Consider the following 107,673-nt stretch of genomic DNA (forward strand, 5'->3'; position numbering starts at 1 on the left):
TTTCCTCTGGCCGGAAATGGTGCCTGAGTTATAAATCTTGAAGGAAAGACAAAAAGTAGCCAGAAGTGAGGTTGACCAGCAAAGACACAGGTTTGTGCTTAATATAAGAATTGGGAGAAGTAATCTGGTATTTCTACATAAACTGCAAAGTACAGGGAGGAGAGTGCCAGCCCTAAGGAGCTTCAATAAAAAAAGAAATAGAACAATTCATAAATGTCCTACGGGCTTCCCTGATAGCCCAGTTGGTAAAGAACCACCTGCAATGCAGAAGACCCTGGTTTGATTCCTGGGTCTGGAAGTTCCACTGGAGAAGGGATAGGCTACCCATTCTAGTATTCTTGGGCTTCCCTTGTGGCTCAGCTGGTAAAGAATCTGCCAGCCAATGCAGGAAACTCGGTTTCCATTCCTGGGTAGGGAAGATCCCCTGAAGAAAGAAATGGCAGCCTTCTATAATATTCTTGCCTGGGGAATGCCATGGACAGAGGAGCCTGGCAGGCTATATAAAGTCCACACTGTTGCAAAAGAGTCAGACACAACCTTGAGACTAAATAACAACAAGGCTATTTACAGGTCAGGAAATTGAAATACAGGAAACAAAGGAGCTTGCCCAAGGTTACACTAGTAATAAAACAACGGGGTTTGAACCCACCAGTTCAAACCAGAGGTGTTAAGCTGTTTAACACACCAAGTCCTTTGGATTTAACCTCGCCAGCTTGAGGAACCACTGGAAAGTTGTTCACAGTCGCTGGCTTTGTTTCTTCTTTACCTTCTCTTTCTAATGGCCTCGGTTTTCTCTTCTGGGAGAGCAGAGGGAAAACGCAGAGGGGTATTTGGCTCTTGCAAATTCTTCTGATTTTCCTCCCTCTCCAGGATGGCAAGTGTCAGTTACTTTTAGGGACTTTGTCACTATGGTCATCTCTGCTATTTACATAAGACTTTATTACTTTAAGGGCTTCCCTGGTGGCTCAGATGGTAAAGAATCCTTCTGCAATGCAGGAGACCCAGGTTTGATCTCTAGGTTGGGAAGATCGCCCTGGAGAAGAGAATGGCTACCCACTCCAGTATTCTTGCCTGGGAAATCCCATGGACAGAGGACCCTGGAGGGCTGTAGTCCATAGGGTCGCAAAGAGTCGAACATGACTGAGCGACTAACACTTTCACTTTATTACTTTAAAGCTCTAAGGGCTTACTTTGCGTTTTCAACCCTCCTAAGTTGGTAAAGCGAGTAGTAGCATCCTTATTTACAGATAGTGAAGAGGAAGTTCAGAGAGACTAAATGACTGGGCAGATCACATCTCTGCTGACGATTTCCTTACCTGTAAAGTGAAGTTCTGAAAGAGATGGGAATACCAGACCACCTGACCTGCCTCTTGAAAAACCTGTATGCAGGTCAGGAAGCAACAGTCAGAACTGTACATGGAACAACAGACTGGTTCCAAATAGGAAAAGGAGTACATCAAGGCTGTATATTGTCACCTTGCTTATTTAACTTATATGCAGAGTACATCATGAGGAACGCTGGGCTGGAAGAAGCACAAGCTGGAATCAAGATTGCTGAGAGAAATATCAATAACCTCAGATATTCAGATGACACCACCCTTATGGCAGTAAGTGAAGAGGAACTAAAAAGCCTCTTGATGAAAGTGAAAGAGGAGAGTGAAAAGGTTGGCTTGAAACTCAACATTCAGAAAACAAAGATCATGGCATCTGGTCCCATCACTTCATGGCAAATAGATGGGGAAACCGTGGAAACAGTGTCAGACTTTATTTTTTTGGGCTCAAAAATCACTGCGGATGCTGATTGCAGCCATGAAATTAAAAGACGCTTACTCCTTGGAAGGAAAGTTACGACCAACCTAGATAGTATATTAAAAAGCAGAGACATTACTTCGCCAACCAAGGTCCGTCTAGTCAAGGCTATGGTTTTTCCCGTGGTCATGTATGGATGTGAGAGTTGGACTGTGAAGAAAGCTGATCGCCGAAGAATTGATGCTTTTGAACTGTGGTGCTGGAGAAGACTCTTGAGAGTCCCCTGGACTGCAAGGAGATCCAACCAGTCCATTCTAAAGGAGATCAATCCTGGGTGTTCATTGGAAGGACTGATGCTAAAGCTGAAACTGCAATACTTTGGCCACCTCATGCGACGAGTTGACTCACTGGAAAAGACTCTGATGCTGGGAGGGATTGGGGGCGGGGGGAGAAGGGGACGACAGAGAATGAGATGGCTGGATGGCATCACCGACTCGATGGAGGTGGGTTTGAGTGAACTCCGGGAGTTGGTGATGGACAGGGAGGCCTGGCGTGCTGTGATTCATGGGGTCGCGGACGGACGCGATGAGCGACTGAACTGAACTGGAAGTGAAGTGACTGAACTATCTCTCTCTTTGCAACAATGAAACATTTATCATTCTAGACCTGCTCAGAGTTGGGAAGCCATTCTGAAGCAGAATCGGTTTCATAACCCAGATACATCTCTAGTAGATCGTGTGGGACGTAAAGTCCGGCGCTCCTCAGGCAACCGAAGGGATTGAGTACAGGGTTGCCTCACGTCGGTCTGGGGTCTGCTCAGCGGGTACAGAAAAGCACGTACCAAGCGGCGGAACGGCTTTTGCGGGCGGTGGGGACGCGTTTTTGGAACGGACCAGGGAAAGGAAGTGTGTAACACCATCGAGTGTACCCACTCCCGGCAGCCGCGGGGATGATGCGGCGACCTTGGCGTTCCGGCTGTCCTGGGCGGGCCTGAGCCTTAGGGTCTCCGGTGACGGGCAAAGGAGGCTACCGGCTCTGGACGGGCTCGTTTCGTTGGCAGATTGGGAGGGCTGACCTTGGCCCAGGGTCGGAGCCGATGGCGGCTTGGGCTGTTATCAGCTTGAGCAGGGCCGCTGCCCAGTGGTTGTGGGCGCGAGGCCCCGGGGTCCGGGTGGCTCTTCCGCGCTCCGCCCTGGCCTTCCAGCCTGAGCCCCCGTGCTGTAGCGCCGCTGGGGGCCGGACGCTGCACCTCACGGCCGAAGTCCCCGCGGGGCACAACAAGTGGTCCAAAGTCCGGCACATCAAGGGTCCCAAAGACGCAGAAAGGAGTCGCATCTTCTCCAAGCTCAGCTTGAGCATTCGCCTAGCGGTTAAAGGTGAGAACCTGGCGGTCACCCACCTCTGGCAGCTACCACCCTCACTGTGCCCACGCTCTCACTTGCCTCCCAAACCCCTATCCACGGCCTTTCATTTCAAATGAACTGCAAACGTCTTTCCCAAAATACTTACCCAGCTTTCATTCAAACATCGGATAAAATGTCCTCAACGAACCGAAATCTAAGCGGTGCCTTGACTCTCTTGGCTGATGGAGAGGAGGGGAGGGCGTGGATGTCCCATTTTTCTCTCCTGTCTTATTGAGATGTCTCTGCTTACTCTTTTCTATCTCAGAAGGAGGCCCCAACCCTGAGCTCAACAGCAACCTGGCCAGCATCCTAGAGGTGTGTCGCAGCAAGCACATGCCTAAGTCAACAATTGAGGCAGCGCTGAAAATGGAGGTGTGTCCTCAGTTTGACCTTCCTATTATTGATCACAGCCCCTACCGAGTACATGTTTGGAAGGCCACCGCACTTTAAATTATCAGAGAAGCAGTGTTGTTGACACCGTCAACTTGGAGCCTTCTGGTTACTCTTGGCTATTAGTTATGGGAGCACAGTCAGAAACAGGATGTATAGATGGTGTACATAACTGCAGTCTAAGACTGTTGAGCTGAGTTGTGAGGAGCTGGGGGAAAAAGAAAGGGCCAAGTATGATGTTAGGTTGAGGAAGAGTTTGTTTTTCTGGTATTGATACCTTAAAGGAGAAAAGCCAGAGAAAGAGAGAAGGTGCAGATGATAGTGATGGTGGGAGGGGCTGGGATGTAGAACCCAGGTGTGGGAATTATCTTCAAGTCCAGGTGAGGAGACACCTCTTCTCTGGGATGGGTGGGAAGGATTTGAGGAAGTAGTAGTCATCTTAGTAGCTAATAGTTATTGAGTGTTTACTCCAGACCAAGTTCTTTTAATTTTTTTTCTGGCTGCATCGTGTGGCTTGTGAGATCTTAGTTCCCCAACCAGGGATGGAACCTGTGCCCTCTGCAGTGGAAGCACAGAGTAGAGTCTTAACCACTGGACCACCAGGGAAATCCGGAGGCCAAGTTCTTTGATAAAAACTTTGTATGCATAATTTCACTGAATCATCGGAACAACCTCAAGTTGGAAACTGAGGCACAGAAAGATTAGGCCACTTGACCAGGTCACACAGAAAATGACCGACTGGGAACCAGACAGACCCCAAAGCGTATTTTTGAACCATCCTACACACTGCCTTCATATCAGGTGTGTGCAGATAAGGCATACACCTTTCCCCCACCTGGTGATCCTTTTTTTGTGAAAGAGGGAGAGAGAAGTCATCAGTTGAGTGTTCCTGGGAAGACGGCAGGGCAAGGGGACAGAGAGGAGAAGATAGGGTGTGTGGGTGAGGAATGAACAGAGGCAGCGTGGGGTGTCCCCATGAGATTGGTCCCTGGAGCTTCTGATTGTTTGAATTTTGAGGCCATGCTATTCGATGAGGCCCAGCTGTGTGATTTCTCTTAGCAGTACTCAGCAGCCTAGGGGTAGACTCATGGGTTTCATGCAGGATAAGGTATAGGAGGCTGAGTTTTAGTAGGAGTGATAGAGGGGTGGATGTGGGATTCATCTGGGGAAGGGAGAAACCAAAACTGGGAGATGAGTGATTGATTGTTCAGAGACAAGAGAAACAGACTGCCTTCCAAGTAAGGGGTAGGACTTCCAGTTACCTCACATGTTGATCCCAAGAGCCTCCTCTCAGAGAGGGAGGACAGAATTAAAGCCTTAAGAGCCTCGGCATCACCCCAGAGAGCCCATTCCATGGAGTCAACTTTGTGGTGCTTGTGCCTGGGCTGGCATGGAGGAGGGAATTAGGAAACAGGAAAATGTGTTTGTGTTGCAGAAAACCAAGGACATTTATTTGTTGTATGAGGGCCGAGGCCCCGGTGGCTCTTCTCTTCTCATTGAGGCGTTGTCTAACAGTAGCTCCAAGTGCCACTCGGACATCAAACATATCCTGAACAAGAATGGGTAGGTGTGTGTCTGGGAAGAGTGGAAGGGGACGGAGTCTCTAGGTTCTGATTCTGGGCGAGGTAAGTACTGTCGTTCCTGGTGGGGTTTCAGGTTTTACACACATGTCATCCTTAGTAGAATCCATATGGGATCATTTGTTCTCCTTTAGTGTGTTCTGTAGTGTGCAGGATCCAAAGGACAGGTGGAGAAGGAGTGCTGTGTCCCATTGTCTCATCTGTCCATAGAATGTCCAGGTCTTGAAATGTCCCGCCAGCAAGGTACTCTTAGTTGTACAGGAATTGATGAGCAAAGTCTTTGCAGCCTCCAAACTCCAGCTGGGGCAGAAAATAGAGGGTTGGGGACTTCCCCTGGTGGTCCAGTGGCTGAGACTCCATGCTCCTCAGGTAGGGGGCCTGGGTTTGATCCCTAGGGGAACTAGATCCCACATGTCGCCACTAAAAGGTCTGGCATGCTGCAACTAAGACCTGGGTAGCCAAATTAAACAAAATAAAACAGAGGGTTAGTGTTATGTTCAGATTATTCCCCTGCCCAGAGGTAGCTGCATCTTCTTCAGGAAGAGAGCTGCTCCATGTCTGTTTATACTCCAGGGGTAGCGTGGGAATGAGTGCTGGGCAGTGCTGTGTGGAGGCTGAGTGTCTAAAGGCATCCATTCTGGCCCCTTTCCTCGCCTATTAGGGGAATGATGGCCGAAGGAGCTCGCCACTCCTTTGACAAAAAGGGGGTGATTGTGGTTGGAGAGGAGGACAGAGAGAAGAAACCTGTGAACCTAGAGCGTGCCCTGGAGCTGGCGATAGAAGCAGGAGCTGAGGATGTCAAGGAGACTGAAGACGAAGAGGAAAAGAACATTTTTAAAGTGAGTAAGAAGCCTTGGTGTCTGGTGGACTTCTGAGAGAGCCCTGATATACATGTTAAGTATTCTTATCTCAGTCTCTTCTGTCCTATGTCCAGGGGACAGGTGAGATAAAGAGCTCACATATTGCACAGACAATTTATTAAGTGAATACTGGATAGGGCTTACTCTCCTGAGGACAGGAAGGATTCAGAAGGCTGAACACTCTGTTTCTGCTAGTGAAGACTTAAACCCAGTGATACATTTCAGGAATTTCATGCAGGTGTTTGCAAACTTCTGTCCAGCTTTGTCCTATTATCTTCTGGCTCCTTACCTCGTGACTGTCCTTTGTCCCTAGTTTATCTGTGATGCCTCTTCACTGCATCAAGTGAGAAAGAAACTGGACTCCCTGGGCCTGTGTTCTGTGTCCTGTACGCTAGAGTTCATCCCCAACACAAAGGTGCAGCTGGCTGACCCCGACCTGGAGCAGGCTGCCCATCTCATCCAAGCGCTCAGCAACCACGACGACGTGATCCATGTCTATGACAACATTGAGTAGCCAGACTGTACGTGCCTCCAGGCGGCCTATTCTATAGCACAAGCTTCTGCAGTGTCCCCTGAGACTCAAGCAGATTGGGGGCGAGGGGTGCCTAGCAGGTTAGCAAGCATAGACCTGCAGTTTTGTGGTCAGCTGAATCCCTCCACGTCCATGAAGCCTCTCTGTCAGCTCTGCTGGTGTCTGAGCCCTCCTGGGTGAGTCTCCCACATCCTTCTCGATGCAGGGGATGTGCCCAGTCAGCTGGTCAAGTTCTGATCTCAGGAATCTGGTCCTTGTGGGGACAGTTGGTGCCCTGAGGGCCCATGTACTAGAAACTACTCTTCAATAATAACAGTAATTATTGACCTGAATAGCTGCCCTGCTGTTGTGTGACTTGAGTCTTCCTGAGTTTGTGTCCAGCTGGTGGGACCCTCTTGACTTTCTTTTAAGTGGGTTTAGTTCCACTACTCCAGTCCCAAGACTCTATTTTTTTGATTGACCATAGAAACGTGACTCCCTCCAGGTGCTTTGTGTTCTAGTGCTGGTCTAATGGCCTAAATCTGTCATTCTTTCACATACCTAATATCACTCAAACACCTACTGTGTACCAGGAACTGTACTTAGAAGCTGCCCAATTGATGCCCTGTGCTGGATCTGCTCTAAGACATTGGACGACTTCAGGGAGAAGACACAGGATCTCTCTGTTCTGGAGCTGTCCAAGGGCAATGTGAACTGCTGTGCATGCATCCTTGTTCTCTTCCTGTGGCCTCTGTATCCTTCTTCTGCCAGAGAGCTTAAGGCTCTAGCCCAAAAGGTGCCAATGTAAGGGACTCCCAGGCCTTGCTTTGTCCAGGTCCCTCTGTGTTCTGAGTGCTTTCACTGCTGAGTGAACCTATCAGTGGGCTGCACCCAGGAGAAGAAACACCAAGCTGGTTTTGAAAGCTGTCTGATGCCCGGAATGCCCAGCTCTGGCCCCTCTTCATCCCTCATGCCAGTTGGATGATGGGGCACTGGGAACTGGAAAGGAAATGAGAACAGAAAGAAGGGTGAAGAGCTGAGTCAGGAGCCTGGCCAGATGGGAAATAGGATCCATGGTGCCTTTTGCTCCAAAGAGTCATTTCTAGGTTTAGAGACACCAGGAGTGCCAACCACCTGTGCTGGAGCCTGTCAAGTATGTGGGGCCTGGAGTGGCTTTTTGATCCCTGTTATTCACCTTCTTATAAGTTGGTTAAGGCAGTTCTGAGCTCAGTGTAATTTTCCTGAAGGAGCCTTAGGTAAATTAGGATGGGAAAGAACTAAAACCAAATTGGCTCTAAGTGATAGCTTCACTTTCTAGGAAAAGCAGATTACTAATTCCATGATGACTTCAACAGCTGGAGAGTGAAGCCTGGGGGAAGAAAATTAACTAAATAATCCCTTATGATGCCAAAACATGCACTCTTATACCTCATTTCATAATGGTGGTACTACCTGGGATTTTTAGTTTTTATAGGAGATAACTAATCTAAATATCTGAATAGCACATCATTAAAACAGGGCATTGTAAAGTTTAAATGTCACTTCCTAATTTATAAGATACTTTCATATTTTATTTATTTGACTTTCAAGACAAATCTCTAAAATAGTCAGGCCAAGTATTTTATGCCCAGATGATCTCATACCAAGCAGGTGAAAACTCTGTCTTGCATTCATAGACCCTGGTTTATAAAATAGCTCTGTTTTGTGAATGTTGAATATAGATTACATTGGAGAAATGTGATCATTTCTGATATGAGTAGTCTTGTACTAAGGAAGCCTGCTCGAGAAGGGAACTTGGTTACTCATGTGAGTAGTCCTCTGATCTAGTAGATAGGATTTGTTACTGTGAATTCTCCTGTAAACCAGTTCGCATCAAGACATCCTAGACAGCTCTGCACTGACCCCTGGCGGTGCCCTGCAGTTAATATGGAAAAGGCAGAAATGAAAGCTTACTCTCAGACCTGTTCTGATTCTAGATCTGATAAAGAGATCCTTAGCTACATAGGTTAAATAGTTAAATAGCTATTTAACTGAAAATTTAAGTAAAGATGGTATGAGCTGTTTTGCCACTAGAAATTATTTTTTAAAGAATATTTTATGTCAGAGAAAGCATCTACAATATAATGTTAAATGAAAAACAAAGATTAAAAACTGTATGTATAGTGTGTTCCAAATTTTAAAATATATGTGATGCTGTATATATGAAATTTTAAGAATAGAAGGAAGTATACCAGAATAGCAAAACTGATTAGTTCTGGGTGGTGATGTTATAACTGAGTTTTATTTTCATGTATTACATTTATTAGGGAAGCATTTTTTAAAAAGGAGTAAACTAGTGATGTTATCTTCCTACTAAGGAAGCAACATGTGAACACCTGGGATTCAGGTGACCTTGAAGTCAAAAGAATGGGGTCTGGTCCTGGCTTGCCTTATCTGTGGTCAGTGTCTTAACAAAATCATTTAGCACCTTGAGCTGGCTTGGGCTCACTTTCAAGTGTCCTTTCAGTGGGATGGAAGTATCAGTGACAGGCTTTGTCCATAGCCTTGACTCTCACTGGGAAACACTCATGTAGTATGTAGCTGCTGCACCTCTGTCAGGGGCCCCGGCTGAATCAGACTGGAACAGTGAAGGCTCTGCCTCCAGCTAACCATGGAACTTCGGTTGTGTGGTTACTTTTATTTTTTTTCTCTTGAAACATATAACATAGATGTCATCCAGTTGCCTTGAGAATTAAATAAGTTAATATGTGCTCAGCACTTGAAACAGTGCCTGGCAATAGTAAGTATTCAAGATATGTTGGCCTTTTTTCCAAGTATGAATGAATGTTTTTTTAAAACATTTTTTATTTTATATTGGAGTAGAGTCAATTAACAATATTGTGATAGTTTCAGGTGTACAACAAAGCAACTCAGCCATCCATATACATGTATCCTGAATGAACATTTTTAAAAACTGAAATGTGACCACCCTATATATATCTGCTTTGTAACCTGTCCCCCACCCTCTCCTTCCCCTTCACAATATATCCTAGATGCCTTTTGGTATTGGGATGGAGAAGTCTACTTCTTTCTTTTTAGTAGCTACATAGTATTTTATTATTACTAATTTTATTATTAATTAATGTGTCATAATTTATTTTATTTAATTAGTCTCTATTAATGGATATTTGGATTGTTTATCTTACAGAAGATGCTACAGTGAATACTTTTTACCTTTGCTCTCTTGCAAAGTATTCTTCACGATACATTTATAGAAGTGGAATTACAAAACACGAAGCAGTTTTTCTTTAGACGTAAATGTCAATATGTAAAAATGTAAAGATGTAAAAATCTATGTACCTCCTTCCTTAAAAAAGCAGAGGACCTAACTGATTAAACTGGTAATCTGAATATATTCTATGTTACTTCTGAATTAAAAGAATTTTCATCAAATCAGGTGATGGGTTTTTTGGTTTGTTTCCCTGTTTTACACCAGATTCATTGAGATATCCCTTCAGAGAATTTATTCATTGGTATTTGTTGTTCCCTGTCATGTGTCCTGTGCTCTTGAAAAATGAAAAGGAATGTGTGCAGCTGGTGTGTGAGTGGCTGTTTAATGGGACCAGTACTCCGAGGCCTTGAGCTCTAGGGTTGGGTCATGAATCTTGGGGTCAGGGATGGCTCAGGTGCTTAAACAGAAGCACCTACTCAGTGTAAAACTAGGGTGATAGACCTGAGAAGGCCTGGTCCCATTGGGAGGCTTCACATGGGGAAAAAGAAGGGGGAGGAGAGAAACAACATAGAAAGGGAAGATAAAATACAGAGCGAAAGGAAATGACAACAGCAACATCCCCATCAGAGGTTCACTTATTCATTCAACAGATGTTTGTTTTCTGCATGTGCCGTGAAAGATGGTAGGCCATCTTTTTTGAATGACACAGCTTCTATTTTTTTTTTTTTAGAGGCTAGTACGCTCCCGAGACATGGGAGTGGGCCAACCCCAAAGGAGAGGCCCAACTTCTGTCTTTATGCTTACTTTCTTAAAGGCAGTTACAGTAGAGTAAGACAAGTGCTTTGATGAATAAAGTACTAGGTACTCTGGTGTCCAGATTTAGGGCTTTCTGCCTGGAAAGGCTTCCTGAATGGAGCAATGTTTAGGCCTACTTCTTCCCTGAAAGAATGAGGGTGGGGGCAAGAATGGAGGAGAGGGGTGTTCGAGACAGTGAATATGCAAAGGTTAGGGGCTAGAGAGAGTCATATTTGAGGAACTACCAGTGGTTCTGTGTGACCGGAACAGAGAATTTGAATGATGGGGTTGTTGGAGGTGGGAAATGGAAAAACTTATGGCTGGAGAAGGAATGGTTCCAGGTCCTTCTTAACTACATTGATGTATTCGACTTTTCCTAAGGGTAATGGGGACTGTAAAATCTTTCAGGAGATCATGGCAGGATCAGGGATCCTTTTTTTTTTTTTAGGGATCCATTTTAAAAGGTCACCCTGTGATGGGAGTGATCTTGCGAAGCTGTTAAACTAAATACTCCAAGTAATAGACTTGGGAGGTTTGAACTAGAATGGTGGAGCTGGGACAGGGAGAGGAGTGGACAGGTTGGACACATGGTCAAGATTAGCTGTGGGGGAAGAGAAATGAAGAGGACGAACTCTTCAAGTCTGATAACTCAGAAGCATCCAAGTTGGGGAACTGATGATGAAGAGAGCAAATGAGAACCATGGAGGAAAACGATCAGATCAGTTTGGACCTGTGGAATTTGAAGTACCTGCAGAATACTCAATGGGTGATGTCTCTGAAGTTCAGAAGAAAGCCCAGTAGGATGACTGCAGCGTGGGGATGTTTGAAATGGCTGGTTCAGTGACAGACAACGGAAATGGAGTCCTCAAAAAAGCAGTTGCTAGGAAGGTAGCCAGGGACGGCGGAGCCTGGTGGGCTGCCGTCTATGGGGTCGCACAGAGTCAGACACGACGGAAGCGACTTAGCAGCAGCAGCAGGAAGGTAGCAGAAAAATCAGGAGGCTCTTTCCAGCTAGAGACTTATGTTGCTGTATTGCATGTGCTAGTATGTGCTACAAAGTTTGAGTCTATTCTGTGTGTGATGGGAAGCCCTCAGAGGGTTGAGAGCAGTGAATGACATGATGTTAATTCCATTTTACAAGGATCACTTTGGCTGCTGTGTGGAGCATCATTTGTTAGGTGACCGCAGAGGAAACAGGGAAACCAGTTAGGAAGCCAAGGCAGTCACCCAGTACGTAGAAGGTGGTGGCTTGCACCAGGGTGGAAGTAGTGAGAAGCAGTTGGATTCAGATACATTTTTAAAGGAAAGCTGAAAAGACTTGCTGGATGATTGGATAGAGGAATGTTAGAGAAAGAGTGAAATGAAGAAAGATGCCTCCTAGGTGTGTATTTTTATGACTGGGAAAACAGAGGAGCAAGGTTTTGTGGGGAAGAGGGAAAGAATGAAGAATTCAGTGTAAAACACGTTAAACTAGAGTGGTATTTTAGAAATTCCAAGAGATGCTGCTGAGTAAATGGCAACCCACTCCAGTGTTCTTGCCTGGAGAATCCCAGGGATGGGGGAGCCTGGTGGGCTTCCGTCTATGGGGTCACACAGAGTTGGACATGACTGAAGTGACTTAGCAGCAGCAGCAGCAGCAGACCTTTGAATATAGGCAAATATTCCTAAATCTAAGAGGTGGATTTAAAGAAAAAGATCTAAAGTAATTCTTAAGAGATTTGATACCCAAGGCAAAGTCACCACTAAAGGTTCTTAGTTGACAGTTGAAAGTGACATCAGAGGAAGATGTTTTTGGCGTCTGATTTATCTTACACTGAATAGGGACCCGAGGAAGGGAGCCCGGATTGTGGTGGCCTTGGAATCTGAAGATGGAGGTATATAAAATGCTGAACAGTGGAGGCTGGGAAAATTAATTATGGTCATCTCTATTTTGAAATATGCAGTCAAGTACAACTGTTTTGGGACAATATTAAGTGGCACGGGAAAACAGGATAAAACTTAAGCACACTACAATATGAAGCCGTTTTTATCAAACGTTGTATATTTAGGTAGGAAAGAGCCAAAATATCTCTGGGGTGGAATTTTTATTTTTTTCAATTTTAATACAGAGCTTGTGTTGCTTTTATGACCAGAAAAAATTTTTTCTTCCCGAAAGACCCTCACTTAATGGTTTCGGCCCTGGCCAGCAGATTCCTAGGACCCACTTCCCGGCACTACCCCAGCCCCTTGGGGTGTGTGGCTGTTGAGACCCAGGAAAAGGCAGGCAGTGGTAAACCGCTCCTGCCTCCCGGCAAGCGCAGCCTCTGGACCGGAGGACTTGCTTGGGGGTCCGGCGGCAGAGGTGGTCACACGCCGGGAAGCGCTCAGAGCCACAACCCTCCCCGCTTATTACGCGCCGGTGTGGGGACACGGAGGGGCAGGACTTCAGCCTCAGGAACCGCGGAGAGCTGGAAGGGCGGGAGGCAATGGGGCCCCTCCAAACGTCTTCCTAAACTCCAGCCCCAAAGTAGCCGGCGGGGAACCGCGCCAGCCCGCGCGCCAGCCGAGACTTGGGTGACTGACAGGAGGTGGGAATGTGGGCGGAGCCTCAAGCGCGAGCTGTGATTGGAAAAACCCACACCTCCCGGGGAGAGGGGGCGGGCAAGTCTGCGAGGGATGCGCAGAGGAGGGTGCTCAGAGCCCTCTACGTGATTGGCTAGCAGAGAAGTGAACCGGGAGCTGTTCCGATGATTGGCAGAGGGTAGACAACCCTCCGAAACTGCTTTGGCTTCGCCTATTGGCATCTTGCTAGAGTAGGCGGGATTGGTTCATCGAGGGGTGCCGTTGATTAGCTGGCGGCTGAGAGTTAGGGTGTTGGAGAGAGCTGGGGGAGGAGGGGCGGCGGGGGTAGCGACTTCCTTCTTGTTATTGGCTGGTGAAGTGAGTGAGGGGTGGCACCATGGGCCAGCGGCTGGCTAGGATTGGCGGGTATTGGGATGAGTGACACACAGAGGGGCGAGCTGCGCGACCAGCGGTTTGTTTTTCGGAGCGTTCCTGAGGTGGAGAACGGCGGCCGGACGGAACGACTTCGGGACTGAAGGACTGGCGGTCGGGCGGGCCGAGCGGCGCCGCCGAGGCCGGGCTGGGCCGAGCCGAGGAGCGCCGGGGATGTAGCGGGCCACCCTGCCCATGCCACAGCGCCCGGCCGCGGGCGGAGCCGGAGCCGGAGCCTGGGGAGGCGGCGGGGGCCCCGAGCGCAGCCCGCGCCCCCCGCGCGGAGCCAGGCCCGCTGCCGTCCCCGCCGCCCGGGCCCCCGGCATGCAGCTCCGGCTGCGGAGGTGACACTCGGGCCCGAGCCGCCGCCGCCCCCATCGCCACCATGGGTGAGTGTCGCCACCGCCCCGGCCTGTGCCCGCGCTGCTCCTCGTCGCCCCGCCCCGGGCTGAGGGGAGGAGGACCCTGGGCCGCCGCCTGACAGGCATGGACAGCCCGCCCGGCCGGGACTGCGGACCGCCGGCGCCTGCCCGCCCCGCTCGCGGCTTAGCGGCTCCGCGGCCCGGGCAGGGGTTCTGGCTCCGCCGGCCTTCAAGGGCGGCCCCGGTCCGCTGAGCCCACTCGGCCGCCTTTTTCCGGGCCGCGCGGCCAGCACATCCCGAGGAAGCGGCAGCGAGTCGAGGGCCTGTGCTCTGCGGAGCAACCCGCTCCGGGCCAAGCGAGCGGGACCCCGAGCCCGAGGGCGGGGGAGAGCGAGCGCAGTGTGGGGCCCGGGCTGGAGGCTGGTGCAGGCCTAGCTGCTGTTGTGTCTTTTCCTTGATTTGCTTTTTTTTTCCTGCCTGTGTCATTTCCTTCCCTTTGCTCACACAGGCCGGCCTGTGAGAGTTCCCGGGGCTTGCTCTCGAGCCCTGTGCGCGCCCCAGCGCAGGGGGGAGGGCGTGCGGGGAGACAGGCTGGGAGGTGATTAAAATGGCAATCACTGTTATCAACCGCGCGGTTGAGAAATGCGAGCTGCTCGCAGATTGCTGGAGTTTAGGAATCGGCTGCCAGTGATAATACACATCCTACTTTTTGAAAAATCTCGTTGCAGTGTTTTACATCCATTAGTTTAATCTAGCTGTCTCCCTGAAATTATGTAACGTTTGAAAGAAACATTCACTGCACAAAAGAATCTCTATGAAATCATTTCCTTTTTAATCGATAGTTGCAATTTCTGTTGTGAAGATGTAGTCTAAGGAACGCTTTTAATGTCTTCCACACGCAGCATTTGAACTGAATTATATTTCATGTCCTTTGTGGTAATTTAGCAGACGACTATTGGAGTAGATTAAGTAGCAATAACATGTTCGATGTACTTTGCTTCTCTTGTTGAATCAGTTATTTTGATACGATTGTCTGCAGTGGCAAGTTTTGCAAAGTATTTGGTATTGTCCTAAGTAATCAAGGGGTAAACTTCAGTTAAGGGATCGTTTGCACAGTCACTGATTCCATCTGTGAAGAGGGAACATTAATGTTTGCTTTGCCCTATGGCAAGGTCAAGTCGTTTTTGTAGGAGGTTAAGTGTTTGCTGTGTCACATTGGGCAGATAATCTTTTGTGGCCCATCTTTACACTCTGGCTTTGAATTAATCGCCTTGTTCTTGTTCCATGTTGCCCCTCTACAGTAAGGATTGGGTTCCTTCATTTATTGGGCTAACTGTTTCCTTCCCATGCTTTATTTCAGAAGTGCTTGCTTTTCTGGGCAAAGTCTGTGACAGTAAGCAGAAAACGAACTCAGTGAGGCCTGGTATTTATTGAATAAATACGTAATTCAACAAATACTTGTTGAGCATTTACTGTAAATGGGGCTCATAATTCTTCTTGTCCTCCCCAGGTTTCACACATTTATCTTGTGCTCTGGATTTTGATGATCACACTAAATCTTTGAATTGATTTGTGAACCTACATTTGTGATAATCTTTCTAATCAGTCTTTCCTTTTTATCCTGCGGGGACAGGCTTAAATCCCAGAGAGGAGTGTGAATACTTGAGGGTGTGGAGACCTCCCATTTTCCACTTTCTTGACTGCTAAATCAGTGTCCAGATGTGTTGACTACATTCCATGCCTAATAGTAAAATAGAGATCAGCCTGTTTTCACATTTCAAGATCATTTCAAAAAGTTTAAATGTGTGAGTATATGGAGACAATGATGGGGAGGAAAGGAACTATGTAGATAGGGTCCAGAGCCCCAAAGGAAAAAGGACCAAAAACTCCATATCTTCTCATTTGTTCCCATGTCAGTTTTTACATGAAGAAAGTGAGACAGTGAGGGGAAAATTAACTTGCCTGGTAGCTGCAGTATATTAATTGTCAGACAAGCTGATTTAAGAACCCCTGCCTGGCTTTCTTCAGCACTCTTCCCTCATACCATTCTCACTTTCAAGTAGATGACCTTGACAGGCACTTAGAACTAGTACTGAATTCTCTTAGAACCTGACCTTCAGTCTGCTTTGTATAGGGCTCAGCAAGGGTGTGTGTACAAACACGTAGACGCGGGGTCTCTCTGTTAGGTACTAGTTCCCATTGGTGATATAAATGATAGAAAGTCCGATTCCCAGGTTAGTGTGCATTAGTTGCAGTATGTAGTCCTAAATAAGTTCAGGGGGTAACAAGGGAGAAACATAGACTTATTAATCTTTTTATTATACTTGTTAAACTCCATCCCAGCGAGGAAAGGACTAAAACTAATTTGAGTCCCTGCCCTTCAGGTTCCTTGGTTAACAGTCATATTTTCCTGAGCTGTTCTAAGCCCCAGACTCAAGCTTGTTTGACAGCTTGGGTTGCTAATGAAAACAGGTCAGATTTCATATTAGCAGTTAGCCCTAGTAACTTTCTAGTGGAAATTACACTTATCCTTGTAAATAATAGGAAATACTCTTCTTGTTTGTTTTTGGCCTTTTTTTTTTTTGGCTTTTTTTATTATGTGGTTATAAAAAAAATTGGAAATTGACTGGTCGATTTTTCTTGGTCACACCAAAATTCCCTCCTGGTTTTAGTAATTATAGTGGCAAATGCTGCTAATTACACCTAAGATTAATTTGCTGGTGCTTACTTGGGCTCTATAAATGCAATCTAAAAGTTGGTGGGAAGTATTACTGAAAAATATGTAACAACTTGGAAACATTGCAGGAACATGAACTGAGTGTAGGATTTAGGATGGTGTGGTTCTGGTTTGATAACTTGGTTTGAAGTCAGAATCATTGTTTCAAGGCTGTTGGAAGCTCCCAGTCAAACCAATCTCAATTCAGTTTGGCTAGAATCTGACTGCCTGTGTAGATCTAAATAGTTGGCAACTGTTTGTTAATTGAAATTGGGATCATAGCTTAATGACTCAACATGGCTATGTGATGACTAGACTTCTGATGTTTTACAAAATTATGGTTGGCTTTAAAACTGAATTTTAGGCATTTATAAAAAGTAAGTATCAGTCCAACTGAGCATGACTTGACTTAGTGAAATACACAGGATAAGAAGCAGTTTTCTTGGTTCTGACTATCTAAGCTATCCATTTTTTTTCCTTTGCCCCTTTTATTAAACGTCTCTTCTGTGTCAGATACAGTACATGTATATGTACTTATCCTGTATTTAAGAAGTTATAGTTAGGTAAGGTGAACCAGAAACATATAAACAAATAAGTGATGTTATAGATACTTTGTCAAAACTGTAAAGATACATTGGATGGAGAGATCAGTTCTGTAGTTTTGAGACTGACATACATTATTCTATAGTCCTCAGACCTCAACTTAAAATAAAATATGATGGTGATACATGGATTCTTACGAGGAAGCAATAGATTAATTTATAATGTGTGTTTTTAAATTTTAAGTCATCAACTGATATTGAAGGACTCTTACATCACAGAAACAGAAAAATAAACCCCAGAATTTGACTTTGCGATCTAGCAAAGTTTTCAACCAGGATCTTGAAGGAAAAATGTTTGTTGTGAATTGAGGATCAGAGCTTTTCGCTTATACTTATTATACTAGGAGATGATGTTTGCCCAGACAGACAGGATGGAGGAGAACTGTGCAGGTATGTAACATGTCATGAACAGTAAGGTAGTAAAATCAGACTCACAGACACTGAAGGACAGGATCTCCTGAGTGAGCAGTGTGATCAGATGATCTGACAAAGTTGGGTAGAGTAGAGCATTGTCAAGATGAAGAAGTCATTTAAATGAAAACAGATTAAATTTGGGAGTTGTATGTATGGGAAAAAGAGTGTCTGGCATCATGCAGGACAACAGTGTTTATCCAACGACTTGTTGCTTCTGGAAACTTTTCTGGGGTTTTAGCCAAGGGAATTCATAAATGGGAGTGCCTTAAGACCCTACTTTTAGATAGAAGTAATAGCTCAGTCTGGAAGGGTGACTTCCTGCTGGGGTTAATGAGCAAGGAGTGTGTTTGCCTGGCAGCCCCCACGCCTTAGGTCAGGATATCAGAAGAAAAAGTACTCGCTGCTGGATAATTACAGATAGCTATCTGCTTGAGACTGCTGACAGAGCTTCCACTTTTAAAGCCTGAATTGATTGTAAACCCTGTTTCATAGATCCCTTCTTTTTTTTTTTTTCCTATGAATATTCCTCACCCCTAGATCTTTAACCCTCTAATCTCTAGAGTTAACTTCTTCCTTTGTGCTTCTTTCTGGTAGCTTTGAAGTGTGTCATACCACCCCCATCCTTTGGAAATCTTTTCAAGGTTATAGCATACTCTTACCTCTGCCTCAACTTGTTCACGTGTAAAGTTCATAAAGCAATTATTGATTTCCACTTCTTCCAATTTTCTTTTAATCTTCAGCTTCTCGATTCCCTGTCAAGATGTTTCTGCCTCTTTTACCCTATTGGACCTGCCTGCCCCTGTTCTTTGGTCTTAGCGTCTGTGGTGTTACTTTTTGTTTGTTTGTTTCTAGTTCTCTTAAAGACTTCTGTGCTCACACATCTTCTTCCTTCTCTTCTTGTTGGCATGAGTATTCCCTCAGGATCAGTCCCTGAGCCTCTTTTCTTTTTCTCCGCTGTTCACTTGCTTTCATGTCCCTTCTCCTCCTCAGTTCATTTATAAAGCTCTCATCCATAGCTGGATCAGCTTTCTTTTTTGAAAAAAATCTTTATTCTGTAAAATTATCTATATAACCCCTTGCTACTCAGCTGTAAAAAAATTTTTTTATACATATGTTTCTGTATTCTGGTTTGTATCTTGTCTAATTCGGTCTCTTTATTTGCATAACCTTGTATTTGTGTGTTGTTTGTCTTTTTACCCCTGGAGTTTGAGTACCTGAAAGTATCTTTCAAAACTGTCTAATGTATAATACATGATAGGTAGTCAGTAAATGGTTATTGTTAATGATTAATAAAAATTCTAAAATAAAATTAAGTATTAGGATAGATTGTGGCCTCCAGTCTTTTCCCATTAACCGTTTTTTCCCCATTGATGATGATAATAGTCAGCATTTTTTCAGCATTGAGTACCATGAGGAATAATTCGTAAGGTGCTTTTTCCCCCCTCTTAAGTCTCACAGCAGCTCTGTGTAGTGATACTTTTGTTATGTACATTTTACAGGTGAGGAAATTGAGGTTTAGGGAGAATAAATGATTTGTCTAAGGGCTCCTTAAAACCCAAGTCTTTCTGACTCCAAGGTCCGTATAACTGCTGCACTCTAAGAAAGCTATTTGTTAATTTTTTTTTTTTTTAAGGAATGCATACGGTAGCACAGATAATTCAGTTAAAATCCCAATCCAGGAAGAAATGCCTGAAAGAACCACTTGATGTGCTTCCCATCTCCTCAGTTTGAAGTATCAATTTAAGAACCAGTTTGCCTCTAGAAATGTATGCAACTCTGACACAACAGCAGATTCTATAACTATATTTCACTTGTGTCAGTTGTCCTGGATTCCAGGAGATAGAGCCAAACCATTCCTCCAGTGTGTTCTCAGCGCTGGAACTACCAAACAAGTTTATCCGTTAAGTAATGCCAGGAATTGGTTAGCTTCCTGGAAACAGAATTTGTCAACCTGATAAACCAGCTCTTATAATAGCATCATCTTATACAGAATTAGAAACAATTTCTCTAGTCATACTTGTCACAGATTTGATTTGAAAAGCATGTGTGTATCTGTGTGTGAATATACACATCCATTTTGTTTCAATATCTGAGTTGAGAGAACTATTCTCAGTTCTAAGGCTGGTTTCCTTGATATTGAAAATTCCATGCATTCTACTGTTAGGACTGTCAATGTATGCTCCTCAGAAAACACCCATCTAGTGCCATCTAGTCATAATCATAGTGATCCCAATTTACTGTTAAGTGCATGCATGTGTCACTCAGTCGTATCTGACTGTTTGAGACCCCATGGACTGTAGCCTGCCAGGCTCTCCTCCAGGGTATCTTCCTGACCCATGGATTGAACCTTCGTCTCCTGCATTGGCAGGTGGATTCTTTACCATTCAGCCACCTGGGAAGCCCCTATTTACTATTATAGTTGGTCCAATAAGTATATATAATATTTAATGATATATAATTTTATACATATATATTTATTTATGTTAAATTTAAGTGCTTGTGTGTATGCTAAGTTGCTTCAATTGTGTGTTCGACTTTTTGCGACCCCATGGACTATAGCCCACCAGGCTTCTCTGTCCATGGGATATCCCAGGCAAGAATATTGGAGTGGGTTGCCATTTCCTTCTCCAATATAAATGTGTATATTTATATTATATGTATATAAGGCAGTCATTCTAGTTTAGGTGTTATACTCTAGTTTTAAAATTTTGGTTTGGAGGTTAAAAAACAAAAACCAAGCAAGTTCTCTTTCTTTAAGGAGCCTACAGGTAAATTGTGAGAAAATATAATTGATGGGATGTACGAGTTTTAATTTTTTAATAAGTGTCTGTGTAAATGCCTTCTTCGTCCTCATTCGTTACCTCATTCATTCTTTTTGTACTGCAGCTGTATCACACTCACTCTTTTGTATGTATTTTGAAGTGGAATTAGTAAGGAACCTACTCTAATGGTGTTTTTCTTACAAGTCTTAGATCTAATTTTACTTTTCTGAGCAGGCAGAGGTCTCTTTACGGGTACCCTTCTCCTTCCTTCCTGCACCTCCTCAGAGGGCAAGTAGGGCACCTGAGGAGATTTGGTCCAGGACAAGGGGAGAGGCGGATGATGCCATTTGCTTCCTATGTGCCATGCTGGTCTTTCCTTTACACAGGGTATTAGAATATTTTCAAGGGACAGTGATAAAGGGCAGAAGATAGGCACACTCTATGGGTGGAGTCTTGTGCTTGCTTCTTTTAAGGTGTGCCCCAAGTCCGTAATTGACTCACTTGTCATGAAAGCAAATGTAACAACTCATTCCTCATGTTTCTTTACAGATCAACAGACCTGTTTATTTTCAACCTCCCACTGCTATTTGAGTGGACAAGGATCTCTTGAAGGACCTGGGAAAATTTGGCAAAACGTGGAATTGGCCTGGTTTTAGGTTCTCGGGTTTGGCCAGTTGTCTTCAATGCATGAGAACTCTAGTGCTCTATGCTATTTCAAGAAAGGGGGATTAAAAGTAATACCAATAAGGCAGAGACAATGCACTGCTTGCTTGGTTAGGGAAGAAAAACAATAGAACTGCCTTTCGACTTCCCTGTGGGAAGCAGAAGGCCTATAAACTTGTAAAGAGTTGGGAAGGGGCATTCAAAGGCTAGGCTTGTGAAACAACTTCTGTTCAAAGCAGCAGCCTTGCTTGGTACCTTTTAAATATGCTCTCCTACAATATTTGAAGAGTAAGTCTGTGACTGATTGTGTCTCATAATTGATTCTCCGTGAATTCACCTTTTTACTCAGTACCCTGCTACACTGTGCTGTGTTGTTCTTCACTTCACTCCAACTTTTCATCTATTTTTCCTGGTTGAGTTTCTCTGGCACTGGAAGAATTCGTTTGTTTGAGCACCTCTCTCGCTCCCAGTGATAGGTGGATATTGCTGCCAGAAATCTGATTGGAGAGCTGTTAGAATCCATTAAAATTCAATTTGCCATAGTCTGATCTCAGTTATCCTCTTTTCACAGATAGCAAATTTATGTCATTTAGTTACAGGGTCTGTCATTTCCCCTGGGTACAAATCCCTGAGTATGCGCCATGCAGTTTGTGAAAGTGCTTTCGTTTGTGGTCTGTTTTAAAGTGTCTTAGCCCATGTGCTCTCTTTCTTTGCAGACGAGCAGGAGGCATTGAACTCGATCATGAAGGACCTGGTGGCCCTCCAGATGAGCCGACGTCCCCGGGTGCCTGGATATGAGACCATGAAGAGCAAAGACACGGGGCACCCAAATAGACAGGTGTGTGCAGCTGTGGCTGTTAACTAACTTTGTTGGGGGTGGGTTTCAGATGGGAAATATGTGAGAAGCCAGTGATACTCTCATACAGGTTTAAATGCTGTTGGCCCCTTCCTTTCAGTCTTGAATGGTAGGTGAGTGATGTATCCCCACCAGGTGTGGGTCATGACCTGGAATCCCAGTGCCTTGTGCATCTGACCTTGTCAATAGTATTTCATAAGAGTAATTTCTTTGCTAATTATGGGGACAGTATTCATAGAATTTTTCCTTTACTGGTCATTTGGCAAATATTTTATCCAGACTCATGATCTCTAGCTTAGAAGGTCTTTATACAATATATTCTCAGGAAGAATTAATTGATTTTAGTTTATTTAAATGTAATTAAAAAGGGAAATGTATTTAATAAAACATATATTCTGAAGGTAAGAATGAGTGATTTTGTTATTATTGTTATTTACAGCTGTTTCCCCTTGTTAACTGAGGTAGTTGAGAGTGCCTGTTTTATTGAGAGCCCTGTGCTTTCTTAGGAAAACAGTTTCTATTTTGTTAACATTTCAACTTGTGCACTGTTAAGAACTTTCTTCTCCCGTTCAGTGTTGCTGACCTTCTTGTTTCCTGGGTCCTTTGGCAGCAGAGAGGAGGGGGAGCCTTCCTTCCTAGTGGGCATCAGAGGGTTGTGTTCATTGGTTTGATGATTTCCTCCTTGGTGGTTCTCTTGGTTGTCAGCTGACATTCTCTCTCCTCATATGCACCTTATCTACCAGTTCTTCAAAAGTGCTCTTGGTTCCTGGAGAAAGTAGAAGGGGCTGGAACTTTTTCTGTCTGAGGTCTGCTAGATGTAGCCTCCCAGAGTATTTCCTGCCTTTAGGAAATAACTGGGGACCCCAAGTCCTTTTGTTTCAGTTATAGTGGAAGGAATAGTTTAGAGAGCTGCTTTTATTTTTTGTGGTTACCGTATAGAACTGGGGGAGCAATAGAATAGGGCCCATTCTTGTACTGCTTTCATACATTATTCTGGTTGTGTGGGTTCTCCCTTGCTGTAACATTTCTATTCAAAGCTGCTTTTGGAAGGAGCATTTTACCAGAAACGAATCCCCTCCCCCAGGCTTGAGCCTAATGACCTCACTTTCCTTCCTGTCTTCCTATGTGGAGTGTGCTTGCTATTGCTGCTCCAGTCAGCTGATCCTTCTCCAAATGGGACTGTTAGCGTGGATATCAGTTAGTAGGTGAAAAGGGGAAGCTTTCTTGAGTTGGAAGGCCCGAAAGAACCCGGCTGAGGAGAGAAGTGGTCTGATACTGTTCAGGAATCCTGCTTAGAGGATACTGAAGCTACTATTAGAAAATCCTGATCTTTTACTGTGCCTACTGCTGTGTTCTTGGAGTGAAGGCAGTGGTTATAGAAGTAGAAGCCTGTGAAAAGGGTTGACTACTCTCAGGAAATAATCTTAACAAGAGGTACTAGCTATTTGGATCCACAGTTTACTTGAATATCATCAGACTTTTTCTGCAGCATGAAGGATACAAATTATTAACCTCAGTTTTTTTGTTTTTAAAGAAAAAGCACAACAGCAGCAGCTCAGCCCTTCTGAACAGCCCCACAGTAACAACAAGCTCATGTGCAGGGGCCAGTGAGAAAAAGAAATTTTTGGTAAGGAATAAAATTACCCATTAAAGCTGAAATGTGCTTTTAAATCTTGCAGTGCTGAAAGTGTATGGAATTCATATCCTGGACAAATTGTTTTAGTGGATTTGTAGGGAGCACTGGTTACTCATTACCTGTGTTCTATTACCATTTCTCACTACAATATTATTCATAAGCAGCCTGTATCACTGCTGAACAGTAAATTTCTGTGGTGATAGAACTGTTTTATATTTGTGCTGCCCCATGTAGTAGCCACTGGCCATACGTGGCTGTTGAGCAACTGAGGAACTGAATTTAAATTTTTATTCAGTTTTAGTTATTTTAAACTTAAATAGCAACATGTGGCTATTGGCTGTGATCTTAGCACAACTTTATATAAGGGACTATTGATTTTTGGGGGCAAGAAATTGAGTACATCCTTGGAGATGTGTACATTCATCTTCCATGGACTGGTCATGAGTTCATGGATTTCTACACATTGTGATAAACTCATCAGTGGGAAACCTATCTAATAGTCTAATCCAAGGGCATGGGGTTCTGGGGGGAATGTGAAGCTGTGGAACTGTCAATTTAGAAATTGAAGCTCAAAGTTTTATGCTAACTTTAGGTAAAAGGACAATGAAAATATCAGACTAGCTTCTGCTGTTAATAAAGTCAAGATTGTAGAGTGGTCTCTTCTGGGAAGTGTAGCAGATGTTCAGCTTCTGACCAGGAGAAATATTCTTCAGCAAAATCCGGAAAGCAGAAGGAGAGAGAAAGTCTTAGTGAATGCATTTCCGAGGAAGTGTAAGATGGGGTGCGATGGGAGTGGTGAGAGCCGTTGAGGGGAAAAGTGTTTACAGCCTGATATAATGGAAAGAGCCCAGCCTAAGAGTCTCGAGATGTTAATAGTTTGTTACTGTACAAAGTGAATTCACTTTTTGAAAATTCTTGTTTTTGTTTGCTTGGGCCTGGGATAGAAATAAACAGTTTTCTCATTTCTACTTCTTCTGCCAGAAGGTCCATGCTTAGGAGGAGAGAGGACTGAAAGATCAAAAACCTAATTTAAATGGCTAAGAGATGCCAAATTGGTCTAAGAAATGTCACACTGGGCTAAAGATTCAGGTTGCAGAGTCCTGGTTGAAAGAAACCAAGTATTTTGGCCAGTAGGAAAGGTGGTTTTGTTTGGGGATAGATTGGTACTTGTAGGGGCAAGCAGTGCTTCAGAGTGAGAATGGTAGAACTGAGGTTGGCATAGCCTCCTGGGGCTCAGGCTTGGCACAGCAAGGAATGCCATGGGAGCTGGGACTTCACTGACAGAACTGTTTGGGACCGAGGCCTGGAAGAATGGGAAAGCCTAATTTAATATCTCTGCTTGGCAAGACTTCAGACATCCTCTTCCATGAGTAAACAAACTAGGCGATTAATTGAAAAAAGAGAATGATTTGAGAACAGCTAAGTGTTCTAAGCCGGAGAAGGCAATGGCAAGCCACTCCAGTACTCTTGCCTGGAAAATCCCATGGATGGAGGAGCCTGGTAGGCTGCAGTCCGTGGGGTCGCTAAGGGTCGGACACGACTGAGCGACTTCACTTTCACTTTTCACTTTCACACATTGGAGAAGGAAATGGCAACCCACTCCAGTGTTCTTGCCTGGAGAATCCCAGGGATGGGGGAGCCTGGTGGGCTTCCGTCTATGGGGTCACACAGAGTCGGTTACGACTGAAGTGACTTAGCAGCAGCAGCAGTAGCAAGTGTTCTAAGCAGCTATGGAAGTACAGAGACGTGACGTGCTTGGTTATCCACCTATTTGCTAGGAGTTAGGATCTGTGCGGTTTGTGTTTTCCCATTAGGTCCCTGGAAGCCTCCCGCCTGGTTAGAGCTGGCTGCACATTTTTGGATCGGTGTGGCACATCCTAGGTGTGATTGGGGCCCATGGATGGTTCTGTAGGCCATAATGTGCAGACCCTTTAGAAATCATCACCTGCAGTGCTTTAGCAACAGGTGCTATTTCTCCAAGTTGACAGTTTAGTGTACTGAAAGGTGCGCTGGCCCAGAAGTCATTGAGTTGTTAATAATCCATTAACATGGAATTTTACAATTTGGAGAGTGCTGTCAACAACAACAATTAACAATAATAACAACAGTATAAGCATGTGTGTTATACTTTAAAAATTCTCAAAGTGCTTATGCAAAGGTATTAAGTAGAGCCAGTAAGCAAACCCAGGTCTTTTGACCCCTGGTCACAGTTTTACCATGTGTAAGTCTGATGACCTTTCTGAACCTCAGTTTTTCTGTTTACCTCTGGAAGTTGTGAGCTCATAGACTATAAAGCACTTTATACATTGTAACACAAGGTACGGGTGTAAAGCGGTAGTGACTGCGTCACTTCTGTTGTCTTGGAGCTGAAAAGGTTAAGGTTTTCTGCCTTTATTGGATTGACATTACTGTCAATCAGATGGTCCTTTGCAGACTTCTGCATCTAACCTAACATATGAAAATCCCAGTGAAGGAAGAAATAGAATCCTTATTACCACAGATTCCTGTTTTCCTTGAATCTTATCACAGAGGTAGGTAGAGGCTTGAACGGACATGTTCACTAGTTGGTACTTGAGAATGAAAAAGTTGTTTTTTTCATAGCAGGCACTAGAAGGGCAGGCTCTTGGTATCAGCTCTAAAGGAGGAGAATTCTAGGAGCTGTTCTGCCAGCAGGGTCAGGGACTGAGAGGGCTGTCTTTTGCTCTTACTGTGATAGACCTGACTCTTCAGGACTTCCTTTCTTTTTCAAGAGTTATTGATAAGATAGGCTGGCTAGTTTGAAAATAAAACACAATACAGTGTACAAGTCTCATATTCTATTTCGTAAGAAGCTTCCTTTTCTGTGGTATTTTATTAAGTAGCAGTAAATAATGAGTATACCATTTCATCATTGATTTATTCACATCCTCACTGAAGGCCTTGCACAGTGCTGGGACTGGGGACTGAGAAGGAACTGTGGCAGGGAAGACAGTTGCTTTATAATCACCTCTTCCACTGATCTCTTAGGACTTCTCTGAGTCACACAAATAAAATTATTTTTTGCACTCTTTTCTTCTCATTTATTTACTATCTTTGGGAAAATAAGGACTCCAGTGCCAAAGATGTGGGAGCCAGCAAAGGTACATGGCAATGTGGGGGAATGGGAGCGCTACAGAATCAGAGAGAGGGTGCCAGAGATACTGGGTTGTGGAGGCCTTCGCCAGGTCAGAGGTTCAGAGACCTTTGTTAAATAAACACTTTGATTTTTGTTTTTTGAATTCTTGAGAATCTTCTTGGATTACATATTCAGTTGTTGAGTTCAGACTTTGAGAAGGTCTTTTCTACTTAAGTTTGGTATCGTTGATCACTCCTATTGCCTGTAAGTCGTTCCCAGATTGTAGCCCAGCCTGGAGGCCTGTACTGCCTTCTCCTGGCTATGGCTGTTTTTCTTCCTTTCACCACACTGGCTCTGGTGGGCAGGGGACTTGAACCTCCCTAGACCTGAATTTTTGTACCAGTGCTTTTTTTCTCAGCAGCTGTGGCATCTCTCCATTCAGTTCAACGTGAGCTTATACTCAAGCTTCTTAGACAAAAGAAATATGTTATATTCCTTATACCCTAGGAATCATGCAGTCTTATTATAAATGAGAAATATGTGAAAAAAAGAAACTAAGGTAGGATGTGACTGTGCCTAAATATATGGTACAAATTCTGAGAGGTGAAGGCGGCCAGGAAAGTGAAAGGTGGGCCAGAACTTGGGCCAGAGGAGTCACAGAGTCATTTCCGGAGAAGGTGGCACCAGAGCCAAGCAGTGAAGAATGTGTAGGAGTTTAGTCAGGTGGAGAGGAGGAAATGCAGCACTCTGGGGTGGGAAACTGCATTATTAAAGCCTAGGGGAAGGAATGCATATGGCATATTTCAGGAAATAGGGTGGGCATCGATCTGGCTAGAGAGAGGGTTCCCTTTGAGAACAAACAACGTGAGATGATTAAGTAAACATAAATTCGAGGGGGCTTTGAATAGTAGTTAATAACTTAGACTTTATTCCATAGATCATGGGTATTGCTGATTAGTTTTTGAATAAAGAAGGATGTGGTGGAAGCGGTGGCTAAGATGACTTGAGACTGTGGAGGCATGTAGAATGTGCTGGAAGAGGGGAGCTGAGAAGTGCAGAGGCTGCTTCAGGAGTTCAGGAGGGGAAAGGGACTCACGGCAAGTGAGGACTGAGAGAATGGGAAGCAGTCTCATCCAGGAGTCTCTGGAGGGGAGAGCGGGGTCTTGCTATCTGCTGAGAAAGGGAAAAGAGGGAACGAATCAAACAGAGTTCAGAGGTTTGGACCTGTAGCCAGTATTATAAGTGGCACCATTGAGAAGGGGAGACTAGTTAGGGAGGGTGGCTGATGCAGACACTTGACTAGGTTGAGTTTGCAATTATAGCGAAAGACTGAGATTGTGTGTGCAGGTATGTGTGTGCACTGCTTTTGCAGTTCTGAAATCCAAAGAGTACTGCCAACTAAAGCGTGCTTTTTAATATTTATGTATTTTAAAATTTCCGGCAAACTCATTTGGCAACAAAATTTGGCCTGAATGGACTCAGGGCTATTTACAGACTTTATTTATTCCACTTATTGTGAATATTCATATTTTTCAGTACAGAAGCTGACTTTTGCTGTTAACAGGTAAACCCTGAATCTCAGTGACTGTACAGCTGTGTCCAGCGCAGGGAAGGAGGCGACAGTGTTCCCCACAGCCACGTCAGGACCGTGATTGAGGGTGGCTCCTCTGACCTGGAACATGTGGCTGCCGAGGAAGAGAGTGCAGAACTCAACTTTGTCCCCAGCTATTGGTCAGAACTAGTTACAGAGCCCCAAACTAACTTGTGGAGAGGCTTAGCAGTGTAGAGGAGGGCACGAAGTGTTTGTGTGTGTTCTGCCTCTGTCATGGGAGCGCCACCTGTCACCCTCCCCCCAGAGCGGCATCACTAACATACAGAACACATACCACTGTTCTGAAACACTTTTGGCTCCAAGGGTTTGGCTAAAGGAAAATGGACCTGTATTATCATTTTTTGAACATGTGTATCAAGTACTTTTCTCATATCTTTTCCCAATTATTTCATTTAATTATTTTGATAATTCCAAGGGACAGATTGCCACTGTTTCACTTTGCAGATGAGGAAACTGGGTCGCAGAGAGTCATGTTCAGGGTTATAACGGGGAGGTTATAGAGCCAGGGTTTGAAGCCAGACAACTTGACTCTAGTGTTCCATTCCTTGCAGCGACTTACCTGCCTCGTTTACATGGCAGACGGATGATGTTTTGCTTGAGAAGCTGGGGCTGAACATAGAGATTTGGGAATCTTCTATTTAGAGGTGACCTGATTTTTTAATTCCTACCGAGGAGAAGAAGTGAAGAGGAGAGAAATCCAGAGGCCGAAAGTTCAAACCTTGAGACATAGTCACGCGTTGAGGGGAGAGGTGGGAGAAGGCATGAGGAAGAGGAACCAGCAAAGAAGCAGAAGTGGTTAGAGGTTCCCTGGCTTGAGACAGAGTCACAGAGGCAAGGAGGACACAACCACCAATTGAAATGCCTCAGGGAGACACAGAGAACGGTTGGCAGGAAGGAATTGAGTCTAGTGAGCTTTAGCTTAACTTTCTTGTCCATGGCTTGTTCTAGTCAGCCTGACAGGGGAAACCCAGGATTAGGAACTTGGCAGATTTGGGCACACCATGTGGTACATGGAAACCAGTCACGGGCCTGCATCCTGCTCTGAAAAGGCTGTAGCCACATCAGACACAGGACTCAGAAGATTGGGCGTCTTTGTGTACATTGCTTACTAATCACAGGCTAGGTTAGTCTTGAGTAGGAGTGATTTGTGGTTTGAGGCAAAAGTTTAATTCCCTTTCTGACTGAATTCACGTTGAATAGCATTTGGATTATGTCCCATCATGAAATAAATTTAGTTCCTTTAGTCCCACAAAGGGACGAAGGGAGTTTCTTCCTAGGTGCATCTAAATATTGTAAGTCCCCCACATATGAACCTTCAAGTTGTGAGCTTTCAAAGATGCAAATGTGCCTTCCCATGTTCAGTCGTGTAAGTTAGCTCACATGCCTGGCGCACCTTGTCACGTGTGTGCATCCTCTACAAGCGCTTGTGCTTTTGTGTGCTGTACAGTACTGTATACAGTAGTACAGTATCTTTATTTCAAACCCAGGATGTGCAGAAACAAGTGTAAAAGCAGTGGTGATATAGCTGGTGCTACTGTACTTCTTGAGGTACTGTACTATAAGATTAAAAATGTTTTATATTTTATGTTTTTTTACATTATTTGTGTGAGAAGTATTACAAACCTACTACAGTACAGACTATATAACTGATTGTGTTAGTTGGGTAACTAGGCTAACTTTGTTGGACTTGAACAAATCAAACTTATGAACGTGCTCTTGGAACGGAACTTATTGGTGAGTAGGGGACCAACTGTAATAATGTTCTAGGTGAGAGGAGTGGCACCCTACCTGTAGGGAGAGACAGGACTGCAAACTGTGGTGGAGACGTGGGGTCCTCCAGAGCTTTTGTGAAATTGGACAGTATGGGAAGCTGGAGGCGGCACGTCTGAGCGTGGCAGCGTGACGCAGACACTGTGCTTTGGAAGGCCCTTCCCATGGGAACTTCAGGGGAAGGAGAAAAGGAAGACAGTGGCAAAACTGCTGTCACTCATAAAGCCTTGAAGCCGCGAAGCTTCCTCTGCAGCGTGCCGCGTCTTTCCACGTGTGCATGTGCACGCTCACACTCACACACAGTCTCTCACCTAGAATGCAGACCTGGTGGGGCACCGTGCCTTCCCGTTCCACCTTCTCCACCTCCAACCATGCCCAGCCTCAGCCAAAGTCTCCCCTACAGGTTCCCCAGGCCTCGTAGCTTCCCACAAGGTTACCACCCTGATCTGATGCTGACTCCATTATTACTCCATCTCCTTCAGGAGTTCTGAAAAGTAAGGTTTCAGAAGATCCTGTGATAGTTTCTTTCAGTGTTCCCATTGAAACCCTGCATCTGTGAGTAAAATAAACCTCCCTTGCCTGTGTAACACTTAAGTTGTAGCCTATTTAGGCTTCTTTAAAGCATTATGATCTTGAGAGAATTTATTTAACTTCACTGTAACTCAGTTTCTCCTGTAAAATAGGGATCGTAAGAGTTCCTATTGTGAGGGTTAGTTTAATTGATGCATGTAACATACTTAGAACAAGGGTTGGATATAGTAAATGCTCTATAAATGTCAGCTATTATCATATTATTGGTAATGGATAAAGTGGTCCATATGTTAAATCGAAGGCTGAGTGGGCTGTATCAGGGTTGTATTTTGAAGAACTGTCACAGTGCAGGCCTGTTACTCCAGGGAGCTTTGCTGTCCACTGTTTGTTATGTGAATTTTTGGGGGGCATGAAGCTCTTTGAGCCTCCATTTCCTTGACTTTAAAATAGTGGGTTAGAGGCTGTATTCTTATATTTTAATTCAGTGACTGTCAAGGTGTGTTCTGGGACCCCTAGCAGGTTCCCAAGAACCTTTCAGGTGTCCCTCAGGTTAAAACTATTTTCATAATAGTACTAAGATGTTCTTTGCCCTTTTCACCCTCATACTCTTAAAAGTACAGTAGAGTTTTCCAGAGGCTACATGATACATGTTATCACAACAGTTTGAAAGCGGAAGCTGATATGAGAATCCAGCTGTCTCCTACGAAGCCACGCATTAAAGAGTTTCCTGCTCTCTTGCTTCACTTTTTCTTTTTTTTTTTTTTCCCGGTATTTTGGCCGCACTTCGTGGCATAGAGGATACTCCCCTGACCAGGAGTTGAACCTGTTCCTCCACAGAGAAAGTGCCAAATCCTAATCACTAGGCCACCAGGGAACTCCATTCACTTCACTTTTTAAAAAACATACAGTTTTTAAAATGTGTTTATGTTAACACATAATGGTTTTTAATTATTTTTAGATTAATAAAATTTAAGTTTTCTTAGTTTTAATTTCTAAGAAGGAAAATATCTGTAGGTATCATATACATGAACAAAAGCTTTTAGGGGTTTTTAGAGTGTTCTTGCCTGGAGAATCCCAGGGACGGGGGACCCTGGTGGGCTTCTGTCTATGGGGTCACACAGAGTCGGACACGACTGAAGTGACGCAGCAGCAGCAGCAGAGTGTTATTAGAGTGCTCAGAGTGTAAATTTTTAGAGTGTAAGTTAGAATCATCAGTCTAGTTCATTTGACTGGAAGAGAATTCTAGCCCTCCCATCTCTTGGGAAGGGGAAGTCCTTTGTGCACCTATACTACCTTTCAGCTTTCTCCTTTTTCTGTCATCTTCTGTGCCTGCTCTGTGTTCTTCATCTTCAGATATCCTGAAACCCTCTTCTTTCTTCAAAGCCACAGACTTTTGTCTGTCTCAGTATTATTTTCATTCACTGACTATGAACTCTTTCTTACCTTTATCTCTATTGCTTGTTGATTTCCTGACAGTCTTAGTTTTCTTTTTCCTTTGTACCTGTTCTTCTATAATATCTCTTCTCTTTTCCTGTCATTTCTAACTCCCTCAAGTTATTTGTTTGACCTTTATAGTATCTCTTCCTCCCTGATTTGTTCCTTAACCTTCTAAGACTCTTTCGTTCTCTTTTTTCTGATACTTATACTCCACTCTGTTTTTCAACCAATGAATTCATTTAACAAATATTGTTAAGTGCAAATATCATATACCTTAACGTTTGCTTGTCCCTGGAGCTACGGAATTGAGAGAGGCATGATCCCTGTTTTCCCAGAGCTTATAGGGTACCCTGATGGTCATCTAGGCTAAAACTGGGGACAATTGTAAGGTATTTGTCCAGGGCGCCACTCTGCTCCCACTTAGGGCAGCCGTGATAGGATAGTGGAAATCATTGGTACCAGTGGCAACCATTTATTGCATGTCTACTATGTATTAAGTATTTTACTTACATTTTCTTGTTTAGTTCTCATAACAACTCTGTGAGTTAGGTATATTTAGCCCTATTCTGCAGATGGAAGAACTAAGAGTTACAGAGGATAAGAAACTTGGTTGTGGTCGTATAGCTAGAATTATCACTATGAAGAGTTCTTTTTCTGTTTAGTTACATCAGCCAAGAAGGAATGGTATCCTGGCCCGGAGGTGGTGACATAGTGGGAGCAGCTCCAGAGCCAGTTGTGGAAACAGGGCTTGTGAACTTAGAGATGACATGTCAGAGCAGAGCTCCTGAGCTGGGCAGCCCCGAGGATTCTTGTCCCAAGACCTTTGTTGCCCCAGAGGTTAGAACTCAGTGACAGGGAGTGCTTGTCAGGGCAGAGGAGCTCCGGCAGGAGCCTTCACGGATGCTGCCTAATGTTGCTGAAGAGCTGCCTGAGGCCACCTGGGCGGGGCAGGAGTGACACAGGCCAGAGAACCCGCTAACCTGTCTATCCTTTCTTTGGCAGAGTGACGTCAGAATCAAGTTTGAGCACAACGGGGAGAGGCGGTAAGTTTGCCTTTTGATGAGTGGATGTGTCCTGTGTGCCGCAGTTCTCAGAAAGCGTGCAGCTTGTGGGAGCCATCTCCCTGGAGTGATTCCTATGGGGTCCCTGGCTGGGTAACGGGTTTGATGGGGCATAAAGGGGAATGTTTCATCCTTGGTTTGGCATATTGACTGAACCTTGTTTCTCGTCGTAAAGCGTCAACTGCTAATGTTTTACCCTTCTGCTCTTGTTCTGCTGCTGTGAGGTCCACCATTGTGCTGGGGGAGGAAGTCAGGGCTCCAGCTCCACTGAGTCATAGCTTCCAGACACGCTGACCCTGTGCCAGCTGTGGGCATCAGAGGGAGAGAAGGCTTCTCCTGTGACGTGCTGCCATTCCTGTCCTGAAAGAGTGTCCCTGGTTTTGTCCACATCAGGGGTCATGGAATTGGAAGTTTCTTTAAAATGTCTCTAGGTCATGGGAAGCTGTATTAAGTCCCTTGATTGTGAAAGATTTCAGCTCATTTGAGGACATAGAAAGAGAGAGTTCTCAGTCTGCATTCTGTATCTTACCTTGGGGAAGTGAAAGTACTGTTACAAAACCCTCGTATCCTTTTTCCGTTGTCAATATTAAGGTTTTTGTAGGAAGTCAAGATAAAAGTTCTTAGTGGAGAAAAATATGGCTTCACTTAATTTCTCAAGTTATTTTAAGGAAAATCTTTAAGAAAACGTATAGAACTCGGGTCAGGGGATATTCGGGACACTTTGTGTGCATATGTGTAGCATGTATACGCACAAGCATGCTTTTCAGTATCTGTTTCTTGCTCTTTGCCTTTCTCCCTCGTTGATAACTGCCCTGCCCTTTTTCCTTTACTGTGAACATTTGGAGGGCAAAGAGCACCCGTGAGGATAAGATCTTCCTATTTTACCAGTCACCAGAGGACCTTGCATGCGTCCTCAGTCTCTTCAGTTGTGTCCAACTCTTTGCAACCCTATGGACTATAGCCCGCCAGGCTCCTCTGTCCATGGGATTCTCCAGACAAGAATACTGGGGTGGGTTGCCATTTCCTTCTCCAGGGGATCTTCCTGACCCAGAGATTGAACCCACATCTATTTCGGCTCCTGCATTGCAAGTGGGTTCTTTACTGCTGAGCCACTGGGGAAGCCCCCAGAGGACCTTAAGTGCCTTCAAACATTTTTGTCCTCGAAGTTCTCTGCTGCTGGCATCTTTCAGCCCACTCTGAAACTAGCTCTGGAGCTCTGGAGAGCTATGACTCTGCTTTCCCTTAAAAAGATACATTCAGAAGCCTGCAAGTTGGTTGGAGGTGGAAACATTGTGCAAAGAGCCATCTGCAGAGCCAGGGCCTGCTGCTGCTAGGTAAATTCTAGGGCTGTTCCAGGCTGGGAGGGAAGAAGGTTTTCTGAGCTCTGTCCCCAGCTGTTCATTCTAGGACCTGCCAGTAGCATGGAAGTTAAATTGTCACTTCATTGTTGCTGCTTTTCACACTTCTGACCGGACTGGATTTTGGAGGGATTGCCAAACTCAGAGCAGCCGAGAGTTTTCAGAAGTAGATACGAAATCAAAGGCTCGATTGTGTTGGAGCCTAATTACGCAGTTACGCTCTCCTGAATTCCTGTTCCCTAAGTGGTATGTAGTTACAGTGAGCAGACTTACACTGAGAAAGTGTGTGTTTAGTTTCAGAGATGCTGCCAGATCGAAACCACAAATATTTAAGGTGGTCAGGCAGGAATGGCCTTTTGAAGCCCTGAGCAGCAGTGTTGGTATCAAGATTTTGAGAACTGCATGCTCTTTTTATGGAGCTGTTTTCTGGAGCCGTGGTGTTTCACTGTTCGTGTACTGTGTGTGGAATTGAGGACTTTATAAAGTCTGTGCGGCAAAGCCATGTTCAAGCTGGTTTGTGCCAGACAGCTCTAGTTTCATGTATTCGTATCTTAAAGATTTAGTTGAAAATGTTTCTGTGGGCTTTCTTTACTTTTTACAGGACTAGGAACAGGATCTATTTAACTGTTGTAGGCTCTTATAGACTTAGAATTTACAGAAAAGAGGAAAGAAAGAAGTAATGACTTTTCCCCTTCGTCATTGCCAGATATCCATTCTGGTGGGCTGACTTTCCCTTTTCTTTGGATGGGTGGGCGTCAGACTCTGAAATTTCCTCCCTCTTAGCCTCAGGAGGGCAGAAGAGGACTGTAGACTAAGATCTCCCTCCTTGGAAATTATATTGCTGAATGTATTAGTTTATATCCACCAGGAAATCCATCCATATTGTAATCCTTGTATTCCCTCCCTACCTCAAATCAACCATCCCCAGCATTAATCAGGTGCTGTCTTTAAAAAAGAGAGAGAGAAAGTTAAGTGCTACCTAGATATGCGTGTTTGATGGATTCTTTTGAGAGAATACCTTTCTATTATTCCTTGTAGTAAATCATATCCCCTTCATCAGGACCTCAGCCACAGTTCAAAAGGGGCCTGCCTTTTGAACTGGTGGGGATGATTGTGCTGGGTGTTAGACCCGTCTTTGAAGTACTAGCCTGAAAATTCCAGTTATTTAAGGTGATGGTGGCAGCTTAGATCTTAACTAACCTGGGAGTCCTGGTTTCTTGACCTGGATCGGACTTTTGGGCTGCTTTTAAATGGTTTTGGAAGTTTTAAATGGTTCATCACCAGGCTAAACACAGGAGAATTTATCTATGAGCCTGATCTTTTTCTGACTGTGTTAGGGACATCTGAGTGATCAGGTATTTTATTCAGAAAGGCAGACCCCTTTTGAACCGTTGCTGAGGTCCTGATGAGGGGGATATGGAATTAATTACTATGGAATTTAGTAATTCCTTAATTACAAAAGAATTAATAGAAAGGTATTCTCTCGAAAGAATCCATCAAACACATCTAGATAACCCATATCTGCTGCTAAGTCACTTCAGTCGTGTCCGACTCTGTGCGACCCCATAGACGGCAGCCCACCAGGCTCCCCCATCCCTGGGATTCTCCAGGCAAGAACACTGGAGTAGGTTGCCATTTCCTTCTCCAATGTGTGAAAGTGAAAAGTGAAAGTGAAGTCGCTCAGTCATGTCTGACTTGTAGCGACCCCATGGACTGCAGCCTACCAGGCTCCTCCGTCCATGGGACCCATATCTAGGTAGCACTTAATTTTTTTCTTTCTCTCTCTTTTTTTTAAAGATAGCACCTGATTAATGCTTGGGATGGTTGATTTGAGGGGGTAAAATATAAGGATTACAATATGGATGGATTTCCTGGTGGATATAAATTAATATATTCAGCAATATAATTTTCAGAAATGAAGGTAGTGACAGATGAAGGAAAAGTTACAGAGAAATTATCTTCCTGAGATATTAGGCTTTGTGTGAAGGATTATACTAATAGCCTGTCAACATTGTTCAGTAGAACTTCCGCTCTAATAGAAATGTTCTGCAGAAATCCCTTGGTAGCTGAGGAAATTGGTTCCAGGGCCCCCTGTGGATATCAAACTTCTCAGATGCTCAAGTCTTTTAGATGAAATGGTGCAGTCTTTACATATAACCTATGTACATCTTTGTGTATACTTTAAACCATCTCTAGATTACTTATAAACCTGAGACAACGTAAATGCCATGTAAATAGTTGCCAGCATGGGGCATATTCAAGTTCTGCTTTTTTGGAACTTTCTGGAAATTTTTTTTTCCAGATGTTTTTGATCTGCAGGTGTAGAGCTGGGTATAAAGAGGGGTGGCTTATAGCTGTGTTCTCCAGTATCTAGTGAGCACTTGAATGTGCTGACGGGACTGAAAGAGCTGATTTTAAATTTAATCAATTTAAATTTAGATAGCCAAATGTGGCTAGTGGCTACTGTACTGAACAGCTCAGTTCTAGATATGACTGTCATGGTGCCCACTGATTTCAGCCAGACAGATTTCATGAAAATCCAATGGCTTACCTATCAAATTACCCATGACATTTTTCACAGAACTAGAACAAATAATCCTAAAATTCATTTGGAACCACAGAAGGCTAAATTGCCAAAGCAGTCTGAGGAAAAATAAAGCAGGAGGCATAACCCTCTCAGACTTCAGACTGCAGCCATCAGCAGTTTAAATTGTTGCTGTCAAATTTGTCTTCTTCCCTTTGGCTTCTGTATTTTATGTAATTTTTTATCATGCTTAGGAAGACCTTCCCTATGCCAACATTTTTTTAATTCTACATTTTCTTATATACATGTACATGTGTAATATGCATATGTTTCTTTTTTATATTCTCTTTATCTCTGTTTATTTTTGTTTTAAATAAGTTTTAAGGTATTGGGTTGGACCCCTATGATATGGTCACTTTTATATATTAAATATTGTTGACTATCCCCAGTATCCCTAATACATTAGAACTTTTTATTTAAAAAGTGTCAAACACACACAAAAGTAGAGAATGTGAAACTGAACCTCCAAGGATCTGTTACCCAACTTCAAGATTATCAACATTTTGCCAACCTTTTTTCATCTATCCCCACTTGTAAATTTTGTTGTGATGTGTAATGTGTAAATTATTTTAAGACTCTTTGAACATGTTCATACTCTACCATGTGTTAATATTTATAGAAATTGTTCTTTGAACAGACCTAGTGAGTCTCTCTAGAAAAGCATCAATATCAACACTATTTACAGGCACACATGTGTCATTGGTTAAGAAAACTGATCAGGCATATAACCAACTCAAGGGGAATTCCTGTGACTCTGTGGTGGGAAACGTCAATTCTTAGGATAATCAGCATTGAGATTCCTGTGGCATCTCAAAAACGAACAGTAGAAAAGACCTTTTTCAAGTCCTGCATGTGAGTCACTTAGGAGTTAAGACCGTGTTTTCAGGACTGCGGTTCTAGTCTCCAGGTTTTCTTCCTAGTAGGAATATTTGGTACATAGTTTTTAAATCCAGGTGTCATGCCGTGATACTGAACTATCATTGACTGAAAGATCTGAGCTGAAGTGGTAGAACATTGATTGAGATTGAGTGCTGCCTGTGGGTGCTATTGAAAAACCTGAGAGATGCTCAGAGAAAGGGTGAAAAGATAAAGGCAGATACGGGAAGAAAAAAAATACAGAGAAAGGCAAGCTGCAAGAAAAATAAAAAGAACTCTTGAAAAGTAAGGAAAATATCACTCAGGAGTCATAACTTCTAAACACTGCATTTAAAATATACAGTTAACCGTGCTTCTGTTGTTTAAGGATTATAGCATTCAGCCGGCCTGTGAGATACGAAGATGTGGAGCACAAGGTGACAACAGTGTTTGGGCAGCCTCTGGATCTGCATTACATGAACAATGAGGTACGACAGACAGACGGCCTGGGAACATGGGGAGCACCTTGCCTACCTTTTTTCTCTCTGCTTAACTGAGGCTCTCCTAGTTTGTTCTTCTAATGTCATCTGCAGGTTTTCATTTTCTGGAGCCTCTTTTGTTAATTCCAATAATTCTGGGATTTTTCTTTTTTACTGCGTGGAAGATTGTGCAGCTATTTCCATTCCCTCTGCTCATTCTTGGCCGGTAGCTCTAATAACTCCATGGTGGAGTCAGGTACAGGGATCAGGGTCAGAGCTTAGCATTGCCTTGCTATAGCAGAGGGTTCAGCAGGGCTGGGGATGTGGGGAAAACTGGTGGGTAGATCCTCTATTGACAGTCATAAATGTTGGATTCTTCTCAGTTTAGCTTCTGATTGTAGCTGGTGTCAAACATTAGCACCTACACTAATCATTTCTTTAAACGCTTATTCCTCCTAACCCCACCCAACAGTCCTTATTTATGCATACTTTGAACATCACCCAGGAAAGAATTCTTTTGAATGTCAGTTACTTGGCTGCTTTCCCAGCTCCAAGGCTGTAGTCTGCTTAGGTTGGTGCTCTGCATTAGTCTGAAAGGCAATGTATTTGTGCCCAGTAAAGATCTTGCACTTTGAGGGGCTTCCCTGGTGGTCTAGTGGTTAAGAATCCATCTGCCAATGCAGGGGCATGGGTTCGATCCTTGGTCTGTGAAGATCCCACATGCTGCGGAGTGACTAAGCCCGTGCGTCACAGCTACTGAGCCTACAGTCTAGAGCCACAAGCTGTAACTACTGAGTCCATGTGCTGCAGTTGTGGAAGCCTGCATACCTAGAGCCCATGCTCTACAACAACAGAAGCCCTTGCAATGAGAAGCCCACATGCTGCAACTAGAGAAAGCAATGAAGACCTGTTGCAGCCAAAAATAAAATAAATTAAAATCGTAAAAAAAAAAGAAGGATTGATTCATCCCTTAGTTGAAAATAAAGGCTTAAAAAAAAAAAAAGCTTGCTCCTTGAGGGAACTAAGTTGAGGGGAATAGACAGGAGAACTAGGCAACCTCATGGCTCTTTGAGAGATCTTTCCTGTGTAGTTTCATTTTAGTGGTTGAAAAATTAAGAATTTCCTCCAAACTCTGGGGCTGAAATCTGTAGAAACTGAGATTTGTTGGCTAAAAACTTTCTTGTCCTCTTTAAACAAATGTACAGCCACATTTCGGTATGCATGCTTGCTCAGTCACTTCAGCTCTTTGTGATCCCATAGACTATAGCCCGCCAGGCTCCTCTGTCCATGGAATTCTCCAGGCAAGAATACTAGAGTGGGTTGCTGTGCCCTCCTGCAGGGAATCTTCCTGACTCAGGGATTGAACCCGAGTCTTGTGCGTCTCCTGTACTGCAGGCAAATTCTTTACCACTGAGCCACTGGGGAAGCTCCCCAGTTGGGTATGTGCTGCCATATAGCTAACAAAAATAAGACCATCTGAGCTTTTGCTTTTTGGATAAATTTTAGAAATACAACAAATTTAGAAAATCACTAACACTGTGGTTCATAAATAAAACAGATGTAAGCATTTCAAAGTATGTAAACTAATACATTTTAAATACAAGATATGAGAACCCCCAAAATATAAGTGAAAAACCCATAGAACAGTTCAAACATCCATGACTGTATGAGAAAGTGAGGCTAAAATCAGCTAGCCAGTCAGCATTCAAGAAGGTGTTCTTTAGTTAGGAAAGATTTTTCTGCATGATTTAGCACTGCTTGTTTCTCTTTCCGTTAATATTTCCATTTAGAATTCCGTATGTCCCAAAATCCATTTTCAAACTCTTTTGCCAAGGAAGTGACTGCCCAGAATGTTGGGCATTCCTTTATTCAAATGTTTATGCAGATATTGATTCTAAACCAAACATATTTTTTAAGAGTCAGTGAAGACTAATGCATTTAAGCATTTATTTTTCATCACTTTTTTACTGTTGTTGTTGTTTCTGTTTTTGTTTTTTGGCCTCATTTCCCAGACCAGGGATTGAACCTAGGCCATGTCAGTGAAAGCCCAGAATCCTAACCACTAGGCCACCAGGGAACTCCCATAATTGTTATTATATTAAATCATGCATGTTTTTCCATACTCTGCTAATGTCAGTGACTAAGAGTTGACTAATTGATATCTTATTAATTTCAACTCTCTCAACCTATTTTTCTTTGCCCTCCAAACCCTGCTTTGTCAGGACTTGTGAACCACAAATGAAAAATCTTTGATTTTATTTCGGTTTATATTTTTGTTAAAATAGCTTTTTTGAGATATAATTCACCTACCATATCACTTACCCTTTTATTTTTAAATTTACGTTTTTAAACTGTACAATTCAGTGATTTTTAGTATATTCAGAGTTGTGTTAACTATCAGTACTGGATTCCAGAACCTTTTTATCACCTCAAAGAGAAACCCTATACTCATTAGCAGTCACTTCCCATTCCCCCTCCACTTCCTAGCACCGGGCAACTACTTATTTATTTTACATCTCTCTGGATTTGCCTATTCTGAACATTTTATATATATGGAATCACACAGTATGTGGCCTTTTGTATTTGGCTTCTTTCACTGAGCATGTATTCAAGGCTCATCTATATTGTAGCATGTATTGGACTTCATTCCTTTCTATGGCTGACTAATATTCCATGATACGGGTATACCACATTTTGTATATCCCTTCATTCACCTCTTGATGGACAGTTGAGTTTTTCCACTTTTGGCCATTATAAATAATGCTGCTATGAACATTTGTGTACCAGTTTTATATGAACAGATGTTTTCAATCCTCTAAAATATATCTAAGAGTAGAATTGTGGGTCTTGTAGAAACTCTTTATCTAACTTTTTGAGGAACTGCCCAGTTTTCTCATATTGGCTAGTACCACTTTACATTCCTACTAGCAATATATGAGGGTTTCAGTTTCTCTACATTCTCACCAGTACTTGTGTTTGTTTGTTTGTTTTTCTTTTTTAAAAAAATTATAGCCATCCTAGTAGGTATGAAGTGATATTTTATTGTGGTTTTAATTTTCATTTCCTTAATGACTAATGATGTTGTGTATCTGAGCATGTACTTATTAGCCATTTATTGATTTTTCTTAGGACAAATATGTATTTAAATCCTTTGCCCATTTAAAAAACTGGATTGCTTGTCCTTTTATTGTTGAGTTGTAAGAGTTCTTCATATATTCTGGATACTAGATCTTTATCATAATTTGCAAAATTGTAGCTTTTTTTTTTTAAGTTAAAACATACTCCAGTAATTTCTTTATCTTCTCCTATCTCCACCCAACACTAGCCCTTATTTATCCTTACTTTATATGTTACTCAGAAATGAATTCTTTAATGTGATATGATCTGTAAAATTTCATCCCATTCCATGGTTTGTTTTGAGATTTTATTTTAAATACTGTTTTTTTACTATTTGTTATTTCCTGGCCTAGGGTTTAGAGTTCTCATTTCCTTGTATTATAAACTGGGAACCACAGAAATTAATTGGATTTTTGCTTTGTGTTTGCCACGGATGTGTAAGATCTGACATTAGTTAGGTCTTAAGGCATAGCATACTTCTGCATCTTTCTATACTAAGTACTCATAATATTTCAGAAAATTAAGATCATGGCAACCAGTCCCAGCACTTCATGGCAAATAGATGGGGAAACAGTGGCTGACTTTATTTTTCTGGGCTCCAAAATCACTGCAGATGGTGATTGCAGCCATGAAATTAAAAGACGCTTACTCCTTTGAAGGAAAGTTATGACCAACCTAGACAGAATGTTAAAAAGCAGAGACTTTACTTTGTCATCAAAGGTCCATCTAGTTAAGGCTGTGGTTTTTCCAGTAGTTATGTATGAATGTGAGAGTTGGACTATAAAGAAAACTTAGCGCTGAAGAATTGATGCTTTTTGAACTGTGGTGTTGGAGAAGACTCTGAGAGTACCTTGGACTGCAAAGAGATCCAGCCAGTCCATCCTAAAGGAGATCAGTCCTGGGTGTTCATTGGAAGGACTGATGTTGAAGCTGAAACTCCAGTACTTTGGCCACCTGATGCAAAGAGTTGACTCATTTGAAAAGTCCCTGATGCTGGGAAAGATTGAGGGCAGGAGGAGAAGGGGACGACAGAGGATGATGGTTGGATGGCATCACCGACTCAGTGGACATGGATTTGGGTAGACTCCCGCAGTTGGTGATAGATAGGGAGGCTTGGCATGCTGCGGTTCATAGGGTCGCAAAGAGTCAGACACGACTGAGCGACAGAACTGAACTCAATATATTCTGCTTTTTAATAGCAAGTAAGACTTATGACACCACCCTTATGGCAGAAAGTGAAGAGGAACTAAAAATCCTCTTGATGAAAGTGAAAGAGGAGAGTGAAAAAGTTGGCTTAAAGCTCAATATTCAGAAAACTAAGATCATGGCAGTCCCATCACTTCATGGGAAATAGATGGGGAAACAGTGGAAACAGAGTCAGACTTTATTTTTTTGGGCTCCAAAATCACTGCAGATGGTGATTGCAGCCATGAAATTAAAAGACGCTTACTCCTTGGAAGGAAAGTTATGACCAACCTAGATAGCATATTAAAAAGCAGAGACATTACTTTGCCAACAAAGGTCTGTCTAGTCAAGGCTATGGTTTTTCCAGTGGTCATGTATGGGTGTGAAAGTTGGACTGTGAAGAAAGCTGGTTGCCGAAGAATTGATGCTTTTGAACTGTGGTGTTGGAGAAGACTCTTGAGAGTCCCTTGGACTGCAAGGAAATCCAACCAGTCCATTCTAAGGGAGATAAGTCCTGGGTGTTCATTGGAAGGACTGATGTTGAAGCTGAAACTCCAATACTTTGGCCACCTGATGCAGAGTTGACTCACTGGAAAAGACTCTGACGCTGGGAGGGATTGGGGGCAGGAGGAGAAGGGGACGACAGAGAATGAGATGGCTGGATGGCATCACCGACTCGATGGAGGTGGGTTTGAGTGAACTCTGGGAGTTGGTGATGGACAGGGAGGCCTGGCGTCCTGTGATTCATGGGGTCGCAAAGAGTCGGACACAGCTGAGCAACTGAACTGAACTGAAGATTTATCTATATCCTCGAGAATCTTCTCTTTAATACTTCAGTGGAATGAAAACAGAGGAAGTCATTTTTGGTTCTTGTCATGGATTTTGTTTTTAACCTTTAAACATTAAGATATTAAACCGTTCTATGTGGTCTAAATTTGTGTTCTTATTTGAGTCATGTTTTCATCATCAGCCCTCCCCCTCCTCCTCCTCTGCCTTTTCTGCTTATTCTGTTAATGTCAGCACAGAGTAGGGTGGGACACGCTTCTTCTGCTCAAGTTGGGAAGAAATATGGGGGCTAAAACTGTTTGGGACTTGATGCTTTGGAGTAAAGAGTATCTTGAGAGAGGAAGCTCTTCTCAAAAAATATCTTAAAAGTACTAACGTGCTACAGCATGGATGAACTCAAAAGCACTAAGCAAAGTGAAAGAAGTTGGATGCAAAAGACTATGAATTGAATCGAATATATATGAATTGTGTGATTTAATTTATATGAAATGTCCAGGAAATGCAAATCTCTAGAGACAGAAAGTAGATTAGTGGTTGCCTGGGGTGAGAGGTAGAAAAGAGGAGTGACTGTGAATGCGCACAGGAGATCTTTTTAAAGTGGTGAAAATGTTTTAAAATTGAATTATAGTGATGGTTGCACAACTCTGTCATTTTCCTAAAACTTATTAAATTGTACACTTAATGAAAAAAAAAAATATCTCTGTGGCTTCAGTTAGGTCTTTGAGAACTCCAGAGTATGCATTGAAATTGTTTTTCTCCAAATTTATTTTTAGTTTTTATTTTGCTTATTTTTGCAGACTAAAGACATATTTTGTATGATTTCCTTTTTCTGTGCCCTGTGTCACAGCTCTCCATCCTGCTGAAGAATCAAGATGATCTTGACAAAGCAATTGACATTTTGGATAGAAGCTCAAGCATGAAAAGTCTTAGAATATTGTTGCTGTCCCAGGACAGAAACCATGTAAGTAGACCCTGCCCTGGACTGACAGCTGAAGACACAGCTTGCTGTCCTTCAGGAGTTCATGTTCTTCCTTGACAGAGTTTTGTGTTCCTCTGTCATTGTTAAAGCTAGAACATAAGTGCGGTCTAGCCCACTGGGTCAGTGGCCAGCTAGCCTTCTGCATTTGGTTTTACTGCAAAGCCAGATCATCCGTGTTAAAGTTGGAGCTAAAGGTTACTTGGCTTGTGGTGTGGGAGGAAGGAAAACATTTTATGATAAAGGAGAGGATTCTTTTTCTCTATAGTTAATGTGTTGTTTTTTTTTTTAAAACTACATTTCGACCCCAGCAAGGGAGATTTTCTTAGCATGGGGGTGCTGATTAGCAAAGACTGTCAAGGATTTGAGACTGTCATGCTTTGTGAACCCAACTCCCACAACTCCTCGGCAACTGTGACTTTCCCTTGGGACACATGTAGAAAACACACTTTTCCCTTCTGTTCAGTGGGAAAAAGTCCATAGACTAAAGGGCCTCTAGTAAGTTAGCATCTGCTGCCTTACCAAATGGCAGCAATCTTAGGGACCTTCAGAACTTAGGGATTTTTCCTTTCACGGTTTCCTTTCCTAAAGAATCCCCAAGGGCCTGCGTTTCACAAAAATGCTTGTAATCTGTATCTGTCTTCTGTCTGATTCCTCTACCAGTTTTCTTCACATACATGTCCCTGAAGGTTTCTTTGGTGTTCTTTCCTTTCTGTATGCTTGAAAACAGCCAACTATGGACAGCTAACGTTCCTACCTGAGAATTGTGGATGACCTATACTGGCCAAAATTAGAGGGAATAGTGCTTTATTTTTAAAGAGACTTTAGAATGTCTGTTGATGAGGGAAAGACACAGAAGAATGTAGTTAGGAAGCCTTAGAATAAAGAATATTTTTTCTAATATTACAGAAGTGTCCTTGAGCATGAGGACTGGTCTTCTCTTTCCCAGTGTCTTTTTTTTTCTGGACATATTTTTGGAAGTATTCTGAAGTAAAATATAAACTTTCTTCCTTCATTTCTCTGTTCAAGTTACTCACCTTCTCCTTGTGGTCCTTCCTCGTTGCCCATCATGTAAGATCTAAATGTAGCCTAGCCCCCAAGGGTTTTCACTAACTGTCCTTCTTTCAGCTCCCCACTCGCATCTTTCCAAGTTCTTCAACATGCTTCCCGTCTTCTGCAGTTCTTTCTTTTTCCTTTTTGCCAGACCATGGTTGTCAGCCTTTTTTTAGGTTCTAGCTTGATTTACCTGCTACAGTTTGGTCAGTATTTTTGACTGAGACCATATTGATTATTCCCCTTTCCTTTAGTCTTTGGATAGAATTTGCACACTAGATTATAGGTTGCTTAGCAGTTGCCCTAAAGTTGTTGCGTATTTGTAAATTTTATCCCAAAAGATTGTAAGGTCCTTGAGAACTGGAGCTGTATCTTATTGTTCTGGAACCCGTCTTCCTAAGAGAGCAACAGTGACTACTTGAAATGTTAGCAAGAGTCAAGTAGAGACCATATTTAGCAAACCTCTTCTTTACAGAAGAAGCTGAAATTGAAATTTAATGATGTGATGGTTTAACTGGGAGCCAGCAACCCTGATGGTGATCCCTCCACTCCCCTGATGAGAAGCTTCAGACAACTGGTTCTATACATTTGCCTCCGCATCCATCAAAGGGTGCACTCAGCTGCAGGTGCTGCTACAGCAGCCAGAGCTGTATGAAAGATGACCATCTGATCTCTGACACTCATGGCATTACATTAGATGTTGTATGAAATAAATGCCATATTGATGCCTCTCTAAGGATGTATATTTAAAAAATTATAAAGTCAGTGTAACTTATTGTAAAGTTAAAATAATAAAAAAGGATTGTCTTACATAATTCTAGCACCAAAACACATTGATTGATTTTTGTATATGTTTCTCTTTGGCTATATGTATACACACTTTAAGTGTTGTCATGGTGTTTATACAGTTTTCTAATTTAATTTTTCACTTATTGTCATGTACATTTTTCTGTTAATATACAGTCTTCATGATTATAATTTATAAGGATGCAGAAGTCCCTTGAGTGGATATACCATAATTTTATTCAGTAACCAGTTTTGCTACTGTTAGAATACTTAAGCTGCTCCTATTTTTTGGCATTTATAAAGATTTACATTTAAGACTAACAGTAGTATTGGTGGTGATGAAATCTTTCCTTGGGGACTTCCTCAACTAGACTTCAGGCTTCTTTGTAAACAGAGGTATCATGATCCAAAATTGCTATGTGCTCAGGTGTCCTACCTTTAGAAGAGTGCTTCTCTGTTTGTGATGAAATCTCACTTTTGTTCTTCTAGTTTCCAATCTGTCACAGACCAGTTCTTTTTAAAAAACACAAAAACTGAAAAGTGGAAAAATTAACTAGAGACATACAAAACACAAGTCCACAATTTTTATTGTTAGATTCAATAGGCGTAAATTACTCTGCCAAGTTGTTACCAAAGTGTTTATTAGCAAGTTACTCTTCATTTCAGTACTTAAATTGTAGAGGACTGGTTCACCACAGGTTGGAGCCTGGCACCAGCCCGTAGATCACACTCTGCATACACTTCTTCAGGACACCACATCACCCCGATCTTCATTCCCTCTTGATGATCACTGTCAGCCACTTTTTTCTCTATAGTTTCCTTCAATTTTAGCTGCCTATCACATCATTAACCTTTTGTTACCATCTAAACCTTTACTTCCCTTCTCATTCTTGTTTTTAAATGTACTGCCTCTTCTCTATGGATTCCTTTTTTATTGCTCTTTCTATGACAGATTTTAGCCTTTCCTCTGCCATTCTCTCCCCCTTTTCTTCCTTCCTCAACTTAGAAGGGAACTGAGCTAAGAAAGGTCCAAGACAAGACAAATTTTTATGAAGTCGGGATCAGTTTTATACGTGAACAGCCTAAAATGCCTGGAACTCTTTAGTCAGGAAAGGGAGCTGAAGCATGCATACCTTTAGGCAAAGTCTGTGTAGCACTGAAGAGTGGGGACAATAAAAGCACAGATTTATTCACCTCATCTCAATTTGAATGAACCCCTTGAGTACCAGGATTATCAGAGAACAAAAAAGAAATAAGAATTTGTATAAGAAACATAAACATGTCATCCTTTATTCAAGTTGTATAGCTTCAAAGCAGATTTTTTTCAGACTTTTAATAAATTCATGTGTGTGAATTTATTAAATAATCTGGATGCTCCCACAGTGATCCTAACTATCATGGTCTTCCATGCAAATATCTCTTGGTGCCACCATTGAAACAGAGGACCACTGAGATCCAGAGAGCCACTTCTCAGCTCACGTTTCCATGAACGAAACTAAACCAAACACATGGATACCCCTTTTATCCCCCTGCATCATTGAGTTCAACTGCTCCTTTTATCTGATACCACCGAATCTTTTATCAAGATAATTCGTGGGTCAACTTTTATAATCTTTTGTTTGCTGATCTCCTAGTTCCCAGTGACTGCAGTCTTTGTGCACGCTGCTACCCACAGCGTCTTTCAGTGAGGTTTTCACAGATGGTCGGGTGCCTTCTATTTGCTGTCTCTAGAATGTTCTGCCAGCTACACACTTTGCACCCACTGGGACACCTTTCACTCTCTACAGGCACTTTCATTTTTTCCTAGTCCCACCTTCTTCCCTCTCCTTCCCACTTCTAGGTCTTGTTCCAGGTTCCTTGAATCCCTGCATCAACCTCATTTTTGTTTACCATGTCATTCTCTTGTCATTCCTAAAATCAGGGTCTTCTGAACTTGACCAAATATTATACCAACACTTGGGGGAGATTTTAAAAATACCAGTCCTTGGGCCTTACCCTCAAGAGTCTGCTGTAGTTGGTCTGAGGTGTTAAAAAACCCCGCAGGCAGTTCTGCTGGGTAGATGGGGCTGAGAACCACTGCCTTAAACCAAATATGACTCACCTCCCAGGACCTCACTGCTCTGAGTGTGGTTCATGTACCACCTCATCAACGTCACCTGAAAGCTGGTTAGAAATGCAGATCCTCAGTCTCATCCCAGACCTCCTGAATCAGAATCTTGAATTTGAACAAAGTCCCAGGCGATTTGTGTGGACGTGGCAATGTGAGAAGCCCTGCTCGGAAACTTTCGCTGATTCCCTTCATCTGTTTTCCAACTTGGTGTCACAGTCAGCCTTTCTTCTTAGAAACCTATGCTTGTGCCGGCTTTTGAACCTCATTTCCTGTCTCAGCTTTTAGATTTGAAAATTGAGAGATTAGAATTTATATTCCTCGGTAATTTCAGATCGTGTTGCCAAGATGTATGGAGTTCCCAGTCTGTGTCAGGCCCTGTGTCCCAGCAGGTGTCCTTGAGGTGCTCAGCACAGCTCTTCTCTTTCTGACTGCAGGACTGTAGCCTTTCCGTGCCCCTCACTGACCTGCTTCCCCAGCGTGTGGCTTTGATTGTTTTTTCCTTTCTGACCCTTGGCGGAGAGCTATTGCACATCGGAGGCTTCAGCAAGAACACTCACTTCCCCTTGGTTCTGACTTCCCGTTAGAGCAGGACAGCTGGCATGTGATCAGGTCTGGTGTAGGGAGACCAGAGGAGGCTGCTTGGCAGTTGGACCTACCCCTGAGCACGCGCGGGAAGCCTTTTTCCTGGAGGACAGGATAGAGTTTGTTTTGGTCGCACTTTTTTTTTTTTTACTTATGGGAGGTGTGTGTGAGAGAGAGAAAGAGAGAGAAAAAGAAAAACAAGTAGAAATTTTGACCCAAGTTATTTGTAAATTCTGAGCTCCCACTCCATAGCGCTCTCTTACTTATGAGCACAGCCTGACATCACTTGCTCCCTTTCAGGCTTCAGTTGTAAATTTTCTCATGCAAGGCCCCCCTTTATTGCTTTGTTTTCTCTCTAGGGCTCACCTCGTGGCCCAACTGAGTCAGTGCAAAGTGGGGTGGATGTAGCAAGGCTGCTGACCCTGTCCGGAAGTCCTTGACCTCTGGTAGCATGGTACCTGTGATAGTTTTTCTGAGATGAACACAGTCCCAAGATGGTTCACACGTAAACTCCAGGAACATGAAGTAGCCAAGCTCGTTGTACCCTAATTTTCAGGGAGCAATGATGATGGGGGAAGAAGAAGCATATCACGTTATTTTTAAAATGTTTTATCAGCCAGAGTTTTTGGTGCAGAGGTGGCCATCATTTTCCATGCTGAACCCCCACGCAACAGGTGATCTTGCTACTGAGATAATCTGCTTTCCCTGCTATTCTCCCCAACCCTTCAGAGAGTTTTATGAGAGGATATTTACAGCTGTTTTCTGTTTGGCACATTACTACAGGAATGCCTGGTATTCCTGTGTGTCTGGGTCATCACCTATTACACTGGAGCACTGGGTATCGGTGCTCTCTATCAGTGAAACTGTGAAATGACATTGAGCAAATATCGATGGGCCAAATCTGATTGAGGAGTGAGGTTTGAGGGAAAGCTGAGAAGCTCATGCACTGACAGCATTAAGGTGGCTGAGAGCACGGTGAGTTCCAGGGAGGGGCGAGGAGACATTTCTCAGCCTGCCTCCTTAGTGAGCTCAGCCTTTTTCCTCTTATCTTGCAGACCAGTTCCTCTCCCCACTCCGGGGTGTCCAGGCAAGTGCGAATCAAAGCTTCCCAGTCTGTGGGAGATGTAAATACCATCTACCAGCCCCCTGAGTCCAGGAGCAGGCACCTCTCTGTCAGTGAGTATCTCATCCCCTTTTTTCCTCTTATCTATCTGCCTATGTTTTTTTAAAATTATTCTTTTAAAAAATAATTATTAATTAAAAAACAATCATCAAACATTATTGACTGCTATGCTGTTTGGAATAATCTTCCATGCCTGTCTTTGGGGAAGAGAAATAGTGATATGATTGGGATGGAGTCCTGACCCTTAATGCTGTCATGCTGTGGTGGGGTAATCAGGTCCTTTTCAACAGCCCCAAAAAAGTGATCTCAAGCATCTGCTTGAGGACCTTCAGTGGCAGTGGACCCTCACTTCTGACCATACTTTTCCCCAAAAGCCTGGGGACTTGTGGGGTTAGAAGTCAGGTCCAAGTTTGAGTTTTGATATCAAGCCTCTTACTTATGGTTCCTGAGGAGTTCTGATACTTCATGGAAGATGCAGACCAACAAAACTCCTGGAGCATCTAAGTTGTCTGGGAGGACAGAAAACTATTGACGTAGTATATACAGTTGGCTCATTAGTAAAAAAGATATGTAGCTGCTGCCAGGCCTTCCTGGGAAAGATATTTAAATCAAATCTGTGCATTACACCAGGCAGTCCAGTTTTGCTCTGGATCCCTTTTTCCACATTTGAGGTGAAAACTCTATTTTTGAATTGTGCAATTTGTTTCAAGGGGGAAGTCCGGCCTTGTCAGCATTTGCATTGAGGTTGATGCCCTGATGTTGCTGGAACCCCTGCTGCTGTCCATATAGGTTCTCTCTGGGCAGGTAGAATTGCATCAAAGTGAACTGCTCTCTGGAGATCTGGAGCTGAGCTGGTGGCGGAGTGGGGCAGGGTAGGGGGCTGCATTCTGAGCATCAGTCCTGTCATGCAGCTTGCGTGGGAATGAGAAACCTCCCCAGGGAGCAGCAGAAAGATTGTGCTGCTGAGGCACTGACTCTGCCTCACACGGTAATTTCTGGAACCCAAGCAAGCTCTGGTAGTAAGTGTTGCAAAACTGGAAGTCCGTATATGCATTTCATATTTCCATAGCCTTGTGGATGATTGGTGGGTATGTTTACAGTAAGCTGGTTGAGGGGAGAGCCAGTACCCCAGCAGGGAGACCTTATCCAGAGCATCTCTGGCCCTGGAATCCAGGTGTCCTGGAACCTGGGTATCTCTGCTAGTTTGGCCTGGTTCTAGAGCCCTTGTAGAGACCAAGGGGCTGGAGGGGGCAGCACCGCTCCTTTGTGGAGGAAGCAGTGAGTACTAGTGCTGGGCAGTGATCTGGCCTCCTGCTCCTAAGCAAGTGCCTGTGACATGTGTGTGGAGGTGGGGGCTAAATGGTTGGCCATTGTTGTAGGGGCCCCATTTGGAATTTCCTTGTCTGAGAGTGCTGAGGAGTAAAATTTCTACAAATGAGTTCCTGTCTATATGAAGAGTGGGCAACACAGCCTACCAGCATTCAGAGATCCTGGGTTTCTCCCTTCAGCCAGCACTATATCCCAGGCTCTAGGCTGGTGTGGGGACTACAGTGGAGGCACCTGGAAGGCCGAGGGTGGTGTTGGGACGCAGGAGGGAGAATCAGCTCCGCCCAGGACTTTGCTTTCACAAAAGAGAGGGAACATCAGAGATGACAAATGAGGGGAAGATTTACTGAGCATGAAATGTAGACAGATATTCCGGGCACAGAAAGGGGCATTTGCCAGGCACGATCACCAAAGAAGATGATGACTTCTGAGAACACCAGGTGGTTCTGGATTATGAGAGAGACTCATAAAGCTGGGATGTGGCAGAGGCTATGTCTGACTAGAATGACCTGGGATGTGCATCCAGTGTGAGCTGGAATTTTAGAGGTTATGGAGGATTTCCATAGGCCAGGATGAGGGAAGAGGGCATTTCAGTGATCTGCTGGTGGAGATCCCATGTACCCTTCTGACTGGGCTGATGTATTTGAAGGAGAAGTAGAGAAGGATGAGAAAGGATGTCTGCCGTGACCAAGGAGCCTCAACTGCACATGGACTCACTCTGTGGGCAGTGGGCAGCTGCTGGGAGTGGTGACCCCTGGTACCCATCTCTGTTCTAATGCTTATCACTTTATCTTCTGGTATCTCTCTCCCTGTCAAACTGCATTTTTACTCATTTGTTCATTTAGGAAATAATTACCTAGAGTATCTGCTGTGTGCCAGAATCATGGAAATCAAAAACACAGTTCGAGTTCCTGTGGCCCTTATGTACCTGTAGGAGGGCCGATCTCACTTGTCGTGACGTAATTCAGCTCTGATTATAGGCTGTGACCAAAAGGTGTGTGGTGGTGTGAGCACATATACCTGAAGGATATGACCTGATTTCTGGGCCAGTGAAGCCTTAGGCTGTGACCTAGAGCATGAATGGGAGTTATTCAAAAGGACAGGGAGGAGAGTTCCTGGCTTTGCTTGCAGAGGCCTCACAAAAAGGGGAGTGCCATGTGTTTCAGAAACAGAAGGAAGCCCTGAGGACTGGAGAGCTGAGAACACGGCAAGGAGGATGAGCTGAGGCTGAGGAGGAGGGCCACAGCCTTGTGGACTGTCAGGTAGATTTCAATCCTGTGTTGAAGGCAGTGAAAAATCCACTTTAGGATTTTTAAGTGAAGAGGAATGGGTGACGTATTTGGATTTTTATTTTGAAAAGATTTCTCTAGCTACATAAGGGGTGGAGAGCCGATCCAAGAGGGGCAAGCACGGCTCCAAGGGAAAGCCATATTAGCCTATGTGGTGGTCCAGGTGAAAGAAGACAGAAACGTGGATTAGACTAGTGACGGAAGGTAAAGAGGAAGGACCAGGTGGATTTGAGACATTTAGAAGGTAAAACCATTAGAACATGACATTGTGGTCTGGGGAGATGGTGGGGTGCTCACTGAGATCCATTTAGGATCTGCAAGGTCAGAACTATTGTCATGATAATGCTGAGACATTGATCGGCTTTTCACTCTTTCTCTCACAAATAGAGGACTTTTCCAGAGGTTACCTGCTTGGGGTAATATCATTGCTCTGTGGCTAATGGAATGTGTGCTTGTGTATCAGTGTGTTTTAAACTTTTTGACCGTAAATTTCTAATACAGTGAATATCAACTGGTTATAACCCCCATAAATAAAAATCTTTGGTGTCCTCAATTTTAGAAGTGAAAAAGGGTTCTAAGATCAGTAGGGTTAAGAACCACTGTGGTATTGGATTGCATTTTCAGGTGTTGAGAGAGCAGGATGGTAAGTTACTGGTTTATGGATATCTGGCAGTGCCTTTCACCAAGACAGAGATTAGAAGTGAGTCTGGTTTCAGGTGCTGGGAAGGGCATGACATTTTAGGCAGGTTGAATTGGAGATTGATTTGACTCAGCTAAGAGAAGACAGCAGATGGGCAGCTAACGCTGCAAATCTCTAGCTCAAAGGGGAGAAAACCAGGGGTAGAGGAGAAAAATGGATGTTACCAAGTTGAAGCCATAGGCCCAGATGAGAGTTTCTAAACAGACTCTAGAGTGAGAAAAGAAGAGGACCTAGGACTGAGCCTTAGAAATCCAGACAGTGGCCAGTTAGAGGACGATGAACCTGTGGAGGACACAGGAAAGGAATGACCAGAGAAGTAGGAGGGAGAGTGTGCCAGGTTAGGAAGGAGGCCCTCCATGGCGCCAACCAGGTTGGAAAGGACAAACCAAGAGTAAAAACTTGTCATTTTCATCCACACATCTGATTGCTTGCTTTGCTGCTATGGGGTAGAGCCTTCTGGAATAGAAGGAAATAGAAAGAAGAGGAGTTAGGATTTAAGCATGAGGGATAAGAGAAGTCCTAGCCATGCAAATGGGATCAAATGAGAAGCCTTAGTGATGCAACCCCCACCAACAGGAGGGGCTCTTGGCCTTCCTTCCCCACCAGCGTTAACATACCTGTGAGTATTGAGCGGAAGACTGAGCATGCAGGTCATTCAGCTCCCACTGCAGCATTTTCAATAATGAGGAAGTGCAGCGAAGCCCAATCCAATTTGAGACAACTTTATTTGAGATTAGTCCTTATTTTGAGTTGAGATTCTGCCTTCTCTCACTTTACCCATCGACTCTAGTACTGCTCTCTTGAGCAGCACAGATAACATCTTTCATATGACAGTTTTTCAGATGCTTGAAACCAGCTATCATGTTCACCTTTGGTTTTTTCCCATCATAATATACATACCTTGAATTTTTTTCAATCCAGTTAGCTTTAAAAAAAAAACCAACAAAAACAAACCATCCGAAACCAAAAATAAAACCTATTAGATAATCTGTTAATCTAAAAGAGAGACCCCCGGAGAAGATCTCCAGACAAGGCAAATGGAATTTCCCTATGTGAAGACACCCTTCTTTGTGTCCTTGCCTCTTGGAGATTCTACCCACCTTTGAGAGCTCGAGCACTGTTTCTTCCATAATACATCAGGCGATGCCCTTAAGCCCTCAAGTAAAGGACCCATCCCTGCCACATCTGACTCTCATTTGGCTCAGTGCACCTTAAGTGCCTTTGTCTCTGTTCTCATTCCATTTTGCACCTCTTCTTGCCACTGCGACCTGCAGTGGGCAAGCCAGATTGCAACCCCTCAGGAATGGGTAGCTGATGAGTAGAGGCAATCAGTTCTTTTTCAAAGGGTTTGGCCGTGAAAGAAAAAATAGAGGTGGTCTAGTGGCTTAAGGGAGTGGCAGAAATAAGGTCAGGCTATTTTTAGGCTAGAGATCTGAGCTTGTTTATGAAGGAGGCACAGAGACAGCTGAAAAGGAGATTGGAGGCGGTGAAGAGGGGACCCTAGGGTTCCCTGGGATCCTGCTGGGAGTCAACAGGGGAGTCCAGGCAGAGGGCTTATAGTGCCTGGGTAAGGAGGAAGGCAGCCCTCGTCCTTAGAGAGGAGAGGTGGAAAAACAGGAGTGTTGAAAGGATGAGATGCCTTATAGTGACACCTGGAAAATAACGAGTTAGAGAACCGCACATAGTGCGGACCTCCAGCCCTGGTACAGATCTGCAAGAGTGAACTGCAGAGTCAGTGACCACAAACACAGAAACAAAATGGTCAGCTTCCTTCACTTCCACAGGTTTTTACTCCTTGCTTAAATTTCTGCAATACTAGATGAGACCAGAAACTGTGTAGTAGTAGTAGCAACTTCAAGATAAAATGGGAGGTTTGAAAACTGAAACACAGGATGTTCTCAGGGTCTTATGGGATGACAATGTCGAGAAGCTCTGTTATGTACAGCCTGGTCCAGTGTGAGGAAATGGGGATATATTGGTTAAGATTTTCCATTGATGAAGAAAAAAGAGACTGGATTCCTCCCCTCATCAGCCCCCCAAGAGAGAACCGGGTTTAGAGAAAATAGTTGATGGCCAGAAACAGCTCTTTCTTTGTACTTGTAGTGACCTGCACATTAACACTGACCCAGAGCCCTAGAACTCCCTGTGGAGGCAACTTCCTGACTGCATCAGCTTCCTGACAGGAGTCTCCTATGAGAAGGGCTCAAGTCTGGGAGCCTCTCTTTCAGCTTTGAGTCAAAGAACAGAGCAAAAGACTGAGCCATATCCTGGGGTAAGAGTTTTGCTCCAGCTCTGCTGCCCTGGATCAAGGAGGAATGTGGCCAGCTGACAGCCTGAACCCCTGTATAGAGAGGCTTCGTGGGAAGCTGCGGCCACCCTGAACACAGGATTATCAGTCCGTTCTTTTGCTTCAGCTGGTAATGACAGGGGACCCCTTGGCACGAGTGGCCTGATGAGACTAGAGCAGGAGCAGGCTGGAGTGCCAGGGGAGGGTGGCCCAGAGAAGCCATTTTCCCTGCCGCGCCCGCTGGGACCTGGGCATGGCACTGTGCTCATGCTGCCTGGCTCGCTGCAGTCCCACTGGTAAACACGTGAGCATCAGTGAGTCTCTGTGGTCAGTATCTTGTCCTGCTCTGGTCCCTATCTCACTCATCCTCAGCGGCTGTTGTGTGTGTCATTAGCCCCTAATTTCTGAAATGAAGATAAAAACAAAACTGAAAATGCTCTGGAGCAGTTCTGCCAACTCCTGATTTTTCCATTCACTTCCTCTGATAGCCATTGGTTTGGGGAGACTTCCCTTTCCTGCCCCAAGCTGTGGGCCTGTGCACAATAGCCCCTGGCCCACTGCCCATCAGATAACAAGGCTGGCTCTCAGCAGGCAGCAATGTGTATTGGAAAAAGTGAAAGTCTCTGGCTGGAAATAAAAGCTCAGAAACCCTCTGCTGTTTTCCCCCAGCCCCTCCTGGGTCTGTAGTGCTGGCTTCATGTGAACTAGTCCCATCCCACCTGAAGAACCAGGGGAGAGTTCAGTAGCTGGTGGAGGAGAGAGAATGGGTATCAAGGGGCCATGGATCTTTTGTCCCAGGAGGTCTCACCCTAGACACTCTGTGTGACAGACTGAGGGTGCTTCAGCCTGTCTTGGAATAGTTTGGACCAGTGTGTGGGATTTCATCAGTAAATAAGAGTTTTTCTTTCTCTCTAATCATAAGAGACATCTTTTGTTTGTTTTAGGTCAAATATGTTAATTCCTTTTCACTCCAGAATATATTGGTCAGGGTTGAGTTGCACAGAACAGAATCCACTCTGACTGGTTTCAGGAAGAAGGCATTTAAAGCACATTCTGGGTTATAAAATCACAGAGTGAGAAACAGACTCAATAAGTCTAAAAGTGCTACAGAGCTCCTCTTCCTCCTGTAATGAGGAAAGCACCAGATCCAGAATCAGGGCCTCTCTGCCTTGTCCGCACACCACTTACACGGGGATCTGTGCACCTGTGTCTTGACATCAGGAGAACTGGGAACCACAGGTGAGGCCTCTGCTAATACTGCACCTGAAAAACCAAGGCTTCTGGGATTATGCCCAGAAACAGCAGGAATTTCAGGAAGCCATCTAAATCTACACAAATGCATCGACTGGCTGAACCTAAAGGAGATCTTAAAATTAATAGCTTCTAGCTGATTAACTTCTGAAGTACAGGGAGGCACCCTGGAAGGGCAGAATGTATGTTGAGTCTAACCCGTTATGTCCTCCGCATATAATGAAGGAAGCAGATGGAATTCTAGCATGTAGGTATGTACCTGTGCTACCACATTTCATTTATAATTCCAAAAAAGGTAATAAGGTAGATAGTTCTCATTTTCATAAGTGAGGAAATTTAGATGAGAGTTTAAATCATTCAGCTAATGAGTGACAAAGCCTGCTCTGACCCTCTGCACATCTGATTTTCAAGCTTAGGCTTTTCTCACTATACCTTGCTCACCTCTTTAGGTTGCTTCTGCTGCTGACAAATTGTTGCCAACATAGGGATTGGATTTCCATAGGACTTGTGGGCTACTAGAATGTTATCCAAGGCTGGAAGTGGGAAGCAGGCACTTGGCTAATGTTTGTAAGCCAAGTATTAAAAAAGTGAACTGTGCTTTGGGTCATGGTAAGGCTTAAGAAAGCCATCTTTTTTCCATGGTTACACTGGAATTTTATGGTACAGTGGGGAGGGAAATGGCCGACTGCCTGGATCTTTGACATCTGACCCTCTGAAAAATGGAGTAGCTTTCTTATTCCTATTTGATTTCCTCTTACCTCCATCTTGTTATTGCCTTTGAGCCCTCCGTTGGCCAGAGGGCATCTTGCATCCAGCTTACAAGTGAACATGGACAGAACAGCTCTGAATCTGAGTGACGGAAAATGTGGCCCTGTGTTTCTCTTGTGCTGTCGAGGAATCCCCATATTAGCCTCGCTCCTGCTCCTTGCAGAAAGGCAGTTGCGTTCCCCCATGGGTGGAATCCCCCCAAGTCCTCTGTTTGGATTGCTTCAGGGGAATGTATGTCCTGGCCAGCTTGGGGAGAAGTTTTGCTTTCCATCTCTGTGTTGAATGGTATGCCTGCTCTTTCTGGAAATAAATTATGGTCTCAAAATGGCCTTGCCTGAATTCTACTGGGAGTCACAAAGGCCGCTTTCTGGCTGCAGCACCACCGTTGAGTCACTATATAACTTTGGGCCTTGGCTTCCCCTTCTGCACATGGTGGATGAACATAGTGCACCTTCACTGCAGGAGTGTTGTGAGAGTTAAAGGCAAAGTAACAGAGGATGAAAAAGAAAAGGAGGACTTTCCTGGTGGTCCAGTGGTTAAGACCATGCTTTCACTACAGGTTGTGTGGGTTTGATCCCTCGTCAGGAAACCAAGATCCCATATGCTGTGTGGGTGACCAGGAAAAAAAAAGAAAATGACTGATTTCTTTGCTCTGTTAGTTGATGGCACAGTATCTCTAAATTTCTACTCTGAGCAGCATCAATTTCTGCCAGGGCTTAGAAAGCTTGAGCAGACTCTTTCTTCCATGGGTTGTTCGAGATCATTTGAAAGGCATGGTTTAGGCACCTCCTTATCTCAGAATTTGTAGCTGTGAGTGAGGTGTTGAAAGTGGAAATCCAGCATGATTCTACACATGTTTTCAGAGCAGTTTGGTTTCTAGCCTCTACTTTAGAGTCAAGTGGGGAAGCCAGGCTACTGAGAGTCACAGGTGCTTCCCACCTGAGATACCTAATCCAAGTGTTTCTGAGAGAGTGTGAGTTGATGCTTCCAACAAGAGATTGGAATACCAACTCCTCTTGGTGTTGAATTCATTAAAATATCTTCCCTACAAACTGAATGATCCATATATTCTGAATGACTGACTTTGTGTAGAAGAATGAAGGAATCACTTCTTTGAAGGACATTGAAAATAGTAGTTTTAAACTCCTCAAAGACTGTCTTTCAAAGAGCAAGCCTACCACCATTTTCTCTTGAGGAGTTTTCTTCCTTCTTGGGGTCCTTGGATTAGGGGGAAAAGCTGCCTGGTTCAGGAAGTTTCCCTCAATCCCAGCACTTTGCTAGGAGGAGGCCTGCCCTCTCTTCCAGGATGTTCAGAGAGCCAAATGGGCTCTGCACCACCAAGCAGACGCTGGGTCCAAGCTGGCTCTGTGTCTGCACCTCTCAGGCTGTGGGTCCTGGGCTGTCCCGTCAAGGGTCTTGTTTCTGTGCTCTAGGCTCCCAGAACCCCGGCCGAAGCTCACCTCCCCCTGGCTATGTGCCCGAGCGGCAGCAGCGCATCGCCCGGCAGGGCTCCTACACCAGCATCAACAGCGAGGGGGAGTTCATACCGGAGACCAGCGAGCAGTGCGTGAGTATAGTCTGGGTTGTATATAGAGTGTGTGTGTCTTGGGAGGTGTCAGACCAGGGCTATCATGGGGGATCCTCAGTGGGCATGGCGTGCAAGTGAGGGACTTGAGTCCCATCCAGTAGCTTTTTTGTAAACCAGGCCTGCCCAGGTATAGATGTTTCCTTTCTAAGGACCAAATATCAATTCCTACCAAAGACAGGGCTTCCCTGATAGCTCAGTTGGTAAAGAATCCACCTGCGATGCAGGGGACCCCAGTTTGATTCCTGGATCAGGAAGATCCATTGAGGAAAGGATAGGCTACCCACTCCAGTATTCTTGGGCTTCCCTTGTGGCTCAACTGGTAAAAGAATCCACTTGAAATGTGGGAGACCTGGGTTTGATCCCTGGGTTGAGAAGATCCCCTGGAGAAGGGAACGGCTACCCTCTCCAGTATTCTGGTCTGGAGAATTCCATGGACTGTATAGTCCATGGGGGTCGCAAAGAGTCAGGCATGACTGAGTGACTTTCACTTTCACCAAAGACAGGATCTAAGCTACCTAGCCTCCTTGGTGCTAGACGTGCGTTTGACAGCTTTTTCCTCTTCTGTGGTCCTCTGACTGGTCTCACACAAACTGCCGAACACCACTCTGCTGCTTGTGTACTTCCTTAAAATCCACCTGTCCTTTCAGCAGAGTTTTAACATATGACCAGTCCTAAACACACAGATTTTTTTTTCTTTTCCATAAATCAGCTTTTAGTTTTGCTATTGCTTTCTGAAAGGTAGGGTATATACCAGTCCAAAGTAGGACTGGCTACTTTGGGTGAACTTTTATGTTAGTGAAAGTGAAGTCGCTCAGTCGTGTTCAACTCTTAGCGACCCCATAGATCCTACCAGGATCCTCCATCCATGGGATTTTCCAGGCAAGAATACTGGAGTGGGTTGCCATTTCCTTCTCCAGGGGATCTTCCCTGACCCAGGGATCGAACCCAGGTCTCCCTCATTGTAGGCAGATGCTTTACCATCTGTGCCACCAGGGAAGTAAGACAACTATATTAGTTATCTGTTGCTATATAAAACAACCACAGGCTTAGAAGCACAAACAACAGACATTTATTATTTTGCAGTTTCCTGGGCTCTAAGATACAGGCACAACTTGGTTGGGTTCTCTGCTCAGGGTCACACAAGGCTGCAATCAAGTGTCAGCCAGGCTGTATTTCTTCCTGAAGCTTGTGGTTCCCTTCTAGGTCCACATGGTTGTTGGTCAGTGTCTTGTGGTTGTAGCATTGTGGCCCCTATTTTCTTGCTGGCTGTCAGCCAGGGGCCCCTCTGAGCTCTTGGTAGCCACCTGTAGTTCCCTGCAGTGTGGCCCTCTCACTTCCAGGCTACCAGGAGTTTTTCTTGCTCCAGTCTGCAAAGATGGAGTCTCATGTAGTATAACACAATTATGGCAATGAATATGCCATCCACTTTGCCATGATCTATCAACTAGAAACAAATTACAAGTTCTACCTATACTCAGGTGAAGGGGTTATGAAAGATTGTGACTCACTGAGGGGAGGAGGGCTTGGGGGGTCATCTTAGGGTGTGTTCACCACAATAGCTTACCCATTTTGATGGTTAGCTTTTTAAACTTGTGGCTCACTTGATGAAAATGTCACTTTGGCTTAGTGAACTCAGCAAGAATGAGATCTCTGGCTTCATTCTGAAGTTTTTTCAATGAGCTTTGACTGCAAAGAAAAAGATTTCGTTTTCTAAACTTTTGAAATTTGATCTTGAAAGGGGAAATTTCTTAAAGGTAAAAGCATCCAGTAGAAGGCCAGCACCAACATATGGGGGATTTTACCAAAAAAACTGACTCTTAGAACTTCTCCTAAAACTAATTCTTATGACTTTTCCAGTGTTGTTTCAATTGTACAGGCGATGAGAAGCATTTTTACACTGCTTCTGCTCTCGTCTGTAGTCCTGCCTTCCAGATAAATTTATGTTTAGAACAAACCTAGAGTACTTTTATCTGCAGAGTCCCCTCTTGGTTATCTTACTGACCATCCTTTCCTTTTTCTCTAACCAGAGTGCTTCCGGACATCAGCTGTACGAGGGGTAACTTGGGTGTAAAACCTCAGAGGTTGTTAATGAGTTTGATTGCCTTTGCTGTCTATCCTTCCCCATGGTCCTATATCCTGGTCCTTTTACTTCTTTATGTTACCTTCATGGCCCTGGAAGGCATGGGAGTATTAGACTAGTAGTGAGGAGAGGCCTTTAGGAAGAGGCCGTGGAAGGTGGCAGTGAGGGAATGACTCGGTCCTTCCTCAGTGCCCGCATCTTTAGTGGAAGAGAATTGCTGCTGGTAATGGGCCATTCAAGATAAATCTACTCAACAGAGACAAAAACAGCATGGTATGTAGTGAAAGAATATCCAGCTGGGACTTTCTTGAAAAGTGAAACTAAGATAAGTTTGTTTTATTTTTTCTTTAATCAGATTTGAGTAATGGCTGCATCTATTTGCTAATTTTCAGAATGAACAAAGCATGGTTCAGGCTAGTTTTTTTTTTTTTTTTGGCTTGATTTTTCTAACAGAATTTTGCTAGCGCAGCATAACTTCCTTCCCTTTGACTTCTGCAGCACTGTCATAAAGAGGGTGTTTACTTTTGGCTGAGCGGCATATGGGATGATAGTTCCATTGGGGACTGAACCCATGCCCCGTGCAACGGAACACGGAGTCTTAACCACAGGACCACCAGGGCAAGTCCCTGAAAGAGGGTCCTTTTTTTTTTTTTTTTTCAAAAAGAAACCTTCATGGGGTTCAGTGTGTTTTCCAATGGCCTCTCTTGAACCTTTGATATTCTTCCTCCTTCATTACACCTGTCATGTTGTTATTCTTGCTCATTCTCTCTTCTGTTATCTGATCTAACTTTGCCAAGTATGTACTTTCTGGATTGGGAGCAATTCTTTCCCATGTTGGCTGTATCCACTTGGGGAAATCCTATCTCCTTAGCAAGATTTTGGGGATTTTACTTTGCAATTAATTTGCCTTGATTGGCAGTTTAAAAAAATCGCATATGACAATATACGGGTGAAATTATGGGTGAGATGGTCTCCAGCATTAAATGGGAAGAGATCATTTGACTTGGAAACCAATTTTATGAAAGTTGTTCATGGATTTTCATAGTTCTGATGCTCTGCTTCCCTATGTAATGCTTGACTTTGGATCTCAGATAATGAATTCTCCGACAGTGAACACACCCCTTCATTGCCCCCTGCCCCCAGGCAGAATGAAGGGAGATCAGTTGGAGAAAAAGTTAATCTGAAGGCTTTTTGTTACTGCGTTTGAGCAAGGGCCAGAGAAGCATTTCAGCTCACATAGGTGCCTGTTGGCCCTGCCTGGAACCCGGAACCGGGAAGCTTGAATGCTGTGCCAGTGGTGCACTGACCTGTTTCATGACTTCAGACAACACTCCTCCCCTTTCCAGACCTTCAGTGGCTCATCTGTGAGACGAGCACACTCCTTGTCTTGGTAAATTATAAATTATGGAGTGTAAACAGAAGCATCACCGTCCCACCCACACACACTGGAAGCCTCTGCAGGGTAGTACCGTCTCTAGCACCAGACTCCAGCATTCACGAGCCAAGAAAATGCCAACCAGAGAAGCAGCGTCTCTGCTTTGCTGTCCTGGCAGAGCCCCTTGGGGTGCCAACCAGGCATTTTTCTCACTCCTGGAAACTTGCCTTTCAGACTGTGGGGGAGAACGGTACCTGCCTAACCATTCTTCCCACTGCCCAGGCAGAGAAAGGGCACTTTCATATTTTGGGGGAAAAAAAAGGACCTTTTGCTGGTCTTGGCTGGGGCTGGGGCTGGGGCTTTACTGTATGCCTTGCCTTGCAGATGCTGGATCCTCTGAGCAGTGCTGAAAACTCCTTATCGGGAAGCTGCCAGTCCTTGGACAGGTCAGCAGACAGGTATGGGACTGTGGCTGGTTTCGGAGTTGGTACACAGGCATTTTTGGAATTGACGAGCTAAGGAAATAGCTAGGGTGTGTGTCCCTGAACTAGACACTGATCTGCAGGCCCAAGGCTAGAGCCTCATGCTTTTGGGGAAGAAACCTCTCGCTAGCATTCTGAGTCCTCTCCTTAATTTTCCAAACACTAGGAGAATGTTCTGTTTGTATAATTAGATGAATGTAATAGGTCATAATAGCAGCTCACATGGATAAATGCTTGCTCTGTTGTTTCCAGCACTTTTTATGTATTTTGACTTCCCACATAATACATGCTGCCCTTGTACCCCTGGCCTCATTGCTGAGGTCTGGACTGAGAAGCAGTGGACCTTCAGTGTTTTGGGGACAAAATTGAATTATCACCTGTAGGTTTACTTTCATTTTTTTCTTTCCTCCAAGTGTTTCTGGTGGAATAAGAAACTGGGGTATAAAAATCAGAAAACAAAATAATCCAGACTGCCTCGCTTACCACACTGCCCACTTGGTGTGTAATCTTATGCACCAGCTGTGTTCTTATTACACTTTGGGAGGAAACAAGTGCTGTCCTTTACACACCCCATAGTCTGTGGAGCTGGTTTGTCAGTCAGCAGGGGTGTTTAGAGATAACTTTGGCATTGATCCAGCCAGTCTCTCTCCTTGACCTCATCATGCCCAGGAGCACAGTTTGACCATGTCTGGCTGGGCTTAGGGCTGTGTTCAGAGGCTACCGAACAGTTTGGAGGATTTTCTTCTCTTTGTGGAACTGATTAATTGCTCACACGGTTAATCACCTTGTGACCCTGGCCATATCTGTACTGTGTCTCTTCTAACAGATCTGTGCTCTGGTGAGTGTGGTCTCCCTCCAGGCGTCATAGAACACAGTCACAGTTGCTTGTTGGCATCCAATTTGAAGCCTTATTTTAGGCTTTCCAAGCAGAAGAACAAGAAGGCACTGGTAAAAGTGCAAGAGTGGTTGCTGCAAACTGAGGGCTCTCTCAGGACAGGGACTGACTGTGGCTTTGAACTCCTTTCTGAGTTTTGTGGCCATGCTGGTGGGGGAGGGGAGGACACAGAAAGTCTGGCAGTTGGGAAGTAGAGGACAGTCCCTGCACCACTGCCTTGAGAGTTTCTGAGTTTTGATCTTCTCCAAAGGCACTCACACATGAGAGAAAAGGACCATTCAGGTGGATGCTGGTAAAGATGACTCTCTTGATTCTTCAGTTTTTCCTATGGCTCTCCAGTGGTTTGTTTTCATCTCCTTGGGAGTCGGACTCAGTGACCTGGACTTACTTCCTTGGGGCCCAGCATAACTGAAAGTCAGAGCTTTCATCTTCCCTTCATGGGACCTGGAGCCATATAGACCCAACTCCACCAAATATTAGTCAAATAGCTTTGGACAAGTCCATTAACCTCTCTGTTCCTCAGTTTCCCATATCTCTAAGAGGGGATAGTGGTGATTAGTCTGAAAGGAAGATCCTGGATGTTATTACTGTTTTTATGACTGCACTGAGCAAGGGATCGTTTGCATTCTTCCTGTTACCAGAGTGGGAGGAAAGGGTAAGATACAGCACTCTGCCCCACAGTGGAGATCGGTAGCACTGGAGGGCCTCATTATGCAGGGTCCTGTCAGATGTGGGCCTCAGACTAGTGAAGAGAAAGTAGGAAGCATAGGAAAGGTCTGCTTCTCTTGAACTCTGCTTCCTACCATATAATGACATGTGTGGGAAGGAATCAGAAAAAGCAGTGTGTCTGGGTATCCTGCCCTCTGACCTAGTGAGCTGCTTTGGAGGGACCCTGAAGTCTGCTGTGTGATTCATTTTGTTTTTCTAGCCCATCCTTCCGGAAATCACGAATGTCCCGAGCCCAGAGCTTCCCAGACAACAGACAGGAATTCTCGGGTGAGTTCTCCAGAGCGTGGGTGAGCACTGCATGGTGTCTGGGCGGGGCTGCCGGCAGTCTGCTCTGAATGGCTCAGGGGAAAGAGAAGCCAGGGCTGTATTCAATCTTCCTGGGGCCTGCTGCTCTGAGGTCTCAGGTAACCTGAAGGCTCACCTGAAACACTCACCTGGGCCTGCCGAGAAGCCAGTGACCGCTCTCTCTTCCTCAGATCGGGAAACTCAGCTCTATGACAAAGGGGTCAAAGGTGGAACCTACCCCCGGCGCTATCATGTGTCCGTGCACCACAAGGACTACAATGATGGTGAGTGTGCCTCCACGCTGCCTCCTGCTGGCCACCTCGGGAGGGCTGGTAAGAGCTCTGCCAAGAAAAGCTACTGGAAGCGGGCAGCCCAGGCACCCCAGGCCCCACATTTCCTTTATTTCTGAGGAACTGCATCCAGGCTTGAGGCAGTAGAGTCAGGGTTTTTTAAAAAGAGGAGGATGGTATTGTAGATGGATACTGCCTCCAGGAAATCAGTCCTTTGTCTGAGGGCACAGCATGCTCCAGGTGCCAACTCTCCACTGCCCTCTTCTGCCTCAGGCAGCAAACGGAATGGAGCTTCCACAGAGGTGTAGGATTACGATGCCAAGGAAAACAGAGAGCAGCCATGGATTGGCCCCACGGGTGTTGTGGGGCATGAGGGCCAGCCCTGTGCTTTCCCTTTGGCTGGGTTTCCCTAAACCCCTTGGCTGCTTGCTGATTCCTGCTTTTGTCCTGATCCTCAGGATGCTTGAGACATCAGCCATTCTGGGCAGAGTCAGGAGGGAGGGAAGAGAGGATGGACTGGAGCTCGTATTATGACCTGGTTGGCACATCTGGCCTTGTGGTCAGGGTTCTGACTTGCTCTGCTCTGGCCCCTGCACCCCTTCAGGCAGAAGAACGTTTCCCCGAATACGGCGTCATCAAGGCAACCTGTTCACCCTGGTGCCCTCGAGCCGCTCCCTGAGCACGAATGGCGAGAGCCTGGGCCTGGCGGTACAGTACCTGGACGCCCGCGGGCGCCTGCGGAGCGCCGACAGCGAGAACGCCCTCTCCGTGCAGGAGAGGGGCGTGCCCACCAAGTGTAAGCAGTGCGCCCTGGCTGGGGGGGGCCTGCCTGGGGGTGCTCAGGGCGGGGGGCTGCCCTGGCCCATCCGTACCCAGGGGAGGAGCCTGGGGGGGCAGCAGATCCTCTGGACCTTAGTCCTCACTCCACTGTTGTGTGATGAGCTGCTCCTCTCTGGCCTTTAGTTTCTCCATGTTTAAATTGAAGAGCAATCTCCTTAATCCCGGACATAATGAGCTATCTGGGGGCCTTGGAAGTATAAAGGTGTTTAATCAGTTCAGATAAGCATTTAAGCGTGATTTTAGCCAGTCCTCTGCTTCTCAGGGCGTGGACCTTGAGGTCTGACTGGCCAGGGCCCTGAGCCTGTTCCAGGTGAGGGTGGAGATGCTGTGCTTAGGTGTGATGATGCCAGGTGAGGGGCAGCTTGGGCCTTCGGACAATGAGGCAGGATGTCGGGAAATAAGTGCATGAACTCTAATGCTCTTTCCTCTCGTTCTCCTGTAGCTCCCAGTGCCCCCATCAATTGGCGCCGGGGGAAGCTCCTAGGCCAGGGTGCCTTTGGCAGGGTCTATTTGTGCTATGATGTGGACACAGGGCGAGAACTTGCTTCCAAGCAGGTGCAGTTTGACCCGGACAGTCCTGAGACAAGCAAGGTACTGCCTTCCCTACGGCCTGCTCCAGTTCCTCCTTCCCAACAAAATGCCTGTCTTGTTGCACAGACTTAATTGCTTGGGATGCTACAGGTTGTTTCTCCCATCATTCTTCCTCCCAAGCTCCTTTACCATCTACCCAGGTCCTAGGGAGAGATGGGTTGGTGTCAAAGTACCTAGCCGCCCAGACTGGTTTGGATGGCCAGTGCCACAGCGAGCAGCTCCTGCCCCCCACCACCCACCTCAGCAGACAGATGCCACTCTCTCTCAGCCCCCAAGCCAGGAAGGAGCCTATCTTTGGAGCTTAACTTGGGCTGTGGCCTTCACTCCAGTTTGAGTGGACAAATTCAGCAGTTATCTGAACTCCTGAGCTGCCCCCACAAACCCATCTCCCACCCCACCATCTGCTGTCTTCCAGTATGGGAGTGCCCAATCCCATGGCTTAGCCAGCATTGTGGGCAAGGGCCAGACAGTCGAAACATTCCCCCTTTTCTCCAACTGAAGTTCCCATGGCAGATGGGCTCCTCTGAGGCCACTGACTAGGGCAAACTGAGCTGATGCTAGGCAGGTAGAACTGAAGCCTGCAAGCCTCGGTGACCACTGGGCCCCTTCCCAGGAGGTGAGTGCTCTGGAGTGCGAGATCCAGTTGCTGAAGAACTTGCAGCATGAGCGCATAGTGCAGTACTATGGCTGCCTGCGGGACCGCGCCGAGAAGACTCTGACCATCTTCATGGAGTACATGCCAGGGGTATGTGCCGCGTGACACAGGCGGACACGCAAGAGAGGGACTGTCATGGCACTGGGGCTGTGGAGGAGGGATCCCTTTGACATGAGTCTGGTTACCTGAGACTCCAGAGGCTCCAGGGGAAAGGCGAGGCAGGGGCAGGACATGGAGTCAGCAGGCCCTGCGTCTAGCTGCAGTGATGGTGTGGGGTGAGAACTGTCCCAGGCTCCCCTCACCTGAGGCTTACAGGGCAGCTGCACTGTCCAGTAGGTACTGCCTTTACCTGGAGCACACAGACCTCCCTTCTGGGTTTGGTTCATCCTGGTATGAGGGAAGGATTGTCTTGTACTTTTCTCCACTGCCTGACAGCCCTTAGCCAAGTGCCTGGCCTGTCACAATGCGGACTGGACCTCATTCCCTTGCTAAACACTGGGGGCTGGAAATAGCCTTGCCCCCTTCCCTCTGCCTTCCTGCAGTGACCCCTCTGACTCCTGTGGCTTTAGGGTTCAGTGAAAGACCAGCTGAAGGCCTACGGCGCTCTGACAGAGAGCGTGACCCGGAAGTACACCCGGCAGATACTAGAAGGCATGTCCTACCTGCACAGCAACATGATTGTTCACCGGGACATCAAGGGTGAGCGGGGCAGGCTGTGGGCTCCCCATGACCTGGGAACTCGGGGACTCTCCACCTGGTTGTTGTGAACTTTCTGAAAAGTAAACCCTAATGACTTCCTTGGGGGACTGGTGTGAAGATCAGTTAAGTGATTTGAGGAAGCACAGCGAAGGGCTTTGCAGATGCTGGCTGTGGTGATGACTGTTCGCTGCTGTAGGGCAGATGCCTACCCCCACTAGCCTGTTTGCTCTGTGCAGTTCCACTTCAGCTCACAAGGCCCCCATCCTACCCAGCAGCCCTTTGGATTGGGAGGGAGGGACAGAAGGAGGATGGCAGCAAGTGCCAGGGTTCCAGGGCTGCAGCCTCTGCCCTTTCATGCCTTAGGAGCCAACATCCTGCGAGACTCTGCTGGGAATGTGAAGCTGGGGGACTTTGGGGCCAGCAAGCGCCTGCAAACCATCTGCATGTCTGGCACGGGCATGCGCTCAGTCACTGGCACTCCCTACTGGATGAGCCCCGAGGTGATCAGCGGTGAGGGCTACGGAAGGAAGGCAGATGTGTGGTGAGTGTGCTGGGGACATGCTGGGACCCTCATCTTCTGGTCTGGGCTGTAGTGGCTCCAGCTTAGAAATGGGACTGAGGGCTCTGCAGTGTGGCAAGAGTGAGGGTTGGCCTCTGGCCAGCGAGGCAGGTTGCAGGCTCCATGTGGGCAGGGGTCGTAGTGCCTGCAGCAGTACACACATCAGATGTGTTGTGTTCTCACTGTGAACAGCAACTGTTTGTTATTGCTGAGAACTTAGGCCATGGAAAACATCCCTGGGGTGTTTGCTAAATCCTTGAAAAAGCTCGGATCCCATCTGAAGGCCTGGATGGGTCTCTAAGCAGCAGTAGTAGGCTTCGGCTCCCTCTCCTAGTGCTCAGATGGCCTGCAGCTGCTCTAATTTTGTGTCCATCCTCTGAAAGGTCCTGAAAGTTATGAGAGCATTTAAGAATTTTGAAATGGGGAGATGATCCTGGATTATCCAGATGGGCCCAGTATACTTATAAAGGTCCTTATAAAAGAGAGGCAGGAGATTAGAGTGAGTAGTAAGAGGTGTGACAAAGGAAACAAGAGGCTGGAGTGAGACAAGAAAGGAGCCGTGAGCTGAGAACGCAGGCAGCCTCTAGGAGTGGGAAGAGGCCAGGAGACAGGCTTTCCTCTGAGAGCCTCCACAAGGAACTGTCCTGACTGACACACTGACTTCAGCCCAGTGAGACTGCCCTTAGACGTCTGACCTCCACAGCAGTAACACACTCAGGCTGCTTTTTTATGCCACTGGGTTCGTGGTCACTGTTAGAGCAGCAATAGGAAACCAGTACCGTTATTTCAGAGCGCTTTCTGCACATGCTCAGTGGTTCCCCCTGATACCAGGAAGCAGCCGGGTGGGTGCAGGTTGATGAAGCCCACGTGGACGAAGTTGACAGGGCTGTGAAACCTCTTCTGTCCGTGGGGGCCCACTTCAGGGGTGTTAGCCCCCAGCCTGGCCCATCGTGCCTCAGTGTGTTTCGAGAAAGGCACCTCCTTTCACAGTGTTGTGCAGGGTGGCTGGGAGCTGGGGGCTGGCTGCGGGGTGACGCAGGAGTTCTCTCTCTCCAGGAGCCTGGGCTGCACAGTGGTGGAGATGCTGACAGAGAAACCACCTTGGGCAGAGTATGAAGCCATGGCCGCCATTTTCAAGATCGCCACCCAGCCCACCAACCCTCAGCTGCCCTCCCACATCTCTGAGCATGGCCGGGACTTCCTGAGGCGCATTTTTGTGGAGGCCCGCCAGAGACCTTCGGCCGAGGAGCTGCTCACACACCACTTTGCACAGCTCGTGTACTGAGCTCTCAAGGCCACACTGCTGCCGGCCGCCCCTTCTGCATGGGCGAGGGGCTGCTGGGGGGCTCAGCAAAGTTGCTGCTTCTCCCAGGCAGGGCCATGGACCACAGAGCTGAGTCCAGCCAGCGTTGTCTGTGCCCTTTTGCTGCTGGGGCCTGGGGCCAGGGAGGGCGGCTGCAGCCTCACGGACTGGGAGCTCCCAGCCTGCCAGACCCGAAGCGCCAGCGTCCTCAGCTCAGCCTGGAGGGGAAGGAGCTGGAACAGTGTGCGAGGCACCCAGGGCCCCAGCTTCGGGGCTGTGTCTTGACATGGCCATCAGTACCAGACCCGAGAGAGTCTGGGGCACAGGATGGACACAAGGGTCTGAATAGTGTTACTTTCATTCAGAGTGTTACTTTGTTTCTCCTCCCCATGTCTAGAGACCACCAGGGCATCTCTGGGCTGGATGATCCCACCCAAGCCTGAGGTAAAGCCCAGCACCCCACAGCCAATGGAGAACAGAGGCCTGGGCAGCCCTCTCCCTGGAGCCCCAGGCCAGCTTTGCCAGCCCCTGTCCTTTACCAAAGATGAATGAAGCAACTGTTATGCTGCCTTATTCAGGGAAGGAGGAGCCTGTCCTGCCTGCCCCCATGACCCTGCCCCCAACACACACCCTCAAGCAGGGGCCTGAGACGTGGAACTGCCCTCACTGAGGGGAGACCCAGTTTTGTCAATGCAATTGTCTGTGTTTTACAAGTTGGAGTCACTCTTATGCTGTACCCAGTTTCTAAACTGGAGACTTCGTGTGCCCTCTGGGCTCTGAGTACCCCTGCTGTGGGCTGGGGCCTCGGGCCAGATTGGAAAGAGTTGAGGGTCATGGCCCCAGGCCTTGTGCTCCTGGCTGGCACCTGTTCCCCCACCGGAGCAGAGAAGACAGACAATACCGTGAGGGCATCTGAGCCGGCTGGCTACCCTGAGCAGAGCATTCCGCAGAGCCGGGGAGTTATATCAGGCTGTCTGTGGGTTGTGACCTGCTAGGCCAGAGCTCTGCCTGGTAGAAGGGAGAGCCTGTGTGATGCCACCACCTGTGTCCAGAACCTGCAGCTCTGTTCCTCCGTGGCCAGCCTTGCCCATCCCCATGAGGTCTCAGCCCCTTTCCCTTCTCGCTCCCCTGGGGGAGGAATGGCAGCAGGGGTCAGGGAGCCAGTATCTTCAAGCAGCTTAGAGTCGGCCTTATTTACCTCAGCCTGGGCGCTGGTCCTTTCTTCCGGCCCCTCCCCTCCAAAATGTGCCTATTGCTAGAGCTCCTCCCTCTCAACACCCAGTTTCCTTGGGAGTTGTTGTTAAAAAAAAAAGCCAGTGCCCAGGGATGGGTGTCTCCAAGGAGCTGGGGATTTGCGCCAGGCAGCTCATTGCCAGCCATGCCCACTCCCCCACGGGCACCAGAAAAAGCCAAAGCCTTCGTTGTATGTTGACGATGCACTTTTATGAATGTAGTTTCTATCGCTGTTTTTAGCCTTTTCACATCATGTAATGTGAGGCCTTGTACTTGTTAATTTATATCTCAGATCATATTTGATGGTTTTTATATATATCAATTCTAGACTGTTACAGGTGATGGACGCCTCAAGAGAGAGAAGAGCAAACGAAAGCAGCTGGTTTTGCAGGAATGTGTGTTGCACGGTGCCAGTTGGGCCTGGGCCCTTGTTTCCATCCTTGCCCCCCAGGGGCCTCCGTCAGGCACCCCAGCCGGGCCCTCTGAAGACAGTGAGCATATGCTCCTGCCTCCACCTTGGCTCTTGCCCAGGGAGGGGACCGGCCCCTTGTCTCGACCAAAGCTGCCGATTGGCAGCTCGGCCTCTCCACAACCCCGTCCTGATGGCTGTAGCATTCTTCTTGGGCCCACACCCCAATCCCCAGTCCCCGACCCCAACAGGAAAGTGGTGCCGGTGCCAGATGAGACGACTCTGTGTCCCAGGTTCAGGCTCTCACAGAGCCCCACCCCCGGGGTCTTACCTCACAGGGAATGTGTTTGTAAAAAGGAATTTGCCAACAAGCCAACAAATCCTACACTCCAAAAAAACAAGACCCTGAATTTTTTTTTTTTTTTTGTGCCAAAAACTGTGGACGTGCTGGCTCAGCATCCTCAGGACCAAGCTGTTGCTTAATTTTAATTTATTGTTTTTTTTATTAAATAATCCAGATGAAAAGTTGTGGGGCCTAGGATGGCCTGGCCCAAAGGATCTGAAGGGCCGTCTCCTAGCAGCCCCAGGCTGGCTGTGGGAAGGGCCATGCCACCATTTGCTTATCATTCCGTGGGGTATGTCGGCCTTGGCCAACCCAACATGGAGAGGCCAGGGCTGGGGACAGTCCATTCTCCACTGCCCTCCTGCCCACCCCAGCTGTGTGTCTGAATTGTGGATCGTGCAGAAGAACCTGCAGCCATAGTTATTTGACTATATCTTGACCGAGGGCTTGCAGTGCAAAGCCAGGCCAGTGTCGTGCATTACTTACAATAAAAGGGATCATTTATACTCAAGGGGTCCTGTGGCAGTGCTTTTGGTTGTGGGGTAGAGGCAATAAGTGTTTACCTGGGAGAAGTCAGGTTATGCTGCCTGTCAACAAGCTTGTGTCCCTCAGCAGAGAACTTAGAAATGACTCCCAGAGGGGTCCTGGGTTGGTGGGACTTGGCTGGTACCACTGCTAGCTCAGAGGTGGCACCCTCTCTTCCTAAATCCTCGGAGATCTACTGAGGGTGGTCCTACCACAGCTGACTTCCTGAGGTGACACTGTCAGCTCACCCGACTTGAGCGTCACCGTGGCTCAGTTCCCAGGACTTCTGTGGCATCCACTAGTCCTCCCAGCCCCAGAAAGTCCTTGCTGACTGGAGTCACATCCTTGCGAGGCAGGTACCGCCATGAGCCACCTCTGGTAGCTCCTGTTGGGTGATCTGATTACTTAGCTCTGGAAGTTACTTAGCAGAGGAGGACCATCCTTGTCCCCAGCTGAGACCTCTGGTGCAGAAGTTAGAGCTGCCCTGAGTGAGGCTCTCTGCATTCCCCTCATGCTCTGGCACCCAGGCTCAGAGTGCCAACTCTGCTTCCTGTTAGCTCTGTCACTTCAAGGGCAACACAGCACACTGGCCTATCTACCACCGGAGTTTCAGGCCCTGCTTCCTGCCCTGTTCTGTGGGCACTTAGGAACTTAAGAACGTGTACAGGGTTAGGGTCGGGTAATCCCCTATGAGTCTGCCCTCTTGTTCTGCCAATTTACACATTCCAGTCAGCTGGGGCAAACCAGGACAGTTGAGTCTGGGGCAGGACAGTCTAGACTTCTGTCTGTATTCTCCCGAGGGGTGGGGTCTTAGGTCCTCCTTGTTTGTGCCACTGTACACTGTTGTCCCCAAGAGAAGCAGAAGAACTGTTTCTCCTTCGACTACTTGGGATGGTGACCATGACTGCCCCATTCCCTGGAGCTGGAAAAGCAGAAGGAAGAGGGATCCTGAAGGGGCACACTGACTCCCTGCTGAGGAAAGGGCAGAGACTAAGCTCTTGGACACAACTTGTTGGACCCGCTGGTTCACACCACCCCTTCCTGACTTCCAGGACAAAGAGGATCTAGGTGAGGCTCAGCACTGTCACCCACTGACGGCCCGACCTTGGAACACAGGCTGAGACCCAGTGGGGTTCAGTCCTCAAACTCGCTGAGTTTGACAGCATGGAGAGACCTGGTTGGGGAGAACACCCCCCTTTCTCAGGCTGCCTGATAAGATCCCTGACACCCATCACCCTGACCACCAACCCCCACCGCCAATCAAGGCCAGGAGTGCATTGGCCTGATGCTGTCCCCCTTTACCTCTGTGTGGTGTGTCCTTCCTGCCGCAAACCGCCCCCCACCGGCCATACAATACAGAGTCAGGATCTGTCGAAACTCATTTAAAATAGGATTGATTACAACAGTCAAAACCGGCAGAAGTGGGAGGAGGGGGAATGTGGCCCTGCCAGCCCCCCACCAGTCCCTGTGGCTCTCAGCCTGGCGGGTGCTTTCCCTTCCGCTGCTTCCGAACTGTGGAATGGTCCCGGCCCTGATAGGCATGCCCTGCCTCACCTCCACAGGTGGAGGGGGCCCAGAGCTGTTCCAGTTCCCCTCCCCTCCCCCACTGGGTCCTGGGGGACATTGGGAGAGGCCCAGCAGGGGGCACCCTGGCTCACCTTCCTCCAGTCTCCATGGCTCAGGACCAGGCTAAGGGCAGAGGTAGACGGGGAGATGTGGGGACCACACAGGCCCCTAGGTGGCAGTGAGGGAGCTTGGGACCCTGAGGGGGCATGCTGACTCCTTGCTGGAGAAAAGGCACCTAGATAGGGAAGCTGAGTTTGAGGGCCTCCCAGGGGGGCCCTGGGGTGAGGTGGGGTAGGCTGAAAGAAACAGGAAGTAGGGTGGTGAGCAAACCCCAATCCTGGTTCCCGAACCCCCACCAGCTGAGGAAGAAGGAAGGAATCCTGGAGAAGAGCCCTGCCGCTGCAGCCCTCTGCCTGAGCAAAATGGCCTCATCCCCTTTCCACCCTCACCCGGGCCGGCCGGCCAGTCTCTCTCCCACCACTCCCGCTGTCCGCTCCAGGCCCTCTGTGCGGGGAGGAGGGAGTGGACAGCCAGAGGGGCCTCAGGCTGTCTTGGTGCCAGGGTCCACCTCCTTGTGGGCCCAGAGCTCCTTGTGCTGCTTCCGGCCGAAGCCTTCGTCATAGTTGCCTTTGCTCTTAAACAGCTGCTGGAAGTGGGGCTTGCAGTAGAATTCCCCATGCAGTGCCGCGTAGCTGCCCAGGCTGCAGAAGCAGAACACTGTGGTCAGGTCAGGCCGGGTCAGGAGGGCCGGGGCGGGGGCAGGGCGGGGGCGCACCTGAGCTTGGTGTGACAGTGCTTGCAGCAGAAGCAAGAGCTGTGGAAAATGAGCTTGTCGGCCACCAGTCGCTCCATGGGGTACACGGTCTTCTGGCAGGCGGCGCAGGTCTCCTTCACCTGGGCCCGAAGGCTGAAGGACTGTTCCAGGAGAGACTCCATCAGGGGCCTGACGAGTGCCCACCCCTTCCTCCCCGCACAGCCCAGCCTCGGGGCCCTACCTTGGAGCGCTGAACCGTGCTGCTGGAACCGCCACCTTTGGCTTCCTGAGAGAGACGCCGGTGGGGCAGGGTCAGTTGAGGAGGGCCCTAGACCATCACCAGCCCAGATCCCAGGGACACTCAAGGGGGAAAGGGAGGGAGACCGGCAAACAGGCCGCTCCGCGTCCCTTCACGCTCAGGCCAGACACCTGAGGGGATGCAGTGCCCTCCCACCCCGGCTGATCACCTACATGGGAGGGGGTGGCCTGGGCGGCTCCGGCGGCCTGGAACATGGCTCGTTGAAGGCGATGGAGGCCCCGTGTGGAGACGCGGCACCCGCTGGGTTCTGCAAGGGGAAGTCGGTTGGGAGGGCCCTACAAACCCTTCCCAGCCCGCAGGGTGGGGGCAGGGGTGTTTACAGGCAGGGGGCTGGGGGGCTGTGGTTGGGACTTTCCCTAAGTCACTTCCTGTTGCTCTGGGTCTCGCCACTTCCGCCCCTCACCCACCCCCCGCTTCGCCCGCTCGGCCCGCACGCGGCTCGCAGGGGGCAGGGGTCCCTGAGTGGAACCATGTGTCCCGGGAGGAGCGGAGTGAGCGGGCAGCGGCTGGGGGAGGGGCTCCGCGCAGCTGCCCGAACGCTTCGCGGATCCGGACGCCGACCGGCGCGAGGGGAGGTCAGAGGAGGGTGGCCCCAGTGGGGCCGCGGCCAGAGACGGCTGCCCCGGCCTGACCCCGGCCCGAAGCTGCCCAGTGCGGGGCCTCGGGTACGCTCCGTTCGGCGGACCCAGCCCCTGGACAGCGCCCGCGGGCTGGGCCACCCGCCCCGCCCCGCCGAGCCGCCGCCCGCTCCTCCGCTCCGAACCCGCGTGGGCCGGACCCCAGACCCAGGACCCCGGCGGCCCCAGCCGAGGGGACCCTCGCCCCGCCCGGGGGACGGACGCCGGGCGAGGGCGACGGACTGAGACGCTCGGCGTCGGGACCCCGTGGGCGGCGGCCCTTGCGCCCACGGACCCCACCTGGGCCGCCCGAATCGCGAGCCGGAGGCCGGCCCCTCCCCCGGCCCGCCCGCGGGTCTCACCGGGCCCCGGCCTGGGCCGCGGGGCGGGGGTCGGTCTCCGGGGGAAGCCGCGGGTGCGAGGAGCGCGCGGGGGCGAGCTGCCGCCGCTGCCAGTGGTCCCCGAGCGGCCGCGGCCGCCGCCGCCTAATCGCGGCGCCGCCCCCCCGGCCCCCGCCCCGCGCCCGCCCATTGGCTCCGCCGCGCCCGGTGCCGCCTCCGGGGCCCCGGCGCCGCCGCCGACCCCCTTTCTGCGCTTTGTCTTCCCCGCCTTTGTCTGCCCCCCGCGCCGCCCCGGCGCTCCGCACCGCCCCTCGGGCTTCGCGCTCGCCCGCCTCGCAAAACCCGCCGCCCCGTCGGCCCGCTCTGGACCGAGGCAGGGACCGGAGCCGGAGGGTCCGCGCCGGAGGCCTCGGGACAGGGACGAGTACAGGTGGAGAGAGACTCGGGTGACAAATGGCGCTCCCGACGAGGCGGCGGCAAAGGATAACTGGGCGCGCCTGGGCCTTTGGCTGCTTCCATTCCCCCGCTCCGTGGGCCCTGCCAGCGTCCCCGCGCGGCTCCCACGCCCCCTCGGACGCCGGGATGGCAGGGGCGGCCGGGCATGCGATCCGCCACGCGAGGCGCGGCGCCGCCGGCCCCCGTGGCCACCAGCCCTCAGCCCCTTCTGGCTCCCGGCAGCCTGCGCCTGCGGTGCCCGTTGCAGCGGCCCTCGCGAGGCCGCCGCCCCAAAGCGTCTCTGGGGCCCGACTTTGTAGGCTTAGTCACCCCCACTCCCGGCTCCAGCGGGCACCGCTGCCCGAGAGAGGTCGAGGGCACCCCCTCCAGGGAAAGATTTCCAGCCTTCAAACAAACCTGGGTTCATCCAACCTCATTTGACACAGGGAGCAAGGCCTGAAGATCTGAAGTGACTAGTTTAAGTGACAAAGCCGAGCAGCAGGGTTGGCGTCAGAGGCTGGGCCTCCGGACCCCTGTCCCCGTGGCCAAGCCAGCGGGCACCGCAAGTCCCAGGTACACAGGAGGCCAGGCACCTAACTCCTCAGCTCCACGAGGAGCACAGGGGAGCCTGTACCCATGGCACCTCTGCAGGGACACCAGGGACTGCTGAGCTGCGCCTGCCATCCGGCTGGAAGCTGTTTCACAAAGCACAGCCCTAAACATAGCTCTTGCCCACATGGTGGCAGGAACAGAAGGAGCGGCTCCAGAGCGAGGCCCACACACTTGTCAGGAACAGAAGGGCTCAGCGCTGCCCGCCTGGCAGGGGAGTGAGGGAGGCATCGGGCGCCCCAGCCCCAGGCTATTCCCATGGCTGCCTCAGGGCACCCTCCCCGTGGTTCACTTTTCTCCTTAGACCCCTGTCCCTCTTTGGAGGAAGATTTACATTCAGGTTGAGCTGCAGCCCTCAGGCCTCCCCGGATGGGGTGTGTGAGAACTGAAACTGTTAAGGGGCCTCTCTTTTCCCGCGGAGCTTCCACACCTGTCTTCTGATTCTCAAGGGGGTTGTGGTGATGTGAGAAAAGTGAAGCCCTCGGAGGTATGGGGAGCAGCCCTGGGCACCGCCTGGCCCCTCGGCCCCCCTGCCCTGCCCAGGACCATCGGTGTGCTGAGCTGTAGCAGTTCCCACAGAATCAGCACTCTGGGCGCTGAGGATGAGCTGATGGCAAGGTGAAGCAAGCAGACCAGAGGGAAGAAAACAAGCTGATAATGGTGTAAAGAAAAGGGAACTCGAGGTTTAAAGAAAAAAAAAAACAGAGCTGGGCAGGAGGGGTGGAAATAAGTGTGAGCTGGCCTGCTCACCACCTCCATTTCAGTTCCCCGCTCCCTCCAGGGTCCTGCCTTCTCCTTAACCCCTGTAACTGGGAAGAGGTCTTCTATTTCTTTTGCAAAGTGGCGTTATAGTTTCTCAGGAAAGGCAAAGCAAGGGCATACGATGGGGTGAAGCAGCTACAGGGAAGCGGGAGGGGCACTTCCTTGATTTGTCATTTGAAGTGCCGGAGCTCGCTAGAGGGGCACCCACCCTGAGGGACGGGTAGGGGAAGGGGCCCGGCCGGGGGTGCACGCAGGCCAGGAGGAAGCACTGTGGAGGAGACCCAGGTCAGCCCCTGACCCCTGGCCCAGACTCCTGGCCACCAGCCAGGACGGAGGGGAGGACCGGGTCTGGGTCTCAGATTACCTGCTCTCTGAGTATTAGTTTCCAAGGTAAGGAGACACCACGAGTCCTGTTGCAAAACAACCCCCTTCACCTCCTTTCTTGCCAAAAGGGAGCCTCTTCTGCCTGGCCTCCACTGGCCCAGACGTGGTCTCGAGAAAGGGCCAGCACTCAGACCCTTCCTTCTCCAAAGTGTTTTGATGGCTACAGGCTAAAATGGTCCCAACATCAGATAATTAAAGACACATCTATCACGGGTTTGAAAGGAAACGTGTGTTGTGAGGCTGTCTTGTGAAGGTCACTGCTATGCCTCCACGGGCATGCATGGAGACGCTCTCAGATGGTAGAACCCAGGGCGGGATGACTTGTGTCTGAGCCTGCATGGCCAACGCACAACGATGTCACTCTCCAGTGGATTCTCTGGAACTTTTTAATTTGTTCTGGCAATGAAACTGACATGGCATAAGCACTTAAGCCCCTTAGGCTGGGCAGCACCAAGGCAGCCAGCAGGAGACAGTTAGATGGACTCCTGGTGGGAAAGGAAGGAGCTACCCAGATGAACCAAGGTGAGGTTTCTGGTGTCAGGGGCTGAGTGAAAGGAGTATGGACCACCCAAGCCTTACTCTAGTGCTTAAACAGAAAAAAATACCCTGTCCTTCAGTTACTAGGGAGAGGCCTGGGGGAACGGGGTGGGGTCCCTCCACGGACCTATAGGATCTGAGAGTAGGGGAGAAAAATGGAACTAGGCTGATGGGAGGGCCAGCATAGGAAGAAGTCGCACAGTTCCCCAGGTGAGTCTAACCCTGGGCTTGGACTTCACAACCCCCATAGCCAGGACAGGACAGTGTCTCTTCCTTCTGCAGAGGTCAGGTCACCTGAGCTCACAGGACAGGGAATGTTAGATTTCTGGCCCCTCCCGATCCCTGGGTGTTGGGGTTCCCTCGTGTCTCAAAAGCCTTGAAGCAGTAAAGTTTTTCTCCAAGAATTGCCTTTCCAGTCCCTAAGTAGCCAACTCTCCTGGTGAAAATGTCCTTTCCGCCCCATCTGCCCCCAGGAGGGTGGGAATGTGGCCAGCCTTCGGGAAGGATCCCGGAGGCACATGCAGCCCAGGATAGAGAACGTGCACCTTCTTCAGAGGCTCAGAACTCCCAATCGTCCACCTCCAGCTCTTCCAGGTTTGTTACCAGGCCGAAGAGCCCACTGTGATCCTGAGACTGTCTGCCTTCAAAAGTGGTGATGGGGGTGACAGGTCGGAGTAACTCAGGCAGAGCCTCTGAGGCACGTCGCTTGATCTGGGGAAGGAGAGAGAGTTGAGGGTGGATCCTGTTGCTTTGAGCCTCAGGATGTGGTGGGGCAAGGGACAGACAGGCTGCTAGAAGCAGGAGTCTCTAAGGGGAGAGGAAAGAGCAGCACCTTTAATGGACTTTGGAAACATGGTCATGTCTCTGACCCGTCAGGAAAATGAAAGTGTTAGTCATGCAGTCATGTCTGACTCTTTCGCCACCCCATGGACTGTAGCCTGCAAGGCTTCTCTGTCCATGGAATTCTCCAGGCAAGAATGCTGGAGTGCGTAGCTATTCCCTTCTCCAGGGGATCTTCCGACCCAAGGACTGAACCCGGGTCTCCCACACTGCAGGCAGATTCTTTACCGTTTGAGCCTCCACCAGGGAGGAGGAGACAATATCTAAAGACCCAAAACTTTAGACAATATCTAAAGACTGAGGGTGGCTGGAGCCACAAGCAAGGAAAGCCACCACCAGGGGGCCCAGGGAAGGCTACTGTACCTGCTTGAAGAAAGGATGGTTCAGGAGGGTGCTGGCACTTGGTCTGCAGAGGAAGGAGAGAGACCAGCATCACCCCTGTGCCATTTCCAGAATCCTGCTGCTGCCGCCTTACCCTCAAAGGCCCCTCTCCTTCCCTCGGCTCCTCAAGAAACAACAGCTAGAGTGACCCAGGCTGGCTTCCTGGCAAACCCTGTGCCACCCGCTCCCGCTGTGGGGACTTCAGACTCCTCCAGGGAACCCAGACCTTTCCTGGACAGATGCATCCTCTCCAACCCCTGCCCCTCCCTAGTCCCCCACAAGGCCCACCCCAAGCCCAGCAGGCGCACCTCATGTCTGGGCTGCGCTGAAGGCACTGCTCCACGAAGTGGTGGAAATGGGGTGAGAAGGTGCGGTGGTAGGGGTGGGAGGGCGAGTCGCCGTTGGAGGTCCTGGGGGTGCTGGGGGCCAGGCTCTCACTCAGGCCTGAGTTGGCCGCCGAGCGCGAGGCGCTCATGGTCAGCTCCTCGGCAGGGATGGTGCTGGTGTCTAGCAGGCAGGGCACCGTGCCGTTCAGCTTCTCCAGCAGCATCTGGGGAGGACAGAGCCAGGCCGGGCTGAAGGGCCCCGGAAGGACCACAGAGTTCCTTCACGAGTCCACTTTTCCCCAAACACACGAGTGATTCGGGGGCAGCAAAGACCGAAGTGGGAAAAGGCCTGTCACTGTCTTACTTTGATTTTCTCGACTCTGTACCTAGACAGACACCCACACCCTCCTGTCTAGTCCACCAGAGCTCATCCATCTGCGAGACACTTTTCTGAAACATGCATCCGATGCTATCACTCTTGTGCTCAGAAGCCTTTGACAGTTCTCCACATGCCCTAGGACAGGAACTGAACACGCTGGCCTGGCCCACAGAGTCCCTCGTGACCTGCCTGGGCTTCCTTCTCCAGCCATGCCAGCTGGCAGCCCCGCAGAAGCACTCATACTGCAGCCTGTCCTCAGATTCTATTCTTTCTTGACTGGGTCTGTCACAGGCTGTTCCCTCAGCCAAAAAGTTTCCTTCCACTGGAAGCTCCCATTCTTCACCTAGTTAATTTCTATTTGCCTTCAAGTCTCAAGTGTCCCCTCCCTGAAGCCTCCCCGGCTTCCCTCCTCTAGAGCTGCCCTCTGGCCACTCTCCAGCCGCCCCTATCCCCACGGGGCAGGCCATCTGTGGGTTCAAGGATAGGCTCACTCAACAGGCACAACCTCCCCCCGGCCCCCACCGCCTCCTCCCAGGTCTCGATCATGCTCCAGGAACTTGGGCCCCAGGTAATCCTTGCCCAAACGACCCAAGTCCACTTCCTGGACTTGGCAAGACCTGGATAAGTCTCTTCCCTGAGTCTAGCTCCAAGGGAGACAATGCAGACTCCTGGCTGCATTGTGCCAAGAAGCCACGGGCATCAGGCAGTTCAAAGGGGCGTGAATGGGGTGGGAGGTGGAGGGAGGTTCAAGGAAGGGACACGTGTACAGCGATGACCGATTCGTGCTGATGTACGGCAGAAACCCACACACTATTGTAAAGCAATTATCCTCCAACTAAAAATAAGTAAATGAAAAAAATTGGGGGGAGCATGAACAGAAGGAAGCTGGAGGTTGCAAAGGTATTGACTGGAACGTGGTAGTGCTGAACCTGAGAAGTCTAATTCTAAATTAGAAATCGGCCTTCTACAGCATCACCGACTCAACTGGACATGAACTTGAGCAAACTCCGGGAGATGGTGGAGGACAGGGAAGCCTGTCGTGTGGCAGTCCATGGGGTTGCAAAGAGCTGGACATGACTTAGTATCTGAAGAACAACAGCAGCTTCCAGGTATACTGATCAAGGTAAAAAAACAAAACATATTTTATAAACTTAAAAAATTTCTCAGGGACTTTCCTGGCGGTCTAGTTGATTAAGACCACACTTCTACTGCAAGGGGCATGGGTTCAATCCCTGGCTGGGGAACTAAGATCCTACATGCCATGTGGTGCAGCCAAAAATTGGGGGGAAAAATGTCAGTTTAAAAGTAAAAATAGACACCTGGTATGTGGGCTCCAGACCTTGATTATAAGCAGTGCTTACTTCTGTGACCCCCACCTCCCGGGCTCCATTTCCACCACAGTTATCACAGACACAAGTAAACGGTTACACAGGTTACACAACTATCCCCACCGCCTACCCTACCCCCCCCCCACCCACACTGGGGCTCTTGAAGGAAAGGCCTGGGTTGTTCATCCTAGCATCTTGGGCTGGTGTCCAGAGCGTGGCAGGTCCTCAACAAGCGTTTGTGGGAGGCAGACAGGAAAGGAGGACAGAAGGAGATCCCTGGCTGCAGGCTCACCTGGGTGGCAGGCATATCTTTAAAGGGGACGTGGCCATTGGCCAGCTCACAGGCCGTGATTCCCACACTGTAGATGTCAGACTTGGCATCATAACCCTGGAGATTCTATATCAGGAGAGAAGAGCCACAGGTCACTCCACTGGAGCCTTGGTCGTTGTTCTTAGACAAAGAAGCAGGTGGAGCAGAAACTCCCCAAATCGGGACGAGCTGCGAGGCTTCCCTCACCTGTACACTGAGGAGTTGCTGCTATTTTAGAACGAATGAGTGTCTGGCTAAGGCCATGTGAGAGCAGGAGGAAGTGCTCTGCTTAGCATAGGGATGCAGAGAGAGTACCAAATGCTCGAGCATTTGGTGCTGTCTCTTCCCACAGGATGGGAACATCTCTGAAGGAAGTCTCAGTGCAGCTGAGGACCCGCCAGGGGTAATGACATCATCTGCCAGGGACACAGCACACCTGTGCTGCAAGGAGCCTCCCAGGTCTACCAGTCAACAGGGGAGCCCTCTCTCCAAGAACCCCCGACTCCGCTCAGAAGCAGAGGGTACCCCCCATCCCTAGAACTTCCTGAAGGCCTCCTGGGGGGGCGATATCACGAGTTGGTGGGGGCAGGGGCTCCTGAGATCCCGGGCACCGACCTGCTGGAGGACCTCCGGGCTGAGCCAGGGCAGAACCTTGATACTGTACTTGGGGAAGTCGTGGACCACACGCTGCCGCTGCCCGTGGCTGATCATGCTGAGGTTGCTGCGCAAACCCGACAGGTAGACCTTCCCGTCAGCGGAGATCAGAACGTGGCTGGCTTTGACGCTCCTGGGGGGCGGGGGTGTGTGTCACCGGGCGGCAGAGGAGGCCCTCACAGCACAAACCTTTGTCTTCACAAACTAGACCCAGTCAGCTTTCTCCCCTGGGGCATGTATTATACACATACATACAGATTACTGCTTCCCTGGTGGCTCAGTGTTAAAGAATCCACCTGCCAAGTAGGAGACTGAGGTTTGATCCCTGGGTCAGGAAGATCCCCTGGAGAAGGAAATGGCACAACCCACTCCAGTACTCTTGTCTGGGAAATCCCATGGACAGAAGAGCCTATTGGGTTACGGTCCATGGGACTGCGAAAGAGTCGGATGTGACTTAGCCACTAAACAACATATACATACATATAATATCTGAGTACACATATACATATGTATTACATATACATGAACATGTATTTTTGTGAAAAATTTCAAACATACAGAAAGAGAAAAAACATCCTGACCCCATTTACACATTACCAGGTTTTGAAACTTACTCATGTTCTGTTCCAGTTCTCTCTTATGCTCACAGACCACTGCTTCCTCCAGTGTCTTCCTCCACTTTAATCTGTACTTTCTGTTTGCAGGTGTTCTCATGAAGTGTACTACTGCTTCGCACGCATTTTCTGTTTTGACCTAATGGCACCGTGTCAGGCAGCCCATGTTTCAGGGTTATGCTTCAGAGCGCCATTGTGTTGCCAACGGTATACACCTCACTGTTGCTTCTAATTGCCACCTGCACTCTGGAGTGGGGTCTGACATTTACTAATCCATTCTTCTAGGAAGGGGCACTCATGTTGACTCTAATCGGCACGAATATGAACACGGATGTCTATGCACACATCCCCTGAGGTGCCTGTGGGAGGGCTTCTTTGGGGTGCGCACCCAGAGGCAGCACTGATGGCCCCGGTTCTGAGTGACCCTGACTGGCTGAGGGGGCCACCTTCTACCGTCTCGATTGGAGACCCACCTCCTCACCGCACTGGCCCTCACCCAGCCTCTGAATCCCTGCCAGACCCCCACGGACATAAGGTGACATCACCTTGTTTTCATTTGATTTTCTGATTCTTGCTGAGTCATGTCTGACTCTTTGTGACCTCATGGGCTGCAGCCTGGCAGGCTCCTCTGTCTATAGGATTTCCCAGGCAAGAATACTGGAGTGGGGTGCCATTTCCTACCCCTGGGGATCTTCCCAACTCAGGGACCACACCTGAGTCTCTTAGGTCTCCCGCATTGGCAGGTGGGTTCTTTACCACTGCGCCACCTGAGAAGCCTCACTACAGTGTCTGTTCGTATGACCATTATCAGTCTTTTGGGTTTTCTCTTGTATAAACTTCACATCCTTTGCTCATTTTTCTATTGCTTTGCTATCCTTTTCTTATGGATTCACAAAATCAGTTTTGGACAAAATGAACAGCTTCCACACTCTAACTCCTTTCTTAACTTTGTCCCTGGTGCCCTGTATTGGAGAGAAAGCTTTAATCTTGATATAATCAAATCAAATCCATCTTTTTTTTTTTTTTGGCCTTATGTTTTGTGTGTGTAAAACATTTAGAAGTTATGGTACGCCTCAGATCACAAAAATATTTCCTTGCATTTCCTTCTATGTAAGCCTAGAACTTGCATTTAGGCCTTGAAAACATCTGAACTACTCCTCTGCACATGGAATTAGGGAGAGGTCCTGGTTGTTTCATCTTCCCTACCCCGAACTGCTTCTCCCCAACACCATCTCCTGAGCACTCTGTCTTTTCCTGAGCCTCCCAGCTGAGGGCTGACTCCGGGGAGCACACCCCAGAAGGGGTGCTCCGAGGAGGGAAGGGTGGGTGCGGAGGCCCACGCTGGATAGTCAGTCCCCTCACACAGTCCCCAGGAAACAGCTGCTCGGTAAAGAGAAAGTCAGCAGCTTCACACGGACAGGGCAAATGCTTCGCGCCGGCAGGAGAGGCAAGGGCAGGACTCACGCCTCGATTTAACCTCTGGCTTCACTGACTTCAACCTTCAACCATTTCTTTGAGGGTTCACGATCCCAGATACCGCTCGGGTAAAGGGTGAGAGGCCTGCGAAAGCAAGCACCTGTGCACGTAGCCCATGTGGTGGATGTAGTCCAAGGCCTTGAGCGCCCCCTGCAGGATGTAAGCGATGGCCAGCTCGCTCATGCCGTCCATGAAGTGCGTGCAGATGAGGTCCTTGGCTGAGCCTGAGGAAGAGGGCCGAGGGGACAGGGAAGGGCGGTGGCACATGGGCGAGCTGCTGGCAGAGTGCTCAGAACCCCTCTCCGCCAGGACCCCCTGCCCACTCACCGTATGCCATGAACGACGTGACGACCCACAGCTCGTTGTCTGCAATGAAGGTAGCTCCATAGGGTAGGATGTTGGGGTGGCTGAAGAGTTTAGAGACGTGGAGTTCCCCCTGCAAGCATTGGTGAGCTGCGATCAGAACCAGGGGGCAGCGACTGCCCTGGTGGTCCTTTGGCTCAGACTCCACACTCTGCAACGCCAGGGGCCCAGGTTCGATCCCTGGTCAGGGAACTCAATTTCGCATGTCGCAACTTACAGTTCGCATGTTGCAACTAAGACCTGGTGCAGCTAAATATTAAAAAAAAGAAAAAAAAAAAAAGAACGACGGGGCACCGAGGAGAATGTGCAACATGATAGTGGCAGTGTGAACACTACGGGGAACTAGAATCCCAGGAGCAGCCGGGACTGGGATGAGAGGAGCCAGGCTCTGCTGTCTCTGCAGGGAAGTCAGCCCTCTCCACCAGCTTCTGCCTAACTCTGGCTCTGCCAGCCAGTCCTAAAGGGCCTGAGAACCATTCCCTACCTCCAGGGTAACTGCTGAGATAGCAGAGGGTGGCAGTGCACTGCCTCAGAGACATGAAAACAAACTGCAGTCTGAGGACACTTGGGAAGTTAAAGCTTAGCTCAACTTCAAGGGCCAAGGCACACGACTCCTCTTTAAGATAAGAAAATAACAACAAAAATGTTTTCCTATTACAAAGGGAAGTGTTAGGAATGGAAACATGGAAAGAGCGCATTAAGAACAACTACTAAACATTAGAAGAGATTTCTCCAGTGACCTCAGGTTGAGAGCTCCTTTCCTCAGAAGCAGCTATAGAAAGCGTAAGACTTATGGAATTCTAAAGTAAATTTGGACAAAAGATGTGAAAAAAAATTGGACAAAAGAACTGCAGAAACTTCAGGGTCCTGGCCCCTGGGAAATGAGCCAAGGCCCAACAGCCAGCCCCTTCTAACCTGTCCACAGCTCTACAGAATGAAGAAAAGGAGGAAGAAAAGAACCACAGAGCCCAGCGCACTCTCAAACTCAGGTGTGTTTGTTTCCAAATAACTGAGCTAGGATTGACCTTCTGTCCCACCCTGAGACCCGCAAAATTACTCTGAACATACGAACTGGCATTACAGCACCTTCAGATGAGCTGAATTCAGAAAAACGCTGTAACTGAAGAAGGGGAAGGGGCCCAACCAACTGTACTTAAAATATACTGACTAAGGCCCTCGTCCCTGCACCAGAAAAGAGACTGTCTGAGTGTGGAGCTTGTCACTTACTAGTGTGTGTGTGACCAGGGGCAAGTTACTTAGCCTCGCTGAGTAATAGATACATGATTAAATGAGCCACAAGGGGTCTCTAGAGAAGAGGGAAATACACATCAGGTGAGCAGTGCTACAGAATCCTTAATACCAAATGTCCAAGATTCTTCACTGAGAGCTTCCTTAACTTCTTGGCTTGGTCTACCTTCGTTTCCTGCCAGCTATTTCAGAAGACAGATGTAAACATGCCTTGTAATTACTACTGGGACTAAAAGCCCACCCTCCAAGTGTCACAATCATTTCTGATTACCTGTAAGAACGTCACCATCTCATTGGAGCAAGCCTCGAGGTTAATCCTTCGTACCGTCACATACTCCCCTGTTGGTCTGTACCTTGCTAGGTTCACTGTCATCAGGTCCTCGAATCCTTTGCCTAAAAGAAAAGAAGGCCGTAAACAGGGACAAGAGCAACACCGGTTTTCAACTTCTTTAAAGAGACTTGATTTTAGAATGAATATATGAATATGAGTAACTGAAACGCTTTGCTGTACACCTGACATTAACACAACATTGGAAATCAATTGAAAAAAAAAAAAAGACTTGATTTTAAAAGAAAATTCAAGTTAAAACTTTCACTTCTGTTATGTCTTGATTTTTTCTTCTTCCATCAGTTCCTTCTCAGACAACTATTCTAACTGATGATGGCCCAGGACACCAGGAGTGTGCAGAAAAAACTGAAAAAGAGCTCCTCTCCTGAAAACATGATTGATCTCTATCTCCATACCTCGAAGAAGAAAATCACAGAAGACCCTCCCCCAAAAAGCCAGTTTTGTCACCACATATCTTGCTAACTGGCTGACAGCTTCTGGCACACATTCATCTGAAGATGCTGAAAAGACCACTGCAGTCCCCTGGAGCATGACAGTCCTGGACATTACCTATAATGGTGAGCAGCTCATAACACCCTCCCTCTGGCAGGAAGCTACTCATGATCTCCGGCTTAGAGAAGGATGCTATCGACTCTGAGCTCGCCTCATTGGTCTAAAGGAAAAGAAAAACAGGTTAGTGAGAGAAACTTGGGGGCAGGGGTGGGAATGGGGAAGACAGTAATTCAGACCCATGAAGAGACTGGCATCTAAACAAACATACAAACTTGGACTCTGGAGCAGTCCCAGCACTGTTTGATGAGAAGGCAAAGTAAAGTCTCACCAGTTCAGGGCAGTCACTGGCACTAATATTAAAAGTACGTGTGAGGGCTAACTACAAATGTGGATGGGGTGAGGGTCAGGTGTAGCTGACAGTTGATTTGCTCGTCCTTCCCAACAACTGGCTTATCTCATAGCTAAAAGCTGTGGCTTTAGCTGGCTCATAGCTAAAAGCTCTGAAATTCTTACCTGGGAAAGGATGTCCAGAGAAAGGCATATTTAGAAAAGAGAAGGGAGATGGGTGGGTAGGGGGTTCTCTTGGATTTCCAGCTGCATTAGGGTCCTATTTTTAAGATCCTGATGAAAAAATTCCCAAAGATCAAACGCTGAATCTCACTACTGGCCATAAGAGGCTCCCTCTTTAGCAAACCAAGAGGCCAGCCATGGGATTTCCCTGGCAGTCCAGTGGCTAAGACTCCGAGCTCCCAATGCAGGGGACCCAGGTTCAATCCCTAGTCAGGGAACTAGATCCCACAGGCCACAACTAAGAGTTTGCATGCCACAACTAAGACCCCATACAGCAAAATAAATTAATTAAATTAAAAAAAATAAAAAAGAGGCCAGACCAGTCATTCTCTGACATTTCCAAGGGAAGCTAGAAAACAGCTAACACATGGGGCTACAGGCAGGGAACAGAGCCATCAGGTCTCAGCTATCATCTCAGGGAGCAGAAGGGACCCGCTCCCTGGTCCCTGTGCACTGCAGCTGCAGATGAAGCTGGGTCTCAACCACTTCGGATGCAGGCATCACAGGTGAGGTCCTGATGGGAAATGCCCAAAAAAGTAAATGGTAGGCCAGTAGCTCTTCCTTCAGTTCAGTAGGCTCAGTGTCCTTCCTCCAGATCTAAATTTATCTGTATTATTTAGGGACTATCAGTACTTTTCTCTTGGATCCTCTTTTTTCAGATGTGTGTCTAACTGAAACGAAGACTCTTAGACCAGCTCATGTTTCGTAGGCTGCGTTCATAAACCTGCTCTCTGGTTAGGAAAAGGTCTTCGAAGACTGAGAGGCTCTCGGCTCAGCATGAGCCAGCACAATGTGTGAACTGAGAAATGTTCTGGCATGCTGGTATCACCTTGTGGGGGGTCCCTGACGTTTGAAACACATCTGCTTTCAAAACACTGATGCTGCCGGTGGTGCAAGAAACCAAATGGGGTTTTGTCTCCAGCAGTGCTTAAACTAACAGGAACCCAGTCAAGCAAAGTTGAGCCTTGTCAGCAAAGTGTAGTTTTCGTTTAATCGACTTTATATGTCTAAGATTCACCTATAATGTTGTATTTAGCCACACTGTGTAATATTCATCTTATGAACAACTTCAGTCTATCCTTCCAATGCTGATGGGCTTTTGGGGTTACTTTTAAGTCTGCTATTATGAACTGTGCTACTAAAAACACACTCGAATGGGTCCCTTGACACATACATGCAGGAGTTACGGTAAAGTTTATACTGAGGAGAACTGGAGGTTCTGACTTTAGGAGAAAAATACCAAACTGGTTTCTAAAAAGGGTATATCAGTTTACACTCTCACCAGCAATACTCTTGCTCTGTCAACCCAGCTTTTCCTCAACACTTGGTGTATTTGGACTTAATTTTTGCCACTCTCTTTGTGGGTTTGATTTACATTTCCAATTGCTAATGAAGTTGAGCATCTTTTCATGTATTTATTGGCCATGTGGATTTTCTCCAGAGTGAAAATGCCTCTGTCTCTTGTCCATTCTTCTACCATTTTTTGATTTCCCCAAAGTAGGCCCCATGGAACACTGATCCTGGCAGTTAATGCATAAAAAACAGTCTACACATCCAGTTAAGTTACAACATGCAGCACACTCCTTCTCGTGGACAATCACAAGGGGTGCACACATGTTAAAGGTTTTGAGAAGTTCTGTAGTTTGATGAAGACTAACACTGTTTAACCTGTTTCTCAAAGATGCCTTGTGTGTCTCACATCTGTTAAATCTGGGAGAAGATAATTCGGTAAAGGCTATCTGAAGCAAAACATATGGGATAATGCTAAGACTCAAGGCTTAGGGGCCAGGGAGAGGCTGAACTTGAACTCAGTCTGTCACTTGTGCTGTGACCCTGGGCAAGTCCCTCTGAGCCCTGGGATTTCCATTATCTCATCAGTGGAATAATTCCCACTTCACAGAGTTGCTGTGACGATGAGATGAGATGAAACATGTGCAGAGCTCAGCATTGCTTGGTGGATCACAGGTATTCAGTAAACATGAATTCTATTCTCCTCCCTCTCCTGCTGTCTACTTTTTGGTCGTTCTCCTGTTCCACAGAGAAGGTGGAACAGAGAAAATGGATAAAAAAGAGACTCCTAAATAGAGCCTGATCCACAGTTAAGGTTGGTTTGCTTTTGGTTTTTGCACGCAGCTGTGCTTTCAGATGCTCTGAAAACAGATTCCAGGATCACTTAACAGCCACTGCAGCTTCTTCAAAGTCTCATTTTCAGACCAGATACTGGTTACTACATGCCAGGTGCATCACACAGCTGAGAGATTCAGACCATCAAGAACAAAATGGAGTGGCGATCTGAGCAAAAAGCCTAAGCCAAGAGCTCTGAGGTGGCGACCCCCAACTGAGGAGATTCTCAGCGGCAGGATGCACTCATCAAGGAGAGCCTGGAAACTGCTACACATATTTTCACTCTGCTTCGCTGTTTTCTCAAGTATCAATCTACCCTCAGGAAAATCAGGGTCGCCAGTTAACAGAAAATCCAGGGGGTGCTTTCAGACCCATCCCCTGCTCTGGTCTCCGAGGATCCACCTGACTCGACCGCTGCCTCACTGCCTGGACTCGCTGCACCTGACCCCCGCGAGCAAGTGGTCACAGCAAATGCACACCAGCTCTCCCTTTGTCTGGATCACTCCTGACCTGCTCCTTCCCTGCCCTCACCATCTTCTCATCAGTGCTTCTTCCTTACCTCCAAGGCTGCAACTTAATGTCATCTATTCTAGTCAAAGGAAAGCAGGCGCCCAGTCACTTTATTATGTCATCTCGCTTCATTTTTCCCCACTGGGATCATTGTGATTTTCTTTGTAGTGATCACTGCAGTTTACTTTGTCTACTGTCTTGTCTCCTCTGCTAGAATATAAGCTCTGTGGGGACAGGGCCTGTCTGTCTCTTCACTGATGTATTCCCCAATGCATACAACCATGCTGGCATCTACTTAAAAATGAATCATTTATGGGACTTCCCTGGTATGGTGTGGCCAAAAAAAGGAAAAAAAAAAAAGAAAATTGAAGCCAACATTTGAACTCAGGAGGTTTTCTGCCCATGACCTTGTTATTCCCATGAGTTGAAGAAGAGAAGCAAACGTACCAGCCCGTTCCATTGGAGACAGCTCAACATACAGACCTAGACTGTGAATGCCAGTCCTCCTCCAGCACACTCCCTAGCTCCTCTGTTACCAGGGGAATTTTACAGATCAGAATCTGACACCTGCATGTGAGAAAGTACTGTGTATTTTAGCAGCTAACAATATGGCCCCGATGAGAACAAATCTAGAACGACTGTGTTTTAAGGTCTCTCCTCTGATCTCTAGGCAAAATGCCTTATGTTTCTCTAATTTGAAAAAGAGGACTGTGAAAGACAGTTGAGTCCTGAGATAAATTTTTTTTTACATGCATTTTAAATAATTCCCTTTGGAAAAACTACAGATGGGATACTTTCTCTTAAAACTACAGATGGGATACTTTTTCTTAAAACTACCCATCTCCCCTTCTCTTGCCAAGAGTGCATATAAAACATACTATCTATTCACTAAAGCCATACTTCTGTTGAGCCTAGGTATGGAATGATTCATTTAATTACTGATATGATTAGCTTGTAACTTGACAAACGTAGTATTTCAACTGTCTTTGCTGACTACAGAAAAGTACTTTAAAGTGTTTCAGAAAATGAAATTCTTTAGGTAACTGGGAATACGAATGAGTTCACTGGGCAGTTTGGAATTTTATGAAATGAACTAGTGTTGATTGCTTGGCTCCTCTACCATTCTGTCCCCAACTCCTTGGAAATGACCCTAAAACGGAGGCTTTCTGCGTTGTGGATTTTAACGGTCTGAACTCAGAGAGAAACTGATCTTTATTTAGGAAAACAAACAAAGGCAATAATATTTTGAAAGAAAGAGGTTTGGTCTGATTTTCCCACAAGAAAGGCAAGTTAGTCCATTATACTGTTTCAGATTTAGACAAGGTCAAAATTCAGATGAAGTCCATTCTCTTTAAACTTAGCATGGCATAGTTTTATTAGTGTAATGTGTACTCTCATATTGCCTAGAGAAAGAAACTAATTCCATCAGTCTTTTCTTAGTTTCCCCTACCGTGAAAAGTATTTTGTTCATTCTGAAGCATTTGAAACATACATAAGCTACTGATATCGAGAAATGACCATTAAATAACTTTGTTTAAAAAATATAAAACAAAATGCAACAAAGCACACAAAGACGTTATCTATGAAATGCCCAACTTTAAATAAGTACATTCAACCTCCCACAGGTTTCACACAGGATGACTTCTGGTATAAAATCAGCAGCCGGGAAAACATAGAAACTATATACAACTGGTACTGTACTCTGGAAAAATACCTAACTGTTCATACAGTGCACGTTTTTGGTCTCCTGACTGGAAAATATTTGGATCTGATAGACAGGCACTGCCAAGCAAGCTTCACTCAAAGATAAACTCCTAAAAAAATAACCTCCTAGTCAGCAGCACTATCTTTCACCCACCTTGGAGCTGCCTGGAAAAGGCACAAAGGTCGTCATTGGAAAAGAAGAGGTCTATGAAGAAAAGGGCTCTGATTCTCTTTGTATAAGACACTGATTCACCGTATCAGAAACGGCTTGGTTTGCTGCTGTTATTCCCATTGGTAAATAAACTAGAAGAGTCAGAAGTGGGGCAGGATTCTTAATACTTCTGCCAATAAAATAATACATTTTCTGTTTTGTACATTAAAATCTGGGGTTTTGTTTTTAAAGTAGATTTGAAGTCCTGCCTTATAATCTAGACAGAGATCTATATTCTTTCTGTGGACTGAAATCTATTATTAATTGACTAAGGACAGAAAATATAGTACCACTAGTCACTGCAAGCTAACCACGTTAGATTGATGAAACTTTCTCTCTCTTTTTTTTTGGAGAGGGTGGCCAGGTGATTGGGAGAGCTAGGAGGGGGAGGAGAGAGAAAAAGTGCTTGAGATGTTTTTTCAGTTTTCAAAGTACACATCAGAATCTCTCCGGGGTGAAACCTGAGTCCCCACAGAAGAATGATATTGCAAATAAAACTCAAGGGCAGATGAGCAGAAATGTAAAATGATAAGCCAACCAAAAAACCAAACAGAGCTCCACAAGTCAACTCCATGCAACAGCCATGGTGCAAGAGCCTAGGAAATCACTTACTTTTCTCCGAGTGTCACCCGGAGGCTGCTCTGGAGTAGAGAAATTGGTTGTTGGCATTTTGTGTTTTTGGCAGAAGACACACCCACATTCAGAACAGCAATTACTGCACTTAGGACTACATTTATTAACAGAAACCACTTAAGTCATTATAGCAAAAACTGCCTGCAGTGCCACATATAAACACACACACACACACACACACAGAGATCCACAGTAAAAATGCTGCAGATACATGGGGTTTTAAACATGAACCTATGGCTCTTCAAAACTTGGCAAGACTCTTATTCTACGGGTATTCTTTACTGAGGACGACTCAACTGCTATAGTTTCAGTTATACAATTACTTTCCATCAGCACACAATATTACTTTCAATTGGCTGGTTTCAGAGTCTTACACTTTTATAAAAATTCATTATCAAATTATAGACATTGTTGGTGATTTCCCAGGGAGTACAGGAAATAAAAAATAGGTTTGCCAAAAAAACCCAAAAAAGACAAAAGAAGTTTTAATACAGCAACCTGTGTTTGTGGGACCATTACTGAGTTTGATTCTTCAGTCAGATACATTCTGTTCTGAATGAAAATAAAGCAAGGGCTTTGGGGCCCTCTGCTACGCCTGGTGAACATGAATAAAGCAAAGGACGGCTTAAATAACTTTCTGCTCCAAAAGAGGACAACTTCTGTACCTGTGCTTTTCTCCAATCTAAAAAATAATCGAAGTAAAGATTCTAACTGTAAAGGACTGGAATGATTACACATCTCCAAAATATCTGCAGAGTAAATTAGCCTCAATTTATCAAAATAAGATTTTTCTGTGTGTGCCATGGATCAGTTTCCTGGTATACAAATGGCAGAAGTGGTTGCTTAAGACAGGCTTCTTACAGTCAAAGATAAGAAGCCAGGGGAACAGGTGAAAGGAAATGAAACCCAGTCTTCATAGAGCAGAAGGCAAATCCCAAGCTGTATCAACCTGAATATACACTTCATTAAGCTGTAAACGATATACAGAACAATTTCTTCATCCTCCTCAGATCAGAGACTAGGCAATTATCAAAAGACACCCAGAAATCCTACACTCAAGACACCGAAATCAAAATCCATTCATCTAATTCACATAACCGGAATATTTTAAACTAATGTAAACTGGACTTCCAACTCAATTTTCATCAATGCCAGTGTTTACTTTTAAACCATCATGTTACCATTAGTGATGGGAAGAAAATGAGAATGGGAGCAGATATAGTTCCATAAGCCTTGCCTTTATTGTGTAGATTATTTGTATTCTTTATAATCAAAACAAAAATAACTCATCGTTTTTCTAAACTCTCATTTGTCTTTTACACAACCCTTCGACAAAGTTCATGAATAATTCAACTCTAAAAGTTTTGAGTGGCATTAGGGAAGATAAATTAATAGGTACCACCTGGTAACGTGTTTGAGTTTCCAATTACTCAAGACTTTCAGGGTATTTTGGATCACTTAACCAACATACTCAAACTGATAAGCCATTGCTTTAGCTACAGGAGCTAAAGTGAGTATCTGTGGTGTTCAGACACAAAGAATGGGGCTTTATTACTATTATTTTTATAGAAAAGGAATTCTCCTTGCCTTCAATTAAGATCACAGTTCCCAAAACAGCTCAATTTGAAAATAGCCAAAGGGAAGGGATTGGGTCTATTAAACTTCTAAATTGCAAATCTACTTTACTTTGAATCAACATTTAGAATTTACAATAGGAAGTTAGTGCCTTTGCCCTGACAGATTTTTTTCTTTAGTCTCTATTAAGTCTCATGAAAAGATAAGTCAACTAGATTCTTCAGTAAAACCATAAATTTTATGTCACTGCTACCTCTGTCCTGATCATAATTTTATTTTTTAAATATTCAAGGCTAGAGGTTTTTAAACAAATACTTTTTCCCCTTTAAGTATTTCAATTCGACAAATACTTAGAAGAAACGTGTGCTTTTAAGTAAACACTGGCTTTTTAACAATCAAGACAGGCCAAGGACAACTAACTGCCAGATTAGCCCTCCAATATGGGGGGAATCATGGATTCAAAAAAGAACCAAATAAATATAACAGCTGTAGCCAAATAAATATAACAAACTTTCCCTTGGAATTGCTAATGTCTATAAATTGATTTTAATCAAGAAAAGGGTAGCGATATTTATCCTGAACTGATGACTAAAAGTCATACTGTACTTACCTCCAAATAGTTCCAAATCTCTTAAGCCCTCAACAATGAACTTTTCCGAGACCCACCGCTAAAGAGGAAAACCCCAGAGAGAATTAGTACTTCTTCCAAGCCACAAAAAAATTAGCCATCAGCCATTAGAAAGACAAAAATACAACTATGAAAACTGAATCATGCAGTATAGTTAGGCTACATTCCTAAGGAAATGTTTTGAAAGGAGACTGGGGTTCAAATCGACTGAAAACAATAGATTAATCCCTTGCTCTATTCTTCTTTGTCTAATTTGGTGAGCATTTCTTAAATCTGACAGATGACAAGTAGTACTGGCCCTAATAATGAGTAGTTTTTGTCCTTCCTGTATATAAAAATGCCTTTGGATTGCATCTTAGTCAGTCTACTATACATGCTTTGGGTCATTATTGTCAATTTGAAAAAAATATGATGAATTCACAGCACAGAAAACAGGGATGAAACAGGTTTTCACAAGCCTCTGCTGCTGCTGCTGCTAAGTCACTTCAGTCGTGTCTGACTCTGTGCAACCCCACAGATGGTAGCCCTACAGGCTCTGCCGTCTCTGGGATTCTCCAGGCAAGAACACTGGAGTGGGCTGCCATTTCCTTCTCACAAGTCTCTGCTGCTGCTGCTAAGTCGCTGCAGTCGTGGCCGACTCTGTGCGACCCCACAGACAGCAGCCGACCAGGTTCCGCCGTCCCTGGGATTCTCCAGGCAAGAACACTGGAGTGGGTTGCCATTTCCTTCTCCAGTGTGTGAAAGTGAAAAGTGAAAGTGAAGTCGCTCAGTCGTCTCCGACTAGTAGCGACCCCATGGACTGCAGCCCACCAGGCTCCTCTGTCCATGCGATTTTCTAGGCAAGAGTACTGGAGTGGCTTGCCATTGCCTTCTCCGTCACAAGCCTCTAGTAGTTTGTAAAAGGAATTAGCCAGCTACACATTCTTTCATCCAGGAGGAGTTCTAAAGACATCATCAACATTTAAATTTTCTACCAAGTTTACAAGGACTGAACTAGCATGACTGATCTATGGTTTATATAACTGGCCTATTTCAAACGAGTATGGGTTTCCATCATACTAATCAGAGGTCTGGTTTCACCTGAATCAGGCTAAGAGAGAAGAGCAGCTCATACATAAAAGCAATGGGAACAAGGCTGCATTTCACTTAAGGGCTGGTATTACTGTGAATCAACATTTAGAGTTTACAATAGGAAGTTAGTGGCTTCCTGTGTGTGCACTCAGTCGCGTCTGACTCTTTACAACCCCATGGACTGTAGTGTAGTCCAGAAGGGTCCTCTGTCCATGGAGTTCTCCAGGCAAGAATACTGGAATGGGTTGCCAGTTCCTTCTCCAGGGGATCTTCCCCACCCAGGAATCAAACCCACGTCTCCTGCTCTCCTGCACTGGCAGGTGAAATCCTTTACCACTAGTGCCACCCGGGAAGCCCATTGGCTTGAGGGTATTCTTTCCACTGGGTAGAGTTCAGGCCAAGGAAGGATTCTGTATTTTTTCCCCTCTTAATAGCAAAATTTATTCTTTCCAATATAAATTATTCTTATCCACACAAACAGAAGAAAAAGATAAGGAACATTCAGAAATAAGTTGCATAATAAGGACTATGAATTGAAACTAGACTATCATTCTCTATCCTTCCCTGTATCAATTTCTTCCAAGTAAAAAAGCAACACCCTAAATAAAAAACTTGATACAAAAAATTCACATGCACTGTACCACGAAATATAATTTATACCTTAATACTTAAAGAAAGTGGTATATTCAGGGAATTCCCTGGTGGCCTAGTGGTTAGGATTCCAGGCTTTCACTGCTATGGCCCAGGTGCAATCCCTGGTCAAGGAGCTGAGATGCCACAAGCCACAAAAGAAGTGGTCTATTCACAATGTCTCATATTACATATACACTGTTAAAGAATTTTAAAATGATCACTACTGCATTTAAATACTTGATATTAAACTTTGATAATAAATAAGACATTCTTTTATGAAATCGTGGAAGCTAAACCCAGTATTTGTTCCTGAGGTCAGTTTAGCTAGTGAAGTTCTCAGGTGTAATAAAATTTTTCAAAGAGTCTTCAGTTAAAACCTACAATGGCAGTTCCCTGGCAGTCCAGTGGTTAGGACTCCATGCTTTTACTGCTGATGGTCTGGGCTCAAAAAAGTGGTCCATTGATTACAATTTGATGCTGATTTTTAAAACCCACAAACTCACGGAAAATGCAGAGGAAACAGGCAGATCATTAGTGGGTACATACCTACGACGAAAAGGGCCAGCAACTCATTTAATGTATGATTGATACTCATAAAATAAGCCACCTTGTTTCTTCTCTATCAGACAAGCTGGTGGGCATATTATATTCTGTGTCTCTGGTCAGCCTGTGCCTGCAAGTTCTGTTCTTTGGAGTGGAGGCTACGACACCTGCTTGACTTTCTACATCTCTCACTTCTATGTGATTCTGAGCATCACATTAAAAAAAAAAGTCTACAATATCTGCTAAAACACACAGCTTTTTAGAAAATAAAAATAGTAAAGGCAGAAGAAGAGAAACACTCACCCTAATTCGCTCTGGTTTACTTACAAGAAAAGACATGAGTTCCTAACGTGTAGACCTACTTCAATTTCAAAAATTTAAACCTAAAAGGAAAATAGACACAAGTTGTTAGTCAAGTCCACTTTTGTAGAAATATTTGTTGATTAACAAAAACTTACTGAGTCTACCATTCAAAGCACTGAACCAAACCTACAAATTGCTAGACTATAAAGACATTTTAGAGAAACTTTCAGTGACAATAAACCTGGATGTACTATGGCCAAATACATTCCGAAATACTGCATCTCTGTAAGGAAAGTGGAGTTTGTTATAGGTTTTTAAAAAAATTTTTAATTTCTCTTGACCCCTTTGCAGAAGCAATTACCTTTAATTCTTTTGGTTTTTTACCCTTCTTTTTAATCACCATTTTTACATGTTGTTTACATGTGATGACTTACCCATTTTAGACATTTATCTACTAACTTCCCACCATGGTAGGTGAAAACTAGGCTCTCCTACATCAACTGCACCCTACTTTCCTGCCTTCATTCTCCCAACATAGTTCTGACATAATTTTTGGTTAAAACCATGGTCCAAATTCACATTACTATGACTACACCAACATGGTTCTTATATGCTAAGTTGCTTCAGTTGTGTCCAACTCTTTGTGACCCCACGGACTGTAGCTGGCCAGGCTCCTTTATCCATGGGAGTCTCCAGGCAAGTATACTGGAGTGGGTTGCCGTGCTCTCCTCCAAGGGATCTCCGTGACCCAGGGATCGAACTCATAAGGAGTCTCTTATGTCTCCTGCGTTGGCAGGCAGGTTCTTTACCCCTCGTGCCACCTGGGAAGCCCAAGGACTTGGTTCTTAGCAGAGGCAAACAGTTAGAGATGACTATGTCTTTTGTCTTATACACTCATTCTCCCACCCAACCCCCAGCAGAGTTAATAACTGCCTCATTTTTTCACTTGCTTGTTTTTCCATGTAGTTATTAACTTTTTCCAAATACCTCAACAGTTCTGCTATTAGTCTTATCAATGTATTTTTCCATACACTCAAACTCATTCATTACAATTTTCCCCTGGAGACTGCCTTCCTGAGGCCCTCCATCCTCTGGCTATAATCTAGACTAGCTACAAAGTTGGTGGCATTCAGCCTTTTTAATGTGGAAATGTGGGTCTTCCAATTCTGGGGAATATTATTTTTGTAGCAAGAAATAGCAACAGAACTTCTAATAGCTAAAGATGTACTTCTAGGATTATCCACTAACCTTATATTTCACTCCTATTTTACAACTTTCTACTTTCCAGGAAACTTCTTCAAACTTTATTTTTCAACCTTTTTGCTAAGTTTTATATTTTTGTTACCCATTCCCAAGACCTTTTGCCACTTCTCAAATGTATGTTTTTTCATATCATCCTGATTTTATGTTTGCTATTTATAGTTAAGAATTTATATCTAGAATGGATAAAAGCATAATACATCATGACCAAGGAGGGTTTAGTTCAGGAATAAAAGATCAGTTTAACATTAAAAAATGAATCAACATACACAAAACTGTTTTTGAAGCTGCTTGCAAATAAAGAACAACCAATTTTAAGGAATTTTTTAAAATGACGTAATTTTATCTTATTAAATGAGTAAACAAGTAAAAATACAATCACTTCAATAGATGGAGAAAAACCATCTAACAAAATTCAACACTAAGCCACAAGTTTTTTAAAAAAAACTCTTAGTCAACTAGGAATAGTCGGAAAGGAATAGGATAGAAATGGGATTTACCAAGTCAACTTGGTAAAAAAATATGTATAAAAAATTTATAGCTAACATCTATTAACAGTAAGAAGAATGAATGAGTTTCCTCTAAGGATAGTAATAAAGCAAAAACGTTCTTATCACTTCTTTTAATCACTATACTAGTGGTCTTAGCCAATGCAAAAAGGCAAGAAGAAATAAAAGGCATACAGGTGGGAAAAAAGGATGTAAAATTCTTTATTCATAAACAACAAGATTGTATACATAGAAATCTAGTGGAAGTTGCTCAGTCGTGTCTGACTCTTTGCGACCCCACTGACTGTACAGTTCATGGAATTCTCCAAGCCAGAATATTGGAGTGGGTAACCTTTCCCTTCTCCAGGGGATCTTCCCAATCCAGGTCTCCTGCATCGCAGGTGGATTCTTTACCAGCTGAGCCACAAGGGAAGCCCAGGAACACTGGGGTGGGTGGCCTATCCGTTCTCCAGCGGATCTTCCCGACCCAGGAATTGAACTGGGGTCTCCTGTATTGCAGGCCGATTCTTTACTAACTGAGCTGTCAGGGAAGCCCTACGTAGAAACCTAAGTATTCTACAAAAAAAAAATCATTATACGTAAGAAAATTAATTTATAAAGATCAATTATAAAACCCAGCTGTATTTCTATATATAGCAACAACCAATCAGAAAACGAAATTCTAAAAATACCATCAATAAACCAATGAAACATAAAATGATTAGGAATAATTTTAAAAAACTATGAGTTCAGTTCAGTTCAGTTCAGTCGCTCAGTCGTGTCCGACTCTCTGCGACCCCATGAATCACAGCACGCCAGGCCTCCCTGTCCATCACCAACTCCCGGAGTTCACTCAAACTCATGTCCATAGAGTAAGACCTGTAAAATGATAAAACACTGCTAAGAGAGATTAAAGATTATCTACATAAAAGATATGCCATGTTCATGAATTGGAAGACTCAATATTATTAAGATGTCAATTCTCTCCAAACTGATCTACAGACTCAGTGCAATGCTTATCAAAATCCCAGCAGACTTTCAAAAGAAACTGATAAGTTCAGGCTAAAATTTACATGGAAATATGAGTTTGAGTGAACTCCGGGAGTTGGTGATGGACAGGGAGGCTTGGCGTGCTGTGATTCATGGGGTCACAAAGAGTCGGACACGACTGAGTGACTGAACTGAACTGAAATGAATGAGGGACCTAAAATAGCCAAAATAATTTTGAAAAAGAAAGTCAGAAGACTTTTATTACCTGAACTCCAGACTTACTTTATTGCTAAAGTAATCAAGATGGTGTACTTTGGTCTAAGGATAGATATATCAGTCAATGAAACAGAACAGAGAACCTAGAAATAGATCCATACATATATGGTCAATTACTTTTGAAGAGACTGGCCAAAGTAATTTTATGGGGAAAAACAGTCTGGATACAACTTGATATTTATTTAGAAAAAAATGAACCTCAATGCTGACCTTATACTGCACACAAAAATTAACTTGAAATGGATCACAGAACTAAAGAAAAAGTTAGAACTACTAAAGAGAGGAAAAAATATTCATGATCTTGGGATCTGTAGAGATTCAAAAACAGAACATCAAGAGCATGAAACATAAAAGAAAAATATGACAAATTAATCTTTATCAAAATTTAAAATGTCTGCCTTAGAAAGACACCACTAAGAAGCTGAAAAGATTGGGAGAAAACATACTCTGTGCATGTATGTGTGTGTGTGTAACTACAAAGGACTTTATACAGAATATATAAGATTTCTATACTCAATAATCAGACAACCCAGTTTAAACAATGGCAACAGATCTGAACAGAAGATAAAGGAGTGGTCACTAAGCACATGAAATGATGTTCAACATTACTTGTCATCAGGGAAATAAACATAAAGCCACAATAAGATACTATTAAACACCCACCAAAACAGCTAAACGTAAAGACTGACAATACGTTGACAAGGACATCAACCAGCTGGAACTCTCATACATTGCTGGTGGGAACGCAAACAAGTACGGCCCCTCTGGAAAATAGTTAAATAGCTTATGACTCAATAATTCTGCTCTAGGTCATCTACTCAAGAGAAATGAAAACATATCTTCTCATTAACTTGTATATGAATGTTCATAAAAGCATTATTCAAAATAGCCCCAAATTGAAAACAATTCAAGCATCTGCCAACTGGTAAATAGATTTAAAAAATGTGCTAAGGTCAGGAAGAAACAGTTAGAACTGGACATGGAACAAAAGACTGGCTCCAAATAGGAAAAGGAGTACATCAAGGCTGTATATTCTGCTTATTTAACTTATATGCAGAGGACATCATGAGAAACGCTGGGCTGAATGAAGCACAAGCTGGAATCAAGATTGCCAGGAGAACTATCAATAACCTCAGTTACACAGATGATACCACCCTTATGGCAGAAAGTGAAGAAGAACTGAAGAGCCTCTTGATGAAAGTGAAAGAGGAGAGTGAAAAAGTTGGCTTAAAGCTCAACATTCAAAAAACTAAGATCATGGCATCCGGTCCCATCACTTCATGGCAAATAGATGGGGAAACAGTGGCTGACTTTATTTTTGGGGGTTCCAAAATCACTGCAGATGGTGACAGCAGCCATGACATGAAAAGACGCTTACTCCTTGCAAGTAAAGTTATGACCAACCTAGAGAGCATATTAAAAAGGAAAGACATTACTTTGCCAACCAAGGTCCGTCTAGTCAAGGCTATGGTTTTTCCAGTAGTCATGTATGGATGTGAGAGTTGAACTATAAGGAAAGCTGAACACGAAGAATCGATGCTTTTGAACTGTGGTGTTGGAGAAGACTCTTGAGATTTCCTTGGACTGCAAGGAGATGCAACCAGTCTATTCTAAAGGAGATCAGTCCTGGGTGTTCACTGAAGGACTGATGTTGAAGCTGAAATTCCAATACTTTGGCCACCTGATGAGAAGAACTGACTCATTTGAAAAGACCCTGATGCTGGGAAAGATGGGAGGCGGGAGGAGAAGGGGATGACAGGATGAGATGGTTGGATGGCATCACCAACTCAATGGACATGAGTTTGGGTAAACTCTGGGAGTTGGTGATCCACAGGGAGGCCTGGTGTGCTGCAGTTCATGGGGTCGCAAAGAGTCATACACGACTGAGCGACTGAACTGAACTGAACAGACACCAATGTAATACTACTCAGCAATAAAAAGGGACAAACTGCTGATATAGGCAACAATTTCAGGTTAAAGGAAAAATGTCAGACACAAATGTACATACTGTTTCCATTCACATAAAATTCTAGAAAAAGCGAAAGTATGACAGAAAGCAGGTCTTGGTTGCCTGGACCCAATAGTGAGATGAGAGACCAATTTCAAAGAGACACACAAGAACTTTTCAGGGTGATGGAAAAGTTCTGTATCTTTATTGCATGGTGGTTATGTAAGTGTACTTGTCAAAACTCAACAAACTGTACACTTGATATAGGTGTATTTTGTTACAGCTAAATTATATCTGAATAAAGCTGATTTTAAAAGTAAAATGATTAAAATAAATACTCAGATATGCTTTTGAAGAATCTAGAAAAAAATCGGCCACATTTCCATTTTTTTTTCAGGTGGGCTAGGGTTGTGAGGGGAGGGCTTCCTTGGTGTCTCAGCTGGGAGGAGAAGGGGATGACAGAAGACGAGATGGTTGGATGGCAGCACCGACTCAATGGACATGAGTTTGAGCAGGCTTCAGGAGGTGGTGGTGATGGACAGGGAAACCTGGCGTGCTGCAGTCTATGGGGTCACAAAGAGTCGGCCACGACTGAGCGACTGAACTAAAGGCTGTGAGGGGTTGTGTAATCTGCTAAGAGATGTGAGAGGAGGGAGGGGAAAACAGCCCAGAGAAAGGAATGTTAGTTAGAATCAGTATAATGAAAAAAGAAAAAGAGGGAATACAATTATTCTGGGCCACATCTGTGGTGATAAGAGCCTGTGGCAGAGGAATATTGAGAAATAGATGGGGATGGGTGGGAGGGAGGCGCTAGAGGGAGGGTATACATATATATAGTTATGACTGATTTGTGTTGTTGTAAGGCAGAAACCAACACAACACTGTAAGGCAATCATCCTCCAATTAAAAAAACAGATTGATAAGGAGAAAGAAAAATAAATTAAGCTAGTAAGGACACTATAAGTCACTGAGTCTATCCTCCACTCTTTGGAAGAAACAGCTTTATAAACATCTGGATATAAGGTTATCAAGTCTCTGCTTGAAAACTCAATACCTAGTCAGGGAACCTGTTCTACCTGTGAACAACTCTGATGACTTTTTTGTGTGTCCGAGTAACTGTGAAGAGTAGTGTGTCAAAGACAAAATAGGAAAAGTCAGAGATAGAAGTTATTTTGGTGGAAAAATGAGTTTGAGTTTTTAAGTTATGCTTCAGTTAAGAAAACAATTATATATCCCAGGTAGAAATAGCATTCAGTTAGAAAAGTAAGACTGATGCTTAAAAGAGGGATTAGAGATGGCTATGTGGACTTGGGAGTCAGTAGCTAAAGCTGTACGAGTGACAGATAATTCACTTTAGAAGAAAATGCTGAGAGAAAAGCAGAAGGCTGGGAGGTAAGCCCTGGGATAAGTTCATATTTAGGACATGGAGCTTCTTTTAGGACATCGAGCATCAAAGGCAATGGACTTCCCAGGTGGCGCAATAGTAAAGAATCCACCTGCCAATGCAGGAGACAAAAGAGACAAGGATCTGATTCCTGGTCGGGAAGATCTCCTGCGGCAGGAAACGGCAACCCGCTCCAGTATTCTTGCCTGGAAAATTCCAAGGACAGAGGAGCCTGGCAGGCTACAGTCCATGGGGGTCACAAAGAGTTGGGTATGACTGAGCACAACTTCAAAGGCAGGTAGGAAATGGAACCCAAAGGAAAAACTTTAAAGATCCGGCTTCCCCTCATGGACCACTTATACTTTTCTAATCTATTCATCTTTTGCCTGTCCTTTTGCTACAGTAAGTCCTACCAGACTTCCCCACCCGACCTGAGTTAGACGCTTGGCCTCTATATTCAATCCTTATACATACCACTCTCTCAACGGCCTATTTATCATTTTCCGTCACTAGAGTCTGTGAAGGCAGGGAATGCATTTTGTTTACTGTTGCATTCCCAGGGGCTACTGTGACTAACACTTAATATGAACACTCTTGTGTCTATTAATAATAGTGAAAATAATCAAAGCAGCAGGCACTTATGGTGAACTTAGCATGTGCCAGCATCTGTGCTAAATGCTTCATGGAGATCAGCTCACAATAAGTTATTATTGATCCTCGTTTTACAAATCAGGAAATTAGGACTCAGAGAGGTTAAATGCCCAAATTACACAGACACGGGACTTCCTTCGCCGCCCAGGGGTTAAGACTCCCTGCTTTCACTGGAGGAGGAGCAGATTCAATCCCTGGTGGGGAACTAAGACCTCACATGCTGTGTGACATGGCCGAAAAATTTAAAAAAGAAAAACAAAACAACAACCAATAACCCAAGTTACACAGGCAAGTAACAGAGGACTGATTAGGTCTATTCCAAAGCCTGTGCTCTAGAATCTGTAAGTGGTAACAGAGAAGCTTAGGGAGAAGCCTCAAGACCGAGTGTAAAGATGTAATGACTGAAAAGGAATCATCTGATTTGACAACGCTGACCAAATGCTAAATGGTATAGATAGGAAAACATTATTTACCTTATCAACTTTTCCTTTTCCCCTATTTTTGTCACTGGTTTTCTAAACTTCTGCCATGTCTGGGATTACAACTATAGACACTACATTTGGGTCACAACACCTCTAAGAAATCTAGTTAAAGGGCAACAGATTTAACCAGTTCAAGACTATCTTATGGCTGAATAGGCTCCTGGCTTGAGGCAGGTAATCAGAAAAGATCTGGTTTCTTCAGCTTTCAGGGACAACAAACAATGCTGGGGAACTCTAAGGAAAAGCATAGATCATGAAAAAATGTCTTACTGTCACAAAAATATACTGGAGTTCGGTTCTACCCCAACAAATGTTACAATAAGAAAAGGATCAATTGGCACGTCTTTTCCTCTTTGGGAAGAAATTAAGTTCGAATATAGTAGGATACCTTAGCAGAAGGCTGGGTAGAAAAGTTGGTTCCTCATTTCCTGAAAACTTGAACAATTTTATTTAACCACTCCCCTTCCCTCGATCTCACTTCCCTACCCCCATCCCGCATCTCCACCCCAAGGTGCTGTGGGCACTTAAGCATTTTGGAAAACAAGACAATTAGAAGCTCTGTTTAGGCTGATTCAGGGAATACCTGAACTTTGTCCTTACGAGGGCTTGACCTATTGCTGCCTGTCCCGCCTGGGAAGAGATGCGGATGAGGGGGGTGCAAATGGGGTGCGGGGAGAGGATAGGCCTCCTTTTCGCTACATCAGGACAAACTGTCACCTGGGCCCCAGGTTTCCACCTGGAAATCTGGGGGGATGGGGAGAGGGAAAGCAGGCGCTCGCCTCTTCCGCCCGGCAACTCCGCAGCGGTGTCTCCGGGCCAGGCCCAAGCCTATTCTCTTCTCAGGCTACAGCCCCTCATTGAGGGAATCGAGACGGATTCGGGTGTAAAGGGGGCCCGCGGAGGACAAGGGAGGCGAAGGGTGGCCGCTCTGATGAAGGCCCGCCCCTGAGGAGATGGAATCGGCGTCAGGACTAGGAGCAACTGATCCCCGCAGCGCACCAGGCGGCCCCCGCCAGCCCGGTACCTGGTCCTGGAGTTAGCAAGCAGTCCCGGCCCAGCCTCAGCTCCGCCTCCTTGGTTTAAGGCAGCGCTGCCGCCAGGCCAGTTGCTGGAAGGGAGGTACGCAACGTGCCATGCGCAGTAGAGGGACGCGGGAGGGCTGGTAGAGGAGAGCCCCGCCCCGTCAGCCTCGGCCCGGGCGCGGCCAGTGGGGAAGCTCCGCCCCGCCCCGCCCGCCTCGGCCCGCCCCTCGGCTCGGGCGCGGCCAGTGAGGAAGCTCCGCCCCGCCCCGCGCGGGAGAGGAAGCTCCGCCCCGCCCGCCTCGGCCCGCCCCTCGGCTTGGGCGCGGCCAGTGAGGAAGCTCCGCCCCGCCCAGCGCGGGAGAGGAAGCTCCGCCCCGCCCCGCCCGCCTCGGCCCGCCCCTCGGCTCTGGCGCGGCCAGTGAGGAAGCTCCGCCCCGCCCCGGCCCCCTAGACCAGAGCGAGGCTAGTGGAGAAGCAGCATGGTTCCTGCGTCTCCTCGAGTGCGGCGGGGTGTTTCTTAGCAGCTACCTCGCACAGAGCGGTTCTCCGGTTCTGAGTCGCCTGATTACGCGCAGCGCAAACCTGAGGGCATTCGGTCTCCAACAGATGAAACCTGTGTCCCCGTGTGTGGAAGCCAGAGACCTAGCTTGTCCTTGATGTGGTCTTCGGGGTCTGAAAAGGGCTCTGTGAGCCTCGGTCCCGGAAGCAGGAAGGAAGTGGGATGATTTCAATAGTGAAGAGTCAAGGGGACTAGAGGAAGGCAAACCAACGCTGGCTGCTGACTTGACTACTTTTTGGCGGGTTCTTTTTCCTTTCCTGTGGTAGGACTTTAGGAAAAATCAGTCTCACACTTTCTTTGAAGATATCTTAAACGCCCCTCACTTTGGCCTCTCGGGCACCAGACTGACAAGCTACAAAGGGGAAATCCATCCTTTCTCTGTGCCGCTTTCTGTAAAGGGAGGAAAAGAGCTCAAATATCTTTTTTTGTCCTGAATCCTTCCGTACCCACGACTTTTGAGACATGTGCTGTTTGCAAGACCTGTAAAGTTTGCCTTTCTGGGGAGGCTAGCCTCAGCCAAAGGATGCAGGGCTTGAGAAA

General features: G+C 46.2%; 4 protein-coding genes across 21 annotated transcripts; 2 read left to right on the forward strand and 2 right to left on the reverse strand.

The window, feature by feature from the left end:
- The first annotated feature begins 2,646 nt into the window (after nucleotides 1–2,646).
- On the forward strand, nucleotides 2,647–9,919 carry TACO1 (translational activator of cytochrome c oxidase I). Its single transcript, XM_055408179.2, has 5 exons — nucleotides 2,647–3,125; nucleotides 3,418–3,524; nucleotides 4,978–5,105; nucleotides 5,784–5,961; nucleotides 6,296–9,919. Exons 1-5 carry the CDS (start codon nucleotides 2,846–2,848, stop codon nucleotides 6,494–6,496), a joined length of 894 nt encoding a protein of 297 aa, XP_055264154.2. The 5' UTR covers nucleotides 2,647–2,845; the 3' UTR covers nucleotides 6,497–9,919.
- A 3,559-nt stretch (nucleotides 9,920–13,478) lies between these two features.
- MAP3K3 (mitogen-activated protein kinase kinase kinase 3) lies at nucleotides 13,479–72,470 on the forward strand. Of its 4 annotated transcripts, none has more exons than XM_055408180.2 (17): nucleotides 13,479–13,861; nucleotides 21,708–21,829; nucleotides 23,382–23,474; nucleotides 32,930–32,970; nucleotides 38,174–38,273; nucleotides 44,200–44,313; nucleotides 49,915–50,035; nucleotides 59,037–59,170; nucleotides 63,031–63,104; nucleotides 64,952–65,019; nucleotides 65,229–65,321; nucleotides 65,932–66,123; nucleotides 66,610–66,758; nucleotides 67,372–67,503; nucleotides 67,983–68,112; nucleotides 68,476–68,653; nucleotides 69,728–72,470. In XM_055408180.2, exons 1-17 carry the CDS (start codon nucleotides 13,858–13,860, stop codon nucleotides 69,954–69,956), a joined length of 1,974 nt encoding a protein of 657 aa, XP_055264155.1. In that variant the 5' UTR covers nucleotides 13,479–13,857; the 3' UTR covers nucleotides 69,957–72,470. The 4 variants fall into 4 exon arrangements, with proteins under 4 accessions (XP_055264155.1, XP_055264156.1, XP_055264157.1 ...); XM_055408181.2 differs by having other exon boundaries at nucleotides 63,031–63,092; XM_055408182.2 differs by lacking the exon at nucleotides 23,382–23,474 and having other exon boundaries at nucleotides 13,480–13,861.
- A 1,381-nt stretch (nucleotides 72,471–73,851) lies between these two features.
- LIMD2 (LIM domain containing 2) lies at nucleotides 73,852–76,260 on the reverse strand. 2 transcript variants are annotated; one of them, XM_055408191.2, is made up of 5 exons: nucleotides 76,103–76,260; nucleotides 75,276–75,370; nucleotides 75,046–75,090; nucleotides 74,826–74,965; nucleotides 73,852–74,751 (listed from the first exon to the last, which is right to left on the reverse strand). In XM_055408191.2, exons 2-5 carry the CDS (start codon nucleotides 75,315–75,317, stop codon nucleotides 74,592–74,594), a joined length of 387 nt encoding a protein of 128 aa, XP_055264166.1. In that variant the 5' UTR covers nucleotides 75,318–75,370; nucleotides 76,103–76,260; the 3' UTR covers nucleotides 73,852–74,591. The 2 variants fall into 2 exon arrangements, with proteins under 2 accessions (XP_055264166.1, XP_055264167.1); XM_055408192.2 differs by having other exon boundaries at nucleotides 76,041–76,182.
- A 2,379-nt stretch (nucleotides 76,261–78,639) lies between these two features.
- On the reverse strand, nucleotides 78,640–107,247 carry STRADA (STE20 related adaptor alpha). 14 transcript variants are annotated; one of them, XM_088829210.1, is made up of 13 exons: nucleotides 107,103–107,247; nucleotides 98,098–98,153; nucleotides 95,506–95,563; nucleotides 93,300–93,328; nucleotides 87,626–87,728; nucleotides 86,999–87,120; nucleotides 85,444–85,552; nucleotides 85,217–85,340; nucleotides 82,988–83,159; nucleotides 82,355–82,459; nucleotides 80,338–80,579; nucleotides 80,012–80,054; nucleotides 78,640–79,519 (listed from the first exon to the last, which is right to left on the reverse strand). In XM_088829210.1, the coding sequence occupies exons 2-13, from the start codon at nucleotides 98,107–98,109 to the stop codon at nucleotides 79,367–79,369; spliced, it is 1,272 nt and encodes a 423-aa protein (XP_088685336.1). In that variant the 5' UTR covers nucleotides 98,110–98,153; nucleotides 107,103–107,247; the 3' UTR covers nucleotides 78,640–79,366. The 14 variants fall into 14 exon arrangements, with proteins under 14 accessions (XP_088685336.1, XP_088685334.1, XP_088685335.1 ...); XM_088829208.1 differs by having other exon boundaries at nucleotides 98,074–98,153; XM_088829209.1 differs by having other exon boundaries at nucleotides 98,074–98,153; nucleotides 107,157–107,222.
- Between the last annotated feature and the right edge of the window lie 426 nt (nucleotides 107,248–107,673).

This window comes from Moschus berezovskii, chromosome 20 (genome assembly GCF_049115385.1).
Source record: "Moschus berezovskii isolate FMDL1 chromosome 20, NW_MosBer_1.0, whole genome shotgun sequence".
Classification (NCBI taxonomy): domain Eukaryota; kingdom Metazoa; phylum Chordata; class Mammalia; order Artiodactyla; family Moschidae; genus Moschus; species Moschus berezovskii.

Bases quoted from the DNA above. Each gene is read 5' to 3' on its own strand.
- STRADA (XM_088829208.1), bottom strand. From the start codon at position 98,109: ATGTCTTTTCTTGTAAGTAAACCAGAGCGAATTAGG. The intron at 95,564-98,073 runs GTGAGTGTTTCT...TTTCCTCTTTAG, and splicing joins GTAAACCAGAGCGAATTAGG to CGGTGGGTCTCGGAAAAGTT. The intron at 79,520-80,011 runs GTACAGTAGCCT...CTCCTTCCCCAG, and splicing joins ACCATCCTTTCTTCAAGCAG to ATCAAGCGACGTGCCTCAGA.
- TACO1 (XM_055408179.2), top strand. From the start codon at position 2,846: ATGGCGGCTTGGGCTGTTATCAGCTTGAGCAGGGCCGCTGCCCAGTGG. The intron at 3,525-4,977 runs GTGTGTCCTCAG...TTTGTGTTGCAG, and splicing joins AGGCAGCGCTGAAAATGGAG to AAAACCAAGGACATTTATTT. The intron at 5,962-6,295 runs GTGAGTAAGAAG...CTTTGTCCCTAG, and splicing joins AGGAAAAGAACATTTTTAAA to TTTATCTGTGATGCCTCTTC.
- LIMD2 (XM_055408191.2), bottom strand. From the start codon at position 75,317: ATGTTCCAGGCCGCCGGAGCCGCCCAGGCCACCCCCTCCCAT. The intron at 74,966-75,045 runs GTAGGGCCCCGA...CTCCTGGAACAG, and splicing joins GCACGGTTCAGCGCTCCAAG to TCCTTCAGCCTTCGGGCCCA. The intron at 74,752-74,825 runs GTGCGCCCCCGC...CTGCTTCTGCAG, and splicing joins CACTGTCACACCAAGCTCAG to CCTGGGCAGCTACGCGGCAC.
- MAP3K3 (XM_055408180.2), top strand. The intron at 23,475-32,929 runs GTAAGGAATAAA...TTTCTTTGGCAG, and splicing joins GTGAGAAAAAGAAATTTTTG to AGTGACGTCAGAATCAAGTT. The intron at 65,020-65,228 runs GTGAGTTCTCCA...TCTCTTCCTCAG, and splicing joins CAACAGACAGGAATTCTCGG to ATCGGGAAACTCAGCTCTAT.